This window comes from Scyliorhinus torazame, chromosome 20 (assembly GCF_047496885.1).
Source record: "Scyliorhinus torazame isolate Kashiwa2021f chromosome 20, sScyTor2.1, whole genome shotgun sequence".
NCBI classification, from domain to species: domain Eukaryota; kingdom Metazoa; phylum Chordata; class Chondrichthyes; order Carcharhiniformes; family Scyliorhinidae; genus Scyliorhinus; species Scyliorhinus torazame.
This window is the reverse complement of record NC_092726.1, coordinates 95593282-95737460: the sequence shown is the minus strand read 5'-3', so window position 1 is coordinate 95737460 and position 144179 is coordinate 95593282.

Here is a 144179-nt window from a genome sequence, read left to right as displayed (position 1 = left end):
TAAAAAGCCTTACCTTTACAGGAGCAGCCCTTTGGATTTCGGCGGCAGCGGTGCGCAGGGGCCTTCTGGGAGGTGAGTAGTGAATTTAAAAAGCCTTACCTTTACAGGAGAAGCGCTTTGGATTTCGGCGGCAGCGGTGCGTAGGGGCCTTCTGCGAGGTGAGTAGTGAATTTAAAAAGCCTTACCTTTACAGGAGCAGCCCTTTGGATTTCGGCGGCAGCGGTGCGCAGGGGCCTTCTTGGAGGTGAGTAGTGAATTTAATAAGCCTTACCTTTACAGGAGCAGCCCTTTGGATTTCGGTGGCAGCGGTGCTCAGGGGCCTTCTGGGAGGTGAGTAGTGAATTTAAAAAGCCTTACCTTTACAGGAGCAGCCCTTTGGATTTCGGCGGCAGCGGTGCGCAGGGGCCTTCTTGGATGTGAGTAGTGAATTTAAAAAGCCTTACCTTTACAGGAGCAGCCCTTTGGATTTCGGCGGCAGCGGTGCGCAGGGGCCTTCTTGGAGGTGAGCAGTGTATATTAAAGCCTTACCTTTACAGGAGCAGCCCTTTGGATTTCTGCGGCAGCGGTGCGCAGGGGCCTTCTTGGAGGTGAGTAGTGTATTTAAAAAGCCTTACCTTTACAGGAGGAGCCCTTTGGATTTCGGCGGCAGCGGTGCGCAGGGGCCTTCTTGGAGGTGAGTACTGTATTTAAAAAGCCTTACCTTTACAGGAGCAGCCCTTTGCATTTCGGCGGCAGCGGTGCGCAGGGGCCTTCTTGGAGGTGAGTAGTGAATTGAAAAAGCCTTACTTTACAGGAGCAGCCCTTTGGATTTTGGCGGCAGCGGTGCGCAGGGGCCTTCTTGGTGGTGAGTAGTGTATTTAAAAAGCCTTACCTTTACAGGAGCAGCCCTTTGGATTTCGGCGGCAGCGGTGCGCAGGGGCCTTCTTGGAGGTGAGTAGTGTATTTAAAAAGCCTTACCTTTACAGGAGCATCCCTTTGGATTTCGGCGGCAGCGGTGCGCAGGGGCCTTCTTGGAGGTGAGTAGTGTATTTAAAAAGCCTTACCTTTACAGGAGCAGCCCTTTGGATTTCGGCGGCAGCGGTGCGCAGGGGCCTTCTTGGAGGTGAGTAGTGTATTTAAAAAGCCTTACCTTTACAGGAGCAGCCCTTTGGATTTCAGCGGCAGCGGTGCGCAGGGGCCTTCTTGGAGGTGAGTAGTGAATTTAAAAAGCCTTACCTTTACAGGAGCAGCCCTTTGGATTTCGGCGGCAGCGGTGCGCAGGGGCCTTCTTGGAGGTGAGTAGTGTATTTAAAAAGCCTTACCTTTACAGGAGCAGCCCTTTGGATTTCGGCGGCAGCGGTGCGCAGGGGCCTTCTTGGAGGTGAGTCGTGAATTTAAAAAGCCTTACCTTTACAGGAGCAGCCCTTTGGATTTCGGCGGCACCTGTGCGCAGGGGCCTTCTGGGAGGTGAGTAGTGTATTTAAAAAGCCTTACCTTTACAGGAGCAGCCCTTTGGATTTCGGCGGCAGCGGTGCGCAGGGGCCTTCTTGGAGGTGAGTAGTGTATTTAAAAAGCCTTACCTTTACAGGAGCAGACCTTTGGATTTCGGCGGCAGCGGTGCGCAGGGGCCTTCTTGGAGTTGGGTAGTGTATTTAAAAAGCCTTACCTTTACAGGAGCAGCCCTTTGGATTTCGGCGGCAGCGGTGCGCAGGGGCCTTCTTGGAGGTGAGTAGTGTATTTTAAAAAGCCCCACCTTTACAGGAGCAGCCCTTTGGATTTCGGCGGCACCAGTGCGCAGGGGCCTTCTTGGAGGTGAGTCGTGAATTTAAAAAGCCTTACCTTTACAGGAGCAGCCCTTTGGATTTCGGCGGCAGCGGTGCGCAGGGGCCTTCTTGGAGGTGAGGAGTGTATTTAAAAAGCCTTACCTTTACAGGAGCAGCCCTTTGGATTTCGGCGGCAGCGGTGCGCAGGGGCCTTCTTGGAGGTGAGTAGTGAATTTAAAAAGCCTTACCTTTACAGGAGCAGCCCTTTGGATTTTGGCGGCAGCGGTGCGCAGGGGCCTTCTTGGAGGTGAGGAGTGTATTTAAAAAGCCTTACCTTTACAGGAGCAGCCCTTTGGATTTCGGCGGCAGCGGTGCGCAGGGGCCTTCTTGGAGGTGAGTAGTGAATTTAAAAAGCCTTACCTTTACAGGAGCAGCCCTTTGGATTTTGGCGGCAGCGGTGCGCAGGGGCCTTCTTGGAGGTGAGTCGTGTATTTAAAAAGCCTTACCTTTACAGGAGCAGCCCTTTGGATTTCGCCGGCAGCGGTGCGCAGGGGCCTTCTTGGAGGTGAGTCGTGAATTTAAAAAGCCTTACCTTTACAGGAGCAGCCCTTTGGATTTCGGCGGCAGCGGTGCGCAGGGGCCTTCTTGGAGGTGAGTAGTGTATTTAAAAAGCCTTACCTTTACAGGAGCAGCCCTTTGGATTTCGGCGGCAGCGGTGCGCAGGGGCCTTCTTGGAGGTGAGTAGTGAATTTAAAAAGCCTTACCTTTACAGGAGCAGGCCTTTGGATTTCGGCGGCAGCGGTGCACAGGGGCCTTCTTGGAGGTGAGTCGTGAATTTAAAAAGCCTTACCTTTACAGGAGCAGCCCTTTGGATTTTGGCGGCAGCGGTGCGCAGGGGCCTTCTTGGAGGTGAGGAGTGTATTTAAAAAGCCTTACCTTTACAGGAGCAGCCCTTTGGATTTCGGCGGCAGCGGTGCGCAGGGGCCTTCTTGGAGGTGAGTAGTGAATTTAAAAAGCCTTACCTTTACAGGAGCAGCCCTTTGGATTTTGGCGGCAGCGGTGCGCAGGGGCCTTCTTGGAGGTGAGGAGTTTATTTAAAAAGCCTTACCTTTACAGGAGCAGCCCTTTGGATTTCGGCGGCAGCGGTGCGCAGGGGCCTTCTTGGAGGTGAGTAGTGAATTTAAAAAGCCTTACCTTTACAGGAGCAGCCCTTTGGATTTTGGCGGCAGCGGTGCGCAGGGGCCTTCTTGGAGGTGAGTCGTGTATTTAAAAAGCCTTACCTTTACAGGAGCAGCCCTTTGGATTTCGCCGGCAGCGGTGCGCAGGGGCCTTCTTGGAGGTGAGTCGTGAATTTAAAAAGCCTTACCTTTACAGGAGCAGCCCTTTGGATTTCGGCGGCAGCGGTGCGCAGGGGCCTTCTTGGAGGTGAGTAGTGTATTTAAAAAGCCTTACCTTTACAGGAGCAGCCCTTTGGATTTCGGCGGCAGCGGTGCGCAGGGGCCTTCTTGGAGGTGAGTAGTGAATTTAAAAAGCCTTACCTTTACAGGAGCAGGCCTTTGGATTTCGGCGGCAGCGGTGCACAGGGGCCTTCTTGGAGGTGAGTAGTGTATTTAAAAAGCCTTACCTTTACAGGAGCAGCCCTTTGGATTTTGGCGGCAGCGGTGCGCAGGGGCCTTCTTGGAGGTGAGTAGTGTATTTAAAAAGCCTTACCTTTACAGGAGCAGCCCTTTGGATTTCGGCGGCAGCGGTGCGCAGGGGCCTTCTTGGAGGTGAGTAGTGTATTTAAAAAGCCTTACCTTTACAGGAGCATCCCTTTGGATTTCGGCGGCAGCGGTGCGCAGGGGCCTTCTTGGAGGTGAGTAGTGTATTTAAAAATCCTTACCTTTACAGGAGCAGCCCTTTGGATTTCGGCGGCAGCGGTGCGCAGGGGCCTTCTTGGAGGTGAGTAGTGTATTTAAAAAGCCTTACCATTACAGGAGCAGCCCTTTGGATTTCGGCGGCAGCGGTGCGCAGGGGCCTTCTCGGAGGTGAGTAGTGTATTTAAAAAGCCTTACCTTTACAGGAGCAGCCCTTTGGATTTCGGCGGCACCGGTGCGCAGGGGCCTTCTTGGAGGTGAGTCGTGAATTTAAAAAGCCTTACCTTTACAGGAGCAGCCCTTTGGATTTCGGCGGCACCGGGATGCAGGGGCCTTCTGGGAGGTGAGTAGTGAATTTAAAAAGCCTTACCTTTACAGGAGCAGCCCTTTGGATTTCGGCGGCAGCGGTGCGCAGGGGCCTTCTTGGAGGTGAGTAGTGTATTTTAAAAAGCCTTACCTTTACAGGAGCAGCCCTTTGGATTTCGGCGGCACCGGTGCGCAGGGGCCTTCTTGGAGGTGAGTCGTGAATTTAAAAAGCCTTACCTTTACAGGAGCAGCCCTTTGGATTTCGGCGGCACCGGGATGCAGGGGCCTTCTGGGAGGTGAGTAGTGAATTTAAAAAGCCTTACCTTTACAGGAGCAGACCTTTGGATTTCGGTGGCAGCGGTGCGCAGGGGCCTTCTGGGAGGTGAGTAGTGTATTTAAAAAGCCTTACCTTTACAGGAGCAGCCCTTTGGATTTCGGCGGCAGCGGTGCGCAGGGGCCTTCTTGGAGGTGGGTAGAGTATTTAAAAAGCCTTACCTTTACAGGAGCAGCCCTTTGGATTTCGGCGGCAGCGGTGCGCAGGGGCCTTCTGGGAGATGAGTAGTGTATTTTAAAAAGCCTTACCTTTACAGAAGCAGCCCTTTGGATTTCGGCGGCAGCGGTGCGCAGGGGCCTTCTTGGAGGTGAGTAGTGAATTTAAGAAGCCTTACCTTTACAGGAGCAGCCCTTTGGATTTTGGCGGCAGCGGTGCGCAGGGGCCTTCTTGGAGGTGAGTAGTGTATTTAAAAAGTCTTACCTTTACAGGAGCAGCCCTTTGGATTTCGCCGGCAGCGGTGCGCAGGGGCCTTCTTGGAGGTGAGTCGTGAATTTAAAAAGCCTTACCTTTACAGGAGCAGCCCTTTGGATTTCGGCGGCAGCGGTGCGCAGGGGCCTTCTTGGAGGTGAGTAGTGTATTTAAAAAGTCTTACCTTTACAGGAGCAGCCCTTTGGATTTCGGCGGCAGCGGTGCGCAGGGGCCTTCTTGGAGGTGAGTAGTGTATTTAAAAAGCCTTACCTTTACAGGAGCAGCCCTTTGGATTTCGGCGGCAGCGGTGCGCAGGGGCCTTCTTGGAGGTGAGTAGTGAATTTAAAAAGCCTTACCTTTACAGGAGCAGGCCTTTGGATTTCGGCGGCAGCGGTGCACAGGGGCCTTCTTGGAGGTGAGTAGTGTATTTAAAAAGCCTTACCTTTACAGGAGCAGCCCTTTGGATTTCGGCGGCAGCGGTGCGCAAGGGCTTCTTGGAGGTGAGTAGTGAATTTAAAAAGCCTTACCTTTACAGGAGCAGACCTTTGGATTTCGGCGGCAGGGGTGCACAGGGGCCTTCTTGGAGGTGAGTAGTGTATTTAAAAAGCCTTACCTTTACAGGAGCAGCCCTTTGGATTTTGGCGGCAGCGGTGCGCAGGGGCCTTCTTGGAGGTGAGTAGTGTATTTAAAAAGCCTTACCTTTACAGGAGCAGCCCTTTGGATTTCGGCGGCAGCGGTGCGCAGGGGCCTTCTTGGAGGTGAGTAGTGTATTTAAAAAGCCTTACCTTTACAGGAGCATCCATTTGGATTTCGGCGGCAGCGGTGCGCAGGGGCCTTCTTGGAGGTGAGTAGTGTATTTAAAAATCCTTACCTTTACAGGAGCAGCCCTTTGGATTTCGGCGGCAGCGGTGCGCAGGGGCCTTCTTGGAGGTGAGTAGTGTATTTAAAAAGCCTTACCATTACAGGAGCAGCCCTTTGGATTTCGGCGGCAGCGGTGCGCAGGGGCCTTCTCGGAGGTGAGTAGTGTATTTAAAAAGCCTTACCTTTACAGGAGCAGCCCTTTGGATTTCGGCGGCACCGGTGCGCAGGGGCCTTCTTGGAGGTGAGTCGTGAATTTAAAAAGCCTTACCTTTACAGGAGCAGCCCTTTGGATTTCGGCGGCACCGGGATGCAGGGGCCTTCTGGGAGGTGAGTAGTGAATTTAAAAAGCCTTACCTTTACAGGAGCAGCCCTTTGGATTTCGGCGGCAGCGGTGCGCAGGGGCCTTCTTGGAGGTGAGTAGTGTATTTTAAAAAGCCTTACCTTTACAGGAGCAGCCCTTTGGATTTCGGCGGCACCGGTGCGCAGGGGCCTTCTTGGAGGTGAGTCGTGAATTTAAAAAGCCTTACCTTTACAGGAGCAGCCCTTTGGATTTCGGCGGCACCGGGATGCAGGGGCCTTCTGGGAGGTGAGTAGTGAATTTAAAAAGCCTTACCTTTACAGGAGCAGACCTTTGGATTTCGGTGGCAGCGGTGCGCAGGGGCCTTCTGGGAGGTGAGTAGTGTATTTAAAAAGCCTTACCTTTACAGGAGCAGCCCTTTGGATTTCGGCGGCAGCGGTGCGCAGGGGCCTTCTTGGAGGTGGGTAGAGTATTTAAAAAGCCTTACCTTTACAGGAGCAGCCCTTTGGATTTCGGCGGCAGCGGTGCGCAGGGGCCTTCTTGGAGATGAGTAGTGTATTTTAAAAAGCCTTACCTTTACAGAAGCAGCCCTTTGGATTTCGGCGGCAGCGGTGCGCAGGGGCCTTCTTGGAGGTGAGTAGTGAATTTAAGAAGCCTTACCTTTACAGGAGCAGCCCTTTGGATTTTGGCGGCAGCGGTGCGCAGGGGCCTTCTTGGAGGTGAGTTGTGTATTTAAAAAGCCTTACCTTTACAGGAGCAGCCCTTTGGATTTCGCCGGCAGCGGTGCGCAGGGGCCTTCTTGGAGGTGAGTCGTGAATTTAAAAAGCCTTACCTTTACAGGAGCAGCCCTTTGGATTTCGGCGGCAGCGGTGCGCAGGGGCCTTCTTGGAGGTGAGTAGTGTATTTAAAAAGTCTTACCTTTACAGGAGCAGCCCTTTGGATTTCGGCGGCAGCGGTGCGCAGGGGCCTTCTTGGAGGTGAGTAGTGTATTTAAAAAGCCTTACCTTTACAGGAGCAGCCCTTTGGATTTCGGCGGCAGCGGTGCGCAGGGGCCTTCTTGGAGGTGAGTAGTGAATTTAAAAAGCCTTACCTTTACAGGAGCAGGCCTTTGGATTTCGGCGGCAGCGGTGCACAGGGGCCTTCTTGGAGGTGAGTAGTGTATTTAAAAAGCCTTACCTTTACAGGAGCAGCCCTTTGGATTTCGGCGGCAGCGGTGCGCAAGGGCTTCTTGGAGGTGAGTAGTGTATTTAAAAAGCCTTACCTTTACAGAAGCAGTCCTTTGGATTTCGGCGGCAGCGGGGCGCAGGGGCCTTCTTGGAGATGAGTAGTGTATTTAAAAAGCCTTACCTTTACAGAAGCAGCCCTTTGGATTTCGGCGGCAGCGGTGCACAGGGGCCTTCTTGGAGGTGAGTAGTGAATTTAAAAACTCTTATCTTTACAGGAGCAGCCCTTTGGATTTCGGCGGCAGCGGTGCGCAGGGGCCTTCTTGGAGGTGAGTAGTGTATTTTAAAAGCCTTAACTTTACAGGAGCAGCCCTTTGGATTTCGGCGGCAGCGGTGCGCAGGGGCCTTCTTGGAGGTGAGTAGTGTATTTAAAAAGCCTTACCTTTACAGGAGCAGCCCTTTGGATTTCGGCGGCAGCGGTGCGCAGGGGCCTTCTTGGATGTGAGTAGTGAATTTAAAAAGCCTTACCTTTACAGGAGCAGCCCCTTGGATTTCGGCGGCAGCGGTGCGCAGGGGCCTTCTTGGATGTGAGTAGTGAATTTAAAAAGCCTTACCTTTACAGGAGCAGCCCTTTGGATTTCGGCGGCAGCGGTGCGCAGGGGCCTTCTTGGAGGTGAGTAGTGTATTTAAAAAGCCTTACCTTTACAGGAGCAGCCCTTTGGATTTCTGCGGCAGTGGTGCGCAGGGGCCTTCTGGGAGGCGAGTAATGAATTTAAAAAGCCTTACCTTCACAGGAGCAGCCCTTTGGATTTCGGCGGCAGCGGTGCGCAGGGGCCTTCTTGGATGCGAGTAGTGAATTTAAAAATCCTTACCTTCACAGGAGCAGCCCTTTGGATTTCGGCGGCAGCGGTGCGCAGGGGCCTTCTTGGAGGTGAGTAGTGTATTTAAAAAGCCTTACCTTTACAGGAGCAGCCCTTTGGATTTCGGCGGCAGCGGTGCGCAGGGGCCTTCTTGGAGGTGAGTAGTGTATTTAAAAAGCCTTACCTTTACAGGAGCAGCCCTTTGGATTTCGGCGGCTGCGGTGCGCAGGGGCCTTCTTGGAGGTGAGTAGTGAATTTAAAAAGCCTTACCTTTACAGGAGCAGCCCTTTGGATTTCGGCGGCAGCGGTGCGCAGGGGCCTTCTTGGAGGTGAGTAGTGTATTTAAAAAGCCTGACCTTTACAGGAGCAGCCCTTTGGATTTCGGCGGCAGCGGTGCGCAGGGGCTTGGAGGTGAGTAGTGAATTTAAAAAGCCTTACCTTTACAGGAGCAGCCCTTTGGATTTCGGCGGCAGCGGTGCGCAGGGGCCTTCTTGGAGTTGAGTAGTGTATTTAAAAAGCCTTACCTTTACAGGAGCAGCCCTTTGGATTTCGGCGGCAGCGGTGCGCAGGGGCCTTCTTGGAGGTGAGTAGTGTATTTAAAAAGCCTTACCTTTACAGGAGCAGCCCTTTGGATTTCGGCGGCAGCGGTGCGCAGGGGCCTTCTTGGAGGTGAGTAGTGAATTTCAAAAGCCTTACCTTCACAGGAGCAGCCCTTTGGATTTCGGCGGCAGCGGTGCGCAGGGGCCTTCTTGGAGGTGAGCAGTGAATTTAAAAAGCCTTACTTTACAGGAGCAGCCCTTTGGATTTCGGCGGCAGCGGTGCACAGGGGCCTTCTGGGAGGTGAGTAGTGTATTTAAAAAGCCTTACCTTTACAGGAGCAGCCCTTTGGATTTCGGCGGCAGCGGTGCGCAAGGGCCTTTTGGAGGTGAGTAGTGTATTTAAAAAGCCTTACCTTTACAGGAGCAGCCCTTTGGATTTCTGCGGCAGCGGTGCGCAGGGGCCTTCTTGGAGGTGAGTAGTGTATTTAAAAAGCCTTACCTTTACAGGAGCAGCCCTTTGGATTTCGGCGGCAGCGGTGCGCAGGGGCCTTCTTGGAGGTGAGTAGTGAATTTAAAAAGCCTTACCTTTACAGGAGCAGCCCTTTGGATTTCAGCGGCAGCGGTGCGCAGGGGCCTCTTGGAGGTGAGTAGTGAATTTAAAAAGCCTTACCTTTACAGGAGCAGCCCTTTGGATTTCGGCGGCAGCGGTGCGCAGGGGCCTTCTTGGAGGTGAGTAGTGTATTTAAAAAGCCTTACCTTTACAGGAGCAGCCCTTTGGATTTCGGCGGCAGCGGTGCGCAGGGGCCTTCTTGGAGGTGAGTAGTGAATTTAAAAAGCCTTACCTTTACAGGAGCAGCCCTTTGGATTTCGGCGGCAGCGGTGCGCAGGGGCCTTCTTGGAGGTGAGTAGTGTATTTAAAAAGCCTTACCTTTACAGGAGCAGCCCTTTGGATTTCGGCGGCAGCGGTGCGCAGGGGCCTTCTTGGAGGTGAGTAGTGAATTTAAAAAGCCTTACCTTTACAGGAGCAGGCCTTTGGATTTCGGCGGCAGCGGTGCACAGGGGCCTTCTTGGAGGTGAGTAGTGTATTTAAAAAGCCTTACCTTTACAGGAGCAGCCCTTTGGATTTCGGCGGCAGCGGTGCGCAGGGGCTTCTTGGAGGTGAGTAGTGTATTTAAAAAGCCTTACCTTTACAGAAGCAGTCCTTTGGATTTCGGCGGCAGCGGGGCGCAGGGGCCTTCTTGGAGGTGAGTAGTGAATTTAAAAACTCTTATCTTTACAGGAGCAGCCCTTTGGATTTCGGCGGCAGCGGTGCGCAGGGGCCTTCTTGGAGGTGAGTAGTGTATTTTAAAAGCCTTAACTTTACAGGAGCAGCCCTTTGGATTTTGGCGGCAGCGGTGCGCAGGGGCCTTCTTGGAGGTGAGTAGTGTATTTAAAAAGCCTTACCTTTACAGGAGCAGCCCTTTGGATTTCGGCGGCAGCGGTGCGCAGGGGCCTTCTTGGATGTGAGTAGTGAATTTAAAATTCTTACCTTTACAGGAGCAGCCCCTTGGATTTCGGCGGCAGCGGTGCGCAGGGGCCTTCTTGGATGTGAGTAGTGAATTTAAAAAGCCTTACCTTTACAGGAGCAGCCCTTTGGATTTCGGCGGCAGCGGTGCGCAGGGGCCTTCTTGGAGGTGAGTAGTGTATTTAAAAAGCCTTACCTTTACAGGAGCAGCCCTTTGGATTTCTGCGGCAGTGGTGCGCAGGGGCCTTCTGGGAGGCGAGTAATGAATTTAAAAATCCTTACCTTCACAGGAGCAGACCTTTGGATTTCGGCGGCAGCGGTGCGCAGGGGCCTTCTTGGAGGCGAGTAGTGAATTTAAAAAGCCTTACCTTCACAGGAGCAGCCCTTTGGATTTCGGCGGCAGCGGTGCGCAGGGGCCTTCTTGGAGGTGAGTAGTGTATTTAAAAAGCCTTACCTTTACAGGAGCAGCCCTTTGGATTTCGGCGGCAGCGGTGCGCAGGGGCCTTCTTGGAGGTGAGTAGTGTATTTAAAATGCCTTACCTTTACAGGAGCAGCCCTTTGGATTTCGGCGGCAGCGGTGCGCAGGGGCGTTCTTGGAGGTGAGTAGTGTATTTAAAAAGCCTTACCTTTACAGGAGCAGCCCTTTGGATTTCGGCGGCTGCGGTGCGCAGGGGCCTTCTTGGAGGTGAGTAGTGAATTTAAAAAGCCTTACCTTTACAGGAGCAGCCCTTTGGATTTCGGCGGCAGCGGTGCGCAGGGGCCTTCTTGGAGGTGAGTAGTGTATTTAAAAAGCCTGACCTTTACAGGAGCAGCCCTTTGGATTTCGGCGGCAGCGGTGCGCAGGGGCTTGGAGGTGAGTAGTGAATTTAAAAAGCCTTACCTTTACAGGAGCAGCCCTTTGGATTTCGGCGGCAGCGGTGCGCAGGGGCCTTCTTGGAGGTGAGTAGTGTATTTAAAAAGCCTTACCTTTACAGGAGCAGCCCTTTGGATTTCGGCGGCAGCGGTGCGCAGGGGCCTTCTTGGAGGTGAGTAGTGTATTTAAAAAGCCTTACCTTTACAGGAGCAGCCCTTTGGATTTCGGCGGCAGCGGTGCGCAGGGGCCTTCTTGGAGGTGAGTAGTGAATTTCAAAAGCCTTACCTTCACAGGAGCAGCCCTTTGGATTTCGGCGGCAGCGGTGCGCAGGGGCCTTCTTGGAGGTGAGGAGTGAATTTAAAAAGCCTTACCTTTACAGGAGCAGCCCTTTGGATTTCGGCGGCAGCGGTGCGCAGGGGCCTTCTTGGAGGTGAGCAGTGAATTTAAAAAGCCTTACTTTACAGGAGCAGCCCTTTGGATTTCGGCGGCAGCGGTGCGCAGGGGCCTTTTGGAGGTGAGTAGTGTATTTAAAAAGCCTTACCTTTACAGGAGCAGCCCTTTGGATTTCTGCGGCAGCGGTGCGCAGGGGCCTTCTTGGAGGTGAGTAGTGTATTTAAAAAGCCTTACCTTTACAGGAGCAGCCCTTTGGATTTCGGCTGCAGCGGTGCGCAGGGGCCTTCTTGGAGGTGAGTAGTGAATTTAAAAAGCCTTACCTTTACAGGAGCAGCCCTTTGGATTTCAGCGGCAGCGGTGCGCAGGGGCCTCTTGGAGGTGAGTAGTGTATTTAAAAAGCCTTACCTTCACAGGAGCAGCCCTTTGGATTTCGGCGGCAGCGGTGCGCAGGGGCCTTCTTGGAGGTGAGTAGTGAATTTAAAAAGCCTTACCTTTACAGGAGCAGCCCTTTGGATTTCGGCGGCAGCGGTGCGCAGGGGCCTTCTTGGAGGTGAGTAGTGTATTTAAAAAGCCTTACCTTTACAGGAGCAGCCCTTTGGATTTCGGCGGCAGCGGTGCGCAGGGGCCTTCTTGGAGGTGAGTAGTGTATTTAAAAAGCCTTACCTTTACAGGAGCAGCCCTTTGGATTTCGGCGGCAGCGGTGCGCAGGGGCCTTCTTGGAGGTGAGTAGTGAATATTTAAAGCCTTACCTTTACAGGAGCAGCCCTTTGGATTTCGGCGGCAGCGGTGCGCAGAGGCCTTCTTGGAGGTGAGTAATGTATTTAAAAAGCCTTACCTTTACAGGAGCAGCCCTTTGGATTTCGGCGGCAGCGGTGCGCAGGGGCCTTCTTGGAGGTGAGTAGTGTATTTAAAAAGCCTTACCTTTACAGGAGCAGCCCTTTGGATTTCGGATGCAGCGGTGCGCAGGGGCCTTCTTGGAGGTGAGTAATGTATTTAAAAAGCCTTACCTTTACAGGAGCAGCCCTTTGGATTTCGGCGGCAGCGGTGCGCAGGGGCCTTCTTGGAGGTGAGTAGTGTATTTAAAAAGCCTTACCTTTACAGGAGCAGCCCTTTGGATTTCGGCGCCAGCGGTGCGCAGGGGCCTTCTTGGAGGTGAGTAGTGAATATAAAAAGCCTTACCTTTACAGGAGCAGCCCTTTGGATTTCTGCGGCAGCGGTGCGCAGGGGCCTTCTTGGAGGTGAGTAGTGTATTTAAAAAGCCTTACCTTTACAGAAGCAGCCCTTTGGATTTCGGCGGCAGCGGTGCACAGGGGCCTTCTTGGAGGTGAGTAGTGAATTTAAAAAGCCTTACCTTTACAAGAGCAGCCCTTTGGATTTCGGCGGCAGCGGTGTGCAGGGGCGTTCTTGGAGGTGAGTAGTGAATTTAAAAAGCCTTACCTTTACAGGAGCAGCCCTTTGGATTTCGGCGGCAGCGGTGCGCAGGGGCCTTCTTGGAGGTGACTCGTGAATTTAAAAAGCCTTACCTTTACAGGAGCAGCCCTTTGGATTTCGGCGGCAGCGGTGCGCAGGGGCCTTCTTGGAGGTGAGTAGTGTATTTAAAAAGCCTTACCTTTACAGAAGCAGCCCTTTGGATTTCGGCGGCAGCGGTGCACAGGGGCCTTCTTGGAGGTGAGTAGTGAATTTAAAAAGCCTTACCTTTACAGGAGCAGCCCTTCAGATTTCGGCGGCAGCGGTGCGCAGGGGCCTTCTTGGAGGTGAGTAGTGTATTTAAAAAGCCTTACCTTTACAGGAGCAGCCCTTTGGATTTTGGCGGCAGCGGTGCGCAGGGGCCTTCTTGGAGGTGAGTAGTGTATTTAAAAAGCATTACCTTTACAGGAGCAGCCCTTTGGATTTCGGCGGCAGCGGTGTGCAGGGGCCTTCTGGGAGGTGAGTAGTGTATTTAAAAAGCCTTACCTTTACAGGAGCAGCCCTTTGGATTTCGGCGGCAGCGGTGCGCAGGGGCCTTCTGGGAGGTGAGTAGTGTATTTAAAAAGCCTGACCTTTACAGGAGCAGCCCTTTGGATTTCGGCGGCAGCGGTGCACAGGGGCCTTCTTGGAGGTGAGTAGTGAATTTAAAAAGCCTTACCTTTACAAGAGCAGCCCTTTGGATTTCCGCGGCAGCGGAGTGCAGGGGCGTTCTTGGAGGTGAGTAGTGAATTTAAAAAGCCTTACCTTTACAGGAGCAGCCCTTTGGATTTCGGCGGCAGCGGTGCGCAGGGGCCTTCTTGGAGGTGACTCGTGAATTTAAAAAGCCTTACCTTTACAGGAGCAGCCCTTTGGATTTCGGCGGCAGCGGTGCGCTGGGGCCTTCTTGGAGGTGAGTAGTGTATTTAAAAAGCCTTACCTTTACAGAAGCAGCCCTTTGGATTTCGGCGGCAGCGGTGCACAGGGGCCTTCTTGGAGGTGAGTAGTGAATTTAAAAAGCCTTACCTTTACAGGAGCAGCCCTTTAGATTTCGGCGGCAGCGGTGCGCAGGGGCCTTCTTGGAGGTGAGTAGTGTATTTAAAAAGCCTTACCTTTACAGGAGCAGCCCTTTGGATTTTGGCGGCAGCGGTGCGCAGGGGCCTTCTTGGAGGTGAGTAGTGTATTTAAAAAGCATTACCTTTACAGGAGCAGCCCTTTGGATTTCGGCGGCAGCGGTGCGCAGGGGCCTTCTGGGAGGTGAGTAGTGTATTTAAAAAGCCTTACCTTTACAGGAGCAGCCCTTTGGATTTCGGCGGCAGCGGTGCGCAGGGGCCTTCTGGGAGGTGAGTAGTGTATTTAAAAAGCCTTACCTTTACAGGAGCAGCCCTTTGGATTTCGGCGGCAGCGGTGCGCAGGGGCCTTCTTGGAGGTGAGTAGTGAATTTAAAAAGCCTTGCCTGGTCCCGTGTCTGTTCTTCTTTTCTGTTTTATTTGTTTTTATATAAGGCGGGAACCGGAAGTTCGACCTCTGGCAAGTCCCCCCCCCCCCCCCCCCCCCCCCAACCAATAAATTCTGGTGGAGAGGAAACCCGAGACACTACACGTGTAGTGTCTCCCACCCGCCCTCCTCCTCTAACCTAATAATAAGACCCATTGGTGTAAGGTAAGTGCCAGATTATATTATTATTATATTAGCATTGTGCAGGTCAAGGATTGGAGGTGGAGGAGCAGTCTCTGTCAGCGAGAGAACCTGAGAACATCTCAGACACTCAGAGGTAAGAAGGTAAGTAAGTGATTTTTACTTTTATACCTTTTTTCAAATTGTGTGTGTCGGGGGGAAACTGAAGTGACATCACAGAAAAGCTGTGGCCAGAGTGGCTGGTTGGGATTCTAACCTAAATTTTTTAAAAAATGTGAGTATTTAGGAACGAATTAAACATAATAACTTAATTATAATTTGGAGGAAATCTAAGCCAGAGATCGGAGAGTATTATAGTTAGCTATCGCATTTCTATTAGAAATCTAGTGCGAGGAAACAGATAGTTGACAGTAACTTTGCAATTTTTAAAAAAGTATTAAAAAAAAAGACAAATTTTAATTTTAATTAATTGACGCAATGTCAGTTAGAGGGGTGCTGTGCTCTGACTGAGATGTGGCAGGTCCGGGAGGCTTCCAGCGTCCCGGATGGTTTCATCTGCAGAAAGTGCACCCAACTGCAGCTCCTCACAGACCGCATGGTTCGGTTGGAGCAGCAATTGGATGCACTTAGGAGCATGCAGGTGGCGGAAAGCGTCATAGATCGCAGTTATGTAAATGTGGTCACACCCAAGGTGCAGGCAGAGAAATGGGTGACCACCAGAAAGGGCAGGCAGTCAGTGCAGGAATCCCCTGTGGTTGTCCCCCTCTCGAACAGATATACCCCTTTGGATACTGTCGGGGGGGGATAGCCTATCAGGGGAAAACAGCAGCAGCCAGAGCAGTGGCACCACGGCTGGCTCTGATGTTCAGAAGGGAGGGTCAAAGCGCAGAAGAGTAATAGTAATAGGGGACTCTATAGTCAGGGGCACAGATAGGCACTTCTGTGGACGTGAAAGAGACTCCAGGATGGTATGTTGCCTCCCTGGTGCCAGGGTCCAGGATGTCTCCGAATGGGTAGAGGGAATCCTGAAGGGGGAGGGCAAACAGGCAGAGGTCGTTGTACATATTGGTACTAACGACATAGGCAGGAAGGGGCATGAGGTCCTGCAGCAGGAGTTCAGGGAGCTAGGCAGAAAGTTAAAAGACAGGACCTTGAGGGTTGTAATATCGGGATTACTCCCTGTGCCACGTGCCAGTGAGGCTAGAAATAGGAAGATAGAGCAGACAAACACGTGGCTAAACAGCTGGTGGAGAAGGGAGGGTTTCCGTTATCTGGACCACTGGGAGCTCTTCCGGGGCAGGTGTGACCTGTATAAGATGGACGGGTTGCATCTAAACCGGAGAGGCATAAATATCCTGGCCGCAAGATTTGCTACTGTCACACGGGAGGGTTTAAACTAGTATAGCAGGGGGGTGGGCACGGGAGCAATAGGTCAGAAGGTGAGAGCATTGAGGGAGAACTAGGGAATAGGGACAGTGTGGCTCTGAGGCAGAGCAGACGGGGAGAAGTTGCTGAACACAGCGGGTCTGGTGGCCTGAAGTGCATATGTTTTAATGCAAGGAGCATTACGGGTAAGGCAGGTGAACTTAGAGCTTGGATTACTACTTGGAACTATGATGTTGTTGCCATTACAGAGACCTGGTTGAGGGAAGGGCAGGATTGGCAGCTAAACGTTCCAGGATTTAGATGTTTCAGGCGGGATAGAGGGGATGTAAAAGGGGAGGCGGAGTTGCGCTACTTGTTCGGGAGAATATCACAGCTATACTGCGAGAGGGCAGTGAGGCTATATGGGTATAGATCAGGAATAAGAAGGGTGCAGTCACAATGTTGGGGGTATACTACAGGCCTCCCAACAGCCAGCGGGAGATAGAGGAGCAGATAGGTAGACAGATTTTGGAAAAGAGTAAAAACAACAGGGTTGTGGTGATGGGAGACTTCAACTTCCCCAATATTGACTGGGACTCACTTAGTGCCAGGGGCTTAGACGGGGCGGAGTTTGTAAGGAGCATCCAGGAGGGCTTCTTAAAACAATATGTAAACAGTCCAACTAGGGAAGGGGTGGTACTGGACCTGGTATTGGGGAATGAGCCCGGCCAGGTGGTAGATGTTTCAGCAGGGGAGCATTTCGGTAACAGTGACCACAATTCAGTAAGTTTTAAAGTACTGGTGGACAAGGATAAGAGTGGTCCGAGGATGAATGTGCTAAATTGTGGGAAGGCTAATTATAACAATATTAGGCGGGAACTGAAGAACATAGATTGGGGGCGGATGTTTGAGGGCAAATCAACATCTGACATGTGGGAGGCTTTAAAGTGTCAGTTGAAAGGAATACAGGACAGGCATGTTCCTGTGAGGAAGAAAGATAAATACGGCAATTTTCGGGAACCTTGGATGACGAGTGATATTGTAGGCCTCGTCAAAAAGAAAAAGGAGGCATTTGTCAGGGCTAAAAGGCTGGGAACAGACGAAGCCTGTGTGGCATATAAGGAAAGTAGGAAGGAACTTAAGCAAGGAGTCAGGAGGGCTAGAAGGGGTCATGAAAAGTCATTGGCAAATAGGGTTAAGGAAAATCCCAAGGCTTTTTACACGTACATAAAAAGCAAGAGGGTAGCCAGGGAAAGGGTTGGCCCACTGAAGGATAGGCAAGGGAATCTATGTGTGGAGCCAGAGGAAATGGGCGAGGTACTAAATGAATATTTTCATCAGTATTCACCAAAGAGAAGGAATAGTTAGATGTTGAGTCTGGAGAAGGGGGTGTAGATAGCGTGGGTCACATTGTGATCCAAAAAGACGAGGTGTTGGGTGTCTTAAAAAATATTAAGGTAGATAAGTCCCCAGGGCCTGATGGGATCTACCCCAGAATACTGAAGGAGGCTGGAGAGGAAATTGCTGAGACCTTGACAGAAATATTTGGATACTCGCTGTCTTCAGGGGATGTCCCGGAGGACTGGAGCATAGCCAATGTTGTTCCTCTGTTTACGAAGGGTAGCAAGGATAATCCCGGGAACATCAGGCCGGTGAGCCTTACTTCAGTGGTAGGGAAATTACTGGAGAGAATTCTTCGAGACAGGATCTACTCCCATTTAGAAGCAAATGGACGTATTAGTGAGAGGCAGCACGGTTTTGTGAAGGGGAGGTCGTGTCTCACTAACTTGATAGAGTTTTTCGAGGAGGTCACTAAGATGATTGATGCAGGTAGGGCAGTAGATGTTGTCTATATGGACTTCAGTAAGGCCTTTGACAAGGTCCCTCATGGTAGACTAGTACAAAAGGTGAAGTCACATGGGATCAGGGGTGAACTGGCAAGGTGGATACAGAACTGGCTAGGCCATAGAAGGCAGAGGGTAGCAATGGAGGGATGCTTTTCTAATTGGAGGGCTGTGACCAGTGGTGTTCCACAGGGATCAGTGCTGGGACCTTTGCTCTTTGTAGTAAATATAAATGATTTGGAGGAAAATGTAACTGGTCTGATTAGTAAGTTTGCAGACGACACAAAGGTTGGTGGAATTGTGGATAGCGATGAGGACTGTCTGAGGATACAGCAGGATTTAGATTGTCTGGAGACTTAGGCCGAGAGATGGCAGATGGAGTTTAATCCGGACAAATGTGAGGTAATGCATTTTGGAAGGGCTAATGCAGGTAGGGAATATACAGTGAATGGTAGAACCCTCAAGAGCATTGAAAGTCAAAGAGATCTAGGAGTACAGGTCCACAGGTCATTGAAAGGGGCAACACAGGTGGAGAAGGTAGTCAAGAAGGCATACGACATTCTTGCCTTCATTGGCCGGGGCATTGAGTATAAGAAATGGGAGGTCATGTTGCAGCTGTATAGAACCTTAGTTAGGCCATACTTGGAGTATAGTGTTCAATTCTGGTCGCCACACTACCAGAAGGATGTGGAGGCTTTAGAGAGGGTGCAGAAGAGATTTACCAGAATGTTGCCTGGTATGGAGGGCATAAGCTATGAGGAGCGATTGAATAAACTTGGTTTGTTCTCACTGGAACGAAGGAGGTTGAGGGGCGACCTGATAGTGGTCTACAAAATTATGAGGGGCATAGACAGAGTGGATAGTCAGAGGCTTTTCCCCAGGGTAGAGGGGTCAATTACTAGGGGGCATAGGTTTAAGGTGAGAGGGGCAAGGTTTAGAGTAGATGTACGAGGCAAGTTTTTTACGCAGAGGGTAGTGGGTGCCTGGAACTCACTACCGGAGGAGGTAGTGGAAGCAGGGACGATAGGGACATTTAAGGGGCATCTTGACAAATATATGAATAGGATGGGAATAGAAGGATATGGACCCAGGAAGTGTAGAAGATTGTAGTTTAGTCGGGCAGTATGGTCGGCACGGGCTTGGAGGGCCGAAGGGCCTGTTCCTGTGCGGTACATTTCTTTGTTCTTTGTTCTTTGTTCGAACTGTGGCCATTCAGTGATTCAGTTCCAATTGTCAGTAAGTTTCTGTGGGTGTTTGCACTGCACTCTGGGGTGCAGCTGTCTCTAACTGTGACCATTCATTGATTCAGTTCCAGTTGTCAGTGTCTTTCGCTGGGTGGTTCAACTGCACTCCGGGGTGTAGCTGCCTCTAACTGTGACCATTCAGTGATTCAGTTCCAATTGTCAGTGTGTTTCTCTGTGTGGTTCCACTGCATTCTGGGGTGTAGCTGCCTCTGTAACTGTGACCATTCAGTGATTCAGTTCCAATTGTCATTGCGTTACTCTGTGTGGTTCCAGTGCCCTCTGGGGTGTAGCAGCCTCTGTAACTGTGACCATTCAGTGATTCAGTTCCAGTTGTCAGTGTCTTTCGCTGGGTGGTTCAACTGCACTCTGGGGTGTAGCTGCCTCTAACTGTGACCATTCAGTGATTCAGTTCCAATTGTCAGTGTGTTTCTCTGTGTGGTTCCACTGCATTCTGGGGTGTAGCTGCCTCTGTAACTGTGACCATTCAGTGATTCAGTTCCAATTGTCATTGCGTTACTCTGTGTGGTTCCAGAGCCCTCTGGGATGTAGAATCCTCTGTAACTGTGACCATTCAGTGATTCAGTTCCAATTGTCAGTGTGATTCTCTGTGTGGTTCCACTGCACTCTAGGGTTTAGCTTCCTCTCTAACTGTGGCCATTCAGTAATTCAGTTCCAATTGTCAGTGTGTTTCTCTGTGTGGTTCCACTGCACTCTGGGGTGCAGCTGTCTCTAACTGTGACCATTCAGTGATTCAGTTCCAGTTGTCAGTGTCTTTCGCTGGGTGGTTCCACTGCACTCTAGGATGTTGCTGCCTTTGTAACTGTGACCATTCAGTGATTCAGTTCCAATTGTCAGTGTGTTTCTCTGGGTGGTTCCACTGCACTCTGGGGTTTAGCTGCCTCTGTAACTATGATCATTCAGTGATTCAGTTCATATTGTCAGTGTGTTTATCTGTTTGATTCCACTGCACTCTGGTGTGTAGCAGCCTCTCTAACTATGCCATTTAGTGATTCAGTTCCTATTGACATTGAGTTTCTCTGGGTGGTTCCACAGCACTCTGGGATGTCGCTGTCTCTATTACTGTGACCATTCAGTGATTAAGTTCCAGTTGTCAGTGTGTTTCTCTGGGTGGTTCCACTGCACCCTGGGGTGTAGCTGCTTCTGTAACTGTGACCATTCAGTGATTCAGTTCCAATTGTCAGTGTGTTTCTCTGGGTGGTTCCACTGCACTAGGGGTGTAGCTGTCTCTGTAACTGAGAGCATTCAGTGATTCAGTTCCAATTGTCAGTTTGTTTCTCTGTGTGGTTCAACTGCACTCTGGGGTGGAGCTGCCTCCAACTGTGACCATTCAGTGATTCAGTTCCAATTGTCAGTGTGTTTCTCTGTGTGCTTCCACTGCACTCTGGGGTGTAGCTGCCTCTGGAACTGTGACCATTTAGTGATTCAAGAACAAGAACAAAGAACAAAGAAATGTACAGCACAGGAACAGGCCCTTCGGCCCTCCAAGCCCGTGCCGACCATGCTGCCCGACTAAACTACAATCTTCTACACTTCCTGGGTCCGTATCCTTCTATTCCCATCCTATTCATATGTTTGTCAAGACGCCCCGTAAATGTTCCTATCGTCCCTGCTTCCACTACCTCCTCCGGTAGCGAGTTCCAGGCACCCACTACCCTCTGCGTAAAAAACTTGCCTCGTACACCTAATCTAAACCTTGCCCCTCTCACCTTAAACCTATGCCCCCTAGTAATTGACCCCTCTACCCTGGGGAAAAGCCTCTGACTATCCACTCTGTCTATGCCCCTCATAATTGTGTATACCTCTATCAGGTCGCCCCTCAACCTCCTTCGTTCCAGTGAGAATAAACCGAGTTTATTCAACCGCTCCTCATAGCTAATGCCCTCCATACCAGGCAACATTCTGGTAAATCTCTTCTGCACCCTCTCTAAAGCCTCCACATCCTTCTGGTAGTGTGGCGACCAGAATTGAAAACTATACTCCAAGTGTGGCCTAACAAAGGTTCTATACAGCTGCAACATGACTTGCCAATTCTTATACTCAATGCCCCGGCCAATGAAGGCAAGCATGCCGTATGACTTCTTGACTACCTTCTCCACCTGTGTTGCCCCTTTCAATTACCTGTGGACCTGTACTCCTAGATCTCTTTGACTTTCAATACTCTTGAGGATTCTACCATTCACTGTCTATTCCCTACCTGCATTAGACCTTCCAAAATGCATTACCTCACATTTGTCCAGATTAAACTCCATCTGCCATCTCTCCGCCCAAGTCTCCAGACAATCTGAATCCTGCTGTAACCTCCGACAGTCCTCATCGCTATCCGCAATTCCACCAACCTTTGTGTCGTCTGCAAACTTACTAATCAGACAAGTTACATTTTCCTCCAAATCATTTATATATACTACAAAGAGCAAAGGTCCCAGCACTGATCCCTGTGGAACACCACTGGTCACAGCCCTCCAATTAGAAAAGCATCTCTCCATTGCTGCTCTCTGCCTTCTATGGCCTAGCCAGTTCTGTATCCACCTTGCCAGCTCACCCCTGATCCCGTGTGACTTCACCTTTTGTACTAGTCTACCATGAGGGACCTTGTCAAAGGCCTTACTGAAGTCCATATAGACACCATCTACTGCCCTACCTGCATCAATCATCTCAGTGACCTCCTCGAAAAACTCTATCAAGTTAGTGAGACACGAACTCCCCTTCACAAAACCGTGCTGCCTCTCACTAATACGTCCATTTGCTTCCAAATGGGAGTAGATCCTGTCTCGAAGAATTCTCTCCAGTAATTTCCCTACCACTGAAGTAAGGCTCACCGGCCTGTAGTTCCCGGGATTATCCTTGCTACCCTTCTTAAACAGAGGAACAACATTGGCTATTCTCCAGTCCTAAGGGACATCCCCTGAAGACAGCGAGGATCCAAATATTTCTGTCAAGGCCTCAGCAATTTCCTCTCCAGCCTCCTTCAGTATTCTGGGGTAGATCCCATCAGGCCCTGGGGACTTATCAACCTTAATATTTTTTAAGACACCCAACACCTCGTCTTTTTGGATCACAATGTGACCCAGGCTATCTACACCCCGTTCTCCAGACTCAACATCCACCAATTACGTCTCTTTGGTGAATACTGATGCAAAGGTGTGAATACTGATGGAAATTAGTAAGTTTGCAAATACTGATTCAGTTCAAATTGTCAATGTGTTTCTCTGTGTGGTTCCACTGCACTCTGGGGTGTAGCTGCCTCTGCAACTGTGACATTTCAGTGATTCAGTTTCAATTGTCAGTATGTTTCTCTGGGTGGTTCCACTGCAATCTGGGGTGTAGCTGCCTCTGTAACTGTGACCATTCAGTGATTCAGTTCCAATTGTCAGTGTGTTTCTCTGGGTGGTTCCACTGCAATCTGGGGTGTGGCCGCCTCTGTAAGTGTGTCCATTCACTGATTCAGTTCCAATAGTCATTGCGTTACTCTGTGTTGTTCCTCTGCCCACTGGGGTGTAGTTGCCTCTGTAACTGACCATTCAGTGATTCAGTTCCAATTGTCATTGCGTTACTCTGTGTGGTTCCAGTGAACTCTGGGGTGTAGCAGCCTCTCTTGTGTGCCATTAAGTGGTTAGGTTCCAGTTAACAGTGTGTTTCTCTGGGTGCTTCCACTGCACTCTGGTGTGTAGCTGCCTCTGTAACTGTGACCATTTAGTGATTCAGTTCCAATTGTCAGCGTGTTTCTCTGTGGTTCCACTGCACTCTGGTGTGTAGCTGTCTCTATAACTGAGACCATTCAGTGATTCAGTTCCAATTATCAATGTGTTTCTCTGTATGGTTCCACTGCACTCTGGGGTGTAGCTGTCTCTGTAACTGTGACCATTCAGTGATTCAGTTCCAATTGTCAGCGTGTTTCTCTGGGTGGGTTCACTGCACTCTGGGGTGTAGCTGTCTCTATAACTGAGACCATTCAGTGATTCAGTTCCAATTATCAATGTGTTTCTCTGTATGGTTCCACTCCACTCTGGGGTGGAGCTGTCTCTGTAACAGTGACCATTCAGTGATTCAGTTCCAGTTGTCAGTGTGTTTCTCTGTGTGGTTCCACTGCACTCTGGGGTGTAGCTGTCTCTAAAAGTGCCCATTCAGTGGTTCAGTTCCAATTGTCAGTATCTATCTCTGTGTGGTTCCACTGCACTCTGGTGTGTAGCTGCCTCTGTAACTGTGACCATTCAGTGATTCAGTTCCAATTGTCAGCGTGTTTCTCTGGGTGCTTCCACTGCACTCTGGGGTGTAGCTGTCCCTGTAACTGTGACCATTCAGTGATTCAGTTCCAATTGTCATTGCGTTAATCTGTGTAGTTCCAGTGACCTCGAGGGGTGTAGCAGCCTCTCTTGTGTGCCATTAAGTGATTAAATTCCAGTTGTCAGTGTGTTTCTCTGGGTGCTTCCACTGCACTCTGGGGTGTCGATGCCTCTGTAACTGTGACCATTTCGTGATTCAGTTCCAATTGTCTGTCTGTTTCTCTGGGTGGTTCCACTGCACTCTTGGGTGTGGCTGCCTCTGTAACTGTGACCATTCAGTGATTCAGTTCCAATTGTCAGTGTGTTTCTCTGGGTAGTTCCACTGCACTAGGGGTGTAGCTGTCTCTGTAACTGAGAGCATTCAGTGATTCAGTTCCAATTGTCAGTGTGTTTCTCTGGGTGGTTCCACTGCACTCTGGGGTGTATCTGTCTCTAACGCTGACCATTCGGTGATTCAGTTCCAATTGTCAGTGTGTTTCACTGTGTGGTTCCACTGCACTCTGGGGTTTAGCTGCCTCTGTAACTGTGACCATTCAGTGAATCAGATCCAATTGTCAGTGTGTTTCTCTGGTTGATTCCACTGCACTCTGGGGTGTAGCTGTCTCTGTAACCTGAGACCATTCAGTGATTCAGTTCCAGTTATCAATGTGTTTCTATATATGGTTCCACTGCACTCTGGGGTGTAGCTGCCTCTGTAACTGTGACCATTTAGTGATTCAGTACCAATTGTCAGTGTGTTTCTCTGGGTGGTTCCACTGCACTCTGGGATGTAGCTGCCTCTGTAACTGTGACCATTCAGTGATTCAGTTCCAATTGCCAGCGTGTTTCTCTGGGTGGTTCCACTGCACTCTGGGGTGTAGCTGTCTCTAACTGTGACCATTCAGTGATTCATAGAACATAGAACAATACAGCGCAGTACAGGCCCTTCGGCCCACGATGTTGCACCGAAACAAAAGCCATCTAACCTACACTATGCCATTATCATCCATATGTTTATCCAATAAACTTTTAAATGCCCTCAATGTTGGCGCGTTCACTACTGTTGCAGGTAGGGCATTCCACGGCCTCACTACTCTTTGCGTAAAGAACCTACCTCTGACCTCTGTCCTATATCTATTACCCCTCAGTTTAAAGTTATGTCCCCTCGTGCCAGCCATATCCATCCGCGGGAGAAGGTTCTCACTGTCCACCCTATCCAACCCCCTGATCATTTTGTATGCCTCTATTAAGTTTCTAGGCGTCCCTCTGGCTCCAGGTTCTATCCTCACAATCTGCCTGACTCCAAGGAGGATTTATTTCTGGCCTACTTCTGCCAGTTGGATGCAGGGCACTCGGTACGAGTTACCATGCCGTCCTGCAGACGTTTACTCAGGGTTAGTATCTTCTAGTCTACTAACACTCGCACCCAACTGAGTTTTATGTCCCCAAGATCCTACAGAATCCTTCGAAGTCAATCACCCATGACTTATCAAACTAAACTCGGCCGGTATAGTTTGCTCGCCGAGGAACTACTAATCGTCCAGGCGGCCCCGCTCAACCAGAAACTTCTAATAGTCTCGCCTCGCCTCGCCGAGAGACTTCCAATATTCTAGGCGGCCCCGCTCAACTAGAAACTTCCAATATTCTAACCTCCCCTCGCCTAGAAACTTCGAATATTCAAGGCGGTCCAACCTAGAAACTTCGAATATTCTGGGCCTCCACGCCGGGTGTCATGGAGTAATTTAGAATGACCCGCTGGGCCCTGAAGCCCCACAAACTTTCAACTTTCAAAATCAACCAGGTTTGGGCGCCATGTAGTGTTTACCTCACCACTATTAGAATTCCCTCGATACCAAAAAAGGAGTCAATTTATTCTGGGGATTCTCACTCCCCGACTCCTACGCAGACTTTAGCGGCTGCTATTCGGGTCAAACTAGTGTTTCAAGTTACCCCCGGTATAACCCGTATCTTCGTAGAAGAATTTTATTTACTTACCACTTAGTAACTTACACACGGGTCCAGCTTGCTAAGTGAAGTAAAGTAAACTTTTTAAAGAAAATAATAACAACCACTCCTTCAGGTTATCAATTTCAACTTGACTTTATTTTCAAGTTAAAAGAGAATAACTACTTTTACAGAAAGGGTGAAAGATCTTTTCTTGTTCGGACCAGTTGCAGACTTTCAAGTCTCTCTTGACAATTAGTTTTCTTTAACTTTTGGTCTTCTGCTGACTTCTCTGGGCTGCTCGGTCTGTTGTTGTTGCTTGTCCCATCACCGAGGAAGATTCTCTGATTATTTGCTCATTTTCCCGAGTTTTTATAGCCATTTGGGGCCCCTTAACCTCTGCACCTGGCACCCTTCAGACTGTCTCCTTGACAGCTTGAACGCTAGGTTTTAGCAGTTTAGCAGCTTCACCAGCGACAGCGCAGCTTCATCCTCACCAGCTCGCCATTCTGGACTGGACCTTTCTCGCTTTGCTTGACATGTAATTAATTTGTCTGTGCCTTATTTCGCACTCTTTTGGTTTTATGTCTTTTTCAATGAGTTTTCTCAGTTTCGACCCGGGTCATCTTCAGGTTAAGCTAATGTCATGTTTGGGTTACCCCGCCCCCCCCCCCCGAGTCTAACTTTATCTGCTTTGGCCATCTTCCAAAGGGTTTTAACTTCAAATGTGATGTACGTTATAATGTAACCTTGTCACCTTCTATTTTATTTAATTTGTAAATCAGTTGTTTCACTTTATTACCAGTGTCAGCAACTTTTCACACTTAACAGTTGTTCCTCATCGTATACTTTATATTCTGTCTGCTTTTCCTAATTGTTCAATAAAATAATTCATTACTTAAAGATTTGTGAAACACTGTTCCCTTTCACATAACTTTAAGAGTTTCTAAATCAATCAAATGTATTTTCTAACTTGTGAATTAAAATGAAGTTCCTATCCGTTTTCTTCGCTCTGTGAAGTTGTCAGCGCTGAAAACAGGCTGCTGCTGTTAACCCCTTGTGGGACTTCTCCCTTTCATTTAAAAGCCTCAGGCATTCTCAGTGTTGATTTCATGTTTCAAATGTCATATTCTTCTGAGTTTGCACAACGCCCTGAAACAATCCCAAACTAATCCCACTGCCCCACTCGCTCCCCATAGCCCTGTATCCATCCCAAACTAATCCCACCGCCCCGCTCTCTCCCCATAGCCCTGTAACAATCCCCAAACTAATCCCACTGCCCCACTCGCTCCCATTAGTCCTGCATCAATCCCCAAACTAATCCCACTGCCCCACTCTCTCCCCATAGCCCTGCAACAATCCCCAAACTAATCGCACGGCCCCGCTCTCTCCCCATAGCCCAGTATCAATCTCCAAACTAATCCCACTGCCCCAGTCTCTCCCATTAGCCCAGTATCAATCCCAAAATAATCCCACTGCCCCACTCTCTCCCCATAGCCCTGTATCAATCCCAAACTAATCCCACTGCCCACTCTCTCCCCATAGCCCGTATCAAGCCCCAAACGAATCCCACTGTCCCACTCTCTCCCCATAGCCTTGTAACAATCCCCAAACTAATCCGACTGCCCCACTCTCACCCCATAAACCTGTAACAATCTCCAAACTAATCCCACTGCCCAACTCTCTCCCCATAGCCCTGTAACAATCACAAACTAACCCCACTGTCCCACTCTCTGCCCATAGCCCTGCAACAAGCCGCAAACTAATCCCACTGTCCCACTCTCTCCCCAGAGCCCTGTAACAATCCCCAAACTAATCCCACAGCACCACTCTCGCACCACAGCCCTCTGTCAATTCCCAAACTAATCTCACGGCCCCGCTCTCTCCCCATAGCCCTGTATCAATCCCAAACTAATCCCACTGCCCCGCTCTCTCCCCATAGCCCTGTATCAATCCCGAAACTAATCCCACTGTCCCACTCTCTCCCCATTGCACTGTAACAAGCCCCAAACTAATCCCATTGCCCCACTCTCTCCCCATAGCCAAGTATCAATCCCCAAACTAATCTCACGGCCCCGCTCTCTCCCCATAGCCCTGTATCAATCCCCAAAATATTCCCACTGCCCCGCTCTCTCCCGAGAGCTCTGTATCAATCCCCAAACTAATCCCACTGTCCCACTCCCTCGCTTGAGCCCTATTTCAATTCACATACTAATCACTCTGTCCCACTCTGTCCCCTTAGCCGTGTATCAATCCCAAACTAATTCCATCGCCCCACTACATCCCCATAGCCCTCTAACAATTCACAAACGAACCCCACAACCCCACTCTCTCCCCATGGCCGTGTATCAATCCCCAAACTAATCCCACTGCCCCGCTCTCTCCCCATGGCCGTGTATCAATCCCCAAACTAATCCCACTGCCCCGCTCTCTCCCCACAACCATGTATCAATCCCCAAACTAATCCCACTGCCCCGCTCTCTCCCCATAACCCTGTATCAATCCCCAAACTAATCTCACTGTCCCACTCTCTGCCCATAGCCCTGTAAGAAGCCCCAAACTAATCCCACTGTCCCACTCTCTCCCCATAGCCCTGTAACAATCCCCAATCTAATCCCACAGCACCACTCTCGCACCACAGACCTCTGTCAATTCGCAAACTAATCTCACGGCCCCGCTCTCTCCCCATAGCCCTGTATCAATCCCAAACTAATCCCACTGCCCCGCTCTCTCCCTATAGCCCTGTATCAATCCCCAAACTAATCCCACTGTCCCACTCTCTCCCCATTGCCCTGTATCAAACCCCAAACTAATCCCATTGCCCCACTCTCTCCCCATAGCCAAGTATCAATCCCCAAAATATTCCCACTGCCCCGCTCTCTCCCGAGAGCTCTGTATCAATCCCCAAACTAATCCCACTGTCCCACTCCCTCGCTTGAGCCCTATTTCAATTCACATACTAATCCCACTGTCCCACTCTGTCGCCTTAGCCCTGTATCAATCCCAAACTAATTCCATCGCCCCACTATATCCCCATAGCCCTCTAACAATCCACAAACTAACCCCACTGCCCCACTCTCTCCCTATGGCCGTGTATCACACCCCAAACTAATCCCACTGCCCCGCTCTCTCCCCACAACCCTGTATCAATCCACAAACTAATCCTACTGCCCCGCTCTCTCCCCATAGCACTGTTTCAATCCACAAACTAATCCCTCAGCACCGCTCTCTCCCCATAGCCCTGTATCAATCCACAAACTAATCCCACAGCCCAACTCTCCCCAATAGACCTCTATCAATCTACAAACTAATCACACTGCACGAGTCCCTCCCCAGAGCCCCGTATGAATCCACAAACTAAACCCACTGCTCAACTCCCTCACCATAGCCGTCTATTAATCACAAACTAATCCAACTGCTCGACCCCCCCTCCCCAGAGCCCTGTATCAATCCACAAACTAATCCCACTGCCCCGATCTCTCCCCATAGCCGTGTGTCAATGTATAATCTAAACCCACTGCTCAACTCCCTCCCCATAGCGATGTATCAATCCACAAACTAGTCCCACTGCATGACTCCCTCCCCATTGACCTGTATCAATCCCCAAACTAAAGCCACTGCTCGACTCCCTCCCCATAGCCCTGTATCAATCCACAAACTAATCCCACTGCCCCGCTCTCTCCCCTTAGCACTGTATCAATCCACAAACTAATCCCACTGACGCGCGCTCCCCCATAGCCCTGTATCAATCCCTAAACTAAATCCACTGCTCGGCTCACTCCCCAAAGCCATGCATCAATCCGCAAATTAAACCCACTGCTCCACTCCCTCCCCATAGCCCTGTATCAATCCACAAACTAATCCCACTGACGCGCGCTCCCCCATAGCCCTGTATCAATCCCTAAACTAAATCCACTGCTCGGCTCACTCCCCAAAGCCATGCATCATGCCGCAAATTAAACCCACTGCTCCACTCCCTCCCCATAGCCCTGTATCAATCCACAAACTAGTCCCACTGCATGACTCCCTCCCCATTGACCTGTATCAATCCCCAAACTAAAGCCACTGCTCGACTCCCTCCCCAAAGCCCTGTATCAATCCACAAACTAATCCCACTGCCCCGCTCTCTCCCCATAGCAGTGTATCAATCCACAAACTAATCCCACTGCCCCACTCTCTCCCCATAGCCCTGTAACAATCCCCAAACTAATCCCACTGCCCCGCTCTCTCTCCATAGCCCTGTGTCAATCCCCAAACTAATCCCACTGCCCCGCTCTCTCCCCATAGCAGTGTATCAATCCACAAACTAATCCCACTGCCCCACTCTCTCCCCATAGCCCTGTAACAATCCCCAAACTAATCCCACTGCCCCGCTCTCTCTCCATAACCCTGTATCAATCCACAAACTAATCCCACTGTCGCGCGCTCCCCCATAGCCCTGTATCAATCCCTAAACTAAATCCACTGCTCGGCTCACTCCCCAAAGCCACGCATCAATCCGCAAATTAAACCCACTGCTCCACTCCCTCCCCATAGCCCTGTATCAATCCACAAACTAATCACACTGCCCTACTCTCCCCCTCCATTGTCCTGTATGAATCTCCAGACTTTTCCCACTGCCCCACTCTCCCCCGTAGCCCTGTGTCAATCCACAAACTAATCCCACTGGCCCACTCTCTCCCCGCACAAACGAATCCCACTCCCCCAGCCTCTCCCTGTTGCCCTGGACCATTCCACAAAGCGATCCCACATCTCTAGCCTCTCCCTATTGTCCTGGATCATTCCACATATAGTTCCCACTGCCCCAGCCTCTCCCTATTGTCCTGGATCATTCCACAAACAGATCCCACTGCCCCAGACTGTCCCTATTGTACTGGATCATTCTACAAACGGATCCCACTGGCCCAGCCTCTCCCTATTGTCCTGGATCATTACAGAAACAGATCCCACTGCCTCAGCGTCTCCCTAATGTCCTGGATAATTCCACAAACAGGCCCCACTGCCCCAGTCTCTCCCTATTGTACTCGATCATTCCACAAACAGGTCCCACTGCCCTAGCCTCTCCCTATTGTCCTTGAAAGTTCCACAAGCAGACCCCACTCCCTCAGCCTCTCCCTAAAGTCCTGGATAATTCCACAAACAGATCCCACTGCCCAGACTCTTCCTATTGTTCTGGATCATTCCAGAAACAGATCCCACTGTCTATGGCTTCTCCCTATGGCTCTGGATCATTCCACAAATAGATTGGACATCAAAGGTAGTGATCTCAGGATAACTCCCGGTGCTACGTGCTAGTCAGAGTAGAAATGACTGGATATATAGGGTGAATACGTGGCTGAATAGATGGTGTCAGGAGGGGGGTTTCAGATTCCTGGCGAATTGGGACCGCTTCTGGTGGGTGCGGACCTGGAAAACCGGACCGGTTAAACCTGGGCAGGTCTGGAATTGATGTCTGCTGAGTGTGTGTGTGTGTGTGTGTGGGGGGGGGGGGGGAGAGGTATTTCCTAGACAGGTTGGGGACGGTTTAAACTAATATGCCAGGGGATGTGAACCCATGCAAGGAGACAGAGAACGAAGGAGCAAGGGCAAAAGCAAAAGGTAGAAAAGTGAATGAGAAAAGTGATAGTTGGAGAAACCAAGGCCAAAATTCAAACAGGGCAGTGGAGAAAAATATTGGGAGCAAGAAAAACATTGTGAAAAAGACCAACTTTAAGGCTCTGTGCCTTAATGCACGGAGCATTTGCAATAAAGTGGATGAACAATCGTGCAGATCGATATAAATGCGCATGATATAATTGGGACTACGGAGATATGGCTGCAGGGTGAACACGGATGGGAACTGATGTCCTAGGGTTCTCAGTATTTAGGGAGAACAGGTATAAACGAAAAGGGCCTGGCGTGGCACTGCAGGTTAAAGAGGAAATTAACATAATAGTGAGAAAGGATATAGCTCTGACAATGTAGAATCTGTATGAGCTGAGAAATACCAAGGGACAAAAATAATTCGTGTGTGTCATATATAGTTGATTCGGAGACTAGTGTGCTGAATCAGAATAAAGGGAACTATGAGGATATGAGCCGTGAGTCGGCCTTGATGGATTGGGGAGAGTTACGTTAAAGGATGACAGTGGATAGACAATGGCAAACATTCAAGAAATGCATGGATGAACGACAGCAACTGTTCATTCCTGTCTGGCACAAAAGGAAAGCGGTAAGAGGGCCAATCCATGGGTTACAAAGGAAATTATAAATAGCATACGATACAAGGAACAATCCTTGATCGGCCAAGAAAAATAATAGGGCTGACGATTGGGAGCAGTTTAGAATTCAGCAAAGAAGGACGAAGGGATTGATGAAGAAGGGGAAAGTACAATAGGAAAGGAAGCTAGAAGGGAACATAAAGACTGGCGCTTAAGGTTTCGACAGATACGTGAAGAGAAAGAGATTGGTAAAATGAAATGTGGGCCCACTACAGACAGAAACATGGGAATGCATAATGAGGGACAAAGAAATGGCTCAGCAATTGAATACATAATTTGGTTCTATATTCACAAACGAGGACACAAATCATTTCCCCGAAATGTTCGAGAATGAAAGGTTTAGTAAGAGGAAGAACTAAGGGAGATAAACATTAGTAGAGAAATGTTGCTGGGAAAACTGATAGAATTGAAGGTGGACAAACCCCCAGGGCCTGAGAATCTGCATCCCGGAGTGCTTAAAGAGGTGGCTGTGGAAACAGTGGATGTATTGGTGGTCATCTTCCGGGGTTCTTTAGACTCTGGAACTGTCCTGCAGATTGGAGGGCAGCTCACGCCCCTCCCATATTCAAAATGGGAGGTAGAGAGAAAGCTGGGAATTATAGACCAGTAAGCCTAAGATCGGTAGTGGAGAAAATGCTTGAATCCATTATCAAGGGCTTAATAGCGGAATATTTAGAAAACAGTGGCAGGATCAGTGAGACTCAGCATGGAGTTATGAAGGGAAAGTCATGCTTGATTAATCTATTATAATTTTTGAAGAGGTCACCAGTACAGTTGACAAGGGCGAGCCAGTCAATGTGGTATATTTGGACTTTCAGAAGGCGTTTGACAATGTCCCGCATGACAGATTATTGTGCAAAATTAAAACGCATGGGATTGGAGGACGTGTATTGAGGTAGATAGAAAACTGATTGGCAGAGATGAAACAAAGACTAGGGGTTGATAGGTCCTTTTCATGTTGGCAGACAGTAACCAGTGGGATATCACAGGGATCGCTGCTGGGACCCCAGCTATTCACAATATATATCAATGATTTGGATGAGGGAACAAAATGTAACACATCAAAGTTTGCAGAGGATACCAAATTAGGTGGGACGGTAAATTGTGACGAGAATGCAGGGGTCCTACAGCAAGATCTGGAGGTTGGGCGAGTGGACAAACTAATGGCAGATGCAGTATAATTTGGATAAGTGTGAGGTTATTCATTTTGGAAGTAAAAACAGAAAAGCACATTACTACCTGAATGGTTGGGAGAGGGGAGTGTGCAGTGGGGCCTGGGTGTTCCTGCGCACCATTCGCTGAAGGCAAGCATGCTTGTGCAGCAGGCGTTAAAGAAGGCTCATGGTGGGCAGCACGGTGGCGCATGGTAGCACTGCAGTCTCACGGCGCCGAGGTCCCAGGTTCGATCCCGGCTCTGGGTCACTGTCCGTGTGGAGTTTGCAAATTCTCCCCGTGTTTGCGTGAATTTCGCCCCCACAACCCGAATATGTACAAGGTAGTTGGATTAAACACAACAAATTGCCCCTTACCTGGAAAAATGAATTGGGTACTCCAAATTTAAAAACAAGGCTAATGGTCTGTTGGCCTTCATTGCGAGAGGTTTCGAATACAGAAGCAGGGATGTGTTGCTGCAATTATACAGGGCCTTGGTGAGGCCACACTTGGAGTATTGTATACAGTTTTGGTCTCTTTCTCTGAGGAAGGATGCTTTTGCTCTCGAGGGAGTGCAGCGAAGGTTTACCAGTTTAATTCCAGGGATGGCGGGACTGTCATGTGAGGAGAGTTTGTCTAGGTTGGGATTGTTCTCGCTGGATTTCAGTAGAATGAGGGGGGGATCTCATAGAGACTGATAAAATCTAACAGGACTAGACAGGGTAGATGCAGGGAAGGTGTTACCAATGGTGTGTGTCCAGAACCAGGAGTCACAGCCTGAGGATTCAGGGTAAACCATTTCGGACAGACATAAGGATACATTTCTTCACACAAACAGTGGTGAGCCTGTGGAATTCATTACCACAGGCAGCAGTTGATGCTAAAACTTTGAATATATTCAAGAAGCGGCTGGATATAGCGCTTGGGGAGAATGGGACCAAAGGCTATGGGGAGAAAGGAGGATTAGGCTATTGAGTTGGATGATCAGCCATGATCGCCATGAATGGCGGAGCGGGCTCGAAGGGACAAATGTTCTCTTCCTGCTCCTATCTTCTCTGCATTCTATATGTATCTAAACACCCCGTCTGTACCTGCACCCTGCTTCCCCAAACACCATTCACTCTCTCCTATATACGTCCACCTCCAACTGCTTAAATCCTTCTGTTCCGTCTATTCCCAAGTCCATAGTCCACTGTCATCCAGACACTCCCCAGCACAATCTATCCAATCAGTCCTAGCATGGTCCTGTACAAAAACCCTCAACGCCTTGGCCTTCTGTTGTCACACCCCTTCCCCCCTACATACCTTCACACTGCACATCATCGTCGTCGGTTACCCTCCAGACCTATCCACACCCTCTGTCTCATATCTTCAAGTAATCTATTAGCCCCTCCAAATAATCAGCCATCCTGTCCACAAAACACTTGACCAAAACTTTCCACTCCACCGCTCCTAATGTCACTCCCTGTCCACACCCACACTTGCACATTCTCCAGACAACAATGCCTTAATCCGTTCCCTTACGGCTACCAAACCTTAGAAACTCGGATATACGAAAGTATAGCCACGCCGTTTCATTGCCTTCATTATCCTCTTTTCCACCTCTTCTGCCTACTCAATAACCACCTCCACACCTCCACTATCATTCCTCCACTCATCATGCAACATCCATCTCATTTTCTTCCCTTCACCGGACCATTTTCAAGCTCTCCAAGGAACCCTCAGCTTGGCCTACTCCCAATGACGTATCTCTGCAGCAATTACTATTCGATATTGACCACCGCCGTTCCACTTCAACATATTGTTGCCCTCCCCCAGAAGCTATTACAATGAGGGTCTACAGCGTTAATCACGTGGGAGTTCAGCACCCTCCCCCATTTCATTTCCATCACGTGTTCATCCTGCAGCACAATGCAACTGATGATTCTCTTCTCTGCGGCAATGTTTCAATTCCATCGCTACTACCCGTCCGGCTTCTGGCATCTCGAACCATATTCTAAATCAGCCCACATAGACTGAGCATGTCAGTTTGAACTGCTCCTCTGAACTGCCTCATTCGCTGTTTCTTTCTGTTATTAGAATAATACCTTGACTTCAAATATAATGACCATTGTTGCAGATCGACAAAAAAAATATTTGAAGTGTAAGCATGTTCTCAGGACAATCAACACTGGGGGCTGGAGTCTCTAATCCCACGACCGTGTCCACGCCATCGTAAACGCCATCGCATTTTACGTGAACGGGTCGCTCTCATGTCTAATTCTGGCCCCAACAGGCGCTGGAGCGGTTCGCGCCGCTCCAGCTACAGATCCCGGCGGGAACTGGGCACCGCAGGCTCCGTGCATGCGCATATGCACCGGCACCAACGAGGACACGCACAGTGACGCCAGTGCCAAATTGCGCATGCGCAGTGGCCTCCTTCAATGCGCCGGACGCGATGCAACATGGCACAGGGATAGGGGCCGGCGCGCAGGAAAGGAGGCCCCCAGCCACATAGGCCGACCCGCCGATCAGTGGGTCCCGATCGCGGGCCAGGCAACATCGGAGGTCCCCCCTGGGGGCGGAACCCCCTCCCCCCTGATGTGCCATCAATGAACACAAGACGAGTAGTGAACGTAACTGAGGCTGTAATAGACTAAACAGAAAGCCTCCTGGCCTCTGATCCCGAACTGGGTCAGAGGCGGAGACCAGCCACCTTTATACCGAGCCCGAGGGGAGGCAGAGCCAGCCACCTTTATACCGAGCCCGAGGGGAGGCGGAGACCTCGGCAGTGGTTTGCCACATTACATGTAATACAGTAGCCGTTTACCACAATACACATATTATACACTCCAGCGGTTTACCACATTCACCCCCTATTAAAAAGAAGAGTCCAGCGGGGGTGAAGTGGACTTAAAGATTAATTCTGTCGGGGGCCTTGATCTTCCGCCGTGATCGCCTCAGCCCCGGCTGTGGTGTGGGCACCGGTGTCGAGATGTACACCAGGAGCGTGTTGTCCTCTTACTCACCCAGTAGTTGAGTCGATGAAGGGGGGGGGGGGAGAGATGTATGGGCGGGTGTGGTGGTGATGGTTGCCGTTGGGCCTGTGGGTGCCAGTTCTTGAGGTAGGTGGGTAGAGGTGGGGGAAGACGATGTAGGGTCGGGGGTGGTGGTTATGGTCGTTGGGGAACCTGCAAATGCTAAATCCCGGAGGGAACCTGTGTCCTGTCGCCCGTCATGATGTGCCACGTAGGCATATTGTGGATTGGCCTGGAGGAGCAGGACCTTCTCGATGAGGGGATCTGATTCATGGCTCCTCGCATGCTTCCCGAGATGGACGGGCCCTGGGAATGTCAGCCAGGACGGGAGCGAGACCCTGGAGGTGGACGTCGTGGGGAAGGCAAACATATGTTGGTGAGGGGTGTCGTTGGTGGCAGTGCACAGGAGCGACTAGATGGAGTGGAGCGCATCTGGGAGGACTTCCTGCCAGTGGGAGACGAGGAGACTTCTAGACCGTAGGGCCAGGAGGACGGCCTCTCAGACCGTCGCGTTCTCCCTCTCCACCTGCCTGTTGCCCCGGGGTTGTAGCTGGTCGCCCTGCGAGAGGCGATGCCCTGGCTGAGCAGAAACTGACACAACTCGTCGCTCATGAAGGAGGAACCCGGATCGCTATGGATGGAGGTGGGGAATCCAAAGTAGATGAAAAGACTGTGCAGGGCCTTGATGACGGTGGCAGCAGTCATGCCAGGGCACGTTATGGCGAAAGGGGAACCTGAGTACTCATCAATGACGTTGAGGAAGTACATGTTACAGTCAGTGGAGGGGCCCTTTGAAGTCGATGCTGAGGCGCTCAAAATGGCGAGAGACCTTTTCCAGGTGCGCTCTGTCTGACCGATAGAAGTGTGGTTTGCAGTCTGCGCAGACCTGGCAGTCCCTGGCCACGGTCCTGATTTCCTCGGTGGAGTAAGGCAGGTTGCAAGCCTTGATAAAGTGAAAAAAAACTGATGACCCCGACGGCCCGAAGTCGGTCTCCTTGTGCGCTGGCACATGTACCATGGGGTAGGGCATCTGGGGGCGCATTAACCTTCCCGGGTCGATACAAGATATCGTAGTTGTAGGTGGAGAGCTCGATCCTCCACCGCAGAATCGTGTCATTCTTGATTTTGCCCCGCTGTGTATTGTTAAACCTGAAGGCAACCGACCGTTGGTCAGTGAGGAAAGTGAATCGCCTGCCGACCAGGTAATGTTTCCAATGTCGCAGAGGTTCTACAATGGCTTGGGCTTCCTTTTTGATGGAGGAGTGTCGAATTTCGGAGGCATGGAGGGTACGGGAGAAGAAAGCCACGGGCCTGCCTGCCTGGTTGAGGGTAGCGGCCAAATCAAAGTCAGACGCATCGCTCTCCACCTGGAACGGAATGGATTCATCCACAGCGTGCATCGTGGCTTTGGCAATATCTGCCTTGATGCGGTTGTAGACCAGGCGGGCATCAGCCGTCAGGGGCAAAACAGTGCAAAAATAGCGGACGGGCCTTGTCCGCAGAATTGGGGACCTACTGACCATAGTAAGAGAAAAACCCCAGGCATGTCTTCAGGGTCTTGTGGCAGTGGGGGAGGGGTACTTCCAGGAGCGGGTGCATGCGGTCGGGGTCGGGCCCTAGGAATCCGGTTTCCACAACTTAGCCAAGGATGGCGAGGCAGGTTGTGCGGAAAACGCATTTTTCCTTATTATAGGTGAGGTTCAGGAGTTTAGCGGTGGATGATCTGAGGTCTCCAAGGGGTATGGACTGCACGATGGAGTTATTAAGGGTCTCGGCAGACAGCAGCGACTGACGAGGAACCCCAATATGATAATTGATAAAAATTGAAGAATTTTTGTAGCTTGATGCCACGGCGGGAAAATTATTACCAATGCAGCAAACAATATTGCATTGAAGAGCTGTAATCGTTATTAAAGAAGTCATGTAATGTAAATTGGTAGGGACTGTTATGTATGATATTGGGGATATGTGTGCCGTTCAAGGAACCTGATCAGTGAATGTTTTAATACAGGGGGATAGTGGTAGTTTAGTGTGTTTTCTTGATTTAACTACATTGAACATCACGAATAATATTGATGTTGTTAACGCGCCATATTTAGTATGTAGTGATGATTGGTTCCAAAGCCGAGAAGGGATGTGTCGATATTGTACTTTATTTTTAGTATTGGAATTGTGAAAACAGTTACAAATATGTAAAGTTGTAACATACGGTCTATTTGTGTGGTTAGGTAATGAGTAATCTTTTAAGATAAGACTTAATTTTTTTTTAAACTGTGTATTTAACAATAGGGAGATTTTTTTGGAAAAAATGACAGTTCGATGTGGTTTTGCGAATACTGTTGGCATATTGTATTGCAAATGTTGTAAGGGAAATTATAATAGACAAAAGGGATTTGAAGGAAGTTCGTCAGAAAGATATTCTCTCATGTACACCAGGGGTTGGCAGACATACATGGTTCAGGACAATGTTAGACATTAATGTGGGAGAAGTCAGGGGTAGAAGCAGGATTGGTTGAACCTGAAAATTAATGAAGCAAGGGTTGACACATGATATCATAATTTACCATTCCGATGAGAAACGGAAAGCAATTTGGATGACAGAAAAATGAGACACTTAACAGCCAGTGATGGACAAAATACTTTTTGGTTCCTGATGGACTGAGTTGTGTGCTGTTTCTAAGGGACATGAGGAGACTTCTACGGTGCTGCTACCCCAAGGAAGTAAAATGCTTTGGAGGTAGTGGAACCCGGGTCTTGCTAATGTGTTACCTTCCTGAGCAACTGCGGCTATGGTTCACGGTAATTGGACTTGAGGAAAGAACGAAAAAAGACACTGGTCTGTGATATGGATACATTTACGAGGTGATTTCGGTGCACAATTTAAAATCACAAAACATACATACAAATGAGAAAGATCGGGGATAAATGTTAGTCAGTACAATTAGATGGGGGGCTAATTGATCAAATGATATAGTTATGTTTCAAATGTCAACACAGGGTGTTATTGAAAATATGGAAAGATGTGTCTTTGAAACATGGAAGTCTGGCAATATCTGGTCTGAGAGAAACATGAGAGGATACAGGGAAAGATCCCACAAAGGGTTAACAGCAGCTGCCAGGAGGATTGTAAAATGCAGATAGCCTTGGTCAAGCAGGCTGAGCAAACAAGACGAACAGGATTTTGAATGAAGCCAAAAACAATGGCTCACACCTTCATTGAAAGTAACTAACTTAGTTAGGATCTGGAAATGAAAGGATGAGGTTCTAGGTGTGAAAATGTGCTAATACCAGGTAAATTAAAGAAAACTGGAGACTTACCAGTCTACGAGAAACTTAATATAAAGCCAAAATCAAAGTCAAAATTGAGCTGACACAATTGGAAAATGAAACTATAAACATTACAGGAATTAAAAGTAACACCTCTTGAAATCAAAGCATTTTGAACATCACAAAGGAAACAATGTAATCAGATCTATGAGATGAAGTCATGTCAAAACGAATACTTAGTTGGATTAAAAGGTTCAGATCAAAGGTCCTTTTTACAATCAAAGAAAATAAGAGTTACTTTACAATAACATCAAAAAACTTAATTGTTAGAAAGCAAATATAAACCTTGAGACCAGGGCAGGAACTATCAGATTCAGATCCAGATCCAGATCCAGAAGCAGAACTCAGAGATAGAGAGAAGGAACAAGCAGCTAGTCACAGACAGCTCGGCCATGGGAAATGGACAGGGCAGAGCAGCCCAGCTAAAATAGCTGATACATCTAAAGAAGACCAGACTTTAAAGAAGATTGATTGTCAAGTTGGGCCTGAAGGTCCCTTCAACCAACCAGAAGGATCCAGAAGCAAGGTCTTTTTACTTTTCTGTAAAGACAGTGAGTGCATCTTTTAAAAAGAGAAAAAATACATAATAATAAAATAACTTAAAAGTTTTAACCTGAAATAGTGGTTATTCCAAAATCTGCTTTACTTACTTACCCAGGATCGATGGTACTAAGTGGTAAGTACATTAAATCTTCGGTGAAGGTATGGGTTATACCGGGGGATAACTTGAAAATATAGTTTGACCTGAATAGCACCCACTGAAGCTTGCATCGGAGTCGGGGAGTGTGAATCCCTGATCACCATTTAGAATGTCGGGCCTTTTTGGTACAGGGGGACTTCTAAGAATAGTGGTGAGTTTTCAATAGCAAATGTCACTATCGGCCCTGATCCCATAACCTCTACCGGCAGCGAGTTCCAGGCACACACTATCTTCAGTGTAAACCACTTACCTCATGCATCTCCTCTAATTGTTGTCCCTCGAACCTTTAACCTATGTCACACAGTAATTGACCCCTCTACCCTGGGAAAATGTCTCTGACTATTCACTCTGTCTATGCCCCTCATAATTTTGTAGACCTCTATCAGGTCGTCCCTCAACCTTCTTCAATCCAGTGAGAACAAACCAAGTTTATTCAATCGCTCCTCATAGCTAATGCCCTCCATACCAGGCAACATCCTGGTAAATCTCTTCTGCATCCTCGCTAAAGCCTCCACATCCTTCTGGTAGTGTGGCGACCAGAACTAAACGCTATACTGCAAATGTGTCCTAACTAAGTTTCTATACAGCTGCAACATGACTTGCCAATTTTGATACTCAATGCCTCGGCCAATGAAGGCAAGCATGCCACATGCCTTCTTGACTACAATCTCCGCCTGTGTTGTTCCTTGCAGTGACGTGTGGACCTGTACACCTAGATCTCTCTGACTGTCAATGCTCTTGAGGGTTCTACCATTCACTGTATATTGCCAACCTCCATTAGACATTCCAAAATGCATTACCTCACATGTGTCTGGATTAAACGCCATCTGCCACCTTTGCGCCCAAGTCTCCAAACGATCTAAATCCTGCTGTATCCTCTGACAGTCCTCAACGCTATCTGCAATTACATCAACCTTTGTGTCGTCCGCAAACCTACTGATCAGACCAGTTACATTTTCCTCCAAATCATTTATATATTCTCCGACCAGCAAAGGTCCCAGCACTGCGGAACACCACTAGTCACAGCCCTCCAATCAGAAACGCATCCTTCCATTGCTACTCTCTGCCTTCTACCACCTAGCCAGTTCTGTATCCACCTTGCCAGCTCACCTCTGATCCCCTGTCACTTCACCTTTTGTACCAGTGTGCCATGAGGGACCTTGTCAAAGGCAATTCTAAGGTCCATATAGACAACAACCACTGCCCTACCTTCATCAATCATCTTTGTGACCTCCTCGAAAATCTCTGCCAAGTTAGTGAGACACGACCTCCCTTCACAAAACCGTGCTGCCTCTCGCTAATATTAACACTTGCTTCCAAATGGGAGTAGATCCTGCTTGGAAGAAATCTCTCCAGTAACTTTCCTACCTCTGACGTAAGGCTCAACAGCCTGTAGTTCCCTGGATTATCCGTGATACCCTTCTTAAACAAAGGAACAACATTGGCTATTTTCCAATCCTCCGGGACATCACCTGATGACAGTGAGGATCAATAGAATTCTGTCAAAGCCTCCGCAATTTCCTCTCTAGCCTCCTTCAGTAATCTGGCCTAGACCCCATCAGGTCCTGGGGACGTATCTACATTAATATTTTTCAAGCCGCCCAACACCTCGTCTTTTTGGATCTCAATGTGACCCAGGCTATCTACATACCCTTGTCCAGACTCAACATCCACCAATTCCTTCTATTTGATGATAACTGATGTAAAGTGATCATTTAGTACCTCGCCCATTTCCTCTGGCTCCACACATAGATTTCCTCCCCTCTCCTTCAGTGGGACAACCCTTTCCCTGGCTACTCTTTTGCTTTTTATGAACGTGCAAAAAGCCTTGGGATTTTCCTTAACCCTATTTACCAATGACTTTTCGTGACCCCTTTTAGTTCTCCAGACTCCTTGCTTTAGTTCCTTCCTACTTTCCTTATATTCCATGCAGGCTTCGCCTGTTCCCAGCCTTTTAGCTCTGACAAATGCCTCCTTTTTCTTTTTGACGAGGCCTACAATATCTGTCGTTAGCCAAGGGTCTCGAAATTTGCCGTATTTATCCTTCTTCCTCACAGGAACATGCCGGTTCTGAATTCCTTTCAACTGACATTTGAAAGCCACCCACATGCCAGATGTTGATTTACCCTCAAACATCCGCCCCCAATGTATGTTCTTCATTTCACACTGGGCTAAATCGCTGGCTTTGAAAGCAGACCAAGGTAGGCCAGCAGCACGGTTAAATTCCAGTAACAGCCTCCCCGAAGAGGCGCCGGAATGTGGTGACTAAGGGGCTTTTCACAGTAACTTCATTTGAAGCCTACTTGTGACAATAAGTGGTTTTCATTTTCAATATTGTTATAATTAGCCTTCCCCCAATTTAGAACATTCACTCTAGGACCACTCTTATCCTTGTTCACCAACACTTTAAAACATAATGAATTGTGATCACTGTTCCCGAAATGCTCCCCTACTGAAACCTTTGCCACCTGGCCGGGTTCATTCCCTAATATCATGTCCAGTGCAGCCCCTTCCGTAGTTGCACTATCTAAATATTGTTTTATGAAGCCCTCCTGGATGCCCGTTAAAAACTCTGTTCCCTCCAAGCCCCTGGCACTAAGTGAGTCCCATTCAATATTGGGTAAGTTAAAGTCTTCCATCACCACAACCCTGTTGCTTCAAATACTTTCCAAAATATGTCTACTATCTGCTCCTCTATCTGCCGCTCACTGTTGGGAGGCCTGTAGTAAATCCCCAACTAATGACTGCACCCTTCTTATTCCTGATTTCTACCCATCTCGCCTCGCTGCCCTCTGAGGTGTCCTCCCGCAGTACAGCTGTGCTACCCTCCCTAACCAGTAGCGCAACTCCTCCGCCACTTTTACATCACCCTCCATCCCGTCTGAAACATCTAAAGCCTGGAATGTTAGCTGACAATCCCGTCCTTCCCTCAACCAGGTCTCTTTAATGACAACAACATCATCGTCCCAAGTACTAATCCAATCTTTATGTTCATCTGCCTACCTGTTATACTTCTTGCATTACGTCAGATGCACTTCAGGCCACCAGACCCGCTGTTCTCAGCAACATCTCCCCGCCTGCTCTTCCTCAGAGACATACTGGCCCTATTCCCTAATTCTCACTCCATGTTTGCACCTTCTGACCTATTGCTCCGGTACCCACTCACCCCTGCCGTACTAGTTTAAACCCTGCCGTGTGACACTAGCAAACCTCACGGCCAGGATATTTATGCATCTCCCGTTTAGATGCAACCCGCCATTCTTATACGAGTCATGCCTGCCCCGGAAGAGCTCACAGTCGCCCAGGTAACTGAAACACCAGGTCCCTGACCATAGAGTCCACTATGACTATTGCTCTTCTGCGCTTTTAACCTCCCTGCTGAACATCAGCGCCAGCCGTGGTGCCATTGCTCTGGCTGCTGCTGTTTTCCACTGATAGGCTATGCCCCCCGACAGTATCCAAAAGGGTATACATGTTCGAGAGGGTGGCAACCACAGGGTATTCCTGCACTGACGTCCTGCCCCTTCTGGTGGTCACCCATCTCTCTACCTGCGCATTGGGTGTTACCACATTTATATGACTGCAATCTATGACGCTTTCTGCCACCTGCATGCTCCGAAGTGCATCCAACTGCTGCTCTAACCGAACCATGCGGTCTGTGAGGAGCCTCAGTTGGGTGCACCTTCTGCAGATGAAGGCATCCAGGACGCTGGAAACCTCCCGGAACTGCCACATCTCACAGTCAGAGCATTGCACACCTCTAACTGACATTGCGTTAATTAATTAGTCAATTAATTTTAAAAATAAATGTAAAACGCTTTAGAATGGGGGGGGGGGGGTGCTCTTATTGAAACTTACAGAATACTGCGAGGTCTGGATAGTGTGGACGTAATGTTTCCACATGTAGTAAATACTAGAAGCAGACGACACAATCCTAGACTAAAGGGACGATCCTTTAAAACAGAGACGAGGAGAAATTTCTTCAGCCAGAGGGTGGTCGACCTGTGGAACTCTTTGCCGTAGAAGGCTGTGGAGGCCACATCTTACTCGCCATTACAACGCTGGTACAAGGAATCCCAAAAATGTTGTACCCGCCGCTCACTACCAGAGGTGCTGGGACATTGTGTACCGTGGTAGGCAAAGCCCGCCCACGTAGAGCTCCTCCTCTGCGGCGGTATCAGCATATCTCAGCCGCAATTGCAAATTTATTTCCCATCCACTCGCGCGATACTGTGTGTTGACTCTCCAATGAACAGCAGTCCAGATGTGAGCTACAAGAACACAGTTATCCATTCGGGCTACAAGTGAGTCTTCACATATATATACATTTATTTGTGGGGGGTGGGAGGGGGTGGGGGGGAGGGGGGGGTTCCTTCGTGGTACTGATCTCCGAACCGGAAAACACATCCCAATTGAACACGGATTTCTCAAGGAAACTGGTCTGGTGACAAACACCACCACCGCAGGAAATACAGCAAAGTAAAAACAAAATCAGCTATCAATATATATAGCAAATGCTACCTTGATTAACTCCGCTGAGTGCAGTACATATATCTGTTCTACCTGGGTGTCCCAATCTCAGAATGATCGCAGCAAACCCGGCCAACGGAGGCCGCGCCAACTGAAGACCACAACAACAGCCTCTGATAGCCCTGATGTTCAGAAAGGCCATCCTGCTTTGTGACAGACTGTGCTACGAAGAATTTCACACTCCTTCATTTGTATTGCAATATATTGAATCATTTGTCGTGTGGCTCTTTTTTGTACATATTCCCCCTCGTTTGTGTTGGGTTGTTTTGAATATCGTAAATTGGTGCAACATAATTATTGAATGATAACTTTACTGTGTTGCATGTAATATATTAATTACATTTGTTGCACTATTGTGGGTTAGGCAGAAGATTGTTTACCCAAGATGCGGATACTTGCTCGCTCGGTTTGGTTAGGTTTTTGTGTTCCGGTTCGCTGACGATCGCTGGATCAAGAGGAGGCACTGTGGTGACTTAACACGTGCTAGCATTGAGCCCGATTATAATTGGACATCCTAAATTAAAGAATTGGACACTGTAAATTAACTGCAGTCAATGTCAGTAAATGTCCTGTTGGGAATTCACTTTGTCAAGTTCGAATATACAGAACTCAGACAGACTACTTGGACATGTCTAGATCTGCCCTATCAACGGGCTTCAAAAGATCACCGCAGTCTCTTCATATTCAGAAGCGCACTGTCACTGAACAGATCAAGCCAGACTCTTGGGCTCCCAGAGTTTCTCCTACTACCTGATATGGCAACAGGTTATGTGCAAGAAAACACCACAGAGAAGTATACCTGGGGGCAGGGCACAGTGTCGTCTTAAGCAAACATCAAGAAACCTACTGGATGTTGGGAACCACATTGGGCGGGCGGGAGAGTTGTTCCGGGAAAAGGCGGGGAGGGAGGAGGCTGAAAATAGATGTGGAAGGTACAGCAGCAGCAAAAAGTAGACTGGCGAGATGAACTTGACCATACGAAGACTGACCAGAGAAGGAAGGAAGAAAGATATTGCTAGCGAGAACCACTTCCGTGATGACAGACCAGGGAGACTCAGGACTGAGTCCCACAAACCAACCAGACCATCTTTTCGGGTAATCTCACTGGATCTTGAATAATTCTTGCACGTATACTTGGGTTAATTTACGGGTTAACATTGTTTAATAAATATTGTTGTTCTTGTATTTGTGTTTATCCTTTGTTCTCCTCGATATCAGAAGACACCGAGGTAAAATGTGGATTAAAATACTGGTTGAAGTATCTGAGATTTACAGACACAGCAATGGCCCCAAGTTAAAATGAGTTCATGAGCAGGGACAAATGTTCTTCCTCTCGCAATGCCTCTCTCTTTTCTCACTCGCTCCACATGTGTCACCTGCTGATCTCGCCATCTCTCTCTCTCTCTCTCGGAATCTGTAAATAAAATCCAGAAACATCAGTCAGCTATTTTATGTGACCAAAGCACTGCGACATTAATGATAGCGTTGGCTCTTCACTAAGGTAATGTTTGTACGTTAAATATGACACAGATATGGAGACAGAAACGACAATGGCATGATAGGGAATCTTGCAGTTTCAAGGACGATTTGATTAAAGTTTACATGAGAACAATGGACCCTGTGAGGATAGTTGACGATGGATATGTGTTGCCGGTTGCAGAGTCTCAGTCAGGGATCTATTCCCTTTCTCATATTTTCTTTCTCTGCCTGTTCATCCGCTCACTGGGGCGTAATATTGTTGCAGGGTAAAAGGAAGCCCTTCGTCCCATGGCGCTTGTTCCAGCTCTCCGTATCAGCAATTCGAGTCCTGCCACTCCCCTGTCTTCCTCCATACTTCCGTTTCAGATAATGACTCCATTCACTCTTGAACATACCTCCATCGCTCTGTTCAGGCCGTGCATTTCACACCTTGACAGGTCGCTGTGCGATAACGTTTTCTCTCATATTGCTTTAACTTATTTTTTGCAACCTTTTTAATACCGATGTCCTCTGGTTCTCCATCCTATTACGGGTGGTAACCAGTTTCTCCCTATCTCTGTCTGTGTGAGAGAGAGTGTATGTATGCGTCTGTGCCAATATCTGTTTGAATGGTGGAGCAGGCTCGAAGGGCCAAATGGCCCAGACCTTCGCCTCTGCTCCATTAGACATTTTCTTTTGAAAAATATTTTATTGATGTATTTATATATTTCCACATCAAACACAAACAGAACTCAACAAGCCAACAGAGCTGCAAATAACCAAGTTAACTAAATATGTGAAGTCTACTTGAGACAAAAAACGATTATTATTTTTATACCCCTCCCCCCCCCCCCCCGCCCCCCGCATTGCTGACATCTGAACTGATCTCAAAGAAGTCGATGAAAGGCTACCATCTCCGCCTAAACTCCTCAACAGGCCCTCTCAAGTTTAACTTAATCTATTCCTACCTGAGAGACTCTGTCAGGTCCCTCACCCACGCCCCCGGGTCAGGAGGCCCCTGTACCCTGCATTCCAATAAGTTCCGTCTCCCAGCAACCAGGGAGGCAAAGGCCAAGACATCGCCCACTCTCGCCTCCTGGACACCCGGGTCTTCTAACACTTCAAAGGTCGCAACTTCTGGATTCGGAACCACCTTCACCTTCAGGATTTCCGACCTAACGGCGGCAAATCCCCTGCTAGAATCCCCGAAGCTTCGGACAAGCCCAAAACATATAGGCAAGATTTGCGGGCCCATCCGCACAATGTCCACCCCTATCTTCCATCCCTTCAAAAAACTTGCTCATCCTGGCCACCGTCATGTGCGCCCTAATAAGGTAATGTTTGTACGTTAAATATGACACAGATAGGGAGACAGAAACGACAATGGCATGATAGGAAATAATCATAATCTGAATAAGGCTCAGGCTGGCGCACACCGAGGATGCATTCACCCCCCCCCCAACTCCAAGCCCCATCCACCCGCTTCCCCAACTCTTCCACTTACGCTTCATTACCCCCACTGGGGCGCCCTCCCAATCCATCAACTCTTGATATATTTCCGGCACGTTACCTTCACTAGTCCTATTTGTGACACCATCTTGCCCTGTAGCCCCAGGGGCGACAGATGGGGAAAGGACGGTGCTTGCTTCTGAACAAAATCCCTCGCCTGTAAATACTGGAACCAATTCCCGGCGGCCAACTCAAATTCCTCCACCAACCCTTCCAAGCTCGATAAGTTGCCTTGAAAGAAAGGATTCCCACACCGCTCAATCCCCGTCCGTTAACACCTCGACCTCCCCCCCGGTCAAGTCCGCCCCCGAACCCTCCGGAGCAAGCCTCTAGGTCCCTCAGATCGGTGCTTAAATCGAGGCTCCCTACAGCATCAGGTGTCCGCACACAGCAGGCTCGCAACCACGACCAGGCCTGCGGAGTACCTGGCCGGCGAGAATAGTAAAGGCGCCATTAACAGTGCCCCCAAACTCGAGCCAATAAATGAGGCTGCCTCAATCCACTTCCAAACCGACTCTTCCCCCACTACCGAACCATGGCTGTATTCGCCGCCCAATGATAATAAATTACATTTGGAAGAGTTAACTCACCACCGCCCCCCTCCGGCCGACCCTACTCCCGCAGCACCATCTTCACCGCGGGGCTTTACCCGCCCAAACAAACACCGAAATCAGTGCATTCACCCGCCTGAATAAAGCCTTAGGAATGAAGATTGGGTGGTCCTGAAACACAAATAAAAACCTCGCGATAACCGTCATCTGTACCTACAGCAGCGGTCCCGCGAGAGACAGCGGGAGCACATTCGGTCTTACAAAATCCCCCATCATTTGCTCCACCAGCAGAGCCAGATTGAGCTTGTGCAGCTGCTCCCAACCCGCGCCACCTCAATACGCAGATAACGAAAGCTCGCCCCCACCAATCTAAATGGCAACTCCCCCAGCCACTTCTCCTGCCCACTCGCTGGAATTCCAAAATCCTCGCTCTTCCCCATATTCAATATATATCCCGAGCACCGGCCGAATTCCTCCCATATACCGACAATCCCCCAATACCTGCCAAAGTCTTTGATATGTAGAGCAGTAAATCGCCCGCGTACAACGAGACCTAATGCCCCCCCCCCCCCCCCGCACTAACCCCTGCCAGTCCATTGACGCTCTGAGCGCCATTTCCGATTGCTCTGCAGCCAAGGCAAATAGCCGAGGGTAGAGTGGGCATCACTGCCTCGTTCCCCGGATTAGCCTGAAATATGCCAAACTCTCCTGGTATCTTCGGACACTGCCTGCTGCCCCCCGGTACAACAGCCAGACCCAGTCCATAAAGCACTGCCCAAACCCAAAGCGCCCCAACTCCTCCCACAAATTATCCCACTCCACCCGATTGACGACCTTCACTGAATCCATGTCGACCACCAATTTCACACTTCTTCCATCTAGGGTCATCATTATATCATTCAGCAGTCGCCCGATGTAGGCCGGCAAATGCCTTTCCTTAATAAACCCCTTCTGGTCCTCACGAATCACCACTGGCACACAGTCCTCAATCCATGAGGCAAAAATCTTGGCCAGCAACTTATGATCCACATTTAATAGCGAAATTGGCCTGTCGGACCCATACTGCTCCGGATCCTTATCCTTCTTTCAAATTACGGAGATCGAGGACTGTGATAACGTCGGGGGATCAGCCCCTGCTCACTCGCCTCATTAAACGCCCTGACCAGCATGGGTCCCAAATCATCCGTTTTATAAAATTCCACCGAGAACCCATCCGGGCCCTAGGCCTTTCCTGCCCGCATCGGCCCCATACCCTCAACCCCCACCACCACCACCTCCACCAGCCCAATGAGAGCTCCCAATCCCTCCACCATGTCCTCCTCCACGCTAGAGAACGCCATCACCTCTAAAAAAAACGCCTCACTCCCTCCACCCAGACTGAGGGTTCCAACTCATACAGTCGCTTAAAAAAATCCTCAAATACCCCATGCATCCCCACCGAGTCCAGGATCATGGCCCCTCCTCCGCAGATCCTTCACTTATCCGATCTCCTTAGCTGCTTCCGGCTTCTAAAATTGTTGGGCCAACATCCTACTTGCCTTTCCTCCGTATTGACAGACCGCCCCTCAGCTCTCTTCAATTGCCCAACTGCCTTTCCCATGGGTATCAGTCCAAACTCCATCTGGAGTTGCTATTGCTCTATCAGCAATCCCGCCCCGGGGCTTCCGAAAATCCCCTATCCACCCGCATGATCTCATCCACCAACCTCACTATCTCTGCCCGCCCCATCTGATCTATGTGCGCCCGTACAGAGATAAACTCCACACCCCCCCCCTCCAATACTGCCTTCAGTGTCTCCCATAGTGTGGCAGCCAAAATCTCACTCGTGTCGTTCAGCTCTACGTATCGCTGGAAACCCGCTCACAAAACTCCTCATCTGCCAACAGCCCCACATTAAACTCCAGTGCGCCCCCCCCCCCCACCGATTCACCTACAAATCCATCCAATGGGCGCATGATCTCCCGAGTACTCCGCAGCAACCAACCCCGCCAACAACGTCTTGTCCAACAGAAAATAGTCGATCCGTGAGTACACCCTATTCACGTGGGAGAGAAACAGGAATTCCTTTGCCCTCGGTCGACCTATCCTACTCGGACCCCCCCCCCCCCCCCAATACACCCTGCCAGATGCTCCATAAATCCCCTCAGTTCCCTCAGCAACGCCGACACCCTCCCCGACTTCGAGATCGACCTACCCATTTTCGGTAAGAGAACTGTGTAAAAATCCCCCCTCCCGATTTTCAACCGGTGCGAGTCCACTGCCCCAGCCTCTCCCTATTGTCCTCGATAATTCCACAAACAGATCCCACTGCCCCAGCCTCTCTCTATTGTCCTGGATCATTCCACAAACAGGTCCCACTGCCCCAGACTCTCCCTATTGTCCTGGGTCATTCCACAAACAGGTCCCACTGCCCCAGACTCTCCCTATTGTCCTGGATCATTCCACAAACAGATCCCACTGCCCCAGCCTCTCTCTATTGTCCTGGGTCATTCCACAAACAGGTCCCACTGCCCCAGACTCTCCCTATTGTCCTGGACCATTCCACAAACAGATCCCACTGCCCCAGCCTCTCCCTATTGGCCTGGATCATTCCACAAACAGATCCCACAGCCCCAGCCTCTCCCTATTGTCCTGCATCATTCCACAAACAGATCCCACTGCCCCAGCCTCTCCCTATTGTCCTGGATCATTCCAAAAAGAGATCCCACTGCCCCAGCCTCTCCCTATTGTCCTGGATCATTCCACAAACAGATCACACTGCCCCAGACTCTCTCTATTGTCCTAGATCATTCCACAAACAGATCCCACTGCCCCAGCCTCTCCCTATTGTCCTGGATCATTCCACAAACAGATCCCACTGCCCCAGACTCTCTCTATTGTCCTGGATCATTCCACAAACAGATCCCACTGCCCCAGCCTCTCCCTATTGTCCTGGATCATTCCACAAACAGATCCCACTGCCCCAGCCTCTCCCTATTATCCTGGATCATTCCACAAACAGATCCCACTGCCCCAGCCTCTCTCTATTGTCCTGGATCATTCCACAAACAGATCCCACTGCCCCAGACTCTCCCTATTGTCCTGGGTCATTCCACAAACAGATCCCACTGCCCCAGCCTCTCCCTAATGTCCTGGATCATTCCACAAACAGATCCCACTGCCCCAGACTCTCCCTATTGTCCTGGGTCATTCCACAAACAGATCCCACTGCCCCAGCCTCTCCCAGTTTCCCTGTATCATTCCATAAACAGATCCCACTGCCCCAGCCTCTCTCTATTGTCCTGGATCATTCCACAAACAGATCCCACTGCGCCAGACTCTCCCTATTGTCCTGGATCATTCCACAAACAGATCCCACTGCCCCATCCTCTCCCTATTGTTCTGGATCATTCCACAAACAGATCCCACTGCCCCAGCCTCTCTCTATTGTCCTGGATCATTCCACAAACAGATCCCACTGCCCCAGACTCTCCCTATTGTCCTGGATCATTCCACAAACAGATCTCACTGCCCCAGCCTCTCTCTATTGTCCTGGATCATTCCACAAACATATCCCACTGCCTCAGCCTCTCCCTAATGTCCTGGATCATTCCAAAAATGGATCCCACTGCGCCAGCCTCTCCCTAATGTCCCGGATCCTTCCACAAACGGATCCCACTGCGCCAGCCTCTCCCTATTGTCCTGGATCATTCCAGAATCAGATCCCACTGCCCCAGCCTCTCCCTAATGTCCTCGATCATTCCACAAACAGATCCCACTGCCCCAGATTCTCCCTATTGTTCTGGATCATTCCACAAACAGATCCCACTGCCTATGGCTTCTCCCTAATGTCCTGGATCATTCCACAAACAGATCCCACTGACCCAGCTTCTCCCTGTGGCTCTGGATCATTCCACAAATAGATTGGACCTCAAAGGTAGTGATCTCAGGATATCTCGCGGTGCCACGTGCTAGTCAGAGTAGAAATGACAGGATATATAGGGCGAATTCGTGGCTGAATAGATGGTGTCAGGAGGAGGATTCCAGATTCCTGGCGAATTGGGACCGGTTCTGGTGGAGGTGGGACCTGGAAAATCGGACCGGTTAAACATGGGCAGGTCTGAAATTGATGTCTGGTGAGTGTGGGGGGGGGGCGGTATTTCCTAGACCGGTTGGGGATGGTTTAAACTAATATGCCAGGGGGATGGGAACCTAAGAAAGGAGACCGAGAACGAAGGAGCAAGGGCAAAAGCAAAAGGTAGAAAAGTGAATGAGAAAAGTGATAGGTGGAGAAACCAAGGCCAAATTTCAAACAGTGGAGAAAAATATTGGGAGCAAGACAAACATTGTGAAAAAGACCAACTTTGAAGTTCTGTGCCTTAATGCACGGAGCATTTGCAATAAAGTGGATGAACAATCGTGCAGATCGATATAAATGCGCATGATATAATTGGGACTATGGAGACATGGCTGCAGGGTGAACATGGATGGGAACTGAATGTCCCAGGGTTAGAACATAGAACATAGAACATTACAGCGCAGTACAGGCCCTTCGGCCCTCGATGTTGCGCTGACCTGTGAAACAACTCTAAAGCCCATCTACACTATTCCTTTATCGTCCATATGTCTATCCAATGACCATTTGAATGTCCTTAGTGTTGGAGAGTCCAATATTGTTGCAGGCAGGGCACTTCACGCTCCTGCTACTCTCGAAGTAAAGAACCCACCTCTGACAACTGTCTTATATCCATCTCCCCTCAATTGGAAGGTATGTGCCCTCGTGCTAGACATCACCATCCGAGGAAAAAGGCTCTCACTGTCCACCCTATCCAATCCTCTGATCATCTTGAATGCCTCAATGAAGTCACCTCTTAACCTTCTTCTCTCTAACGAAAACAGCCTCAAGTCCCTCAGCCTTTCCTCATAAGATCTTCCCTCCATACCAGGCAACATTCTGGTAAATCTCCTCTGCACCCTTTCCAATGCTTCCACATCCTTCCTATTATGCGGCGACCAGAATTGCACGCAATAATCCAAATGCGGCCGCATCAGAGCGTTGTATAGTTGCAACATGACCTCATAGCTCCAAAACTCAATACCTCTACCAATAACAGCTAACACACCGTACGCCTTCTTAACATCTCTCTCAACCTGGGTGGCAACTTTCAGGGATCTATGTGCATGGACACCGAAATCTCTCTGCTCATCCTCAGTGTCAAGAATCTTACCATTAGCCCAGTACTCTGTCTTCCTGTTATTCCTTCCAAAATTAATCACCTCACACTTTTCTGCATTAAACTCCATTTGCCACCTCTCAGCCCAGCGCTGCATCTTTTCTATGTCCCTCTGTAACTTGTAACATCCTTCGCACTGTCCACAACTCCACCATCTTTAGTGCCATCTGCAAATTTACTCACCCATGCTTCTACGCCCTCCTCCAGGTCATTTATAAAAATGACAAACAGTAGTGGTCCCAAAACAGATCCTTGTGGTACACCACTCGTAACTGGACTCCAGTTTGAACGTTTCCCATCAACCACCACGCTTTGTCTTCTTCCAGCTAGCCAATTTCTGATCCAAACTGCTAAATCACCCTGAATCCCATGCCTCCGTATTTTCTGCAGTAGCCTACCATGGGGAACCTTATCAAATGCTTTACTGAAATCCATATACACCACATCAACTGCTTTACCCTCATCCACCTGTTTGGTCACCTTCTCAAAGAACTCTATAAGGTTTGTGAGGCACGACCTACCCTTCACAAAACTGTGTTGACTATCTCTAATCAAATTACTCCTTCCAGATGATTTACATCCTATTCCTTAGAAACCTTTCCAAGGTTTTTGCCACAACAGAAGTAAGGTTCACTGGTCTATACTTACCGGGGTTATCTCTACTCCCCCTTCTTGAACAAGGGGACAACATTTGCTATCTTCCAGTCTTCTGGCACTATTCCTGTAGACAAAGATGACTCAAAGATCAAGGCCAAAGTCTCAGCAATCTCCTCCCTTGCTTCCCAGAGAATCCGGGATAATTCCCATCCGGCCAGGTGACTTATCTATTTCCAATCTTTCCAGAATTGCTAACACCGCCTCCTTATGAACCTCAAGCCCTTCTAGTCTAATAGCCTGAATCTCAGTATTATGTTCGACAACATTGTCTTTTTCCTGTGTGAATACTGACGAAACATATTCATTTAGCACCTCTCCTATCTCCTCGGACTCCAAGCACAACATCCCACTACTGTCCTTGACTGGCCCTATTCTTACTCTAGTCATTCTTTTATTCCTGACATATCTATAGAAAGCTTTAGGGTTATCCTTGATCCTACCGGCAAAGAATTCTCATGTCCCCTCCTGGCTCTTCTTAGCTCTCTCTTTAGGTCCTTCCTAGCTAACGTGGTTCTCAGTATTTCGGAAGAACAGGTATAAAAGAAAATAACCTGGTGTGGCACTGCTGGTTTAAGAGGAAATTAACATCATAATGAGAAAGGATATAGCTCTGGCAATGTGGAATCTGTATGAGCTGAGACATACCAAGGGACAAAAAACAGTAGTGCGTGTCATATATAGTTGATTCGGAGACTACTGTGCTGAATCAGAATAAAGGGAACTATGAGGATATGAGCCGTGAGGCGGCCTTGGTGGATTGGGGAGAGTTACGTTAAAGGATGACAGTGGATAGACAATGGCAAACATTCAAGAAACGCCTGGAGGAACGACAGCAACTGTTCTTTCCTGTCTGGCACAAAAGGAAAGGGGGTAAGAGGGCCAATCCATGGCTTACAAAGGAAATTAGAAATAGCATACGATACAAGGAAGAAGCATACAGATCGGCCAAGAAAAATAATAGGGCTGAGGATTGGGAGAAGTTTAGAATTCAGCAAAGAAGGACGAAGGGATTGATTAAGAAGGGAAAGTACAATAGGAAAGGAAGCTAGAAGAGAACATAAAGACAGGCTCTTAAGGTTTCGACAGATATGTGACGAGAAAGAGATTGGTAAAATGAAACGTAGGCCCACTGCAGACAGAAACAGGGGAATGCATAATAAGGGAAAAAGAAATGGCTCAGCAATTGAATACATAATTTGGTTCTATATTCACAAATGAGGACACAAATCATTTCCCCGAAATGTTGGAGAATGAAAGGTTTAGTAAGAGGAAGAACTGAGGGAGATAAACATTAGTAGATAAATGATGCTGGAAAACTGATGGAATTGAATGCGGATAAATCCCCAGGGCCTGAGAATCTGCATCCCGGAGTGCTTAAAGAGGTGGCTCTGGAAACAGTGGATGTATTGGTGGTCATGTTCCGGGATTCTATAAACTCTGGAACTGTCCTGCAGATTGGAGGGTAGTTCACGTCTCTCCGACATTCAAAAAGGGAGGTAGAGAGAAAGCAGGGAATTATAGATCAGTCAGACTAACATCTGTAGTGGAGAAAATGCTTGAGTCCATTATCAAGGACTTAATAGCGGAATATTTAGAAAACAGTGGCAGGATCAGTGAGAGTCAGCGTGGAGTTATGAAGGGAAAGTCATGCTTAATAAATCTGTTATAATTGTTGAAGAGGTAACCAGAACAGTTGACAAGGGGGAGCCAGTCGATGTGATATATTTGGACTTTCACAAGGCGTTTCACAATGTCCCGCATAAGAGATTATTGTGCAAAAGTAAAGCGCATGGGATTGGAGGAAATGTATTGAGGTAGATAGAAAACTGATTGGCAGAGATAAAACAAATAGTAGGGATTGATGGGTCCTTTTCAAGTTGGCAGACAGTAACCAGTGGGGTACCACAGGGATCGGCGCTGGGACCCCAGCTATTCACAATATATATTAATGATTTGGATGAGGGAACAAAATGTAACATCTCAAAGTTTGCAGAGGATACAAATTAGGTGAATTGTGACGAGGATGCAGGGATCCTACAGCAAGTTCTGGAGGTTGGGCGAGTGGGCAAACTGATTACAGTACGAAGTCTTACAACACCAGGTTAAAGTCCAACAGGTTTATTTCGATGTCACTAGCTTTCGGAGCGCTGCTCCTTCCTCATGTGAATGAAGAGGATACCTCTTCATTCACCTGAGGAAGGAGCAGCGCTCCGAAAGCTAGTGATATCGAAACAAACCTGTTGGACTTTAACCTGGTGTTGTAAGACTTCGTACTGTGCTCACCCCAGTCCAACGCCGGCATCTCCACATCAGGGCAAACTAATGGCAGATGCAGTATAATTTGGATAAGTGTGAGGTTATTCATTTTGGAACAAAAACAGTAAGGCAGATTACTACCTGAATGGTTGGGAGAGGGGAGTGTGCAGTGGGACCTGGGTGTTCCTGCGCACCATTCGCTGAAGGCAAGCATGCAGGTGCAGCAGGCGTTAAAGAAGGCTAATGGTGGGCAGCAGGGTGGTGCAGTGGTAGCACTGCTGCCTCACGGCGCCGAGGTCCCAGGTTCGATCCTGGCTCAGGGTCACTGTCCGCGTGGAGTTTGCACAGACTCCCCGTGTTTGCGTGGATTTCGCCCCCACAACCCAAAGATGTGCAATGTAGGTGGATTGAACACACCCAATTGCCCCTTAGCTGGAAAAATGAATTGGGTCCTCTAAATTTAAAAAAAAGATGGCTAAAGGTATGTTGGTCTTCATTGCGAGAGGTTTCGAATACAGAAGCAGGGATGTGTTGCTGCAATTGTACAGGGCCTTGGTGAGGCCACACTTGGAGTATTGTGTGCAGTTTGGTCTCCTTCTCTGAGGAAGGATGTTTTTGCTCTCGAGGGAATGCAGCCAATGTTTACCAGTTTAATTCCAGGGATTGCGGGATTGTCATGTGAGGAGAGTTTGACTAGGTTGGGATTGTTCTCGCTGGAGTTCAGAAGAATGAGGGGGGATCTCATAGAGACTGATAAAATCTAACAGGACTAGACAGGGTAGATGCAGCGAAGATGTTACCAATGGTGTGTGTCCAGAACTAGGGGTCACAGTCTGGGGATTCAGGGTAAACCATTTCGGACAGATATAAGAAGACATTTCTTCACACAAAGAGTGGTGAGCCTGTGGAATTCATTACCACAGGCAGTAGCTGATGCTAAAACTTTGAATATATTCAAGAAGCGGCTGGATATCACTTGGGGAGAATGGGATCAAAGGCTATGGGGAGAAAGCAGGATTAGGCTATTGAGTTGGATGATCAGCCATGATCGTGATAAATGGTGCAGCAGGCTCGAAGGGCCAAAGGTTCTCTTCCTGCTGCTATCTTCTATGTATTCGATATGTATCTAAACACCCCGTCTGTGCCTGCACCCTGCTTCCCAAAACACCATTCACTCTCTCCTATCTACGTCCACCTCCAACTGCTTTAATCCTTCTGTTCCGTCTGTTCCCAACTCCATAGTCCACTGTCGTCCAGAGACTCCCCAGCGCAATCTATCCAATCAGTCCTAGCACGGTCCTGTACAAAACCCCTCGGCGTCTTGACCTTCTATTGTCACACCCCTTCCCCCCTACATATCTTCACACTGCACACCATTATCGTCGGTTACCTTCCATACCTATCCACACCCTCTGTCTCATATCTTCAAGTAATCTATTAGCCCCTCCAAATAATCAGCCATCCTGTCCACAAAATACTTGACCAAAGCTTTCCACTCCACCGCTCCTAATATCACTCCCCTGTCCACACCCACACTTGCACATTCTCCACACAACAATGCCTTAATCCGTTCCCTTACGGCTACCAAACCTTTGAAACTCGAATATACGCAATTTAAGCCACGCCGTTTCATTGCCTTCATTATCCACTTTTTACACCTCTTCTGCCTACTCAATAACCACCTCCACACCTCCACTATCATTCCTCCACTCATCATGCAACATCCATCTCATTTTCTTCCCTTCACCGGACCATTTTCAAGCTCTCCAAGGAACCCGCAGCTTGGCCTACTCCCAATGACGTATCTCTACAGCAATTAATATTCGATATTGACCACCGCCGTTCCACTTCAACATATTGTTGCCCTCCCCCAGAAGCTATTACAATGAGTGTCTACAGCGTTATCCACGTGGGAGTTCAGCCTCCCCCATCTCACCTCCATCACGTGTTCATCCTGCAGCACAATGCAACTGATGATTCTCTTCTCTGCGGCAATGTTTCAATTCCATCGCTACTACCCGTCCGGCTTCTGACATCTCGAACCATATTCTAAACCAGCCCACATAGACTGCAGCATGTCAGTGTGAACTGCTCCTCTGAACTGCCTCATTCGCTGTTTCTTTCTGTTATTAGAATAACACCTTGACTTCAAATGTATTGACCATTGTTGCAGATCGACAAAAAAATGTTTGAAGTGTAAGCATGTTCTCAGGACAATCAATACAGGGGGCTAGAGTCTCTAATCCCACGGCTGTGTCCACCCATCGTAAACGCCATCGCATTTTACGTGAAGGGGTCGCTCTCATGTCTAATTCTGGCCCCAACAAGGCGTTGGAGTGGTTCGCGCCGCTCCAGCTGCAGATCCCGGCGCGAACTGGGGCTGGTTTAGCACACTGGTCTAAATCGCTGGTTTTGAAAGCAGACCAAGGAAAGGCCAGGAGAAAGGTTCGATTTCCGTACCAGTCTCCCCGAACAGGCGCCGGAATGTGGCGACGAGGGGCTTTTCACAGTAACTTCATTGAAGCCTACTCGTGACAATAAACGATTTTCATTTCATTTCATTTCATTTTCGAACTGGGCACCACAGGATCCGCGCATGCGCAATTTCGTCGTCACCAACGAGGACATGCACAGTGGCTCCAGAGCCAAATAGCGCACGCGCAGAGGCCTCCTTCAATGCGCCGGCTGTGATGCAACTTGGCACAGGGACAGGGGCCGGCGCGCAGGAAAGGAGGCCCCCAGCCACAGAGGCCGACCCGCCGATCGGTGGGTCCCGATCGCGGGCCAGGCAACATCGGAGGTCCCCCCTGGTTCCCCCTGGGGTCCGAACCCCCTCCCCCATGATGCGCCATCAATGAACACAAGACGAGTAGTGGACGTAACTGACGCTTTAATAGACTAAACAGAAAGCCTCCTGGCCTCTGATGCCGAACTGGGTCAGAGGCGGAGACCAGCCACATTTATACCGAGCCAGAGGGGAGGCGTAGCCAGGCACCTATATACCGAGCCAGATGGGAGGCGGAGCCAGCCACCTTTATACCGAGCGCGAGGTGAGGCAGAGCCAGCCACCTTTATACCGAGCGCGAGGTGAGGCGGAGCCATCGGGCAGTGGTTTACCACATTATATGTAATAAAGTAGACGTTTACCACAATACACATATTATACACTACAGTTGTTTACCACATTCACCCCCTGTTAAAAAGAAGAGTCCAGCGGGGGTGAAATGGACTTTTAGATTAATTCTGTCGGGGGCCTTGACCTTCCGCCGTGATCGCCTCAGTCCCGGCTGTGGTGTGGGCACCGGTGTCGAGACGTACACCGGGAGCGTGTTGTCCTCGTCCTCACCCAGTAGTTGAGTCGATGGAGGGGGGGGGGCAGGGGTTGTATGGGCGGGGGTGGTGGTGATGCTCGCCGGTGGGCCTGCGGGTGCCAGTCCTTGAGGTAGGTGGGTAGAGATGGGGGTATACGGTGTAGGGTCGGGGGTGGTGAGGGTGGTCGCTGGGGAACCTGCAGGTGCCAAATCCCGGAGGGAAACTGTGTCCTGTCGCCCGTCATGATGTGCCACGTAGGCATATTGTGGGTTGGCCTGGGGAGCAGCACCTTCTCGACGAGGGGATCTGAGTTATGGCTCCTCGCATGCTTCCCGAGATGGACGGGCCCTGGGACTGTCAGCCAGGACGGGAGCTAGACCCTGGAGGTGGATTTCGTGGGGAACTCAAACATATGTTTGTGAGGGGTCTCGTTGGTGGCAGTGCACAGGAGCGACCGGATGGAATAGAGCGCATCGGGGAGGACCTCCTGCCAGCGGGAGACTAGGAGACTTCTAGAGCGTAGGGCCAGGAGGACAGCCTCCCAGACCGTCGCGTTCTCCCTCTCCACCTGTCTGTTGCCCCGGGGTTGTAGCTGGTCGCCCTGCTAGAGGCGATGCCCTGGCTACGCAGGAACTGACGCAACTCGTCGCTCGTGAAGGAGGAACCCAGATCGCTATGGATGGAGGTGGGGAACCCAAACAAGAGGTAAATACTATGCAGGGCCTTGATGAAGGTGGCAGCGGTCAAGTGAGGGCACGTTATGGCGAAAGGGAAACCTGAGTACTCATCAATGACGTTGAAGCAGTATATGTTACGGTCAGTGGATGGGTCCTTTGAAGTCGATGCTGAGGCGCTCAAACTGGCGAGAGGCCTTTACCAGGTGCGCCCTTTCTGGCCGATAGAAGTGTGGTTTGCACTCTGCGCAGACCTGGTAGTCCCTGGTTACGATCCTGACCTATTCAATGGAGTAAGGCAGGTTACGAGCCTTGATAAAGTGAAAAACACGGGTGACCCCCGTGTGACAGAGGTCAGTGTAGAGGGCCTGGATGCGTTCTACTTGTGTGCTGGCACATGTACCGTGGGATAGGGCATCTGGGGGCGCATTGAGCTTTCCAGGTCGATACAAGATATCGTAGTTCTAGGTGGAGAGCTCGATCCTCCACCACAGAATCTTGTCGTTCTTGATTTTGCCCTGCTGTGTATTGTTAAACCTGAAGCAACCGACCATTGGTCAGTGAGGAAAGTGAATCGCCTGCCGGCCAGGGAATGCCTCCAACGTCGCAGAGCTTCCACAATGGCTTGGGCCTCCTTTTTGACGGAGGAGTATCGAATTGCAGAGGCATGGAGTTTAGGGGAGAAGAACGTCACGGGCCTGCCTGTCTGGTTGAGAGTAGCGGCCAGAGCAAATTCAGACGCACCGCTCTCCACCTGGAACTGAATGGACACATTCACAGCGTGCATCGCGGTTTTGGCAATATCTGCCTTGATGCGGTTGTAGACCAGGCGGGCCTCAGCCGTCAGGGGCAAAATGGTGCATTTTATAAGTGGATGGGCCTTGTCCGCATAATTGGGGACCCACTGATCACAGTAAGAGACGAACCCCAGGCATGTCTTCAGGGTCTTGTGGCTGTGGGGGAGTTCCAGGAGGGGGCGCATGCGGTCGGGGTCGGGCCCTAGGAATCTGTTTTCCACAACTTAGCCAAGGATGGCAAGGCGGGTTGTGCGGAAAACGCATTTTTCCTTGTTGTAGGTGAGATTCAGGAGTTTAGCGGTGTGGAGGAAGTGCCGGAAGTTTTCGTCATGGTCCTGCTGGTCATGGCCGCAGATGGTGACATTATCTAATTACGGGAACGCGGCCCGCAGCCCGCACTGGTCAACCATTCGGTCCATTTCTCGTTGGAAAACCGAGACCCCATTGGTGACGCCGAAGGGAACCCTGAGGAAGTGGTAGAGGCGGTCATCGGCCTCAAAGGCAGTGCATTGGCGGTCATCCGGGCGGATAGGGAGCTGGTTCTATGTGGACTTCAAGTCAACTGTGGAGAAGACTCCATACTGCGTAATCTGGTTGGCCATGTCAGATATGCGGGGTAGGGGGTACACCTCGAGCTGTGTGTACCGCTTGACGGTCTGACTGTAGTCGATGACCATCCGATGCTTCTCCCCAGTCTTGACGACCACCACTTGGGCTTTCCAGGGGCTGGTACTAGCCTCAATGATCTTCTCTCGTAGGAGTCGCTGGACCTCTGATCTGATAAAGGCCCCGTCCCGGGCACTGTATCGGCTGCTCCTAGTAGCGACGGCTTACAGTCCAGGGTGAGGTTAGCGAAGAGCGAGAGTGGGTCGACCTTAAGCGTCACGTGGCTACAGACGGCGAGGGGGTCACGGGTCCACCGAACATTAAACTAAGGCGTTGTAGGTGGCACTGGAAGTCGAGCCCCAGAAATAGTGCAGCGCAGAGATGGAGAAGGACGTAGAGTTTAAAGTTAGTGTACTCTAAGCCTTGTACAGTAAGGGTCGTGACACAGTACCCCGGATTTATACTGAATGTGATCCGGAAGCCAGGGAGATTTTGTGTTAGTGGGTAAAATTGGGAGGGAGCAGTGCCTTACCGTATCTGGGTGTGTGAAGCTGTATGTGCTCCGGGAGTCGGAAAGGTAGGCCGTCTCGTGCCCGTTGATCCGGACAGTCATTGTAGATTTTGTGAGCTTCTGAGGCCGGGACTGGTCGAACGTGATGGCGGCGACTTCAGAAGGTGATGCGTAGCCCTGTCGGAGGTAGACGCGGCCAATGTACTACCGGGTGAGCAGGGCTCCTGGGAGGCTGTGGAGTGGTCCCAAGATGGCGGCCCCCATGAGTCGCACATGGCGGGTGGCGCGGCAGCTGGGGGCGGCTCCGATGGGAAGCAGGCAGCGCAGCTTGGCCCAGGTGTTTTAGCGCGAGCTCGGGCCTGGTAGGATTTCACAAAGCGGCCATTCCTCCCACAGCCGTTGCAAGTCGTGTTCCGTGCAGGGCAGCGTTGTCTGGGATGCTTACCCTGGCCGCAAAAGTAGCACTTCGTGCGTCCGGCGTTGGCAGGCTGCTGTGCAGCAGATGATTGGGCCGCACTCGAGTCGGATGATGGCGGCGCCCACAGGTCCACGGGGGTGCCGTGTGGTCGGATGTGTAGGCCTCCATGTTCTGGAAGGCGACATCCAGCGGGTTTGAGAGCTGCGCTGTATCTGGGAGGCCGAGTGTACAATCTCGCAATCGCTGGCGGATGTAGTTCGATTTCATACCTGCGACATAGCCGTCCCTGATCAGCAGGTCTTTGTGTTGGGTAGCCGATACCGCCTGGCAAGCACAGTTCCGGCCGAGTATCCGCAAGGCATGCAGGAAGTCGGCTAGTGATTCCCCAGGGCGTTGTCGCCTCGTGGCAAGAAAGTGCCTCGCATACACCTCATTTACAGACTTTACATATTGTCCGTTCAGCATCATTATAGCCTCCGTATACGAGGGGGTGTCCCTGATGAGAAGGAAAACTTGCGAGCTCTCCCCAGCGTTGAAATTCTGATGCTTTTGGAGGTCGGTGAAGTCTTCGGTGGCGGATCTGAGGTATGATTCGACGCATCTTAGCCAGTGCTCGAATGTTGCAGTGGCGTCGGCTGCCTGTGGGTCCAGCTCCAGGCGATCAGGCTTGTGCGATGAATTCTTCTTAGAAGTTTAGTCCATTAAATTGGTGTGCCATCAATGAACACAAGACGAGTAGTGGACGTAACTGACGCTTTAATAGACTAAACAGAATGCCTCCTGGCCTCTGATCCCGAACTGGGTCAGAGGCGGAGACCAGCCACCTTTATACCGAACCCGAGGGGAGGCGGAGCCATCGGGCAGTGGTTTACTACATTACATGTAATAAAGTAGCCGTTTAACCACAATACACATATTATACACTACAGTGGTTTACCCCCCCCCCCCCCCCCCAAGCCGATAGCCGACCCTTACACGCCGAGGACCCGCTGGCTCAGAGCAAATTAGAACAGCGCAGGCGGGACTCGGCTCCTTTCTTATGGAAGCTCGGCTGATCCAGGCCGGAGAATCGCCAGGCCGTCCACAGAGAGTGGCCCGCGACCGGCTTCGCGTCAACCACTCCGGCGCCAATGGCGCCGATTCGCTGCACTGCGGAGAACCACGTGCCGTCGTCGGGGTGGCGTGGCCCGTTCACGGGGATTCTCTGGCCTCGCGCCGGGCTGGGAGAATCCCGCCACATACATTTTTCGTTTAAAATTGTCTAACATTTATTAAATTATGACATGTACTGAGTAATGAGTGTGTGTTAAGTAAACTCATAAATAAGTGAAGAGGATTACGGAAAAATGGGCCATGAACTGGGATTAATTAGTAGAATGGTTCGGTGGAAATAAGCATCAATATCCAATTGGACCCATTTGATTGTAACATTTTTTTCAGTGTTGTGAAGTAATTTGACAAATGAACAATTTGCAGTATTTGAGTGGGCTTCGCGTATTGGATGTATTTTCTTCAGTCATTGGATTGCAGATATTGGTCAATTGAATGCTGGTTAACTTTTACAAAAATAATTGTTTAAAACATCAGTTAAAATTATTTGACCTTCTGCTGATTGGATTTTGTAATGTTGGATGATAATTGTGATGTACTTGAAACGGGACAAGGAGAATGGGAGTCCCGCCTTCAGTAATGTTTCCCCCAACATTTCGCTAATTTCCCTATCAATGTAAAGGGATATTTGATCGCACTGAGCAGCAGGTTTCTGAACTTTCTCTGGGTTATTGTGTAAATAGCTGTGTTGGTACAGGAGCTCAGAAGCTGCAGTATAATCCCAGCCTGTTGAAAATGAGGAAAGGTAGCAAGTCGGGATCTGCTCTTGAAGGCCGACGTAATTCTAACGTAGATGAAATATATAACTGTTGTCATCCAGAGCAGGATAAAACTACTGGATATTGCAAAGAGTAACACAATGGATCGTCTCCGGTTCATCAGCTCAGGATCCTTTTCATCCCTGTCGCTGCTGTGCTGCCGGAGGCTCATTCGACCGCGATTGGCGATTAAAATGCGTCTGACGGTGACAATATTAAAGAACAAAATCAGAAAGAATGGAATCACTGGGATTAGCAGCTGCTCAATCCAAGAGTATGCTATCCAAATCGGCTCAATGAAAAAATCTGTGGACAGCTTGCATCCCCACGGCATCCAGTTGTAATAGGAGGAATACAGGAAGGGCCAGGGAATGTTCTTCAAGCAGAGCAGCGAGCTCACAGTGGTGATAACAACAACAGCGGTTTTCTCGGTGCAGTATTTGGTTTTCAGCTTCTGACAGCAAATGGCCACCAGGCGATCAAAGGTAAAAGACACCGTCAACCAAACAGAAATGTCGATTGCGGTGGGAGACATGAAGAGAATGAATCTGCACACGGGAGTGTAGAGCAGGAAAGTGTAATGCCAATATATTGTCGCAATGCGATGTAAGATTACATTCCAGACAATAACCATGAGATCGGCTGCCGCCATCGCTACCAGATAGCGAGCGATGCATTTGGAGAGGCCACAGTTTTTGAAAGACAGGATTGCGATTGTGACGATGTTCACTGTGAGAAGGAGAATAGAAACCAGTTAGAATAATAATGTCACAAGCAGGCGCACATGAACACTGCGATGAGGTTACTGTGTAAGTCGCCACATGTTCTGGTACACAGAGAGAAAATTCACAAAGTCAAATTCACATGTAACACACACATATTTCGTGACTTTCGGGAGGAAACCGGTGCATCCGGAGGAAACCCACGTGGACACGGGGGGAACGTGCAGACTTCACGCAGACAGTGATCCAAGCCGGGAATCGAACCTGAGACTCTGGAGCTGTGAAGCAACAGTCTTGATGACTGTGTTACCGCCAGGTTATAGTCCGGGAAGAACATAACATAAGAACATAAGAATTAGGAGCAGGAGTAGGCCATCTGGCCCCTCGAGCCTGCTCCACTATTCAATGTGACCATGGCTGATCTTTTGTGGACTCAGCTCCACTTTCCGGCCGGAACACCATAACCCTTAATCCTTTTATTCTTCAAAAAACGATCTATCTTTATCTTAAAAACATTGAATGAAGGAGCCTCTACTGCTTCACTGGGCAAGGAAATCCATAGATTCACAACCCTTTGGGTGCAGACGTTCCTCCTAAACTCAGTCCTAAATCTACTCCCCCTTATTTTGAGGCTATGCCCCCTAGTTCTGCTTTCACCCGCCAGTGGAAACAACCTGCCCGCATCTATCCTATCTATTCCCTTCATAATCTCATATGTTTCTATAAGATCCCACCCTCATCCTTCTAAATTCCAACGAGTACAGTCCCAGTCTATTCAACTTCTCCTCGGAATCCAACCCCTTCAGCTGTGGGATTAACCTAGTGAATCTCCTCTGCACACCATCCAGTGCCAGTACGTCCTTTCTCAAGTAAGGAGACCAATACTGAACACAATACTCCAGGTGTGGCCTCACTAACACCTTAGACAATTGCAGCAGAACCTCCATAGTCTTAAACTCCACCCCTCTAGCAATGAAGGACAAAATTCCATTTGCCTTCTTAATCACCTGTTGCACCTGAAAACCAACTTTTTGCGACTCAGGCACTAGCACACCCAGGTCTCTCTGCACAGCACCGTGTTTTAATATTTCATCATTTAAATAATAATCGATTTTGCTGTTATTCCTACCAAAATGGATTACCTCACATTTGTCAACATTGTATTCCATCTGCCAGACCCTAGCCCATTCATTTAGCCTATCCAAATCCCTCTGCAGTCTTCCAGTATCCTCTGCACTTTTTGCTTTACCACTTATCTTAGTGTCGTCTGCAAACTTGGACACATTGTCCTTGGTCCCCAACTCCAAATCATCGATGTAAATTGTGAACAGTTGTGGGCCCAACACTGATCCCTGAGGGACACCACTAGCTTCAGACTGCCAACAAGAGAAACACCAATTCATCCCCACTTTTTGCTTTCTATTAATTAACCAATCCTCTATCCATGCTACTACTTTCCCCTTAATGCCATGCATCTTTATGTTATGCAACAACCTTTTGTGTGGCACCTTGTCAAAGGCTTTCTGGAAATCCAGATATACCACATCCATTGGCTCCCCGTTATCTACCGCACTGTTAATATCCTCAAAAAATTCCACTAAATTAGTTAGGCACGGCCTGCCCTTTATGAACCCATGCTGCGTCTGCCCAATGGGACAATTTCCATCCAGATGCCTCGCTATTTCTTCCTTGATGATAGATTCCAGCATCTTTCCGACTACCGAAGTTCAGCTCACTGGCCTATAATTACCCACTTTCTGCCTACCTTCTTTTTTAAACAGAGGTGTCACGTTTGCTAATTTCCAATCCGCCGGGACCACCCCAGAGTCTTGTGAATTTTGGTAAGTTATCACTAGTACATTTGCAATTTCCCTCGCCATCTCTTTTAGCACTCTGGGATGCATTCCATCAGGTACAGGAGACTTGACTACCTTTAGCCACATTAGCTTGCCCATCACTACCTCCTTGTTGATAACAATCCTCTCAAGGTCCTCACCTGTCATAGTCTCATTTCCACCAGTCACTGGCATGCTATTTGTGTCTTTCACTGTGACGACCGACCCAAAAAACCTGTTCAGTTCCTCAGCCATTTCCTCATCTCCCATTATTAAATCTCCCTTCACATCCTCTAAAGAACCAATCTTTACCTTAGCCACTCTTTTTTGTTTTATGTATTTGTCGAAACATTTACTATCTGTTTTTATATTCTGAGCAAGTTTACTCTCGTAATCTATCTTACACATCGTTATAGGTTTTTTTAGTTGCTTTCTGTTGCCCCCTAAAGATTTCCCAGTCCTCTAGTCACCCACTGATCGTTGCTACTTTGTATGTTTTTTCCTTCAATTTGATACTCTCCCTTATTTCCTTAGATATCCACTGTCGATTTTCCCTCTTTTTACCGTCTTTCCTTTTTGTTGGCATAAAACTTTGCTGTGCACTGTGAAAAATCTCTTGGAAGGTTCTCCACTGTTCCTCAACTGTTTCACTATAACGTCTTTGCTCCCAGTCTACCTTAGGTAGTTCTTCTCTCATCCCATTGTAATCTCCTTTGTTTAAGGACAAAACACTAGTGCTTGATTTTACCTTCTCACCCTCCATCTGTGTTTTAAATTCCACCATATTGTGATCGATCCTTCAGAGAGGATCCCTAACTATGAGATCCTGAATCAATCCTGTCTCATTACACAGGACCAGATCTAGGACCGCTTGTTCCCTCGTAGGTTCCATTACATACTGTTCCAGGAAACTATCGCGGATACATTCTATAAACTCCTCTCAAGGCTGCCTTGACCGACCTGGTTAAACCAATCAACATGTAGATTAAAATCCCCCATGATAACTGCTGTACCATTTCTATATGCATCTGTTATTTCTATGTTTATTGCCTGCCCCACCATTATGTTACTATTTAGTGGCCTATAGATTACTCCTATCAGTGACTTTTTCGCCTTACTATTCCTGATTTCCACCCAAATGGATTCAACCTTATCCTCCATAGCACCGATGTCATCCCTAACTGTTGCCCGGAAGTCATCCTTAAATAACAGAGCTACACCACCTCCCTTACCATTCACTCTGTCCTTGCGAAAAGTTTGATACCATCGGACATTTAACTCCCAGTCGTGACCATCCTTTAACCATTTTTCAGTAATGGCCACTAAATCATAGTCATTCACGATGATTTGCGCCATCAACTCATTTACCTTATTCCGAATACTACGAGCATTCAGATAAAGTACACTTATGTTGGCTTTTTTTACCTCTGTTCTGAATCTTAACACCTCGATCAGTAACCTCTCCTAAGTTATAATTCCTCTTAACCTTTCTCCTAATTTTCCTTGTCGTCGAACCCATATCTTCATGTAACAACCTGCCGCGTCGCTTACCATTAATGTTTTCACTTCCCGTTTTATTTATTTTAGTATTCCTGGTCCTATTCACTGAGCTCCCCTCAGTCACTGTATCTTGTACTCTGCCCTTTTTGATTTTTGATTCTGTCTTCTCTGCCTTACACTTTCCCCCTTACTGCCTTTTATTTCTGTCCCTGTTTTACTACCTTCCAACTTCCTGCATCAGTTCCCATACCCCTGCCACATTAGTTCAAACTCTCCCCAACAGCTCTAGCAAACATCGGTTCCAGTCCTGCCCAGGTGCAGACCGTCCGGTTTGTACTGTTCCCACCTTCCCCAGAACCGGTTCCAATGTCCCAGGAATTTAAATCCCTCCCTCTTGCACCATCTCTCGAGCCACGTATTCATCCTCTCTATCCTGACATTCCTACTCTGACTAGCTCGTGGCCCTGGTAGCAATCCCGAGATTACTACCTTTGAGGTCATACATTTTAGTTTATCTCCTAGCATCCTAAATTCAGCTTGTAGGGCCTCGTCCCGCTTTTTTACTATCGTTGGTGCCTATGTGCACCACGACAGCTGGCTGTTCCCCCCCCTCCCAGACTGTCCTGCAGCCGCTCCGTGACGTCCTTGACCCTTGTATCAGGGAGGCAACATACCATCCTGGTCTCGATTGCGTCCGCAGAACCGCCTGTCTATTCCCCTTACAATTGAGTCCCCTATCGCTAAAGCCCTGCCATTCTTCTTCCTGCTCAGCTGCGCTGCAGAGCCAGCCACGATGCCATGAACCTGGCTGCAGCTGCCTTCCCCTGGTGAACCATCTCCCTCAAAAGTATCCAAAGCGGTGTCTCTGTTTTGCAGGGGGATGACCGCAGAGGACACCTGCAATGCCTTCATACTCTTGCTCTGTCTTTTGGTCACACATTTTCTATCTCCCTCAGTACCTTTCACCTGCGGTGTGACCAACTCGCAAAACGTGCTATCCAGATGTCCTCAGCATCGCGGATGCTCCAAAGTGAGTCCATCCGCAGCTCCAGAGCCGTCAAGTGGTCTAACATGAGCTGCAACTGGACATACCTCTTGCACGTGAAGGAGCCAGGGACAGTGGACGTGTCCCTGAGCTCCCACATCGCACACGAGGAGCATGACACGGGTCTGAGATCTCCTGCCATGTCTTAAACCTTCGGTTAACTTCAACAATCACAATTCCCCCCCCCCCCCACCAAAAAAAAATTAAATAAGTAAATAATCAACAAAGAACAAAATAAATAAATATGCCAATGAAAAGAAAAAGAAAACAGAAACACTACTTACCAGTCACTTACCAGGGATAAAAAGAACGTCCTCCCCACCCAGCTTCGAATTCCCACCTAGATTCGAATTCCCAAACTCACTCTTTGCTGTCTCACTCCTGGCTGTCTTCTCTCTTGCTCACTGGGAGAACTCATTGGGAGTGAGTTTACAAGTTGCTCTTTTTAAACTGTCCTGAATTGATTCCCCTCCCCCACCTGCTTTTCGATCAAGGTAGATTTACGTGACTGACACTTAACTGCCAACCAGTTATGTGAGTGGGTGAGGCACCCCTTGTTAACCCACACTGCACAATAGTAGCTTAATTTAAATTAATTTAAACTCCTGAAATTTAAAAGGAGCTGCCTTACTGATTCAATTCAATTCCCACCTAGATTCAAGTTCCCAAACTCACTCTTCGCTGTCTCACTCTGGCTGTCTTCTCTCTGGCTCACTGGGAGAACTAAGGTGATAATACGAAAAGAACGGCGCGGGAGCATATTGGTTAGCACTGTTACTTCACCGCGCCAGGGTCCCAGGTTCATTTCCCGGCTTGGGTCACTGTCTGTGCGCAGTCTGCACACTCTCCCCGTGTGTGCCTGGGTTTCTTCCGGGTGTTCCGGCTTCCTCCCACAGTCCAAAGATGTACAGGTTAGGTGGATTGGCCATGATAAATTGCCCTTAGTGTCCAAAAACGGTTAGGTTGGGTTACTGGGTTACGGAGATAGGTTTAAGTGGGCTGCTCTTTCCAAGGGTCGGTGCAGACTCGATGGGCTGAACGGCCTCCTTATGCACTGTAAACTCTATGATTCTATGATATTATTCTGTGATTCTGTCACTGGTCAACACTCAATATAGAGAATCTGCTACAGTCAGGTTCAGTTGAAGTATCCAAGGTTTGATAGCCACACACCCGGCGTGCTGCAATAATCTCCTGAATACCCAGTGCTTGGTGTTGTCGTACATTGTGGATTATCACCTCTCAGCTGCAATGCTGTGTTTGAGACGTCAGATGGCGTTGAATTAGCTGTTTCAATGGATACATTAAAGCTGGGGAGAAAGCCGAGTCGCAAAGCCGATAATGTCCACGGTTAGTGGTTTGAGGGGACAGAAAATAAGAATGATGAACAGACCGTCAGAGAACAAACCAATGATAAAAATTAGCAGTCTGATCTACCGCTCTGGAAAGATGATAGGAAACGGAGCGGAAAGGAGCAGAAAGAAAACACTGCGCTACATTTGAAAGGCAGTTCATCATTAAACATGAAGCTGGTCGGAGGTAAGAGAGTCCAAAGGGGCGGAAAAGGGTGTTGCAGAATATCTGACAAATATAAATTATCAGAAGAAAACATATCAAAATGCAAATGTCTGTGAATTAAAAAAAGTATCCGGACTGTAATGCAGTGGGACAGAGGACGCATTCAGAGATAATCTACAATGAGTTTTCCAGATCAGATAGTTATTCTAATGTTCAAACTGAAGAGCATTAAAAAATCATCACCATGTTTAGCTCAAAATTGAAGGTCAACGCAATACATTTGGCCGGTTTTGAAAATTATACAGAAACAAGTTCAAAATGTCAAGATCTAAAAGTAATTTACCAGGAACGCCGACGGTTGCGAGTACAGGATAGTACACAGCTGCTGACTCGGAAGATTTTGTCCAACGCATTTTCTGTGTCAAGGAATCGTGCTGGTGTTGGTGAAGATCTGTCCCCTGGTGTTTGACACAGCAAAGGGTCATGAACGGTTTATTTATATTAAACTGGATGATCAGTGATGCGAGGTCTGTACATTCCTAATGATGTTTTTCACAGGTTGCTCAACAAAGAAGCTACTGAGAGCAGCTGCGCTCTCACTGCAAGTCTCATTGGGGATTACATCACCATCTTAGGATCAGGCTCGAAGCTCGAAGATGCCGACTAAAGTTAACTATACAATGTTGCTCATTTCAAAACCGGGGCGAGCAACACCGTTTTTGCATTTGAATACTGGTCACGTGTTGCCCATTCCCTCGCATCATCCCCTCACTCACAATGTCGCGCTCACAGTCCTTATTCTTATTAAAGATCCCTCTCCTTTCTTTCTTTCAATTTCCCCAGATTATCTTTTTCTGGACCTTCCCCATTCACGTTTCCAAAACTATTTTCTCTCTTATTCTGTCTTCCTTTTTATCGCAAATCGATTTCACTTTGCCCCATCTTCAATTTACCTCCACTCTTTGCGACACTGTTATTTGTTTGTGGCTCTAATTCTCACATCTCTTCTCTGCTCGGCCCTGCTCACGCTGCAATAACTTGGAGGACAAGTGGTGAGGATGGAACAGAGTTACAGAGGGACATAGACAGATTGGGTGAATGAACAAAGGCTTGATAGATGGAATATCATGTCGGGAAAAGTGATGTTATACATTGCTGGGCTGAATAAAGGTCCTGAATATTATTCAAATGCAGAAAGACAGCAGAAATATGCAGCACCGAGGAGTTTGATGAGAGGTGGGTGTCCTCGTGAATCAGACATTAAAAGCCAGCATGCAAGTTGAGCATGTAATAGGTGGGTAAAATGGAATGTTGTTCTTTGTTTCGGAGACAGGTGAGCACACAAACAGGGAAATCTTGTTACACCTGGACAAGGCACTGAATAGAGCACAACAGGATTAGTGGTTCCAGCTGATGGCACTGGGTTCAGTGATGTGTCAGGCAGAGCAAGGCCAGAAAGAGACTTCCAAACACTTGTTGGAATGTGACATTGTTGTTTCTGTTTTTTCTTTGTGCCTGGGGAATATCTATATAGGTCAGTGAAAATACTAACTTCGAAAACGTTGTTTCAAGTGGTCTAGGAGGGCAGATATTTTGGCTCAGTTAAAATTCGCCAGAGTGGGAGGACGAAACAAGGTCAAGGTTGCATTGATTTGGCCAGGAGGTGCAACATGATGGAGATAGGAACGTCGGAAATAGATCGACAGATTTAATTACTGGATTGGTTATGAGTGTAATTAAATGATTTCCTCCCAGAATAATAAATATGAAATTTCAGCTCAGAGGAAGATGTGATCGATTCAGACGCTCCAAACAGTTCTATGCAACCTCATAACCTTTCACCGCTGTTTGTCTCTGTGATACATTTAATGATTGTCTCAAGTCTGTTTCCATTCATACCGAACGTTCAATGGAGTTAGTTTCTACCAATATAGCAAACGTCTCCCTGAACCCCCGCGCCAAATCAATATTATAAGATCATAAGTCTATTAGATATAGGAACATAATTAGTCCATTCGCCGAATGAGTCTGCTCCGCCATTTAGTCATGGTTGTTATGTTCTTCCGTGCCTTGACCACATTCTTAAACAAGAACCTACCTAGTCTGCCTTAAAGACACTCAGTGATTTGGCCTCCACAACCTTCTGCGGCAAAGAGTTCCACAGATTCAGCACCCTCTGGCTGAAGACGTTTCTTCTCATCGCAACAAAACAAACAAAGAACAAAGAAATGTACAGCACAGGAACAGGCCCTTCGGCCCTCCAGGCCCGTGCCGACCATGCTGCCCGACTAAACTACAATCTTCGACACTTCCTGGGTCCGTATCTCTCTATTCCCATCCTATTCATGTATTTGTCAAGGTGCACCTGAAATGTCACTATCATCCCTGCTTCCACTACCTCCTCCGGTAGCGAGTTCCAGGCACCCACTACCCTCTGCGTAAAAAACATGCCTCGTACATCTACCCTAAACCTTGCCCCTCTCACCTTAAACCTATGCCCCCTAGTAATTGACCCCTCTACCCCGGGAAAAAGCCTCTGACTATCCACTCTGTCTATGCCCCTCATAATTTTGTAGACCTCTAGCAGGTCGCCCCTCAACCTCCTTCGTTCCAGTGAGAACAAACCGAGTTTATTCAATCGCTCCTCATAGCTAATGCCCTCCATACCAGGAAACATTCTGGTAAATCGCTTCTGCACCCTCTCTAAAGCCTCCACATCACTCTGGTAGTGTGGCGACCAGAATTGAACACTATACTCCAAGTGTGGCCTAACTAAGGTTCTATACAGCTGCAACATGATTTGCCAATTCTTATACTCAATGCCCCGGCCAATGACGGCAAGCATGCCGTATGCCTTCTTGACTACCTTCTCCATCTGTGTTGCCCCTTTCAGTGACCTGTGGACCTGTACTCCTAGATCTCTTTGACTTTCAACACTCTGGAGGGTTCTACCATTCACTGTATATTCCCTACCTGCATTAGACCTTCCAAAATGCATTACCTCAAATTTGTCCTGATTAAACTCCCTCTGCCATCTCTCCGCCCAAGTCTCCAAACAATCTAAATCCTGCTGTATCCTCTGACAGTCCTCATCGCTATCCGCAATTCCACCAACCTTTGTGTCGTCTGCAAACTTGCTAATCAGACCAGTTACATTTTCCTCCAAATCATTTATATATACTACAAACAGCAAAGGTCCCAGCACTGATCCCTGTGGAACACCACTGGTCACAGCCCTCCAATTAGAAAAGCATCCTTCCATTGCTACTCTCTGCCTTCTATGACCTAGCCAGTTCTGTATCCACCTTGCCAGCTCACCCCTGATCCCGTGTGACTTCACCTTTTGTGCTAGTCTACCATGAGGGACCTGGTAAAAGGCCTTACTGAAGTCCATATAGTCAACATCCACTGCCCTCCTGCATCAATCATCTTAGTGACCTCCTCGAAAAACTCTATCAAGTTAGTGAGACACGACCTCCCCTTCACAAAACCATGCTGCCTCTCACTAATACGTCCATTTGCTTCCAAATGGGAGTAGATCCTGTCTCGAAGAAATCTCTCCAGTAATTTCCCTACCACTGAAGTAAGGCTCATCGGCCTGTAGTTCCCTGGATTATCCTTGCTACCCTTCTTAAACAGAGGAACAACATTGGCTATTCTCTAGTCCTCCGGGACATCCCCTGAAGACAGTGAGGATACAAAGATTTATGTCAAGGCCTCAGCAATTTCCTCTCCAGCCTCCTTCAGTATTCTGGGGAAGATCCCATCAGGCCCTGGGGACTTATCTACCTTAATGTTTTTTAAGGCACCCAACACATCGTCTTTTTAGATCTCAATGTGACCCAGGCTATCTACACACCCTTCTCCACACTCAATATCTACCAATTTCTTCTCGTTGGTGAATACTGATGCAAAGTATTCATTTAGTACCTCGCCCATTTCATCTGGCTCCACACATAGATTCCCTTGCCTATCCTTCAGTGCCCCCCCCCCTTTCCCTGGCTACCCTCTTGCTTTTTATGTACGTGTAAAAAGCCTTGGGATTTTCCTTAACCCTATTTGCCAATTACTTTTCGTGACCGCTTCTAGCCCTCCTGACTCCTTGCTTAAGTTCCTTCCTACTTTCCTTATATTCCACGCAGGCTTCGTCTGTTCCCAGCCTTTTAGCCCTGACAAATGCCTCCTTTTTCTTTTTGACGAGGCCTACAATATCGCAGTTTTATAGTATCGTCCCTTTAGTCTGATACTGTGGCCTCGGGTTCTAGTTTGTCCTAACGCTGGAAACATCCTCTCAACGACCAATCTATCCTGCCTGCTCAGTGTTCTGTAAGTTTCAAAAAGGTCCCCCTCATCCTTCTAAACTCCAACGAATACAGATCCAGAGTCCCCAACTGCTCCAAACGGCAGGCTCTCCATTCCAGCGGTCATCCGTGCGAACCTCCTCTGGACTGTTTCCAAGACGAACACATACTGCCTTAGATACTAGGCCCCAAACTTCTCACAATACTCCTAATGGGGTCTGACCATAACCTTCTACAGGCACAGACGTACATCACTGCTCTTGTATTCTATCCTCTCAACATTAATGCTACCATTGCATTTGCCTTCCTAACTGTCGACTGAACCTACACGTTAATGTTCAGGTAATCTTCGGCTCGGACTTGTGCTTCTCGTTTTCTCAGCATTTCTACATTTAGAAAATACTCTATGCCTCCATTCTTCCTACTAAAGTGCATGACCTCACTCTCTTCCCCATTTTATTCAATCTGCTACTTCTTGGCCCACCTCCTAGCCTGCCCAAGATTTCTGTCACCCCCTGTTTCCTCAATAGTGCCTGTGCCTCCGCATACCTTTGGATGATAATCAATTTCATATTGATTATCTTCCTTAAATGTTGTTCCATCTTGAACGTTTCATGGAAAACATTCAAAGTCTCTGAATTATTGCCAGGCAAAGTACTTTCATAATGGACCTGTGGAATTAACTGAAAGATATTTATGTTGGTCATAACTCGTGGTGTTTACAATTGGAAACGACACTGAAATAGTTGAATAGCAGGCTATGTATAAATACTTCTCGTAATGTAAATAGTGTTGTTGCCAAATATATCTCACGCTTTGTGTGAAACCATCGTTTAAATTGGCAACTTTAGCATTATGCTGCCTCTTTTGAGTCTGTCAAACAAAATCCGTCACTTTATACTACCACTCATTAAATATTACTTGACCTCCCTGCGTCTACCCCGCCCCGTGGAGTCTGTTACGATCTGCCTCCTCTTTACGTTTATACATTTTACATTTGCAAATTCTAGTCGAACTGAGAGTTGAATAAAAAGAGATGAGGGTAGAGTAATGGGCATTAGAGAGGTGGGGAGAAGAAAGGAAATATATTGAGAGGAAAGGAAAGTACACGAGATGAATAGAGTGATATGGGAGGAGATTTAAAGAGTGCAACTTGTCGGGAAGGACACAGAGTGGATTGTTGGCAACTGAAGAGTGGCTGGGAGGTAAAGTAAGGAGTGGAACCGAGAGGTTGAAAAAAGGTGTGGAGAATGAAGGCGGAAAAGGAGATGATAGATGAGGGGAACAGAACAGAATTGTGAATAAGTGAAAATAGTGGAGGGTAATTTAAGGTGTGGAGAGGGAAGTTAGTGTAGAAAATGTGGAGTATTATATTTGCAATTAAAGAGGGAATAAGACCATAAGACATGGGAGCAGAATTAGGATCTCGGCCCATCGAGTCTGCTCCGCCAATCAATCATGGCTGATATTTCCCCATCCCCATTCTCCTGCCTTCTACCCATAACCCCTGATCACCTTATTGATCAAAAACCTATCTATCTCTGTCTTAAAGACACTCAATGATTTGGCCTCCACAGCCTTCTGCGGCAAAGAGTTCCACAGATTCAACACCCTCTGGCTGACTAAATTCCTCCTCATCTCTGTTCTAAAGGATCGTCCCTTTAGACTGAGATAGTGTCCTCTGGTTCTAGTTTTTCCTACAATTGGAAACATCCTCCCCACGTACACTCTATCCAGGCCTCGCAGTACCTTGTAAGTTTCAATAAGATCTCCTCTCATCCTTCTAAACTCCAACGAGTACAGACACAGAGTCCTCAAACGTCCCTCATTCGACAAGTTCCCCAATCCACGAATCATTCTTGTGAACCTCCTCTGGACCCTTTCCAAGGCCAGCACGTCCAACCTTAGATACGTAAAACTGCTCACAATACTACAAATGGGGTCTCACCAGAGCCTTATACAGCCTCAGAAGCCTCAGAAACACAACCCTGGTCTTGCATTCTTGAGCTTTGACATTAATGCCAACATTACATTTGCCTTCTTAACTTCCCACTGGACCTGAACGTTAAACTTAAGAGAACCGTGAACAAGGACTGCCAAGTCCCTTTGTGCTTCTGATTTCCGAAGCATTTCCCCATTTAGAAAATAGTCTATGCCCAACTTCCTCCTTCCAAAGTGTATAACTTCACGCTTTTCCACATGAAGTCCCCTTGCTTCCTCTATACTACCCGTCCCTCTAAAGATCTTTGTTTCATCTGCAAATCTGGCAACAGTGCCTTCAGTACCTTCTTCCAGATCATTAATCTACATTGTACAAATTTGGGACCACCCGTCATAATCGGGGGGAATCAGCAGATTAGGAAAGACGCAGCATGCATCTCATTCAAGGACAGTTTTTCTGTTTTGAAAACGCTGGAAGCGACGTTTAATCCGGGGAATGCACCAGAAACAAGGTCATTGCGCTGTGAGAGGTCCAATGAGCGTTTCTGCTGCCGTATCTCTGATTCGAGGGTGGCATTTGGCCTGACTGGTGCCAGTGTCATGAATATCGGCACACACCTGCAGAGCATTCTGAAGGTGGAATGGGAACAGACAAAGGTCGTGGGTTACATTGGTACCAACGACAGAGATAGAAAAAGGGACGAGGTTCTGCGTCAATAATTTACAGTTTTCCGAGCAGATTGAAAAGAATGACGTCCGAGGTTAACATCTCCAGATCCTTGACAGCGAGGATTGGATGAAGGGGGTATACCAGATGAATGGTTGCTACAGAGATGGTGTGGGCGAATAGGCTTTAGTTTCGCGGCCAGTGATTCCGTTCCTGGGCACGGCGCAACCTTTAAATCTCGGATGAGTTGCACCTGAATGGGAATGGAATCTACAACTTTGCGGTGGATTTTCTAAGGCTGTTCGAGGGTGTGACAACTGGATTGGCTAGGGGAATGGGTCACAGTGTGTAGGTTCATTAGGGGGTCACATCCAGATAAATACAGAAATAAAAACAAGTCAGTCTGGATGGGAGAGCAAAGATAAACTTGCTAGGGCACAAGGGAATCCCAAAATGTACAGGTTAGTTTGATAGGCTATGATCAATGCGCAAGGTATTGATTTACACATGCCAGTAATCTCACTGGAACGAAGGAGGTTGAGGGGCGACCTGATAGAGGTCTACAACATTATGAGGGGCATAGACAGAGTGGATAATCAGACACTATTTCCCAGGGTAGAGGGGTCAATTACTAGGGGACATAGGTTTAAGGTGCGAGGGGCAAGGTTTAGAGGAGATGTACGAGGCAATTCTTTTTACACAGATGGTAGTGGGACCTGGAACTCGCTGCGGGAGGAGGTGGTGGAAGCAGGGACGATAGTGACGTTTAAGGGGCATCTTGACAAATACATGAATAGAATGGGAATAGAGGGATACGGAACCCGGAAGTGTAGAAGATTTTAGATAATACGGGCAGTATTGTCGGCGCAGGCTTGGAGGGCCGAAGGGCCTGTTCCTATGCTGTTCTTTTCTTTCTTCTTGTTCTTGTTCTTTGTATATCGGGATTCACTTTCACATCAGAGTATAATTCCCCTTTGAATTCTTCCTATCGAACCGGTCATCACCACACACTCAGGCAGGGGATTCCCCATCCTCACCACTCGCTGTGTGAGAAAGTCCTAGTTTATATCATCATTGCTTCATTTACTTAATCCTTTCATCCAGAGCTGCTCATCCTCAATCCTTTCACCAATGTGAACGCTTCTCCCCAACTCAGGTTGAGAGGGTTGTTAAGAAGGCGGACAGTTTGTTAGCTTTTATTGATAGAGGGACTGAGTTTCGGAGCCATGACGTCATGTTGCAGCTGTACAAAACTCTGGTGCGGCCGCATTTTGAGTATTAAGTGCAATTCTGGTCGCCGCAGAAACGCAATCCCTCTACCAATAAAAGCTAACACATCGTAACAACCCTCTTAACCTGGGTGGCAACTTTCAGGGATTTTTTGGACATCGAGAACGAGATCTCTCTGCTCATCCACACTGCCAAGAATCTTACCATTTGCCCAGAAAACTGTCTTCCTGTTATTCCTTCCAAAATGAATCACCTCACACTTTTGTGCATTAAACTCCATTTGCCACCTCTCAGCCCAGCGCTGCAGCTTATCTATGTGCCTCTAATTTGTATCATCCTTCCGCACTGTCCACAACTCCACCGACTTTAGTGTCATCTGCAAATTTACTCACCCATCCTTCTACGCCCTCCTGCAGGCCATTTATAAAAATGACAAACAGCAGTGGCCCCAAAACAGATCCTTGTGGTACACCACTAGTAACTGGACCCCAGTCTGAACATTTCCCATCAACCACCACCCTTTGTCTTCTTCCAGCTAGCCAATTTCTGATCCAAAATGGACTGTTTGTTGTAGGATGCTGTGTAAATAGACAGGGTTCAGACTGATTAGTGGGATGCTGTTTAAGTAGGCTATGTTTACTGTAAGACAATGTTTAAATAGACTGTTTACTGTAGGCTACTGTTTCAATAGAATGTTTACTGTAGGGAACAGCGCAAATAGATTGATTACTGTCAAAGACTGCGCAAATAGCCAGTTTACTGTGGGGCACTGTTTAACTAGACTGTTGAAAGAACAAAGAATAACGAACAAAGAACAAACACAAGTACAGTACAGGAACAGGTCCTTTGGCCCTCCAAGCCTGTGTCGACCATGCCGCCTGTCCAAACTTACATTTTCTACAGTTCCTGGGTGCGGATCCATCTATTCCTATGCCAGCATGTATTGGTCAAGATGCACCTTAAATGTCACTCGCGTCTCTGCTTCCACCACCTCCTCCGGCAGCGAGTTCCAGGCATCCACCAACCTCTGTGTAAAAATTTGCCTCGTACATCTCCTCTGAACCTTGCCCCTCGCACCTTAAACCTATGCGCCCCCCCCCCCGCGTAATTGACGCCTCTACCCTGGGAAAACGCCTCTGAATATCCACTTTGTCTATGCCCCTCATAATTTTAAAGACCTCAATCAGGTCGCCCCTCAACCTCCGTCGTCCCAGTGAGAAAACAACGAGTTTATTCAACCGCTCCCCAGAGCTAATCCCCTCCATACTAGCAACATCCTGGTAAATGTCTTCTGCACCCTCTCTAAAGCCTCTGCATCCTTCTGATGTGTGGCGACCAGAATTAAACACTATACAAGTGTGGCCTAACTAAGGTTCTCTAAAGCTGCAACATGCTTTGCCAATTATTATACTCAATGCCCCGGCCAATGAACGCAAACATGCTGAATGCCTTCTCGACTACCTTCTCCACCTGTGTTGCCCCTTTCAGTGACCTGTTGACCTGCACACCTAGATCTCTCTGACTGTCAATACTCTTCAGTGTTCTACCATTCACTGTATATTCCCCACCTGCATTGGAACTTCCAAAATGCATTACCTCACATTTGTCCGGATTAACCTCCATCTGCCATCTCTCCGCCCAAGTCTCCAAACGATCTGAATCCTGCTGCATCCTCTGAGAGTCCGTATCGCTATCCGCAATTCCACCAACCTTTGTGTCGTCTGCAAACTTACTAATCAGACCAGTTACATTTTCGTCCAAATCATTCATATATACTCCGAACAGCAAAGGTCCCAGCACTGATCCCTGCGGAACGCCACTAGTCAAAGCCCTCCAATTAGAAAAGCACACTTCCATTGCTTCTATCTGCCTTCTATGACCTAGCTAGTTCTTTATCCATCTGGCCAGCTCACCCCTGATCCCGTGTGACTTCACCTTTTGTACAAGTCTGCCAAGAGGGACCTTCTCAAAGACCTTAATGCAGTCCATATGGACAACATCCACTGCCTTCCCTGCATCAATCATCTTTGTGACCTCTTTGAAAAACTCTATCAAGTTAGTGAGACCCCACTTCCCCTTCACAAAACCGTGCTACCTCTCGCAAAGACGTCCATTTGCTTCCAAATGGGAGTAGATCCTGTCTCGTAATATCCCTACCACTGATGTAAGGCTCACCGGCCTGTAGTTCCCTGGATTATCCTTGCTACCCTACTTAAACAAAGGAACGACATTGGATATTCTCCTGTCCTCCGGGACATCACCTGAAGACAGTAAGGATCCAAAGATTTCTGTCAAAGCCGCAGCAATTTCCTCTCTAGCCTCCTTCAGTATTCTGTGGTAGATCCCATCAGGCCCCGGCGACTTATCTACCTTAATATTTTTCAAGACGCCCAATACCTCGTCTTTTTGGATCTCAATGTGACCCAGGCTATCTACACACCCTTCTCCACACTCAACATCCACCAATTCCTTTTCTTTGGTGAATACTGACACAAAGTATTAATTTAGTACCTCGCACATTTCCTCTGGCTCCGCACATAGATTCCCTTGCCTGTCCTCCTGTGGGCAACCCTTTCACTGGCTACCCTCTTGCTTTTTACGTACGTGTAAAAAGCCTTGGATTTTCCTTCACCCTATTTGCCAATGACTTTTCGTGACCCCATCTAGCCTTCCTGGCTCCTTGCTTCAGTTCCTCCCGACTTTCCTAATATTCCACAAAGGCTTCGTCTGTTCCCAGCCTTTTAGCCCTGACAAATGCGTCATTTTACTTTTTGACGAGGCCTACAATATCTCTCGTTCTCCAAGGTTCCCGAAAATTGCCGTATTTATCCTTCTTCCTCACAGGAACATGGCGATCCTGAATTCCTTTCAACTGACATTTGAAAGCCTTCCACCTGACATTTGAAAGCCTTCCACATATCAGATTTCGATTTACCATCAAACATCCGCTCCCAATCTCGGTTCTCCAGTTCTCGCCTAATATTATTATAATTAGCCTTCTCCCAATTTAGCACATTCACCCTAGGACCACTCTTATCCTGGTCCACCAGCACTTTAAAACTTACTGAATTGTGGTCACTGTTACCGAAATGCTCCCCTACTGAAACTTCTACCACCTGGCTGGGCTCATTCCCCAATACCAGGCCCAGTACCGCCCCTTCCCTAGTTGGACTGTCTACATATTGTTTGAAGATGCCCTCCTAGATGCTCCTTACAAACTCTGCCCCGCCCAAGCCTCTAGCACTGAGTGAGTCCCAGTAAATATGGGGGAAGTTGAAGTTTCCCATCACAACAACCCTCTTGCTTTTATTCCTTTCCAAAATCTGCCTGGCTATCTGCTCCTCTATCTCCCGCTGGCTGTTAGGAGGTCTGTAGTAAACCCCCAACGTTGTGACTGCACCCTTCTTATTCCTGATCTCCAACCATAGAGGCTCGCTGCCCTCTGAGGTGTCCTCCCGTAGTACAGCTGTGACATTCTCCCTGACCAGTCGCGCAACTCCGCCACTCTTTTGTATTCCCCTCTATGCCTCCTGAAACATCTAAAACTTGGAACGTTTAGCTTCCAATCCTGCCCTTCCCTCAAACAGGTCTCTGTAATGGCAAAACCATCATAGTTAGAAGTACTATCCAAGCTCTAAGTTCATCTGCCTTACCCGTTATACGTCTTGTATTAAAACATGTGCACTTCAGACCTCCAGTCCCGCTGTTTGCAGCAACATCTCCCTGCCTGCTCTTCCCCACAGCCATAATTCCCTGGTTCTCCCTCAATGTTTTCACCTTCTAACCTATTGCTCCGGTACCCACCCCCTGCCATACTAGTTTAAACCCTCCCCTGTTTACTATTGGGCACTGTTTAAATAGATTGTTTACTGTAGAACTGTTTATATAGTCTCTGTTTACTGTTGCACACTTTTCAATAGACTGTTTACTCTAGGGCTCTGTTTAAATAGACTGTTTACTGTAGGCTACTGTTTAAATAGACTAAGTTTACTGTAGGGTTCTGCTTAAATAGACTTTACTGTAGGGCGCTGTTTAAATAGACTGTTTACTGTAGGGCACGTTTTATAGACTCTGTTGACTGTAGCGAACTGTTTCAATAGACTGTTTCGTGTAGGGCACTGTTTAAATAGACTTTTTGCTGTAGGGAACTATTTAAATAGACTAAGTTTACTGAAGGTTGATGTTTCAATAGACTGTTTACTGTAGGGCACTGTTTAAATAGATTGTGTTTACTTTAGGACACTGTTAAAATAGACTGTTTACTGTAGGGCACAGTTTAAGTAGGCTGTTTACCGTAGGACACTGTTTAAATAGACTGTTTACTGTAGGACACTGTTTAAATAGACTGTTTACTGTAGGGCACAGTTTAAGTAGGCTGTTTACCGTAGGACACTGTTAAAATAGACTGTTTACTGTAGGACACTGTTTAAATAGACTGTTTACTGTAGGGCACAGTTTAAGTAGGCTGTTTACCGTAGGACACTGTTAAAATAGACTGTTTACTGTAGGACACTGTTTAAATAGACTGTTTACTGTAGGGCACAGTTTAAGTAGGCTGTTTACCGTAGGACACTGTTAAAATAGACTGTTTACTGTAGGACACTGTTTAAATAGACTGTTTACTGTAGGGCACAGTTTAAGTAGGCTGTTTACGGAGGACACTGTTCTCTCAGATGTTTTAAATTCAGCCATGCAGGGCAGCACGGTGGCGCAGTGGGTTAGCACTGCTGCCTCTCGGCGCCGAGGTCCTCTGTGTGATCCCGGCTCTGGGTCACTGTCCATGTGGAATTTGGACATTCTCCCCGTGTTTGCCTCGGTTTCACACTCACAACCCAATGATGTGCAGGGTAGGTGGTTTGGCCATGCGAAATTTATTGAAAAAACATTTTTTGAAAAAAGTCTGCCATGCTCGCCCTGTAAGAGTTTTAAAATGTAGTCATTCTTGGCCTCAAAAATGATTAAAATTAGCCATGCAAGGCCTTGAGAATGTTTGAAATTTAGCCATGCTCGGCCTTGATGATGTTTAGAATTTTGTCATGCTCTGCATCTAAGACGTTTAAAATTTAGCCAACTCGGCGTCTATGATGTTTAAATTTTAGCCATGCTCGACCTCTAAGGTGTTTAAAATTTACCTATCCTCTGCCTGGAAGATGCTTACATATTAGCCATGCTCAGCCTGGAATGTGTACAAAATGTTGCCAATCTCGGCCTCGAAGATGTTTAATATTTAGCCATGCTCGGCATCGAAAATGTTCAATGTTTACACAGACTCGGCAGCAAGACGCTTAAACTTTAGCCATGTTTGGCCCCTAAGACGTTTAAAATTTAGCAATGCTTGGCTTCGAAGATGTTTAAAATTTAGCTTTTCTCGACCTCGAAGATGGTTAGCATTTTGCCATCCTCTGCCGCAAAGACTTATAAATGTAACCATGCTCGTCCTCTAAGACATATGAATTTAGCCTTACTCAACTTCTAAGACGGTTAATGTTCAGCCATTCTCGGCCTCGAAGATGTTTAAAATGTATCTGTGCTCGGCCACGAAGACGTTCAATATTTACTCATACTCGGCCTCGAAGATGTTTAAAATTTATCCGTGCTCGGCCTCGAAAATGTTCAATATTTACACATACTCGGCCTCGAAGATGTTGAAAATTTAGCCACGCTTAAAAGTTAGTCATGTTCGGCCTCTACGGTGCTTAAAATTTCCCCATGCTCGGCCTGAAAGATGTTTCAAATTTTGCCACATTCGGCCTCGAAAATGTTTTAAATTTCGCCATACTAGGCCTCGAATATGACTACAGTTTAGCCATGCTCGGCCTTTTAGTTGTTGAATATTTCTACATACTCGGCCTGGAAGATGTTTAAAATTTTACCATCCTCTGCCTCTGAGGCGTTTAAAATTGAGCCATGCTCGGCCTCGAAGATGTTTAAAATTTAGTCGTGTTTGGCCGAGAAGACGCTTAACAATTAGCCATGCTCGGCCTCCAAGTCGTTTAAACTTTAGCCATGTTTGATCTCTAAGACATTTAAAATTTAGCCATGCCTGGCGTCCAAGACGTTTAAACTTTAGCCATGTTTGATCTCTAAGACATTTGAAACTGAACCATGCTTGGCCTCGAAGATGTTTAAAATTTAGCCATCATCTGCCTTGAAGATGTTTAATATTTACACATGTTCGGCCTCGACGATGTTGCAAATTTAGCCATGTTCGGCCAGGAATATGTCGAAACTTTAGCCGTGCTCGGCATCTTAGATGTTTAATATTTCGACATACTCTGCCTCGCAGATGTTTATAATTTAGCCATGCTCCGCCTCTACTTTGTTTAAAATTTCGCCATGGTCTGTCTCGAAGATGTTTAAAACTTAACCATGCTCTGCCGCAGACGTTTAAAGTTGAGCCATGCTCAGACTCGAAGACAGATTAATTTAACCACGTTCCACGTCGAAGACGTATATATTTGGCTTTGCTTGACCTGTCATGGGCCAGAGTTTAGAGAACCCCAAAGTCGATCATGGAGTTCACTTGACCCACAACTTTTAATAGATTGTGGTGTGGGGAGCACACAGCCCACTCTACAGGTGTGGTACAGCAGAAATGAAAAAGTATTTTTAAAGCAAAACAATGTTTATTCTATGAACTCAAGTTAACCTTTTTCAAACATTCAATGAACATCTTAGCAACCATCAATTCAAATACAACCACCAAGGAATACAACACTAAGTAATCCTTAAGTTGTCCTTTTAACATCCATAAGTTGCAGGAATGTACCGGCAGACAGAAAGGTGGTTTAAAGTTTGTCTACTTCAATGCCAGGAGGTTCCGGAATAAGGTGGGTGAAATTGCGGCATTGGTTGGTACCTGGGACATCGATGTTGTGGCCATCTCGGAGACATGGATAGAGCAGGGACAGGAATGGTTGTTGCAGGTGCCGGGGGTTAGATATTTCAGTAAGGTCAGGGAAGGTGGTAAAAGAGGGGGAGGGGTGGCATTGTTAGTCAAGGAGAGTATTTCGGTGGCAGAAATAACGTTTGATGAGGACTCGTCTCCTGAGGTAGTATGGGCTGAAGTTAGAAACAGGAAAGGTGAGGTCACCCGGTTAGGGGTTTTCTATAGGCCTCCGAAAAGTCCCAGAGATGTAGAGGAAAGGATTGCAAAGGTGATTCTGGATAGGAGCGAAAGTAACATGGTAGTTGTTATAGGGGACTTTAACTTTCCAAATATTGACTGGAAACGCTATAGTTCGAGTACATTAAATGGGTCCGATTTTGTCCAATGTGTTCAGGAGGTTTTCCTGACGCAGTATGTAGATAGGCCAACGAGAGGCGAGGCCATATTGGATTTGGTACTGGGTAATGAACCAGGACATGTGTTAGATTTGGAGGCAGGTGAGCACTTAGTTGATAGTGACCACAATTCGATTACGTTTACTTTAGTGATGGAAAGGGATAGGTATATACAGCAGCGCAAGAGTTATATCTGGGGGAAAGGCAATTACGATGCGATAAGGCAATACTTAGGATGCATTGGATGGAGCGGAAAACTGCAGGGGATGGGCACAATGGAAATATGGAGCTTGTTCAAGGAACAGTTACTGCGTGTCCTTGACAAGTATGTACCTGTCAGCCAGGGAGGAAGTCGTCGAGCGAGGGAACCATGGATTACTAAAGCAGTTGAAACACTTGTCAAGAGGAAGAAGGAGGCTTATGTAAAGATGAGACATGAAGGTTCAGTTAGGGCGCGCGAGAGTTACAAGTTAGCTAGGAAGGAAATAAAGAGAGAGCTACCAAGAGCCAGGAGGGGACATGAGAAGTCTTTGGCAGGTAGGATCAAGGATAACCCTAAAGCTATCTATAGATATGTCAGGAATAAAAGAATGACAAGGGTAAGAGTAGGGCCAGTCAAGGAAAGTAGTGTGAAGTTGTGCGTGGAGTCCGAGGAGATAGGAGAGGTGCTAAATGAATCGTTTTCGTCAGTATTCACACAGGAAAAGGACAATGTTGTCGAGGAGAATCCTGAGATACAGGCTACTAGACTAGAAGGGCTTCAGGTTCATAAGGAGGAGGTGTTAGCAATTCTGGAAAGTGTGAAAATAGATAAGTTCCCTGGGACGGATGGGATTTATCCGAGGATTCTCTGGGAAGCTAGGGAGGAGATTGCTGGGCCTTTGGATTTGATCTTTAAGTCATCTTTGTCGACATGAATAGTGCCAGAAGACTGGAGGACGGCGAATGTTGTCCCCTTGTTCAAGAGGGAGAGGAGAGACAACCCCGGTAACTATAGACCAACTTCTGTTGTGGGCAAGGTCTTGGAGAAATTTATAAGAGATAGGATGTATAATCATCTGGAAAGGAATAATTTGATTAGACATAATCACACGGTTTTGTGAAGGGTAGGCCATGCCTCACAAAACTTATTGAGTTCTTTGAGAAGGTGGCCAAACAGGTGGATGAGGGTAAAGCAGTTGATGTGGTGTATATGGATTTCAGTAAAGCGCTTGACAAGGATCGCCACAGTAGGCAATTGCAGAAAATACGGAGGCATGGGATTCAGGGTGATTTAGCAGTTTGGATCAGAAATTAGCTAGCTGGAAGAAGACAAAGGGTGGTGGTTGATGGGAATTGTTCAGACTGGGGTCCAGTTCCTAGTGGTGTACCACAAGGATCTGTTTTGGGGCCACTGCTGTTTGTCATTTTTATAAATGACCTGGAGGTGGGCGTAGAAGGATTGGTGAGTAAATTTGCAGATGACACTAAAGTCGGTGGAGTTGTGGACAGTGCGGAAGGATGTTACAAGTTACAGAGGGACATAGATAAGCTGAAGAGCTGGGCTGAGAGATGGCAAATGGAGTTTAATGCAGAAAAGTGTGAGGTGATTCATTTTGGAAGGACTAAAAATAAGACAGTGTACTGGGCTAATGGTCAGATTATTGGTAGTATGAATGAACAGATAGCTATCGGTGTCCATGTACATACATCCCTGTAAGTTGCTGCACAGGTTGAGAGTGTTGTTAAGAAGGCAGACGGTGTGTTAACTTTTATTGTTAGAGGGATTACGTTTCGGAGCCATGAGGTCATGTTGCAGCTGTACAAAACGCTGGTGCGGCCGCATGTGGAGTATTGCGTGCAATTCTGGTCGCCGCATTATAGGAAGGATGTGGAAGCATTGGAAAGGATGTGCAGAGGAGATTTACCGGAATGTTGCCTGGTTTGGAGGGTAGATCTTATAACGGAAGGATGAGGGACTTGAGGCTGTTTTCCTTAGAGAGAAAAAGGTTAAGAGGTGACATCATTGAGGCATACATGATGATCTGCGGATTAGATTGGGTGGACAGTGAAAGCCTTTTTCCTCGGATGATGATGTCTAGCACGAGGGGACATAGCTTTAAATTGATGGAAGATAGATACAGGACAAGTTTCAGAGGTGGGTTCTTTACTCAGAGAGTAATAAGGGCGTGGACAGCCCTGCCTGCAACAGCAGAGGACTCGCAAACATTAAGTTCATTCAAAAGATCATTGGGTAGACATATGGACGATAAGGGAATAGTATAGATGGGCGTTAGAGTGGTTTCGCAGGTCGACGCAACATCGAGGACCAAAGGTCCTGTCCTGCGCTGTAATGTTCTATGTTCTATGTTCTAAGTCTTGAAAAAAAACTTTAAACAGAAGCACATAATGTTAAAATCACGACTGAGAGCAGTTATTAGTTTAAAATCACCAAAGGATCGACTTACAGTCTTTAGATTACAGATGGAGAGACTAATACCCCTTCTGGCTGTGACTGCAGCTATCCAGCTCTGAAAACGAAACTAAAACATACCTTGCAGCAAATCGATTAAAATCAAAGTAAAAAGCTGAAGGACAGCCCAGCTCCACCCACACTCTGACATCACTGATAAACACCCACTTCTTCAATGTACATTTCTTAAACACCCATTTCTTAAAGCTACTCTACATGACACCTCCCCCAAGAAAAAAAGCCCATCAACTTCAAGATGGTTTCTTTTTTCACCTATTCACTTTCCTTTAAGAAATGCACACAGTAAATATACTTTTTCGCTTCAAAAAAACAACACAGACAAACAAATACAATAATACAGTCCATATTTTTTCTTCTTCCTCCAACTGAAATCCTTCTCGATTGACAGTCACTTTGAACAAGAATGTCCTTGCACGATCCGTCCATTTGTCTATGCATCTGCATTTCTCTTTAAAGTCAGATACATTAGTTCAATCTGATCACAGAGTTCCCTGAAGTTCTCCAACACAGGAGCATTGGTTATCACAGTTTCAGGCTGTCAAATGCCTGTTGAAAGTCCGCTGACAACTTAAATTTTCGACGTTTGTTCAGCAAGTCCACCAGTGGAGCAACAACGCTGCAAATATTCGATTCAAATTTCCGGTAAAATCCACTCCTACCATGAAATCTAATTATTTCCGGTCGTGTGGAGAGTATCGGAAACTCCGAATAGTTGTTGGTTTCACATCCCGTGTGACCATTCGACCCTGTCCGATTGTATGGCCAAGGAAAGTGACTTGGGCTTTTCCAGATCCCCATTGGCTAGGTATACCACCAAACCCGCCCCCTGAAGTCGATCGGATAACTCCATTAGATGTTTTAAATGTTCTTTCCATGTCTGGCTGCAAATTACCAGATCGTTGATGGATACCGCACAATTGGGTAATCCTGAAACAACTTTGTTAGTTAACCGTTTGAATGTGGCTGGGGCGTTTTTCATGCCAAATGGCATAACGTTGAATTGTTATACACCATCTGGAGTCACAAAAGCTGAAATTTCCTTCGCCCTTTCGGATAAAGGCACCTGCCAGTAACCTTTATGTAAACCAAGTTTGGAAATAAATGCTCATTGTCCAACAATCTTCTCAATACAATCTTCCAAACGTGGGTAGGATAAGAGTCCGTTCTTGTAACTGCATTAACCTTTCTATGGTCCACACACATCCGTTGCGTACCGTCTGGTTTTGGCACCATCACTATGGGTGAGCTTCACTGGCTGCAAACCACTTCAATTATGCCATTTTTAAGCATACTCTCAATCTCTCTGTTAACCTGTGCCACTTTTAAAGAGTTAAGTCTGTATGGATGTTTTTGATTGGAACAGCATTTCCCACATCTATAGCCATTTTAGTGCTTCCCAATTTATCGCCACAAACTTGCCCATGTGATATCAATAACTCTTTCAGGTCAGTTCGTTTTTCCTCTGGAAGGTAACTCAACAATTTAGCACCATTTTGAGGAACATCCTCGTTTTCCAATTTAATTTGAGGTATGTCAAATTCACAGTCATCTGGATTTGGTTCGTGACTTTTAGTTAGACTACTTACAACCTCATTTTTCTCTCCTTCCATTTCAAAGTACCCTTTAAGCATATTCACATGACACTCTCGGTGAGTCCTACTTCTATCTGGTGTTTTTAACCACATAATTCACCTCACTTAATTTCCTCTCAGTCTGATAAGGTCCACAAAGCCTTACTTTTAAAGGTTCACCTACCACTGGTAACAATACTAAAACTTTATCTCCACAGGCAAAACTACGAACTTTGGATTTATTGTCCGCTATCCGTTTCATCACATTTTGTGCACCTTTTAAATGTTGTCTAGCCAATTCACCTGCTCTATTTAATCGTTCCCTATAGTTTGACACATCATCCAATAATGTAAGTTCCGATTTCTCACTCACCAATTTTTCCTTAATCAATTTAAGTGGTCCTCTTACCTCATGACCAAAAACTGGTTCAAAAGGACTACATTTGGATGACTCATTAGGTGCATTCCTAATTGCAATCAGTACGAATGAAATTCTTTATCCCAATCCTCTGGATAATCCTAACAATACGCCCTCAACATTGTCTTTAATGCCTGATGCCACCTTTCTAATGCTCCCTACGATTCTGAATGGTACGCAGTTGATTTAAATTGTTTTATTCCTCAGCTATCCATAACTTCTTTGAATAACCTTGAGGGAAAATGTGATCCTTCATCCGATTGCATTTCTGTGGCCAGTCCAGATCTCGTAAAAAAATTAAGTAATTCCTCCACAATCGTTTTAGCTGTACTATTACGTACTGGGATGGCTTCTGGAAACCGAGTTGACACATCCATTGTAGTCTAAAGATATTGATTTCCACTTTTCGTTTCATGAAGCGGTCCTACGCAATCAATTATGACCCTTGTCAAAGGTTCCACAAATGCTGGAATGGGTATTAAGGGCGCTGGTTTTATCATCGCTTGAGGTTTCCCTCTCACTTCACATGTGTGACATGATTGACAAAATTTAACTACATCTGTATGTAGTCCAGGCCAATAAAAATGTTTTTGTAGTTTAGCTTGAGTTTTCCGTATTCCCAAATGACCTCCCACTGGTACCACATGTGCAACTCGCAACACATCCTTTCTACCGGCAATACTACTTGATGAACTCCTGCCCACTTTTCATCCGCCTGCATATGTAATGGTCTCCATTTTCTCATCAAGACATCACTTTTACGGTAATAACACTCTGGTTTATACTCAGATTCCTCTTCCGTGTGTGCTTTCTGATACATCCGTTTTATTTCTATATTATTTTGTTGTAACTCCGCCAATTTTCCAGAACTAAAAATATCCGCCTCATCCTCCACCTGTTCTTGTTATTTTTCAACCACCTGATCAAAAATCGTTTCTGATAATTGCACTTCAACTTCATCTTCACTCATTGATTTCTCCTCTTGTCTCAACCTGTGACTTTGCGACCTTGTCACTACACAATCCGGAAAAATTCCAGGATATTCGTCCTTCAACACTTCAGTTGTCTGATTTTCCACTGGCTTATCAACCACAGTAGGCAGCACTCCCACCTGCGATCCAGCTGTATCATTACCCAAGACAAACTGTATTCCTGGACAAGATACTTTCTCTATTACTCCTACTACCACTTCACCACTCTTCACTGGACTTTCCAACATTACCTTATACAATTGACTACTCCTCTCACCCTGAATTACACATATTACCACCTTTTCTGGCAACATTCTTCCCAAACTACATAACTCCTCATTTCTTCCTATTAAAGATTGTCTAGCTCCCGTATCTCTTAAATTTGTGAATTCTATACCTCCTCCTCCTGATACACATGAGTAAACTTTACCCACGCAAGTAAATTCTTTCAAGTGACCTGGCATCTCTTTCATCAATCACCTCTTGATCAGGCTGTACAATCTTTTGCACCTCCTTCGCTTCACTTGGGCTTTCCTTTACCACTTTAACAAACACTGTCTTATCCTGTTTTACCACATCAGTCTTCCCAGTGCTTTTCTTCAACCACCAACACTGTGACTTAATATGGCTTTGTTTATTACAGTGAAAACATTTGAAACTCTTCATTTCGTTTCCACCCTACTGGATTTCTTTTTTAATCTGAGGTACACTCTCCTTTATATCGCCCATCAGATCACCTTTACTTTTACCACTTGAGTATTTCTCATGTCCCCAGTTTCTCTCTCTCACAGGCTGAAACTGATGTCGGAAACCAAGCTTTGATTTATGAACTAATTCTGCTTTTCTGCTGCTAATCTCTCAGTTTTAACCGTCTGTTCTTCCAGATGAGTCCTCACTACATCAGGAATTGAATTTTTAAATTCCTCCAAAAGTATAATTTCTCCGAGAGCTTCAAACGTTTTGTCTATTTTCAAAGCCCTGATCCACCTATCAAAATTACTCTGTTTGAACCTTTGAAACTCCATGCACGTTTGACCAAATTCTTTCCTTAAAATTCTAAACCTTTGTCTGGAGGCTTCAGGCATTAGTTCATATGCACCCAAGATGGGCATTTTCACCTCCTCATACGGCCCAGATACCTCCTCCGGTATTGATGCAAACACTTCACTAGCTTTGTTTGATTCAGTAATACCCGCATGTGCTGTGACCATTTCATTTGTACAGCCACCTTCTCAAATGAACTGAAAAAGGCTTCTACCTCCTTCTCTTCAATCCTTGGCAATGCTTGGATATATTTAAATAGATCCCCACAAAACCTTCAACTATGACGCTCTTTCTCACCATCCTCATCACTATAATCCAACTGTACGTTTCCCTTTACGATTGATAATTTTAACTGAGTATCATGTTTCATGGCCATTTTCTGAAGTTCAACCTCTATCTCTTTAACTTTTTGCCTGATCTGTATCTCCCTTTCTCTTTCTTTTTCCTCTCTATCTTTTTCGTATTCAAGCTGCTTTAATTCTTTCTCATGTTCCATTTGTTTAATTTGCAACTGCATTTGTGCCATTTCCAATGAGTCAAACTGTATCTCAGGCAACTTTCCAATGCTTAGCCACCGCAGTAGTTCCCTCATCTTTTCATAGATTATCATAGATTATCATAGAATTTACAGTGCAGAAGGAGGCCATTCGGCCCTTCGAGTCTGCACCGGCTCTTGGAAAGAGCACCATACCCAAGGTCAACATCTGCAACCTATCCCAGTAACCCCACTCAACACTAAGGGCAATTTTGGACACGAAGAGCAATTTGCCATGGCCAACCCACCTAACCTGCACATCTTTGGACTGTAGGAGGAAACCGGAGCACCCGGAGGAAACCCTCGCACACACGGGGAGGATGTGCAGGCTCCGCATAGACAGTGACTCAAGCCGGAATCGTACCTAGGACCCTGGAGCTGTGAAGCAATTATGTTACCACAATGCTACCGTGCTGCCCCAGTTTGTCAGGAAATGTTAACTGCAATGTTTTTGCCAAATCTAACAGTCTGCTTTTAGTCTCTGTCCGTAAGGTACTGTGCGTGACCGTCGCCACCCCCAAAGACGCCAGGGCCTCTGAAAGAGCCATTGTCCACAACACACTCCACAAAAAACTAGAATACCACCCTTGATAAGCAACCACAATATGCTCACCCCTCACTGTGTTTAAGTTCACTAAACCAATCCAATAAGCAGACTTTTATTGCGGACGAGCCCCCAATTTGTTTTGCCCCCAAAGTATATCGTGGAGTTAACCTGAACCCACAATTTTACTAATTGTGGTATGGAGAGCACACGGCCCTCGACAGGAGTGGTACAGCAGGAATGGGAAAGTATTTCTTAAAGCTCGACAATGTTTATTCAATGAACTCAAGTTAACCTTTTTTAAAACAAACAGTGAACATCTGAGCAACCATTAATTCAAATACAACCCCCAAAGAATTCAACACTGAGTAATCCATAAGCTGTCTTTTTAACATCCTGAAGGTTAAGGCACCTTTTACCAGAAGCACCTTCAGTTGACATTCACTACTGAGAACATTTATAATTCTGAATTCACCAAATGATCAAGAGATAGTCTTTTGATGGCAGAGAGAACAGCAGTACACCAGCTTGGTCTGGCGTCAGCTCCAACAATGAAAACGAAACTAAAACACACCCTGCAGAAAGCAGCCAAAAACGAAAGTAAAATGCTGACACAGCCCAGCCCCACCCACTCTCTGGCATCACTGCAGTAATACGCACCCATTTCTTAAAGGTACTCTCACCACATATATTTACATACACACACATTTATAAACACCCATTTCTTAAAGGTACTCTCAAATTACAATATACTGCCCAGGGCCCAGAGTATTTTAATGATAAACTACCCAAGAACCACTGTAAATAATGGTCTCCTGCCCAGGGCTCAGTGTATTATAATAATATACTACCGAGGAACCACGGTAAATAATGATAAACAGCTTAGTGTCCACTGTACCTAATGATAAACTACAAAGGGAAAACTGGAAATAATGGTATCATGCCCAGGGACTTCAGTAAAGAATGACATTCTATCGAGGGAACAATGTAAATACTGATACGCTATCCAGGACCACGCCAACACGTAATATACTGCAGAGGTACGCCTACAAATATAGATAGACAATCAAGGAACCACTGTGAATAATGATATACTACACAGGGACCACTGTAAAGAATGATGTACTCCACACAGAACACTGACAATAAAGATATATAACTTAGGAACCACTGTAAATAACGATATACGACCAAGGGAGCACTGTAAATAAATATATACTACCCAGTGAGCACGGTAAATAATGAATATGGTCGACAGAAACCACTGAAAACGATGCTACCCATTTTAGGAACCACTGTAAAAAATTATACATTGCCCAGGCACCACTGTAAACAATGAAATAGTACCAAGGAACCACTATAAACAATGATATACTGCAAAGGGACCACTGTAAGTAACGATGTACTATCCTGCGACCACTGTAAATAATGGCGGACTATCCAGGGATAAATAATGATATACTGCACAGGGAATAATGTAAATAATGATATAAAATAAAAGGGCCACTGTAAATAATAGTATCCTGCACAGGGTCCATTGTAAATAATGATATAATACCCAGGGAAGATTCTAAGTAATATTATACTATACAGGGGACACTGTAAATAATGATATATCATCCAGCAACCACTGTAAAAAGTGAAACACTGCCCAGGGCCACTATGAATAATAATATATAACGCAACGACCTCTGTAAATAATGATATACTGCACAGGGATCACTGTAAATAATGATATACTAACCAGGGACCACTGCAAATAATGATAAACTACAGAGGGGCCACTGTAAATAATGATATACTACCCAGGGATCACAGTAAATAATGATAGATTGCAAGGGACCGCTGTAAATAGTGATATAATGCCAGGGACCACTGTTAATAATAACATACCACATAGGGACAACTGTAAATAAAAATATATTACTCAAGGACCACTGTAAATAATAGCATACTACCCAGGGTCCCCTGTAAATAATGGCATACTACCTAGGGACCACTGTAAGTCATGAAATTCCACTCTGGGATCGTTGTAAATAATTATGTATTACCCAGGGACCACAGTAAAACATAATATACTGCCCAGGGAACACTGTAACTAATGACATACTGCCCAAGGACCACTGTAAAAAATGATATACTACCGAGGGACCACTATAATTGATATACTAAACAGGGACCACTGTAAATAGTGACATGCTGCCAGGGACTAGTGTAAATAATGATATACTGCACAGGGACCACAGTAAATAATGATATTCAACCCAGCAAAAACTGTAAATATTGATATACTACCCAGGGCCACTGTAAATAATGATATACAATCCAGGGACTACTGTGAATAATGAAATTCCACCCTGGGACCGTTGCAAATAATGAGGCACTGCACAGGGACAACTGAAAATAATCGCATACTCCCCAGGGACGACTGTAAATAGTAATATACTATCCCGGAACCACTGTAAATAATGATATACTGCCCAGAAACAACTGTAAATAATGAAATTCCACCCTGGGGCCGTTCTAAATAATGATGTACTACCCAGGGACCGCTGTAAATAATTGGTAACTGCCAAAGGACCGCTGTAAATAATGACATTCTACACTGGGACCGTTGTAAATAATATTGTACTGCACAGGGCCCACTGAAAATAATGACATACAACCCAGGGACCACTGTAAATATTGATAAACTACCCACGAACCCCTGTAAATAATGATATTCTACCCAGGGACCACTGTAAATAATGATATATTCCCCAGGGACCACTGTAAATAATGATATACTATCCAGGGACTACTGTAAATATTGCAATTCCACCCTGGGACCGTTGTAAATAATGATGTACTACACAGGGAACACTGTAAATGACATTCTGCCCAGCGACCACTGTAAATAATGATATACTACACAGGGACCACGGTACAGAATGATATACTATCCAGGGCCAATGTAAATAATGAAATGAAATACCACCCTGGGACGGTTGTAAATAATGATGTACTACCCAGGGACCACTGTAAATAATCATAAACTACCCAGGGATACCTGTAAGTAATGACAAATTACCAAGGGACCACTGTAAATAAAGATGAACTCTCCAGGGACCACTGTAAATAATGAAATTCTCCGCATGGAGCGTTGTAAATATTGATGTACTACACAGGTATCACTGTAAATGATGATATACCGCCCAGGGACCACTGTAAATAATGGTATTCTGTCGAGGGACCACTGTAAACATTGATAAACTACACAGGGATCATTGTAAACAATGACGGTCTTCGCAGGGATCTCTGTAAATAATGATATACTGCACAGAGACTACTGTAAGTAATGATATACTACACAGCAACCACTGTAAATAATGATATACCACCCAGGGAGCACTTTATATAATGATATACGACCAAGGGACCACTGCAAATAATGATATACTAGCCAGTGAGCACAGTAAATAATGATGTATCACCCAGGGACCACTGCAAATCATGATACACTATCCAGGGACCACTGTAAATTAAGATGACCTCTCCAAGGACCACTGTAAATAATGAAATTCCACGCTGTGACCGTTGTAAATAATGATATCGACACAGGGTCCAGTGTAAATAATGACATGCTGCCCAGGGACCACGACAAATAATGATATACTACACAGGGACCACTGTAAATAGTTATTTACTGCCCAGGGACCACTGTAAATAATCATATACTACCCAGGGGCCACTGTAAATAATGAAATTCCACACTGGGACAGTTGTAAATAATAATATACTACACAGGGATCACAGTAAATTGTGGTATACTGTCCAGGGACTATTACAAATAATGACATACCACACAGGGACCACTTAGATAAATTGTATACTGACCAGGGACGATTGTAAATAATGATCTTCTACACAGTAACCACTGTAAATATTGATATTCCACCCTGTGACTGTTGTAAATAATGATATACGTCACAGGGAACACTGTCAACAGTGACATACTGCCCAGGTACCACTGCAAATAATGACTTACTACCCAGGGAACATTGTAAAACATTATCTCCCGCCCCGGGACCACTGTAAATTATGATATACCACCCAAGGACCACTGTAAATAACGATATACAATCCAAGGACCTCTGTGAATAATGAAATTCTACCCTGGTTCCGTTCAAAACTATTATATACTATGCAGGGGGCATTGTTTCTGAGGATATACAACCCAGGGACCGCTGTAAATAATGAATTTCCACTCTGGGACCGTTGTAAATAATGATGAACTGCACAGGGACCACTGATAATAATGACATACTGCCCAGGGGCTACAGTAAATAATGATATACTACCCAGGAACCGCTGTAAATAATGATATACTCACCAGGGACCACTGCATTGAACGAAACACTACCGAGGGAGCACTGTAAATAATTATCTGCTACCCAGAGATAACTGTAAACAATGAAAATCCATCGTGGGACAGTTGTAAAGAATGATGTACTACACAGTGACCACTGTAAACGACACACTGCCAAGCGACACATAAATATTGATATCATACCCAGAACCACTGTTAATAATGATATCATATCCAGGGACCACATGTAAATAATGATATCATACCCAGGAATCACTGTTAATAATGATATAATATCCAAGGACCACTGTAAATAATGACATACTAACTAGGGACCACTATAAATAATGGTATACTATCGAGGGACCACTGTAAATAATGATAGACTACACAGGGACCACTGTAAATAATGACATATTGCCCAGGACCACTGTATATAATGATGTACTACCGAGGGACCAGTGTAAATAATGATATACTACCAAGGGACCACTGTAAATAATGATATACTATCCAGGGCCACTGTAAATAATGAAATGAAATACCACCCTGGGACCGTTGTAAATTATGATGTTCTACCCAGGGAGCACTGTACATAATGATAAACTCGCCAAGGATACGTGTAAATAATGATATACTACCGAGGGACCACTGTAAATAATGATATACTACATAGGGACCAGTGTAAGTAATACTGGCCAGGAACCAGTGTAAATAATGATATGCTGCACAGGGACCACTGTAAATAATGATATACTACCCAGGGGCCACTGTAAATAAAGATATACTATCCAGGGCCACTGTAAATGATCATAAACTGCCAAGAGATACCTGTAAATAATGATAAATTACCCAGGGACCACTGGAAATAAAGATGAACTCCCAGGGACCACTGTAAATAATGAAATTCTACGCATGGACCGTTGTAAATAATGATGGACTACACAGGGACCACTGTAAATAATGATATACCGTCCAGGGACCACTGTAAATAATGATATCCTACCGAGGGACCACTGTAAATAATGACATACCACCCAGGGACCACTTGAAATAATGATATACGGCGAAAGGATCACTGCAAATAATGATATACTAGCCAGTGAGCACAGTAAATAATGAGATACTACCCAGGGACCACTGTAAATCATGATACACTTTCCAGGGACCACTGTAAATTAAGTTGACCTCTCCAAGGACCACTGTAAATAATGATATTCCACCCAGCAAAAACTGTAAATATTGATATACTACCCAGGGCCACTGTAAATAATGATATACAATCCAGGGACGACGGTGAATAATGAAATTCCACCCTGGGACCTCTGTAAATAATGACGTACTACACAGGGAACTCTGCAAATTATAATTTACTACCAAGGGACCACTGTAAATACGTATATGCGAGTCAGGGATGACTGTCAATTAGTGCATACAATCCAGAGACCACTGCAAATAAAGATATACTACACAGGGACAACTGTAAATAATGAGACACTTTCCAGGGACCACTGTAAATATTGAAATTTCACCCTGGCACCGTTGTAAATAATGATGTACTACACAGGAACCACTGAAAATAATGATCCACTGTCCCGGGACCACTGTAAATAATGATATACTGCCCAGGGACCTGTGAAAATAATGACATACTACCGAGGGACCTCTTTAAAAAATGAAATACTATCCAGTGGCCACTGTAAATAATGATACCTAACCAAGGTCACTGTAAATAATGATATTCTAGACTAATGTAAACGATGATATACTGCACAGGTACCATTGTATAAAATGGTATCCTGCTCAGGGACCACTGTAAATAATGATATTCTGCTCAGGAGCCACTGTAAGTAATGATACTCTACCCAGGGCACCTGTAAATAATGATTCACTGCCCATGGACTACTGCAAATTAAGATATACTATCCAGGGACCACTGTAAATAATGATATACTACGCAGGGACCAGTGTATATCCGAATATACTGCACAGGGATCACTGTAAATAATGATATTCAACTCAGGGACCTCTGTAAATAATGATATACTACCCAGGGGCCACTGTAAATAATGATATGCTATCCCGGGACCACTGTAAATAATGATATAATACCCAGTGACCACTTAAAATAATGATGCCTACTCGAGGCCACTGTGAATAATGAGAGAGATGCAGAGAGAGGGGAAAGAAAATAGAGGAACAGAGAGAGAGTTACAGAGCGAGAGGATAAGAGAGAGATACAGAGAGATAGGAAGATACAGAGAGATATAGGTGGAGGGATACAGAAAGAGATACAGGGAGAGAGATTCTGAGAGAGAGTTATGATAGAGTAACAGAGAGAGGGAGGTACAGAAGGAGGGAGAGAGAGAGACACAGGAAGAGGTACAGATTGAAAGCACGATACAGAAAGATTGGATTGGACTGAATTTGGTTTGCTTTTTGATTATTGTCCCGTGTACCTAGATAGAGTGAAAAGTTCTCAGCTCAACAGATCATTGAGTACATGGAAAGAAATGAAAAACGATACAGAGAGAGAGATACAGAGAGGGAGAATGGTACGGAGAGGTGCAGAGAGAGAGATACAGTGAGGGAGGTACAGAGAGAGACAGATACAGAGCGATACAGAGAAAGCGTGACAGAGAGACATATAGAGCTAGAGATAGGGAGAGCGTTACAGAGTGAAATACGGAGAGCGTTACAGAGAGAAATATGGAGAGAGATACGGAGAGAGATTGGGAGAGAGATATGGAGAGAGATACAGCGAGAGATACGGCGTGAGATACGGCGAGAGGTACAGAGACAGATACAGAGAGAGAGATACAGAGAGAGACAGAGAGAGAGATATAGAGACAGATACAGAGAGAGATACAGAGAGGGATACAGAGAGAGATACAGAGAGAGATACAGAGAGATTTACAGAGAGATATAGCGAGAAATACAGCTAGAGATACAGAGAGACACACAGAGAGACACAGAGAGAGATACAGAGAGAGATACAGAGAGAGATACAGAGAGATATACAGCGAGAGATACAGCGAGAGATACAGCAAGAGATACAGAGAGAGAGATACAGAGAGAGGGAGAATGGTACGGAGAGATACAGAGAGAGAGAGACAGAGAGAGCGATGCAGAGAGAAATAGAGAGAGAAGTAGAGAGAGAGATTGAGAGAGAGATGCAGAGAGAGAGAGAGTGACTGAAAGTGATACAGAGAGAGATGCAGAGAAACGGAGAGAGATACTGAGAGAGATACAGAGAGAGATACAGAGAGAGATACAGAGAGAGATACAGGGGGAGTACAGCGAGAGATACAGAGAGAGACAGAGAGAAAGAGGGAGAATGGTACGGAGAGATACAGAGAGATACAAAGAGAGTGATACAAAAAGAGGGATACAGAGAGAGAGATACAGAGACAGATACAGAGAGAGATACAGAGAGAAAATACAGAGGGAGATACAGAGAGAGATACAGAGAGAGGGAGAAATTCTGAGAGAGATTCTGAGAGAGGTACTGCGAGAGATAAAGAGAGAGATACAGAGAGAGATGCGGAGAGAGGGAGAGATTCTGAGAGAGATTCTGAGAGGATACGGAGAGAGATAAAGAGAGAGTTACAGAGAGAGATACAGAGAGATAGATACAGAGAGAGAGATACACAGAGACAGAGAGTGGTACAGAGAGACACAAAGAGAGAGATACAGAGAGAGAGAGAATGGTCCGGAGAGATACAGCTGAATGGGAGCAGAGTCGGAGGGCGGTGGTCCAGTTGGTCCACTGGGCAGGTATATTCTGTAAGGTAAGAGGGGATGGTAGCTAGGCCAGTTGTAATCTCCTCCTGCAGGATGTGGGTGGTGAGGGATATCCCCGGTGTCACAGCTGACTATACCTGCGGGAAGTGCACCCAACTCCAGCTCCTCAAAGACCGTGTTAGGGAAATGGAGCTGAAGCTGGATGAAGTTCGGATAATCCGGGAGGCAGAGGGGGTGATTGAGAAGAGTTACAGGGAGGTAACCACACCCAAGGTACAGGACAAGAATAGCTGGGTGACAGTCAGGGGGAAAAAAACAAACAGGCAGTCAGTGCAAATACCCCTCGTGGCCGTTCCCCTTCAAAAAAAGTATACCGTTTTGGATGCTGTTGGCGGGGCGGGGGGGGGTGACCTACCGGGGGAAGGCCCTAACGGCCTGGTCTCTGGCACTGAGTCTGGCTCTGGGGCTCAGAAGGGAAGGGGGGAGAATAGAAAAGCAATAGTTGTAGGAGATTCAATGGTTAGGGGAATATATAGGAGATTCTGTGGTCGCGAGCGAGACTCCCGGAAGGTATGTTGCCTCCCGGGTGCCAGGGCCAGGGATCTCTCAGATCGTGTCTTCAGCATCCATAAGGGGGAGGGGGCAGGCAGAAGTCGTGGTGCACATTAGTACCAACGACGTAGGTAGGAAAAGGGGTGTGGAGGTAATAAACGAGTTTAGGGAGTTAGGCTGGAAGTTAAAAGCCAGGACAGACAGAGTTGTCATCTCTGGGTTGTTGCCGATGCCACGTGATAGCGAGGCTAGGAATAGGGAGAGAGTGCTGCTGAACACGTGGCTGCAGGAATGGTGTAGGAGGGAGAGCTTCAGGTATTTGGACAATTGGAGCGCATTCTGGGGAAGGTGGGACCTGTACAAGCAGGACGGGTTGCATCTGAACAAGAGGGGCACCAATATCCTGGTAGGGAGGTTTTCTAGTACTCTTCGGAAGGGTTTAAACTAATTTAGAAGGTGAATGGGAACCGGATTTGTAGTCCAGCAACTAATATAGCCGATATTCAGGACGCCAAGGCATGTCATGAGGCAGTGAAGGAGGGAATACTGACAAAGGAGATTACTTGCAGACACGGAGATGCGTTGAAGTGTGTATACTTCAACACAAGAAGCATCAGGAATAAGGTGGGTGAACTTAAGGCATGGACCGGTACTTGGGACTACGATGTGATGGCCATCACGGAAACTTGGATAGAAGAGTGGCAGAAATGGTTGTTGGAGGTAAATCGTTAAAGATGTTTCAATTGGATTTCGGCGGGAGCGGTGCGCAAGTGATTTCTGGGAGGTAAATTTCTCCTTGAACAACACTTACCTTCACAGGAGCAGGCCATTGGATTTCGGCGGGAGCAAGTGATTTCTGGGAGGTAAGTTTCTCCATTGAAAACATTTACCTTCACAGGAGCAGGCCATTGGATTTCAGCGGGAGCGGTGCGCAAGTGATTTCTGGGAGGTAAGTTTCTCCTTTAAAAAACACTTATTTTCTGTTTTATTTTTTTCGACCCGCGGACTTCTGGGAAGAGCCCCCCCCCCCCCCCCCCAACCAATAAATTCTGGTGGAGAGGAAACCCGAGACACTACACGTGTAGTGTCTCCCACCCACCCTCCTCCTCTAAACTAATAATAAGATCCATTGGTGTGAGGTAAGTACCATATATTATTATTATTAGCATTATTATATTATATTATTCGCATTGCGCAGGTCAAGGAGACACAGCCGGAGTGAGAGAGATACAGACAGTGAGAATTTGGTAGTTTGGTGCAGTAAGGCAACCAGGAAAGGTAAGTGGTTAATCTAATTGTGTTGTTTTTCAGTTAAAAGTGCAGGGTAGGGTCTGATTGGCTGAAGCTGTCCCCACCATAAAATTAAATTAAACTAATTAATTAATTAGTGATGGCTGGCCAGGTGATGTGCTTGAGCTGCTTGATGTGAGAGCTGGCAGATCCCATTGCGAGCTGCACCGACCACATCTGCAGTAAGTGTTGGCTGCTCGAAGAGCTCCGGCTCAGAGTTGATGAGCTGGAGTCTGAGCTTCAAACACTGAGGCACATCCGGGAGGGGGAGACTTACCTGGACACTGTGTTTCAGGAGGCAGTCACACCTGTCAGAGTAAGTAGTTTAAATCCTGCTAGTGGCCAGGGACAGCAGGGTGTGACTGCAAGTCAGGCAGGTAAAGGGAACCAGCAGTCAGGAACTCAGGAGCCTCAGCCCTTGACTCTGTCCAACAGGTATGAGGCACTTGCGCCCTGTGTGGATGGCGAACAGAGCTGCAGGAAGAATGAGTCAGCTAACCAAGGCACCATGGTTCAGCAGGCCATTCAAGGGGAGGGAGTAAATAGGCAAGTTGTAGTTGTAGGGGATTCTATTATCAGGGTGATAGATAGTATCCTTTGTGAGCAGGATAAAGAGTCCCGCATGGTATATTGCCTGCCCGGAACTAGGGTGCGGGACATCTCTGACCGGCTTGATTGGATACTGAAGAGGGAGGGGGAGGATCCAGTTGTTGTGGTCATGTCGGTACCAACAACATAGGCAAGTCTAGGAAAGAGGACCTGTTTAGAGATTATAAAGAGCTAGAATTCAAATTAAAAAACAGGTCCTCAAGGGTTATAATCTCCGGATTACTGCCCGAGCCACGTGAAAATTGGCAGAGGGAGGCAAGAATAAGGGAAGTTAACACGTGGCTGAAAGAGTGGTGTGGGAGTAAGGGGTTCCTTTTCATGGGACACTGGCATCAGTGTTGGGACAGGGGGGACCTATACCGTTGATATGGTCTCCACCTGAACCGAGCTGGGACCAGTGTTCTGGCGAAAAGAGTAAATAGGGTGGTCAATAGGACTTTAAACTAGAGATTGGGGGGGGGGGGGAGGGAAAGTCAGGGAACCAAGAGGTGAAGTAATCAGCGGGGAGCGTAGCTGCTTAGGAATTTAAAAAAAACACGAACAGACAAAACTCAAGAGTGGTTACGATTGTCCCCATCCCATAAAATATGACACAGTGTATGGAAAGGCTCAGTAAATCAAGGTCCACCACACTAAGAAAACAAAAAGGGATGGTCAATAGAGAATGAAAGGTACTATATTTAAATGCGCGCAGTGTACGGAACAAGGTAGATGAGCTTGTGGCCCAGATTGTGACTGGCAGGTATGATGTGGTAGGCATCACAGAGACATGGTTGCAGGGGGTTCAGGACTGGCATTTAAACATCCAGAGATTCACAACCTATCGAAAAGACAGAGAGGTGGGCAGAGGGGGCGGGGTTGCCTTGTTAATTAGGAATGAAATTAAATCAATAGCACGAAACGACATAGGGTCGGATGATGTGGGGTCTGTGTGGGTAGAGTTGAGGAACCACAAAGGCAAAAAAAAACATAATTGGAGTTATGTACAGGCCTCCTAACAGTGGTCAGGACCAGGGGCACAAAATGCACCACGAAATAGAAAGTGCATGTCAGAAAGGCAAGGTCACAGTGATCATGGGGGACTTTAACATGCAGGTGGACTAGGTAAATATTACTGCCAGTGGACCCAAGGAAAGGGAATTCATCGAATGTTTACAGGAGGGCTTTTTGGAACAGCTTGTGATGGAGCCCACGAGGGAACAGGCCATTCTGGACTCAGTGTTATGTAATGAGCCAGACTTGATTAAAGATCTTAAAGTGAGGGAGCACTTAGGAGGCAGTGATCATAATATGGTCGAATTCAATCTCCAATTTGAAAGAAAGAAGGTAGAATCAGATGTAAAGGTGTTACAGTTAAATAAAGGTAACGACAGGGGCATGAGGGAGGAACTGACGAAAATCGACTGGGAGCAGAGCCTAGTGGGAAAGACAGTAGAACAGCAATGGCAGGAGTTTCTGGGAGTAATTGAGGACACAGTACAGAGGTTCATCCCAAAGAAAAGAAAGGTTATCAGAAGGGGGATTAGGCAGCCATGGCTGACAAAGGAAGTTAGGGAATGCATCAAAGCAAAAGAGAAAGCCTATAATGTGGCAAAGAGTAGTGGGAAGTCAGAAGATTGGGAAGGCTACAAAAACAAACAGAGGATAACAAAGAGAGAGATAAGGAAAGAGAGGATCAAATTTGAAGGTAGGCTAGCCAGTAACATTAGGAATGATAGTAAAAGTTTATTTAAATACATTAAAAACAAACGGGAGGCAAAAGTAGACATTGGGCCGCTCCAAAATGACGCTGGTAATTTTATGATCGGAGACAAGGAAATAGCCGAGGAACTGAATAAGTACTTTGCGTCAGTCTTCACAGTAGAAGAAAGGAGTAATATCCCAACAATTCTGTAGAGTCAGGGGACAGAGTTGAATATGGTAGCCATCACAAAGGATAAAGTGCTAGAGAAACTAAGACGTCTAAAATTGATAAATCTCCGGGCCCAGATGGGCTACATCCTAGAGTTCTAAATGAGATAGCTGAAGAAATAGTGGAGGCGTTGGTGATGATGTTTCAAAAGTCACTGGAGTCAGGGAAAGTACCACAGGATTGGAAAATCGCTGTTGAAACCCCCTGTTCAAGAAGGGAACAAAGAAAAAGAGGGAAATTATAGGTCAATTAGCCTAACCTCGGTTGTTGGCAAGATTCTAGAATCCATTGTTAAGGATGAGATTTCTAAATTCTTGGAAGTGCAAGGTGGGATTAGGACAAGTCAGCATGGATTTAGTAAGGGGAGGTCGTACCTGACAAACCTGTTAGAGTTCTTTGAAGAGATAACAAATAGGTTAGACCAAGGAGAGCCAATGGATGTTATCTATCTTGACTTCCAAAAGGCCTTTGATAAGGTGCCTCACGGGAGACTGCTGAGTAAAAGAAGGATCCATGGTATTCGAGGCAAGGTACTAACATGGATTGACGATTGGCTGTCAGGCAGAAGGCAGAAAGTTGGGATAAAAGGTTCTTTTTCGGAATGGCAACCGGTGGCGAATGGTGTCCCGCAGGGTTCAGTGTTGGGGCCACAGCTGTTCTCTTTATATATTAACGATCTAGATGACGGGACTGGGGGCATTCTGGCTAAGTTTTCCGATGATACAAAGATTGGTGGAGGGGCAGGTAGTATGGACGAGGTGGCGAGGCTTCAGAAAGATTTAGACAGTTTAGGAGAGTGGTCCAAGAAATGGCTGATGAAATTGAACGTGGGTAAGTGCGAGGTCTTGCACTTTGGAAAAAAGAATAGAGGCGTGGACTATTTTCTTAACGGTGACAAAATTCATAATGCTGAACTGCAAAGGGACTTGGGAGTCCTAGTCCAGGATTCTCTAAAGGTAAACTTGCAGGTTAAGTCCGTAATTAAGAAAGCAAATGCAATGTTGTCATTCATCTCCATTGGCTAGGAATATAAAAGCAGGGATGTACTTCTGAAGTTTAATAAAGCATTAGTTAGGCCCCATTTAGAATACTGTGAGCAATTATGGGCCCCACACCTCAGGAAGGACATACTGGCACTGGAGCGGGTCCAGCGGAGATTCACACGGATGGTCCCAGGAATGGTAGGCCTAACATACGATGAACGTCTGAGGATCCTAGGATTATATTCATTGGAGTTTAGTAGGTTGAGGGGTGATCGAATAGAATCTGACAAGATAATGAATGGCTTAGATAGGGTGGATGTAGGGAAGTTGTTTCCATTAGCAGGGGAGACTAGGACCCGGGGGCACAGCCTTAGAATAAAAGGGAGTCACTTTAGAACAGAGATGAGAAATTTCTTCAGCCAGAGAGTGGTGGGTCTGTGGGATTCATTGCCACAGAGGGCGGTGGAGGCCGGGACGTTGAGTGTCTTTAAGACAGAAGTTGATAAATTCTTGATTTCTCGAGGAATTAAGGGCTATGGAGAGAGAGTGGGTAAATGGAGTTGAAATCAGCCATGATTGAATGGTGGAGTGGACTCGATGGGCCGTTTTGTAAGGGCCCCGAAGAATCCAGCACGAGTTTTAAGGATACAAAATAATAAAGTTTATTTACTATAACAATATATACATAGCAGTAGCAGTAACTTCCCTTGCTACCTTCTCCTTCCTCCTGGTTCCTGGACTGGCCAGCTTATTTATAGTAGGAGTTTCTCCGCCCCCCTCATTGGGGAAGTTCATACTCCCAGAGGATTGTGGGATAGTCATTAGTCCCCAGCCAATCGTCAGTAGGCAGGTTATAACATCCCTCCCCCCCCCCCCCCGAAAGTCCAAGGAATCCACCGTAGGCCCTGGCGAAGGAAGGCGTCGAACTCGTTTGGCCGCAGGCCGGATGCCATTTGCACGCGGCGCTGGATCAGGCGGCGTATAACGAGACGGAGACCGGCGCTTCCATGATGAACGGCGCGGTTGTACATCCACGGCCTGTGGACCCGAGGATTCCCCCTCTGATTCATCCTGTGTCTCCATCTCGGAGTCAGAGTCTGCTGCCTCCGTCATGTCAGCGTCTCTGTCCCCATTCGGTCCCGTCATGACCTGCGCAGGCTTTGAGTGAGGCACCAGTGGAAGATTTGGAGGACTACTTTCCCTTGTTTCTGGTCTTTGCCGCTGTTGAACTGAGCTCTGGGGACGGGGAATCTTTTGCGGGGATGATCTTCTGGACCGGACGTGGTCTACATGTTTTCGCTGGAGACGACCCTGGGCTTGCACTTGGTACGATATAGGGCCCGTTTGGCGAAAGATCACCCCAGGAACCCATTGGGCACCACCAGCAAAATTCCGCACGAATACTAGGTCACCGGGCGCAAACTGCCGAATCGGACGATGCTGAGACAATCCCGGTCCCTGCCGTTCTTGTGTGCAGCGTACTTTTGCGCCAATGTCCGGGAAGACCATAGTAAGGCGGGTGCGAAGTCTCCGGCCCATTAGGAGTTCTGCGGGAGCTACCCCAGTCACTGTATGGGGGGGTGGTCCTGTACGTAAACAAAAACCGAGCCAGTCTCGTGTCCATTGATCTGGAAGACTGCTTCTTTAGGCCTCTTTTGAATGTTTGCACTGCACGCTCTGCCAACCCATTTGAAGCCGGGTGGTAAGGGGCAGTGCGGATATGGCGGATGCCGTTCATCTTTGTAAATCTAGCAAACTCCTCACTCGTGGATGGAGTGCCATTATCTGTGACCAGCACCTCGGGGAGGCCATGCGTGCTAAATGATAAACGCATTTTTTCAATTGTTGCGCAGGACGTTGTCCCCTCCATCTTATGCACCTCCAGCCATTAGGACTGGGCGTCAATTAGTAGAAGGAACATGGATCCCTGAAAAGGGCCTGCGAAATCTGCATGTAAGCGTGCCCAAGGCCGCCCTGGCCATTCCCAGTGATGTAGGGGCGCGGCCGGCAGAAGCTTCTGATGCTCCTGGCAAATGGAGCAGTTTTGGGCCACCTTCTCAATGTCGGTGTCGAGGCCTGGCTACCAGACATAACTCCGGGCCAACATTTTCATCTTGGTCACGCCCGGATGCCCATTGTGCAAGTCTGATAATATCAGCTCCTGGCCTTTTTCCGGGACAACCACACGCGTCCCCCACAAGAGGATGCCATCTTCCACGCTGAACTCTGACAGCTTGGAGGAAAATGCCCGTAACTCGCCTGGGAGCTGTCTATGCTGCCCACCATACAGGACTATGTGCCGAACCTTTGACAGGACTGGCTCCGTCTGGGTCCACTCACGGATCTGTGATGCCGTGACAGGCAAGGTGTCCATTAAATTTAGGGTTGTGACCACCTCACCGGTCGTGGGGGTCGACATGGGGCCTGTCGATAAAGGCAATCGGCTCAATGCGTCGGCATGTGCTATCTGCGTACCTGGTTTGTGCTCCAGAGAATACTCATATGCAGCAAGCAACAAAGCCCAGCGCTGGATCCGTGCAGAAGCAATGGGCGGTATCGGCTTATCCTCTCTGAAGAGTCCCAGCAGGGGCTTATGATCAGTCACGATAGTGAAATGGCGGCCATACACATACTGGTGGAAGCGTTTCACCGCGAAAACCACTGCCAGGCCCTCCTTCTCGATCTGCGCGTACTTCTTCTCCGCTGCAGTCAATGTGCGGGAGGCGAAAGCTATCGGTCGCTCGGCCCCGTTCTCCATCTTGTGGGACAGGACAGCCCCAATACCATACGGGGATGCATCACATGTGACGAGCAAAGGCTTTCCCGGATCATAGTGGGTTAGTAACCCAGACGACGACAATTGTTGCTTTACCCGCCGGAAAGCGGTTTCTTGCGGCTGACCCCAAACCCAGGTGTGATTTTTCTTTAGCAGCAGGTGTAAGGGGGCCAGCGTAGTTGCCAGATTGGGGAGGAACTTCCCGTAATAGTTTACGAGACCGAGAAAAGAACGAAGATGCGAAGTGTCAGTCAGGGTGGGGGCATGTTGAATTGCACGCACCTTCTCTGCGACGGGGTGCAGACCCTCGCGGTCCACCCGATAACCTAGGTAGACTACTTCTTTTGCCTGAAATACGCACTTTGTGTGACGTAAACGGACTCCAGCCTCCGAAAGGCGTTTAAGGACAGCCTCCAGATTTTCCAAATGCTCTTGCTCCGACGTCCCTGTAATCAACACGTCATCTAGGTAGACAGCCACACGTGGTAAACCTCTCAAAATGCCCTCCATAACACGTTGAAAAATTGCGCAGGCAGAGGATACTCCAAAGGGCAACCGTGTATATTCATACAGGCCCCGGTGTGTGTTAATTGTTACATATGGTCGGGAGGCAGGGTCCAGCTCCAACTGCAGGTGCGTGACTCATATCTAATTTTGTGAATGAGAGTCCGCCTGCAAGTTTCGCGTACAGATCCTCTATGCGAGGCATTGGGTATCGGTCGAGTCGGGAAACTGTATTCACTGTAAGTTTATAGTCGCCACACAAGCGAACTGTGGCATCTGGCTTCATTACTGGCACAATTGGTGCTGCCCAGTCAGCAAAACGGACGGGCCTGATAATACCCAAACTCTCCAAACGAGTGAGCTCCCCTTCTACCTTCTCGAGCAAAGCGTAAGGCACTGGGCTCGCCCGGCAATAGCGCGGTGTGGCTCCTGGTTCAACTTGGATACGGGCTACGGCCCCTTTTATTTTCCCCAGACCAGGCTGGAATACCTCTGGGTATCGTCCTAGCACCGCAGTCAACCCTCCAGAAACTATTTGGAGGATGTGCTGCCATTGCAACCGCAAATGGCGCAACCAGTCCCGACCCAACAGGCTGGGCCCATGGCCACACACTACAATAAGTGGGAAACGCCCCTCCTGGCGTCCATAGACAACAGAGGTCATTGTAGTTCCTGCAATGTCCAGTGGTTCCCCCGTGTAGGTGGCCAACCTGGCCTGTGAGTCAGTTAGTGTAAGGGTCTGTATACCCTGCTTGATGCGGTCGAATGTCCTCTGGGCGATCACGGAGACTGCTGCGCCAGTATCCAACTCCATCTCCAGCGGGTGGCCATTGACCCGTACTGTCACCTTAATGGGGGCCACACGGGGAGCTGCCACACAATGCAGCTGCAGGCAGTCGTCCTCCGTCTCCACGTCCTCAGGAGTGGTCGCCGCAGCTTCATCCACATGGAAAGTACGGCCTCTTGGCTTGTCCCAGTTACGGCCCCTGGGCAGGTCCCAGTTTCGGTCGGAACGACGGCGCCTCTGGCGTCCCCAGGACCACCGTCCGCGACGGGGTCGGCGCCTACAAGTCTGACACGGACATGGCTCCTCATCCATTGGCTCTGGAGAAGGCTCCCTTCGGGGAGGAATGTCCGACGGCCACTGGCGTCGCTCTGGTCGTTGCCTCGCCCAAGGTACCGCAGGAGTGCGGGGGGGACGTTTTGGGGCGGAAAGGGTTTCGCCCCAAGGCATGCACTTCCATTCCCTGTAGCTCCTGTACTCCTCGCTCCGCGCTCTCTCGGGACAAGACTATTTGTATTGCCTGTTGAAAAGTCAATGTTGGCTCCGCTAAAAACTTTCTCTGGGTGGCCACATTGTTAATTCCGCAAACCAAACGGTCGCGTAACATTTCTGACAAGGTCTCACCATAGTCACAGTATTCCGCAATCCCGCTTAGCCTGGATAAAAAATCGGCAAGGGATTCTCCAGGGGTCCTCTCAGCGGTATTAAACCGGTAACGCTGGACTATCGTGGACGGGGTTGGGTTAAAGTGTTGCCCCACGATATTCACAAGTTCGTCAAACGTTTTGGTGTCCGGCGCAGCTGGGTACGTAAGGCTCCTAATCACCCCAAACGTATGCGGTCCGCAGGCGGTGAGCAATATGACCACCTGGCGCTCGTTTTCAGTGATACTGTTTGCCCGGAAATAGTAACGCATCCGTTGCGTGCACTGGTTCCAGCTTTCCAGCGCAGCATCAAAAACATCCAAACGTCCATACAGAGGCATGGTATAATAGAAAACAACTTCCAAACTGTATCCAACAAAAATCCAGGGAGGTGGCTTCAGCAGTGTAGACAGCTATTCACTTTTACCTTCGTCGCCAGTTTTGTAAGGGCCCCGAAGAATCCAGCACGAGTTTTTAGGATACAAAATAATAAAGTTTATTTACTATAACAATATATACATAGCAGTAGCAGTAACTTCCCTTGCTACTTTCTCCTTCCTCCTGGTTCCTGGACTGGCCAGCTTATTTATAGTAGGAGTTTCTCCGCCCCCCTCATTGGGGAAGTTCATACTCCCATAGGATTGTGGGATAGTCATTAGTCCCCAGCCAATCGTCAGTAGGCAGGTTATAACAGGCCGAATGGCCTTACTTCCGCTCCTATGTCTTATGGTCTTATGGTCTTAATAATATTAGGGAGGGTGGTAAAAGAGCGGGGGGGTGGCATTGTTAATTAGAGATAGTATAACAGCTGCAGAAAGGCAGTTCAAGGAGTATCGGGCAGCACGGTAGCATTGTGGATAGCACAATTGCTTCACAGCTCCAGTGTCCCAGGTTCGATTCCGGCTTGGGTTACTGTCTGTGCGGAGTCTGCACATCCTCCCCGTGTGTACATGGGTTTCCTCCGGGTGCTCCGGTTTCCTCCCACAGTCCAAAGATGCGCAGGTTAGGTGGATTGGCCATGATAAATTGCCCTTAGTGTCCAAAATTGCCCGTAGTGTTGGGTGGGGTTACTGGGTTATGGGGATAGGGTGGAGGTGTTGACCTTGGGTAGGGTGCTCTTTCCATGAGCCGGTGCAGACTCGATGGGGCGAATGATCTCCTCCTGCACTGTACATTCTATTAAAATTATATCTGCCTACTGGGGTAGTATGGTTTGAAGTCAGAAATAGGAAAGGAGCAGTCACCTTGTTAGGAGTTTTCTATACTGTGGAGGAACAGATTGGGAAACAGATTTTGGAAAGGTGCAGAAGTCACAGGGTAATAGTCATGGGTGATTGAGTGGAAACTCTTTCGATCAAATGATTTGGATGGGGTGGTGTTAGTGAAGTGTGTCCAGGAAGATTTTCTAACACAATATGTAGATTGTCCGACCAGACGGGAGGCGATATTGGATTTGGTACTTGGTAATGAACCAGGGAACGTGATAGATTTGTTCGTGGGGGAGCATTTTGGAGATAGTGACTACAATTCTGTGACTTTCACTTTAGTAATGGAGAGGGATAGGTGCGTGCAACACGGCAAGCTTTACGATTAGGGGAAGGGTAAATACGATGTTGTCAGACAAGAATTGAAATGCATCAGTTGGGAACATAGGCTGTCAGGGAAGGACACACGTGAAATGTGGAATGTGTTCAAGGAACTGGTACTACGTGTCCTTGACATATATGTCCCTGTCAGGCAGGGGGGAGATGGTCGAGTGAGGGAACCATGGTTGACAAGAGAGGTTTAATGTCTTGTTAAGAGGAAAAAGGACACTTATGGAAGGCTGAGGAAACAAGGTTCAGACAGGACGCTGGAGGGATACAAGATAGCCAGGAGGGAAATGAAGAAAGGGATTAGGAGAGCTAAGAGAGGGCATGAACAATCTTTGGCGGGTAGGATCAAGGAAAACCCCAAGGCCTTTTACACATCTGTGAGAAATATGAGAATGACTAGAGCGAGGGTAGGTCCGATCAAGGACAGTAGCGGAAGATTGTGTATTGAGTCTGAAGAGAGAGGAGAGGTCTTGAACGAGTACTTTTCTTCTGTATTTACAAATGAGAGGGGCCATATTGTTGGAGAGGACAGTGTGAACCAGACTGGTAAGCTCGAGGAAATACTTGTTAGGATGGAAGATGTGTTGGGCATTTAGAAAAAGTTGAGGATAGACAAGTCCCCCGGGCCTGACGGGATATATCCAAGGATTCTATGTGAAGCAAGAGATGAAATTGCAGCGCCGTTGGAAATGAACTTTTCGTCCTCACTGTCAACAGGGGTGGTACCAGGGGATTGGAGAGTGGCGAATGTCGTACCCCTGTTCAAAAAAGGGACTAGGGATAACCCTGGGAATTACAGGCCAGTTAGTCTTACTTCGGTGGTAGGCAAAGTAATGGAAAGGGTACTGAAGGATATGATTTCTGAGCATCTGGAAAGACACTGCTTGATTAGGGATAGTCAGCACGGATTTGTGAGGGGAGGGTCTTGCCTTACAAGTCTTATTGAATTCTTTGAGGAGGTGACCAAGCATGTGGATGAATGTAAAGCAGTGGATGTAGTGTACATGGATTTTAGTAAGGCATTTGATAAGGTTCCCCATGTTAGGCTTATGCAGATAGTAAGGAGCGTAGGAAAGTGGGAAATTTGGCCAGTTGGATAACGAACTGGCTAACCAATAGAAGTCAGAGAGTGGTGGTGGACGACAAATATTCAGACTGGATCCCAGTTACCAGTGGCGTACCGCAGGAATCAGTTCTGGGTCCTCTGCTGTTTGTGATTTTCATTAATGGCTTGGATGAGGTAGTCGAAGGATGGGTTAGCGTTCATTAACAGAGGGATTGAATTTTTGATCCGCGAGGTGATGATGCAGCTGTACAAAACTTTGGGATGGCCACGTTTGGATTACCGTGTACAGTTCTGGTCGCCTCATTTTAGGAAGGATGTGGAAGCTTTGGAAAAGGTGCATAGGATATTTACCAGGATGTTGCCTGGAATGCAGAGTAGGTCTTACGAGGAAAGGTTGAGGGTGCTAGGCCTTTTCTCATTGGAACGGAGAAGGATGAGGGGCGACATGATAGAGGTTTATAAGATGATCAGGGGAATAGATAGAGTAGACAGTCAGAGACTTTTTCCCAGGGTGGAACGAACCATTACAAGGGGACATAAATTTAAGGTGAATGGTGGAAGATATAGGGGGGATGTCAGAAGTAGGTTCTTTACCCAGAGAGTAGTGGGGGCATGGGATGCACTACCTGTGGAAGTAGTTGTGTCGGAAACATTAGGGACCTTCAAGCAGCTATTGGATAAGTGCATGGATTATGGTAGAATGATATAGTGTAGATTAATTTTTTCTTACAGGCGGCAGGGTTGCGTTGTGGCTAGCACAATTGTTTCACAGCTCCAGGGTCCCGGGTTCGATTCCGGCTTGGGTCACTGCCTGTGCGGAGTCAGCACATCCTCCCCGTGTCTGCGTGGGTTTCCTCCGGGTGCTCCGGTTTCCTCCCACAGTCCAAAGATGTGCAGGTTAGGTGGATTGGCCATGGTAAATTGCCCTTAGTGTCCAAAATTGATGAAGTGTTGGGTGTAGGTGTTGACCTTGGGTAGGGTGCTCTTTCCAAGAGCCGGTGCAGACTTGATGGGCCGAATGGCCTCCTTCTGCAATGTAAATTCTATGATAATCTATGATTAATCTCGGACAAACGTTCGGCACGACATCGCGCGCCGAAGGGCATGTTCTGTGCTGTATTTGTCTATGTTCTATGTTCTGTACAGAGAGAGAGAGTGAGAGAGATACAGAGATACAGAGAGAGATACATAGAGAGAGAGATACAGAGAAGGAGATACAGAGAGATATATAGAGAGAGAGAAATACAGAGATATACAGAGAGAGAAAGATACAGAGAGAGAGAGATACAGGGAGAGAGATGCAGAGAGAGAGTTAGACACAGTCATAGAGATGCACACAGAGAGGAAGAGGGAGATGCAGAGAGAATGATACGGAGAGAGATACAGAAATGCAGAGAAGTACAGGGAGAGATACAGTGAGAGATACGGAGAGAGATACGAGAGAGTTACAGAGAGATATGCACAGAGATTATGCACAGAGTGATGCTGAGAGAGGGGAATAGAGCGATATTCAGAGAGAGGTGGAGAGAGATATAGCGGGGGGGGGGATACAGAGAGAGAGGCAGGGAGAAAGAGTTAAATAAAGTCAGAGAGATACACACAGAGAGGTCGAGAAATGCAGAACAAATGATACGGAGAGACATACAGAGATACAGAGAGAGGTACAGAGAGAGAGATGCAGTCACAGAGATGCACACAGAGAGGTAGAGAGATGCAGAGCGAATAATACGGAGAGAGATACAGAGATACACAGAGGGGGAGAATGGTACGGACAGATACAGAGGGAGAGAGATACTGACTGAAAGATACAGAGATGCAGCCTTAGACATGCACACAGAGAGGTACAAAGAACAACAAAGAACAAAGAAATGTACAGCACAGGAACAGGCCCTTCGGCCCTCCAAGCCCGTGCCGACCACGCTGCCCGACTAAACTACAATCTTCTACACTTCCTGGATCCGTATCCCTCTATTCCCATCCTATTCATGTATTTGTCAAGATGCCCCTTAAATGTAACTATCGTCCCTGGTTCCACCACCTCCTCCGGTAGCGAGTTCCAGGCACCCACTGCCCTCTGCGTAAAAAACTTGCCTCGTACATCTACTCTAAACCTTGCCCCTCGCAGCTTAAACCTATGCCCCCTAGTAAATGACCCCTGTACCCCGGGGACAAGCCTCTGACTATCCACTCTGTCTATGCCCCTCATAATTTTGTAGACCTCTATCAGGTCGCCCCTCAACCTCCTTCGTTCCAGTGAGAAAATGGGAGAGCGATGCAGAGAGAATGCTACGGAGAGAGATACAATGAGAAAGAGCTGCAGAGAGAGGTACAGGGAGAGATTGAGATTGAAATAGAGAGAGATGGAGAGATAAGACCGAGACAATGGGAGATGCAGAGAGAGGGATAATCAGAGAGTTGTAGGGAGAGAGATTCCGAGAGAGATGCATAGAGAGAGATAAACAGAGAAATAGGCAGTGAGAGATAAATACAGCGGAGACAGAGAGATTCAGGGAGAAAGATACAAAGCGAGAAACAGAGGCAGACAGAGTCAGATACAGGGAGAGATACAGAGAGCGATGCAGAGAGAGAGAAAGAGAGAGGGAGACAAAGTGAGAGTTACAGACAGAGAGATGCAGGCAGAGATATACAGAGAGAGATGCAGAGAGAGAGATAAAGAGACAGAGATACAGAGACCGATAGCTCCAGAGACAGAGAGATACAGCGACAGATGCAGAGAGAGATACAGAGAGAGATACAGGGATAGGTACAGAGAGAGACATACAGAGACAGAAATATACTGAGAGAGATACAGAGAGAGAAATACATAGGGAGAAATACAGAGAGAGAGATACAGAGAGAGAGATATATAGAGGGATACAGATAGAAAAACCGAGATAGATACAGAGAGTGACAGAAAGAGAGATACAGAGACAGATACAGAGAGAGGCAGAAGGTACAGAGGAAGATAGAGAGAGAGGTGCAGAGAGAGAGATACAGAGAGATACAGAGAGAGAGGTACAGATACAGAGATAAAAACCGAGAGTGATACAGAGAGTGACAGAGAGATACCGCGACAGATACAACGGGAGATACAGAAACAGAAGATACAGAGAGAGATACGGAGATACAGAAACAGAAGATACAGATAGAGATACGGAGATACAGAGAGAGAAATACAGATGAGAGATGCAGAGAGAGAGATACCGATACAGAGAGAAAACCCCCAGAGAGATACAGAGAGTGACAGAGAGGGAGATACAGAGATAGATACAGAGACAGAAGGTGCAGAGAGAGATACAGAGAGAGATGCAGAGGGAGATACAAAGGGAGATACAGAGATAGATGCAGAGAGATAGGTACAGAAAGAGAGATACAGAGAATGGTGCAGAGATAGGTACAGAAACTCAGAGTGAGAGACAGAGAGAGAGACACAGAGAGACACAGATAGGGTGATACAGAGAAAGATAAAGATACAGAGAGATGCTTAGAGAGATACAGAGAGAGTGATACAGAACGAGATACGGAGAGAGATTCAGAGAGAGGTACAGGGAGTGGTACAGAGAGAGATACAGAAAGAGAGTGAAACAGGGAAAGATACAGAGACAGGGAGATACTTCGAGAGATACAGAGAGAGAGATACAGAGATAGAGATACAGCGAGAGAGATACAGAGAGAGATACAGAGAAAGAGCGATACAGAGAAAGATACAGAGACAGAGAGATGCTTAGATAGATGCAGAGAGACAGATACCGAGAGAGATACAGACAGAGATTCAGACAGAGAGATACAGAGACAGAGAGATACAGAGACAGAGATACAGAGACAGAGAGATACAGAGACTGATGCAGAGAGAGACACAGAGAGAGATACACGGAGAGGTACAGGGAAAGAAATACAGAGACAGAGAGATAATGAGAGAGATACAAAGAGAGAGATACAGTGAGAGAAATAGAGAGAAAGAAACATAGAGAGAGATACAGAGATAGAGATACAGCGAGAGAGATACAGAGAGAGATACTGAGAAAGAGCGATACAGAGAAAGATACAGAGACAGAGAGATGCTTAGATAGATGCAGAGAGACAGATACCGAGAGAGATACAGACAGAGATTCAGACAGAGAGATACAGAGACAGAGAGATACAGAGACAGAGATACAGAGACAGAGAGATACAGAGACTGATGCAGAGAGAGACACAGAGAGAGATACACGGAGAGGTACAGGGAAAGAAATACAGAGACAGAGAGATAATGAGAGAGATACAAAGAGAGAGATACAGTGAGAGAAATAGAGAGAAAGAAACATAGTGAGAGATACAGAGAGAGAGATAAATATCCAGAGAGAAAAACCGAGAGAGATACAGAGAGAGACAGAGAGAGAGTTATACAGATACAGAGAGAGATACCGAGACAGAGAAGTACAGAGACTGATACAGAGACAGATACGGAGAGAAAGAGCGAGGGAGAGAGGTACAGAGAGCGAGATGCAGAAACAGCGAGATACTTAGAGATAGAGAGAGATTATAGAGGGAGATACAGAGAGAGAGGTACTGAGAGAGAGGAACAGAGAGAGATACAGAGAGAGAGATACAGAGAGAGTGTAAGAGAGAGACAGAGACAGAGAGACAGAGAGAGATACAGAGTGACATACAGAGACAGATACAGAAAGAGCGATACATTGAGTGAGATACAGAGACAGATAGAAATACAGAGAGAGAGATACAAATAGAGAGAGATACAGAGACAGAGAGATACAGAGACAGATAGATACAGAGACAGAGAGATACAGAGGCAGATACAGAGAGAGATACAGGGAGAGGTACAGAGAAAGACATACAGAGACAGAGAGATGCGGAGAGAGATACAGGGAGAGATAGAGAGAGAAATAAAGAGACAGATACAGAGAGAGAGATACAGAGAGAGATATACAGGTACATAGAGAAAAACCGAGAGAGATACAAAGAGTGACAGAGAGAGAGATACAGGGACAGATACTGAGAAAGATACAGAGACAGAAGGTACAGAGAGAGATACAGAGAGAGATACAGAGATGTACAGATACAGAGAAAAAAACGCAGAGAGCTACAGAGGGTGACAGAGAGAGAGATACAAAGATAGATACAGAGAGAGATACAGACAGAACGTAGAGAGAGAGATACCGAGAGAGAAACAGAGAGAGAGATACAGATGGAGAGAGATACACATAGAGATACAGAGCGAGAGATACAGAAGGAGAGGAATGAAATGAAATGAAAATCACTTATTGTCACAAGTAGGCTTTAATGAAGTTACTGTGAAAAGCCCCAAGTCGCCACATTCCGGTGCCTGTTCGGGGAGGCTGTTACGGGAATTGAACCGTGCTGCTGGCCTGCCTTGGTCTGCTTTCAAAACCAGCGATTTAGCCCTGTGCTGGATTGTATTCCTGGAGCAGAGGAGACTGAGGGGTGACAGGAGTGAAATGTATAAAATTCTGTGGGGCATAGATTATTCATAGAATTTACAGTGTAGAAGGAGGCCATTCGGCCCATCGAGTCTGCACCGGCTCTTGCAAAGAGCACCCTACCCAAGGTCAACATCTCCACCTGATCGCTATAACCCAGTAACCCCACCCAACACTGAGGACAATTTTGGAAATTAAGGGCAATTTATCATGGCCAATCCACCTAACCTGCACATCTTTGGAATGTGGGAGGAAACCGGAGCACCCGGGGGAAACCCACGCACACACGGGGAGGATGTGCAGACTCCGCACAGACAGTGACCCAAGCCGGAATCGAACCTGCGCCCCTGGAGCTGTGAAGCAATTGTGCTATCCACAATGCTACCGTGCTGCCCATCGCAGCGGTAGACAGGAATAAACGTTTCCCTTTGGTGGAGGAATCAATGACCAGGGGGCATGGATTGAAGGTAAGGAAGCAGGAGGTTCAGAGGGGATGTGAGGAACAACCTTTTCACCCAGAGAGTGATGGGAGTCTGGAACTCTCAGCATGAATAGGTCGTGGAGGCAGAGGCCTTTATAACATTTAAGAAGTATTTAGGTGTGCAATTGCGATTCCAGGCCATACAAGGCCATGGGTCAAGTGCTGGAGAATGGGATTAGAATAGTTAGGTGGTTGTCTTTGACCAGTGCAGACGTGACCAGGCCTTTTCTGTGCTGTAGACCTCCGTGACTCTATAAAGTGACTCTTCTTTGGGGCAGTTTCAAGGACTGTTTGAAATTGGTGAAATTCTGGGTGCAGTTCTGCCTGGTATGAGAGTGACTGTGAGAGATACAGAGACAGAAGGTACAGAGAGAGATACAGAGGGAGATTCAAGGGAGATACAGAGAGAGGAATGCAGAAAGAGAGATAGAAATATAGAGGTACAGAGAGAGAGGTACAGAGAGTGAGATACAGAGACTGGTGCAGATATAGGTACAGAGAGATACAGAGAGAGAGATAGAGAGAGACACAGGGAGAGGGAGACACACAGAGAGACAGAGAGAGAGAGTGACAGACAGAGGCAGAGAGAGAGACAGAGCGAGATACAGATAGAGTGATACAGAGAAAGATGCAGAGATAGAGAGATGCTTAGAGAGATACAAAGAGAGAGATACAGAGAGAGTGATACTAAGAGAGAGATACAGTGAGGGAGATACAGAACGAGAGAGTGATACAGAGAGAGATACAGAGAAAGGTACAGAGAGAGCTACAGAGAAAGATACAGAGAGAGAGTGATACAGAGAAAGATACAGAGATAGAGATACTGAGAGATACAGAGAGAGAGATACAGAGAGAGAAATTCAGAGAGGGAGAAACATAGAGAGAGAGAGACAGAGAGAGAGATACAGAGGCAGATACAGAGAGAGATGCCGAGACAGAGAGGTACAAAGACAGATACAGAGACAGATACAGAGAGAGCTAGAGAGGGAGAGAGGTAGAGAGAGCGAGATACAGAGACATACTCAGAGATATAGAGAGATACAGAGAGAGATGCAGGGAGAGATACGGAGAGATACAGAGGGAGATAAAATGGGAGATAAAGGTAGAGAGATGCAGAGAGAGAGATACAGAGACAGATGCAGAGGCAGGTACTCAGAGAGATACAGAGAGAGAGAACAGAGAGAGAGACAGAGACAGAGAGAGAGAGACAGAGAGCGAAAGACAGAGAGCCAGAGAGAGAGAGAGTGAGACAGAGAGATTGACAGAGAGAGAGACAGATAGAGAGAGACAGAGAGTGCGACAGAAAGAGATACAGAGAAGTACAGCGAGAGAGAGACAGAGAGAGGTACAGAGAGAGACACAGAGACAGACACAGGGACAGATACACACAGACAGAGAGATACAGAGAGAGATACAGAGACAGATACACACAGACTGAGAGATACAGAGACAGACACAGGAAAAGATACACACAGACAGAGAGATACAGAAATGCATTCACTGGTTCTGCTGCTCACGGATGACACCATTTCCTCCCTGCCAATCTGTCCCCGCGCATTCTGTTCTGGCCTCTAGAAATGTCGTGGTGACTAACATTATACTGACGGCTCTGTCACTCCAGGGTTTATCCCTCTCTCTCCTTTTATAAACAGGATGGGACATTGAAAATCCCCCAGTTCCCTGGAACCACTCAGATATCAATGAAGATTGAGTATCAGGGTCAGTGTGTCCACTATTTCCACACTCCATCCCTCAGTCACTGTCACACAGCCGATCCAGACCCGGCTAATCTTCTATTTCATTGTGTTATAAAAGTGTTGGACTGAAAGGGGTTAACTGAGCCTGTTTGTTTAGTAACTGTGATTAATGTCAGTCTCTATGGATTCTAACCGTGTCACTGGAGGGTTTCTCTCAGCTATTAATAAGCGATTCCTTTCATTGTGTTATCCCAATCTGTCAGCGGAGCGTCAATTCCAACACTGCCAGAGATCAGCGCCTCCAGAGACCGAGAGGAGGGAGCAGAATCTGGTAACTACCAATAGGAACGTTACAGCAATGGATCAGAATCTGCGAACTATCCACAGGGACGTTACAGCAATGGATCAGAATCTGGGAACTACCCACAGGAACGTTACAGCAATGGATCAGAATCTGGGAACAATCCACAGGAACGTTACAGCAATGGATCAAAATCTCAGAACAATCGATCTGCATGTTACAACAATAGACAGGAGTTTATCCCTGGGTATTTTCTATCTGAATTGGCCGTCTTTACCACAGCGGATCCGCGGCGCACTGATGATAATTCAGGCGGGTTATTATCCACTCCTGGCTGTTGTCGGTGTCCCTGGTAAGTCTCGCGGTCCGGTTATTTATTGTATAAACCACTTTAAGTGTAATATTGCTCACGTCACTTACATCTCGGAAAGATTGAATCCACGTTCTTCACTTCATAAGTTTGTAAGTTCAGAAGGTACAGGAGCAGAATGAGGCTATTTGGCCCATTGAGTTTGCTCTGTCATTCGATCTTGGCTGATCTCATCCTCGGCTTAACGTCACCGTCCTGCCCATTATCTAATATTCTCAACCCATTCCCAATTCAAAATCCATCCAACTCCTCCTAAAATGTACTCACTGTCCCAGCATGCACCGCACTCTGGGGTAGAAAATTCCAGATTCCCATCCCATTGGGAGAAATAGATCCTCCTCAGCTCTGCTTTACATGTGCTGCCTGTTATCCTGCGATTATGACCTCTCGTTCCAGAATGCCCCACAAGAGGAAGCATCAGCTCCACTTCCACTTTATCCATACTTGTTAACATCTTGCAAACCCCAATTTAATCACCATTCATGCGTCTCCACTCCAGAGAGTAGAGGAGCAGAGTGTGAGGCAAATCTGATCCAACAAGGAGCTGGTCACAGAACGGTGTCGCCTCCTTCAACACGACCTGGAGCCTCACACCAGGCTGTGGATGGTCCTGTCAAATCTGATATAACAAGGTGCCGGTTACAGAACGGTGTCACCTCGTTCAGCACGGCCTGGAGCCTCACACCAGGTTGTGGATGGTCCTGTCAAATCTGATATAACAAGGAGCTGGTTACAGAACGTTGACGCCTCCTTCAGCATGGCCTGGAGCCTGACACCAGGCTGTGGATGGTCCTGTCAAATCTCATATAACAAGGAGCTGGTTACAGAACGTTGACGCCAACTTCAGCACGGCCTGGAGCCTGACACCAGGCTGTGGATGGGTCTGTCAGTGGCTGTTAACGGCACAGTTCCATTGACCTTCTCTGTATCCGGAATTGAAAAGCCGTCTCAGTAATGGTGACCATTACACTGTGGTGGTTTCAGGTAACACTGCAGGGGCTCCTTGTATAACAAGAAAGGGGATCATTGAGAAAAAGTAAATGGTTCACTCTGTACAGGCACCGAGGTCTCTGAAATAGTTTTTTAATTGGGGGCTACCAGAGCCTCACTGCCTGTCCCCTGCTCCCAGGGATTATTGAGAAGTAAATGGTGAACTATATACAGCACAGAGGTCTTTGAAACAGCTCTTTAATTGGTAGCTCCCGAGGCCACACTGCCTGTCCCCTGCTCCCAGGGATTATTGAGCAGTAAATGGTTAACTATATACAGCACAGAGGTCTCTGAAACAGCTTTTTAATTGGGGGCTCCCGAGGCCACACTGCCTGCTCCCTGCTCCCAGGGATTATTCCCCATTAGTCAGGGTTCACACACTCACACACGATAGGCGCCGAGCGGGTAACGTGGACCACATGGGAGCACCCCTGATAGAGGCAGCATTGTCAGATTCCCCCCTCTTACGTCCCTCAGTAACATGCAAACAATTTGAGTCATTTACAGTGAAATGTGTACAAGAAAAGCTGGAGACATTAAAAAGGGACAGTTAAGAACAGTCCTTCACAGGGGGAATCGGAGGCATGGTGGATCACCCTGGGCTCCATCCGGCTCCTCCACCAATTGGAAAGTGATGTTGTCAGCAGCAGGATGTTGCTTCGAGGATTCGACACCACTTCGTGGACTCCCTCCCTATCCAGCTCCATCGAGGTCACTGGTGAGTTCCTCCGGATTCACCTGAGGAAGGAGCTGCGCTCCGAAAGCTAGTGATTCGAAACAAACCTGTTGGACTTTAACCTGGTGTTGTTAGAGTTCTTACTATTCTCTGTTGAACTCTCCGGCTCCCTCGGTTCCGGCTCTGCTGCGGGGGCAGTGGTGATGCCAGCTGGCTCCAACTGTTCAGACATTGGCTGTGTGACCTCCCAGCTCCTTAAATGGTCAAAGTACTTCCTCACTCGTCCGCCTTGTAATTCCACCCTGTCTGAAACTGGACCGTCTGCCTGGCAATTCCACTCCGTCTGACACTGGACCATCTGCCTGGTAATTCCACCATGTCTGACACTGGACCGTCTGTCTGGCAATTCCACCATGTCTGAGACTTGACCGTCTCCCTTATAATTCCACCATGTCTGACACTGGACCGTCTGCCTGGCAATTCCACCCTGTCTGACACTGGACCGTCTGCCTGGCAATTCCACCCTGTCTGACACTGGACCGTCTGCCTGGCAATTCCACCATGTCTGAGACTTGACCGTCTGCCTGGCAATTCCACCAAGTCTGACACTGGACCGTCTGCCTGGCAATTCCACCAAGTCTGACACTGGACCGTCGCCTGGCAATTCCACCGTGTCTGACACTGGACCGTCTGACTGTCAATTCCACCATGTCTGACACTGGACCGTCGCCTGGCAATTCCACCGTGTCTGACACTGGACCGTCTGACTGTCAATTCGACCATGTCTGACACTGGACTGTCTGCCTTGTAATTTCACCATGTCTGACATTGGACCGTCTGCCTTGTAATTCTAAAATGTCTGAGTCTGGTCCGACTGTCTTGTAATTCCACCATGTCTGATACTGGACCGTCTGCCTTGTACCATATACCGGATGCTCCTTGCATAGAAGTAGACACACTTGAACCCACCTTTCTGTCTGCCGGTACACTCTTGCGATCTTGATACCCTCCTCAGTACGTCACTACTCTCCACTCTCCTTCTGGACTACTGCTCGTTTTCACAGCCCCCTGACAAATTCGTCGGCCCCCCCCCCCCCCCCCCCCCCCAGGATATTGGTGCCCATCTGGTTCAGGTGCAAACCGTCCTGTCTGTCCAGGACCCACCTTCCGCAGAATGTGCTCCAATTATCCACGACCTGAAACCCTCCCTCCTACACCATCCCTGCAGCTACGTGTTTATCTGCACTCTCTCCCTGTTCCTCACCTCACTAGCACGTGGCACCGGCAACAAACCAGAGATGGCAACATGGTTTGTCCTGGCTCTGAGCTTCCACTCTAGCTCCCTAAATTCCTGTTTCAAATCCCCGTCCCTTCTCTTTGCTATGTCGTTGGTACCGATGTGTACCACGACTTGTGACTGTCCCCCCCTCCCCCTTAAGGATTCTGAAAACACGGTCCGAGACGTCACGGGCCCTGGCACCCGGGAGGCAACATACCATCCGCGAGTCTCTTTCATTGACACATACCCGTCTATCTGTCCCTCTAACTATTGAGTCCCCAATAACTATTGCTCTCCTGCTCTCCCTCCTTCCATCCTGAGCCACAGGGACGGACTCAGTGCTGGAGATCCGTTCACCATGGCTTACCCCTGGTAGGTCATCCCCATCAACAGTATCCAAAGCGGTATACGTGTTACTGATGTTAACGACCACAGGGGATCCCTGCACTGACTTCTTCCTCCCAGCCCCTCTCACCGTCACCCATATCTCTTGATTATTAGGAGAATCTACATCCCTGAAGCTACTATCTTTGAGCACCTGTGACTCACGAATGATCCGGACTTCATCCAGCTCCAGTTCCCTGACGCAGTTTCTGAGGAGCTGGAGATGGGTACAATTCCCACAGCTGAAATCAGCAGGTACACTGACGGCGTCCTTCACCTCAAACATTCTGCAGCAGGAACATTGCACTGCTTTCCCTGCCATCCCCTCTAGATAAAAAGAGAAAAAGAAAGATAGAGCTTACTGTTATTCACTCTACCCCTTAGGTTAAAGGAGGTGGAAGGGTGGGGGACACTACAAGTGTAGTGTCTATGTTTTCGTAACCACCAAACTTAAATACAGGTAAAAATAAAAATGAAACACTTAACCAGCAACCATTGCGCCCCACACACGAACAGAAATCAGCTGTTATGCGCATGCGCAAACACTTTAAGTCTGTACTATTGACCCAGCAGTCCCACTGTCCTCACTCCGACCGGGTACAAGCTGGAAATTCCCAACAGTAAGTTTTGTAAAAACGTACTCCCCTTCTCAGCAAGCACTCACTCAGCAACCCCTGCGCCCCGCACGGGAACACCTCAGGGAAAAGAAAAACTACTTACCAGTCACCAGCCAATCACTTACCTGCAGGCTGTGACGTCACGGTTCGACTTCTTTGTACTTCTACAAGCACTCGAATCTCCCTCTTTATCTTTACTCGGCTGGGATCCTTACAGTCATCGTATGTTTGGGGGCTTGAAGAGGAGGTAGGGAGGGAAACAGTGAACAACTGTTTGGGGTTTAACTGTCACTTGACAACAGACCCTCCACAAACCACCTTCAAGATGCTGTGACCGCAATGCACAGATGCAATTTTGTCCCGCAACAGCCAATCAGCAGCGCTGCTCTACTGCCCTCTGTTGGATGCTTGTCTTCACTTGAACACGGAGGGTGTCTTGCTCAGGCACACCCTCTGTTTGCAGTGGCCGCAAATCACTGATGCACATTTTACCCGGAACAGCCAATCAGCAGCTCCGTTCTACTGCCCTCTGCGGGATGCTTGCCTTCACTTGAACACAGAGGGTGTCTTGCAGAGGTATATTCGGGTTCAGTGACCGTAAAGCACTGATGCAAATTTTCACCGTAATTCCTCCATGTCTGACATTGGACCGTCAACCTGGCAATTCCAAAATGTCTGAAACTGGATCCTCTGACTTGTATTTCCACCATGTCTGAGACTGGACCTTCTGCCTGGCAATTCTACCATGTCTGACACAGGACCGTCTGCCTGGCAATTCCACTATGTCTGACATTGGGCCGTCTGCCTGGCAATTCCACCATGTCTGACACTGGATCCCGTCTGCCTTGATATTCCACCATAGCTGAGACTGGACTGTCTGCCTGGCAGTTCCACCATGTCTAGAACTGAACCGCCTGCCTTGTATTTCCACCATGTCTGACACTGCACCATCTGCCATGTAATTCCACGATGTCAGAAACGGGGCCGCCTGCCTAGCAACTTCACAATGTCTGACACTGGACCGTCTGCCTGGCAATTTCACCATGTCTGAGACTGGACCGTCTGTCTGGCAATTCCACCATGTCTGACACTGGACCGTCTGCCTGGCAATTCCACCATGTCTGACACTGGACCGTCTGCCTGGCAATTCCACAATGTCTGACACTGGACCGTCTGCCTGGCAATTCCACCATGTCTGACACTGGACCGTATGCCTGGCAATTCCACCGTGTCTGACACTGGACCGTCTGCCTTGTAATTCCCCCATGTCTGACACTAGACCGTCTGCCTGGCAGTTCCGCTATGTCTGACACTGGACCGTCTGCCTTGTAATTCCACCATATGTGATACTAGACCGTCTGCCTGGCAGATCCGCCATGTCTGACACTGTATCGGATGCCATATAATTCCTCCATGTGTGACACTGGACCGTCTAACTTGTAATTCCACCATGTCTGACACTGGACCGCCTGCCTGGCAATTCCACCATGGCTGAGACTGGACTGTCTGACTGGCAATTCCACCATGTCTTAAACTGGACGGTCTGCCTTGTACCTTATTCCGGATGCTCCTTGCATTGAAGTAGACACACTTCAACCCACCTTTCTGTCTGCCAGTACACTCCTGCGACATTGATACCTTCCTCAGTTCGTCACTACTCTCAACACTGGCTTCTGGAACACAGCTCGTTTTCCCAGCCCCCTGACAAATTCGTTTAACCACCCCGCACCCCCCACCCCCAAACAGCCGTACCAAATTTCTCCCCCAGTATATTGGTGCCCCTCTGGTCCAGGTGCAAACCGTCTTGTCGGTACAGATCCCACCTTCCCCAGAATATGCTCCCATTATCCACGTGCCTGAAACCCTCCCTCCTACACCATCCCTACAGCCACGTGTTAATCTGCACTCTCTCCCTGTCGCTCACCTCACTAGCACGTGGCACCGGCAACAAACCAGAGATGACACCATGGTTTGTCCTGGCTCTCAGCTTCCTAAACTACTGTTTTAAATCCCCGTCCATTCTCTTAGCTATGTCGTTGGTACCGATTTGTACCACGACTTGTGACTGTTCCCCCTTCCCCCTTAAGGATTCTGAAAACACGGTCGGGGATGCCACGGACCCTGGCACCCGGGAGGCAACATACCATCCGTGCATCTCCTTCGCTGCCACAGAACCGTCTATCTTTCCCTCTAACTATCGAGTCCCCAATAACTATTGCTGTCCTGCTCTCCCTCCTTCCCTTCTGAGCCACAGGGACGGACTCAGTGCTGGAGATCCGTTCACCGTGGCTTACTCTTGGTAGGTCGTCCTCATCAAAAGTATCCCAAACGGTATACGTGTTACTGAAGGGAACGACCACAGAGGATTCCTGCACTGACTGCTTCCTCCCAGCCCCTCTCACCGTCACCCATCTATATTGATTCGTTGGAGTAACTACATCCCTGAAGCTACTATCTATCAGCACCTCTGTCTCACGAATGATCGGAAGTTCATCCAGCTCCAGCTTTAGTTCCCGAACGCGGTTTCTGAGGAGCTGGAGATGGGTGCACTTCGCACAGGTGAAATAAGCAGGGACACTGACGGCGTCCCTCACCTCAAACAGTCTGCAGGAGGAACAGTGCACTGCCTTCCCTGCCATCCCCTCTGAATAAAAAAAGAAATAGCTTACCTGTTATTCACTCTACCCCTTAGGTTAAAGGAGGTGGAAGGGTGGGGGAACACTACAAGTGTAGTGTCTAGGGTTTGGAAACTGCCCAACTTAAATACAGGTAAAAATAAAACACTTAACAAAAACCACGGCGCCCCACACAAAAACAGCAATCAGCTGTTATGGGCCTGCGCAAACACTTTAAATCGTTACTACTTACACAGCAGTCCCACTGTCCTCACTCCGACAGGATTCAGCTGGAAACTCCAGTTTTTAAAAAACTTACTCCCCTTCTCAGCAAGCACTCACTCAGCAACCACTGCGCCCCGCACAACAACACCTCAGGGAAAAGACAAAATACTTACCAGTCACCAGCCAATCACGTAACTGCATGCTGTGACGTCACCGTTAGACTTCAACTTGCCCTCGAGTCTCCCTCTTTATCTTTACTCGGCTGGGATCCTTACAGTGATTGTCTTTTTGTAGTTAGAGTGGGAGGTAGGGTGTGAAACACTGAACAATTGTTTGGGGTTTAACGGTCACTTGACAACAGCTCCTGCACAAACCACCTTCAAGATGCAGTGACCGCAATGCACTGATGCAAATTTTCCCCTCAACATCCAAACAGCAGCTCCGCTCTACTGCCCTCTGCTGGATGCTTGCCTTCACTTGAGCACGGAGGGTGTCTTTCTCAGGTACACCTTCTGGCCGCTCTGACCGGTATGCACTCATGCAAATTTTCCCCGCAACAGCCAATCAGCAGCTCCGCTCTACTGCCCTCTGCTGGATGCTTGCCTTCAGTTGAACACGGAGGGTGTCTTTCTCAGGTACAACTTCTGGCTGCAGTGACCGCAATGCACTGATGCAAATGTTTCCAGCAACAGCCAATCAGCATCTCCGGTCTACTGCCCTCTGTTAGATCATGTGTGGGTGGGTTGATGTGTTTATGGTGGTCACTGTGTGTGGGGGATTAGTATGTGTGTGTGGAGTGTGTTTGTCTGCGTGGGATGGGGTTAGTGTGTGTGTCGGGGGCATTAGTGTGTGCGTGGGATTGGTTTAGCGTGTGTGAGCGTGTGTGGTTAGTTTGTATTGTTGGCGGTTTGCGTGTGCGGGGGTGTTAGTGAGTGTGGGGTGGTTAATGTGTGTGTTGGGGGCGTTTACTGTGTGGGGGGTTATTGTGTGTGGTGGGGGGGGGGTAGTGTGTGCGTTTGGGGGTGGTTAGTGTGTGTGGTGTGGTTAGTGTTTGTGGGGTTGGTTAGTGTGTGTGTGTTGAGGGCTTAGTGTGTGGGGGGGGTTAGTCTGTGTGTGTGTGGGGGGGGGGGATTTTTGTGTGGGGGTTTAGCGTTTGTCTGTGGTGGGTTTAGTGTGTGTCTGTGTGGTGGAGCTAGTGCGTGTGTGTGTGTGTGTGTGTGTGTGTGTGCGGGGGGGGGATTAGCGTGTGTGGGGAGGGGTTAGTGTGTGTTGGACAGTTAGTGTGTGGGTGGGGGTTAGTGTGTGTGTGGAGGGGGTTAGTATGTGTGGGGGTGGTTAGTGTGTGTCTGTGGGGGGGTTAGTGTGTGTGGGGGGGGGGTTCGTGTGTGGGGGGGGCGGGGTTAGTGTGTGGGGAGGTTAGTGTGTGTGGGAGGTTGGTGTGTGTGCGGAGGGGGGGGTTAGTGTGTGTGGGGGGTTAGTGCGTGCGCGGGGGGGGGGGGGTTAGTGTGCGTGGGGGGTTAGTGTGGGGGGGGGGGGGTTAGTGTATGGGGGGTGTTGTGTGTGCGGGGGGGGGGTTAGTGTGTGTGCGGGGGGGGGTTAGTGTGTGTGCGGGGGGTTAGCGTGTGTTCCGGCGGGTTAGTGTGTGTTGGGGTGGTTAGTGTGTGTGAGTTGGAGGGGGGTTAATGTTTGTGGGGGGCTATGAGTGTGTGAGCGGGGTTAGTGTGTGTGTGGGGGTTAGTGTGTGTGTGGGGGGAGGGGGGTTAGTGTGTGTGGGGATTAGCGTGTGTGGGGGTTAGCCTCTGTGTGTGTGGGGAGGGGTTAGTGTGTGTGGTGGTTTAGCGTTTGTGTGAGGTGGGTATAGTGTGTGTCTCTGTGGTGAAGTTAGTGTGTTTGGGGGTAGCGTGTGTGGGGAGGGGTTAGTGTGTGTGGGACAGTTAGTGTGCGTGGTTGGGGTTTATTGTGTGTGTGGGGGGTATGAGTGTGTGGGGGGGTTAATGTGTGTGTGGGGGGGTTAGTGTGTGGGGGGTGGGTTAGTGTACGTGTGTGTGGTTAGATTGTGTGGTGGGCGTTTTGTTTATGGGGGGTGCGGGTGCGTATGTTAGGGGGATTAGTGTGTTTGTGTGTGAGGGGGTGGTGTGTGCGAGGGACGGCTTTAGTGTGGGGCGGTTAGTGAGTGTACGTGAGAGGATTAGTGTGTGTATTTGGGGGATGGTTAGTGTGTGTGTGTGGGATGGTAAGTGTGTGTTGGGAGGGTTTAGTATGTTTTTGTGTGTGGGGGGGGGGGTTGTTCAGTGTTTTTTTTTATGTGTTTGTTTATGGAGGGTTAGTGTATGCGCCCGGTGCCAGGCTACTGAGTGAGTGCGGCGGGGGCTAGTGTGTGGGGGTGGTTAATGCGTGTGGGGAGGATTAGTGCATGTGTGTGTGTGTGTGGGGGGGGGTTAGTGTGTGTTGAGGGGTTAATGTGTGTTTGGGGGGTTAGTGTGTGTGGGGGTTAGTGTGCGTGTGGGTGGGAGTTATTGTGTGGGGTGGCATTAGTGTGCGGGGAGTTAGTGTGTGTTGGGGGGGGATAGAGCTTGTATGTGGGTGGGTTAGTGTGTGTTTAGGGTTGTTTGTGTGTGGGTGAGGGGATCAGTGTGTGTTGGGTGGGGGTTAGTGTGCGTGAGGTGGGGGTTTAGTGTGAAATGAAATTAAATGAAAATCGCTTATTTCCACAAGTAGGCTTCAAATGAAGTTACTGTGAAAAGCCCCTAGTCTTCGCATTCCGGCGCCTGTTCGGGGAGGCTGTTACGGGAATTGAACCGTGCTGCTGGCCTCTCTTGGTCTGCTTTCAAAGCCAGCGGTTTAGCCCTGTGCTAAACAGCCCCTGGGTGTGAGTGGGGATGGTTAGTGTGTGTGAGGTGGTTCGTGACTGTGGGGGTTGGATAGCGTGTTTGTGGGGGGTTAGTGTGTGTGGGGGTTGGTTAATGTGTTTGTGAGGGGTTCGTGTGTGTGGGCGGATTAGTGTGTGTGTTGGGGGTTAGTGTGTGTGGGCGTTGGTTAGTGTGCTTGTGGGGGATTAGTGTGTGTGGGGGTTGGTTAGTGTGTTTGTGGGGGTTAGTGTGTGTGGGGTGGTTGATGTGTGTGTGTGAGTGAGTGTTACAGTATGTGGGGATTAGTGTGTGTGGCGTTAGTGTGAGTGGGGGGTTAGTGGGTGTGGGGGGGGTACTGTGTGTGGGGTGTTTTGTGTGTGGGGTCGCTTGTTTGTGGGGGGGGGGGGTCAGTGTGTGGGGAGGTTAGTATGTGTGGGAGTTGGTTAGTGTGTTTGTGGGGGGGTTAGTGTGTGTGGGCGGGTTAGTGTGTGTGTTAGTGGTTCGTATATGTTGGGGTAAGTGTGTGTGGGGCGAGTTGATTTGTGTGTGTGTGGGGGGTGGGGGGGTGTTAGTGTGTGTGTGGGGGGAGGTTGGTCAGTGTGTGAGTGGGGGGGGGGGGTTAGTGTGTGTGTGGAGGGGGTTAGTGTGTGTGTGAGGGGAATAATGGGTGTGGAGGGTTTGTGTGTGGTGGTTGGAACATCTGTGGGCAGGCTGGTGTGTGTGGGGTTGGTGAGTGTTTGGGGCGGGTTAATGTGCGTGGGGGGGGGGATTGTTTGTGTTTGTGGGCGTGGGTTCGTTTTTGTGTGTTGAGGGTGATTAGTGTATGTGGATTGGGTTAGTGTGAATGTGGGGTTAGATTGTGTGGTGGGCGTTTAGGGTATGGGCGGTGCGGTTGCTTGTGTGTGTTCGGGGGTTTAATATGTTTCTGTGTGTGGGGGTGGTGTGTCCGAGAGGGGGGGTTAGTGTGGGGCGGTTGTGTGTGCGTGGGTGGATTAGGGTGTGTATTTGGGGGGTGGTAAGTGTATGTGTTGGGAGGGTTTCGTATGTTTTTCTGTGGGGGGAGGGTGGTGTGTGTGTGTGTGTGTGGGGGCGGGGTTAGTGTGTTTGTGTATGGAGGGTTAGTGTATGCGCGGGGGGTGGGGTAGTGGGTGTGTGCTTTGGGGGTTAGTGTGTGGGGGTGGTTAATGCTTGTGGGGATGGTTAGTGTGTGTGTGTTGGGGGTTAGTGTGTGGGTGATTGGGGGTTAGTTTGTGTGTGGTGGGTAGTGTGTGTGTCGATGGACGTTAGTGTGTGTGGGAGGTTTAGTGTGTGTGTAGAGGATTAGTGTGTGTGGTGGGGTTAAGGTTTGTGTGGGGGGATAGAGCTTGTATGTGGGTGGGTTAGTGTATGTGTAGGATTGTATGTGAGTGGGTGACGGGGCCAGTCTGTGTGGGGTGGGGGTTAGTGTGCGTGAAGGGTGGTTAGTGTGTGTGGGGTGTGGATTTAGTGTGGGGGGATTAGTGTGTGTGGGGTTATTGTGTTTGTCGGGGGTTAGTTGGTGTGCGGGGGGGGGCGTCAGTGTGTGGGTGGGTATGGTCTGGTGTATATGTGATGAGTTAGTGTGTATGTGGGGGGTAAGTATGTGTGTATGGGGAATTCAGTGCGTGTGGGGGTGTTAGTATGTGGGGAGGGAGTTTGTGAGTGTGTGAGGGATTTAGGATGTGTGTGAGGTGGTTAGTGATTGAGTGGGGTGGTTAGTGTGTGTGTTTGTCGGGGGGTTAGTGCGTGTGGGAGGGTTTGTGTGTGGGGGGTTAGTGTGTCTGTGTGTGTGAGGGTTAATGCGTGTGTGGAGGACGGTTACTGTGTGTGTGTGTGGGGAGGGTGGGTTTGTGCGTGGGGGGGGTTATTAGTGTGTGTGTTATGGTGGTTAGTGTGTATGTGTTGGGTGCTTAGTGTGTGTCTGTGTGGGGGGGGGGGGGTAGTGTGTGTAGGAGGGGTTAGTGAGCGTGTGGGGGGTTAGTGTGGGTGGGGCGGTCCGTGTGTGTGTGGGGGGTTAATGTGTGAGGAGATTAGTTTGTGTGGGGGGCTAGTGTGTTTGTATGTGAGTCAGTGTTATAGTGTGTGTGTGGATTAGTGTGTGTGGCGTTAGTGCGAGTGGGGGGGGGGTTAGTGGGTGTGGGGGGTTAGTGTGTGTGGGGTGGTTATTGTGTGTGGGGTCGTTAGTGTGTGGGGGGGGCGGGTCAGTGTGTGTGGGGTAGTTAGTGTGTGTGGGGGTTGGTTAGTGTCTTTGTGGGGTGTTAGTGTGTGTGGGGGTTGGTTAGTGTGTGTGTTGGGTGTTAGTGTGTGTTGGGGTTAGTGTGTGAGTGGAGAGAGTTAGAACATAGAACATGGAACATAGAACAATAAAGCGCAGTACAGGCCCTTCGGCCCACGATGTTGCACCGAAACAAAAGCCAGCTAACCTACACTATGCCATTATCATCCATATGTTTATCCAATAAACTTTTAAATGCCCTCAATGTTGGCGAGTTCACTACTGTAATAGGTAGGGAATTCCACGGCCTCACTACCCTTTGCTTAAAGTACCTACCTCTGACCTCTGTCCTATATCTATTACCCCTCAGTTTAAAGTTATGTCCCCTCGTGCCAGCCATTTCCATCCGCGGGAGAAGGCTCTCACTGTCCACCCTATCTAACCCCCTGATCATTTTGTCTGCCTCTATTAAGTCTCCTCTTAACCTTCTTCTCTCCAACGAAAACAACCTCAAGTCCATCAGCCTTTCCTCATAAGATTTTCCCTCCATACCAGGCAACATCCTGGCAAATCTCCTCTGCACCCGCTCCAAAGCCTCCACGTCCTTCCTATAAGGCGGTGACAGGAACTGTGCGCAATACTCCAAATGCGGCCGGACCAGAGTTCTGTACAGCTGCAACATGACCTCCCGACTCCGGAACTCAATCCCTCTACCAATAAAGGCCAACACTCCATAGGCCTTCTTCACAACCCTATCAACCTGGGTGGCAACTTTCAGGGATCTATGTACATGGACACCTAGATCCTTCTGCTCATACACACTTTCAAGAACTTCACCATTAGCCAAATATTCCGCATTCCTGTTATTCCTTCCAAAGTGAATCACCTCACACTTCTCTACATTAAACTCCATTTTCCACCTCTCAGCCCAGCTCTGGAGCTTATCTATGTCCCTCTGTAACCTGCTACATCCTTCCTCATTGTCGACAACACCACCGACTTTAGTGTCGTCTGAAAATTTACTCACCCACCCTTCTGCGCCTTCCTCTAGGTCATTGATAAAAATGACAAACAGCAACGGCCCCAGAACAGATCCTTGTGGTACGCCACTTGTAACTGTACTCCATTCTGAACATTTCCCATCAACCACCACCCTCTATCTTCTTTCAGCTTGCCAATTTCTGATCCACATCTCTAAATCACCCTCAATCCCCAGCCTCCGTATTTTCTGCAATAGCCTACCGTGGGGAACCTTATCAAACGCTTTGCTGAAATCCATATACACCACATCAACTGCTCTACCCTCATCTACCTGTTCAGTCACCTTCTCAAAGAACTCAAGAAGGTTTGTGAGGCATGACCTACCCTTCACAAAGCCATGCTGACTATCCCTGATCATATTATTCCTATCTAGATGATTATAAATCTTGTCTCTTATAATCCCCTCCAAGACTTTACCCACTACAGACGTGAGGCTCACCGGTCTATAGTTGCCGGGGTTGTCTCTGCTCCCGTTTTTGAACAAAGGGACCACATTTGCTGTCCTCCAGTCCTCTGGCACTATTCCTGTAGCCAATGATGACGTAAAAATCAAAGTCAAAGGTCCAGCAATCTCTTCCCTGGCCTCCCAGAGAATCCTAGGATAAATCCCATCATGTCCCGGGGACTTATCTATTTTCACCCTGTCCAGAATTGCCAACACCTCTTCCCTACGTACCTCAATGCCATCTATTCTATTAGCCTGGGCTCAGCATTCTCCTCCACAACATTATCTTTTTCCTGAGTGAATGCTGGCGCAAAATATTCATTTAGTATCTCGCCTATCTCTTCAGACTCCACACACAATTTCCCATCCCTGTCCTTCACTGGTCCTACTCTTTCCCCAGTCATTCGCTTATTCCTGACATACCTATAGAAAGCTTTTGGGTTTTTCTTGATCCTTCCTGCCAAATACTTCTCATGTCCCCTCCTTGCTCGTCTTAGCTCTCTCTTTAGATCCTTCCTCGCTACCTTATAACTATCCATCGCCCCAACTGAAACTTCACACCTCATCTTCACATAGGCCTCCTTCTTCCTTTTAACAAGAGATTCCACTTCCTTGGTAAACCACGGTTCCCTTGCTCGACGCCTTCCTCCCTGCCTGACCGGTACATACTTATCAAGAACACGCAGTAGCTGATCCTTGAACAAGCCCCACTTATCCAGTGTGCCCAACACTTGCAGCCTACTTCTCCACCTTATCCCCCCCCCCCAAGTCACGTCTAATGGCATCATAATTGCCCTTCCCCCAGCTATAACTCTTGCCCTGCGGGTATTATTATCCCTTTCCATCATTAACGTAAACGTCACCGAATTGTGGTCACTGTCCCCAAAGTGCTCTCCTACCTCCAAATCCAACACCTGGCTTGGTTCATTACCCAAAACCAAATCCAACGTGGCCTCGCCTCTTGTTGGCCTGTCAACATATTGTTTCAGGAAACCCTCCTGCACACACTGTACAAAAAATGACCCATCTATTGTACTCGAACTATATCTTTTCCAGTCAATATTTGGAAAGTTAAAGTCTCCCATAATAACTAACCTGTTACTTTCGCTCTTATTCAGAATCATCTTCGCCATCCTTTCCTCTACACCCCTAGAACTATTAGGAGGCCTATAAAAAACTCCCAACAGGGTGACGTCTCCTTTCCTGTTTCTAACTTCAGCCCATACTACCTCGGAAGAAGAGTCCCCATCTAGCATCCTCTACGCTACCGTAATACTGCTCGTGACTCGCAGAGCCACACCTCCCCCTCTTTTGCCTCCTTCTCTGAGCTTACTAAAACACCTAAACCCCGGAACCTGCAGCATCCATTCCTGTCCCTACTCTATCCATGTCTCCGAAATGGCCACAACATCGAAGTCCCAGGTACCAACCCATGCTGCCAGTTCCCCTACCTTGTTTCGTATACTCCTGGCATTGAAGTAGACCTGAACACTGGCCCCCTCCTGCGACGTCAAATCTGTGCTCCTGACCTCTATACTCTCATTCTCCCGTACCCTAAAACTACAACCCAGGTTCCCATGCCATGTTGGTTAGTGTGTGTGTGCTGGTGCGTTATTGTGTGTGGGGGGGCTACTGTAAGTGTGTTTTTAACTTTTGTGTGTGGGGGTTAAGTGTTTGCCTGTGTGGGGGGGATTAGTATGCGTGGGAGGGGTCAGTGTGTGCGTGGGGGGTTAGTGTGTGTGGGGGGTTAATATGCGTGGGGGCTTAGTGTGTGGAGGGCGGTTAGTGCGTGTGTGGGGTTAGTGTGTGTGTGGGGCGGGTATTAGTTCACGTGTGGATGGTTAGTCTGCGTGGGGGGGCTTAGTGTGTGCGTGGGGATTGTTAGTCTTTGTGGGGGGGGGTTTCGTGTATGTGTGTGGTGTTTGTGTGCGGGGGAGGGGGATGTTGGTGTTAGTGTGTATGGGATTAGTCTCCGTGTTGGGGGTTAGTATGCTTGTGCGGGGGTCAGTGTGTGGGGCGGTTACTGTGTGTGGGGCGGTTTGTGCGTGAGTGGGTGAGTGTTAGTGTGTGTGTGTGTGTGGGGGGGGCGGGCTAGTGTGTGTGGGGCGGTTAGTGTGTGTGGGGGGTTAGTGTGTTTGTGTTGAGGGGTTGTCGTGTGCGTGGGGGGTTGGTGTGTGTGTGGGGAGCGTTGGTTTGTGTGTGGGGCGGGGTTAGTGTGTGCGTGAGTGTGGGAGGCTAGGTTAGTGTGTGTGTTGGCGGGGTAGTGTGTGTGTGGGTTGGTTATTGTGTGTGTGGGGGGTTGTTGTGTGTGGGGATTTATCGAGTGTGTGTGAGGTTTAGTGTGTTTGTGTGGGGGGTTAGTGTGCGTGGGAGGGTTTATTGTGTTTGTGGGGGGTCAGTATGTGTTAGTGTGTGTGGGTTAGTGTGTGGGGGTGTTTGTGGGGGGTCATAGTGCATGTTTTGGGGGGTCGTCTGTGTGGGTGGTGTGGTGTAAGTGTGTGAGTGGGCGGGGGTTAGTGTGTGTGGGGTGTTAGTGTATGTGTGTTGAGGGGTTCGTGTGGGTGATTAGTGTGTGTGGGGGGGTTAGTGTACGTGTGTGGGGGGTTAGTGTGTGTGTGTGTGGGGGGGTGTTAGCGGATGTGTGTAGGGGGTAAGTGTGTAATGTAGGGGATTAGTGTATGTGTGTCGGGGGGATCAGTGTGTGTGGTGGGTTAGTGTGCATGCGCGGGGTTAGTGTGTGTGGTGGGCGGTTAGTGTATGTGGGGGTGGTAGTATGTGGGGGTTTAGTGTGTGTGGGGTATTAGTGTGTGTGGGTGGGTAGTGTGTGTGTGGGGGACAAGTGTATGTGGGGACCTTTGTATGCGTGTGAGGGGGGTTAGTGTGTGTGTGGGGGGGGGCATAGTGTGTGTGTGTGGAGGGGGGGTTAGTGTGTTTGTGGGGTTAATGTGTGTGTGGGGTTCGTGTCTGTGTGTGCGAGGTTAGTGTGTGGGGGTTTGTGCGTGTGTGAGGGGCTTAGTATGTGTGGGGTGGTTAGTGAGTGTGGGGGTGGTTAGTGTGTGTGTGTCGGGGTTTAGTGTGTGTGTGGGGGGAGTTAGTGTGTGTGTGTCGGGGGTTTGGGTGTGTGTGGGGTGGGTTTATTAGTGAGCCTGGGGTGGGTTATTGTGTGTGTGCGCGCGCGGGGGTTTATTGTGTGCGTTGGGGCTAATGTGTGTGGAGTGTTTAGCGTGTGTGTGAGGGTGCGGTGTGGTTAGTGTGTGTGGGGGGTTTAGTGTGTGCCTGTGTCGGGGGTTAGTGTGTGTGGGAGGGGTTAGTGTGTGTGTGTCTGGGGGGGGGCGGCGTTAATGTGTTTGTTGGGGGGGGCGGCTAGTGTGTGTGAGCGGGGGGGGGGTCAGTTTGATTGGGTGGAGGTGTTAGTGTGTGTTTGTGGGGGGTTAGTGTATTTGGGTGCTTAATGTGTGTGTGGGGTCAGTGTCTGTGTGGGGGGTTAGTGTGTGGGACGGGGTTAGAGTGTGGGGTGTTAGTGTATGGCGGGTGTTTGTGTGTGTGGGGGAGTAGTTTGTGTGTGTGGGGATGGTTTGTGTGTGTGTGTGAGGCGTTAATGTGTGTGTGGGGGGGGGGGTTAGTGTGCGTGTGGGGGTGGTAGCGTGTGGGGGGGGGGTTAGTGTGTGTAGAGGGGATAGTGTGTGCGTAGGGGGTTAGTGTGTGTGGACGGGAGTTAGTGCGCGTGTGGGGAGGGTTTTTGTGTTTGGGGTTCAGTCTGTGGGTGTGTTGTGGGTGTCTGTGTGTGTGTGTGTTGGGGGTTAGTGTGCTGATGAGGGCGGTCGTGTGTGCGGTGTCTGTGTGCGTGGGGAGATTAGTGTTTGTGGAGGGTTAGTGTGTTTGTGTGTGGCGCGTTAGTGTGTGTGTGGGCGGGGGAGTTAGTGTGTTTCTGTATGGGGGGATTGTGTGTGTGGTGGTCAGTGTTTCTGGTAGGTTACTGTGTGGGGCGTTAGTGTCCGTGTGAAGAAGGGCTGGTGTATGTGGGGTGTGTTAGTCTGTGTGGGGGGTGCGGTTAGTGCATTTGGGGGGTTAATGTGTGTGGGGGTTAGTGTCTGTGTGAGGGTTTAGTGTGTGTGTGGGGGGAGTTAGTGTGTGTCGGGGGTGTTTAGTGTGTGTTTGGAGGGGTTAGTGTGTGTGGGGGGGTAGGGTGTGTGTGGGTGAATAGTGAATGTGTCTGGGGGTTGGTTTGTGTGTGGGATTGTTTGTAAGGGGGTTAGTTTGTGTGTGGGGTGGGGGTTATTGTGCGTATGGGGATGGTTAATGTGTGGGGTGTGGTTAGTGTGTTGGTGTGGGGCGTTAGTGTCTGTTTGGGAGGTTACTGTGTGTGGGGAGGGGGGTTAATGTGTGTCGGGGGGGTTAGTGTGTGTGGGGGAGTTAGTGTGTGGCGGGTGTTTGTGTGTGTGTGTGTGTGGAGGGGTTAGTTTGTGTGTGTGGCGGGCGGGTTAGTATGTATGGGGGGTTAGGGTGTGTGAGGGATAGTGAGTGTGTCGGGGGGTTTAGTGTGTGGTTGGGGGGGTGAGTGGTGGGGGCGTTAGTGTGTGTGGGGAGGGGTTAGTGTGTGTGGGTGCGTGTTAGTGAGTGTGTGGGGCAGAGGGCGTTAGTGCGTGTGGGGGGTTTCGTGTGCATGGGGGGTTTAATGTGTGTGTGCGGGGAAGCTGGTTAGTGTTTGGGAGGGTTTGTGTGTGTGGGTGTGGTTAGTGTGTGTGCGTGGGGGGTTAGTGTGTGTGGGGGGGTTTAGTGTGTGTGGGGTGTTAGTGTACGTTTGTGGGGGGGGGGGGTTAGTGTGTGTGGGGGGGGGGTTATTGGATGTGTGTATGGGGTAAGTGTGTAATGTAGGTGTATTAGTGTGTGTGTGTGTGTCGGGGGATTAGTGTGTGTGTGGTGGCTTAGTGTGCATGCGCGGGGTTAGTGTGTGTGGTGGTCGGTTAGTGTATGTGGGGGTGGTAGTGTGTGGGGATTTAGTGCGTGTGGGGTATTAGTGTGTGTGTGGGTGGGTAGTGTGTGTGTGGGGGGCAAGTGTATGCGGGGACATTTGTATGCTTGTGAGGGGGTTTAGTGTGTGCGTGTTGGGGGGGGGCATGGTGTATGTGTGGGGGGTGTTAGTGTTTGGGGGGTTCATGTGTGCGTGGGGTTAGTGTCTGTGTGTGCGTGGTTAGTGTGTGGGGGGTTGTGCGTGTGTGAGGGGCTGAGTGTGTGTGAGGCGTTAATGTGTGTGTGGGGTGGGTGTTAGTGTGCGTGTGGGGGTGGTAGCGTGTGGGGGGGGTTAGTGTGTGTGGAGGGGATAGTGTGTGCGTAGGGGGTTAGTGTCTGTGGACGTGAGTTAGTGTGCGTGTGGGGAGTGATTTTGTGTTTGGGGTTCAGTCGGTGGGGGAGGCGTTTGTGTGCGTGGGGAGATTAGTATTTGTGGAGGGTGTGTTTGTGTGTGGAGCGTTAGTGTGTGTGTGGGCGGGGGAGTTAGTGTGTTTGTGTATGGGAGGATTGTGTGTGTGGTGGTCAGTGTTTGTGGTAGGTTACAGTGTGGGGCGTTAGTGAAGAGGGGTTAGTGTATGTGGGGGGTGTTAGTCTGTGTGGGCGGGTGCGGTTAGTGTATTTGGGGGGTTAATGTGTGTGTGGGGGGGGTTAGTGTCTGTGTGAGGGTGTAGGGTGTGTGTGTGTGGGCGGGGGAGTTAGTGTGTGCCGGGGGTGTTTAGTGTGTGTTTGGAGGGGTTAGCGTGTGGGGGGGGGGGGGGGGTTGGGTGTGCGTGGGTGAATAGTGAGTGTGTCTGGGGGTTGGTTTGTGTGTGGGGTTGTTTGTGAGGGGGTTAGTTTGTGTGTGGGCTGGGGGTTATTGTGCGTATGGGGGCGGTTAGTATGTGGGTGTGGTTAGTGTGTGGGTGTGGGGGGTTAGTGTCTGTTTGGGAGGTTCGTGTTTGTGGGGAGGGGGGTTAATGTGTGTGTCGGGGGGGGGGTTAGTGTGTGTGGGGGGGGGGAGTTAGTGTGTGGCGGGTGACTGTGTGTGTGTGTGGGGGGGAGGTTAGTTTGCGTGTGTGGATGGCGGGTTAGTATGTATGGGGGGTTAGGGTGTGTGAGGGATAGTGAGTGTACCGGGGGGTTTAGTGTGTGTGTGGGGGGGGGGGGGGTGAGCGTGTGTGGGCGTTAGTGTGTGTGCGGTGGCGAGATAGTGTCTGTGTGTGTTGGGGGTTAGTGTGCTTATGGGGGCGGTAGTGTGTGGGGTGTCTGTGTGTGTGGAGGGATTAGTGTGTGTGTGGAGGGGGTTAGTGTGAGTGGGGGGGGGTTAATGTGTGTGAGTGGGGGTTAGTGAGTGTGGGGGGGAGGGCGTTAGTGCGTGTGGGGAGTTTCGTATGCATGGGGGTTTTAATGTGTGTGTGCGGGGAAGCTGGTTAGTGTTTGGGAGGGTTTGTGTGTGTGGGGGTGGTTCGTGTGTGTGCGTGGGGGGTGAGTGTGTGGGGGGGCGATTGTATGTGTGGAGTGGTTAATGTGAGTGTGGGTGGTTAGTATGTTTGTGTGTGGAGGTTTAGTGTGTGTGGGGGGAGTTAGTGCGTGTGTGCGGGTGGTTAGTGTGTGAATGTGTGTGTGTGTGTCTGTGTTTGTGTGTGTGTGTGGTAGGGGTGGTGGTGTTAGTGTGCGTGGGGGCCTTGGTATTCGTGTGAGGGGGTTAGTGTATGTGTCTGTGGGGGGGGAGGGTAGTGTATGTGTATAGGGGTGGGATTAGTGTATTGGGGGGGTAATCTGTACGTGAGGTTAGTGTCGTTGTGGGGGCTGAGTGTGTGTGGGGGGAGTTCGTGTGCCTGGGGGGTTAATGCGTGTGTGTTTGTCTGTGTGTAGGTATGTGTCAGTACGGGTGTGTTTGTGTGTGTTGGGAGTGCCTGAGTATGGGTGGGTGTGGGCGTGTATGTGTGTGGACGTGTGAGATTGTGTGTAGTTGTGAGTTGTTGGCACGCGGTTGGGTGTGTCTGAGTGCACTCATTGTTGTGTGTCTGTATAGGTATCTGTGTGGGTGTGTTGTCGTCTGGGTATGAGCGTGTATGTGTGCACGTTTTTGCATGTGTGGATGTGTGTTGGAGTGCGTCTGTGTGAGTGAGCGTTGGAGCCTGTGTGTCTTTTGAGTGTGTGAGTAGACTGTGTATTAGTGTGTCTTAGTATGTGTTTATATGAGTGTCAGTGTCTATGTGGGAGTGCGTGTGGGCTTGCGTGTGTGGATCCATGTGTGTGTGTGCGCATTTGTGTCTGTGTGTGAGTCTGTGTGTGAGTGTGAGTATGTGCGTAGGTGAGAGTTTGTGTGCAGGTTTTGGTGTGTGAGTGAATGTGTATTTGTATACATCGTTGTGTGCGTGTGCATGTGTCGGTGTGTTTGTTGGCTTGTATTTGTGGGAACGTTTGCTTTTGGTGTATTTATGGGTGTACGTGTGTGATTGTGTGTGCGTATAAGCGAGTTAATGTGCGTGTGGATGTATGTTTGTGCGTGAGTGTGTGCCTGTGTGGTTGTCTTTGTGTGTGGGGGTGCGAGGGTGTATGTGTGTGTGTGGGTAAGTATGTGGCTGTCTGCATGTGGGTGTGTGAGAGTGGGAGTGTCTGTGTGCCGGCAATGTGTGTGCATGAGGATGTATGGGTTGGCTGTCTGGGTGTATCCGTCTAAGTGTGGTTATATGTGTGTGTGGTGTCTGTATGTGTGGATTGTGAGTGTGTGTGCGTCTGTTAAGTGTATATGTGTGGGTGGGTGTTGGTGTCATTCTAGGTGTGCATGTGTGTGTAGGTGTGGGTGTGTCTGCTTGTACGGGAGTGAGTGCCAGTGTGTATTTGGGTCAGTATGTGTGTGGGCGTGGTGTGAGGAGGTGTGATAAGGTGTGTGAATGTGTTTTTTAGTAGGTAATTGCGTGTGTGAATAAGTGTATCTCTGCGTGATTGTGCATGGCTATGTCTGTAGATGGGTGTCTGAGGGTGTGGTGGAGTATGTATGGATGTGTGTGTAGGTGTACGGAGGTGTGTATGTGTGCTTGAGAGTGCTTGCACGAGTGAATGTGTTTGTGTATGGCAGTTGTAAATGTTTGTGCTGGTGTGCGTGGGAATGCATGCGTACCTCAGTACTCTGAGTGTCTCTCTGTGTATCTGTGTGTGCGTAAGTTTGACTGAGTGGATTTGTGTGTGTCTGTGGGTGTGTGGGAGAAGGCGAGTTTGAGGCTATTTATGTGCGTGTGGCAGTGTTTTGATTGATGCCAGTGAGTATATATATGTGTGTTTCTCTGTGTTTGTGAGTGTGTGTATTTGTGACTCTGTGAGTCTGTGTATTAGTGTCTGTGTGTGTGTGCATTAGTGTCCCTTTGTGTCTCTGTGAGTTTGTGTATTTGTATCTCTGTGTGTCAGCGTTTGTGTGTATGCCTGCTGTGTGTGAATGTGAGTGTTAC